The sequence below is a fragment of the Neophocaena asiaeorientalis genome, unplaced genomic scaffold (genome assembly GCF_003031525.2).
Source record: "Neophocaena asiaeorientalis asiaeorientalis breed wild unplaced genomic scaffold, Neophocaena_asiaeorientalis_V1.1 scaffold452, whole genome shotgun sequence".
NCBI classification, from domain to species: Eukaryota; Metazoa; Chordata; class Mammalia; order Artiodactyla; family Phocoenidae; genus Neophocaena; species Neophocaena asiaeorientalis.
The window spans coordinates 304,583-448,761 of NW_020172420.1; the positions used below are offsets into that span (position 1 = coordinate 304,583).

The 144,179-nt window shown below is 39.1% G+C and overlaps 1 pseudogene; it reads right to left on the bottom strand.

Annotated features, from left to right (window-relative positions):
- Positions 1-45,924: 45,924 nt before the first annotated feature.
- On the bottom strand, positions 45,925-108,222 carry LOC112390939 (brain acid soluble protein 1-like; annotated as a pseudogene).
- Positions 108,223-144,179: the final 35,957 nt, after the last annotated feature.

Consider the following 144,179-nt stretch of genomic DNA (forward strand, 5'->3'; position numbering starts at 1 on the left):
AACCCACCAGAAACAGAGTGAGGAAGCTATCATTCTTTGGTCATTCCACCTATTGCAGTGGAGTCAGCAGACATCTCTGTATTCATTCATGTAGTGCAAAGATGGTCTAGAGCTTTGCTACCCAATATGATAGCCATAAACCACATGTGGCTATTTAATTTAAATTAATTAAAAGTAAATAAAATTTAAAATTCAGTCCTTCAGTTGCAACAGCCATTTTTCAAGTGCTCAGTAGCGCATGTGGCCAGTGACAACTGTATTGGACGGTGTAGACCTTGACCATTTCTAGAACACCCCAATCATCACAGAAAATCTAGATTAAAATCTAAAATCTAGATTAAAAAATAGAGCAAACCCTTGCTGGTCAATGACTGGTATTTAAAGGAAAAGGGGCCATGTGCTTTGATATTAGTGTTAGTTTAATGCTAGGTTTCTTTTCTCATTAGTCCTGACTCATCCAGCTATAAGGGGAAAAATACCCAACTTGAAAAAAACTTTAGCAAAAATAGAATATGTATTTGTTTTTATAGCTAAAAAATATCTAGGAATAAATCTCATCTGGATCCAAGGATTCAAACCTCTCATTAAAACTATATCTCTGTATCTCTCAGCTCTATTCTTTCTTATGTTGCTTTCTACTTAGGCTGGCTGTATTCATATGAGGGCAAAGGTGGCCCCAAGTAGACTCAGGCTCATGTAATTCTTTGAGATGTACCCACAATCTCAAATTCGCCCTCCTGTATCAGTCTCCTTATCCATCCCTATGTCCAGTGGTATGGACTATTGTAATTGGCAAAGACCAAGTGCCACTTTGGAGTGGGGGGGCAAGGAGAAGGTCACACTAACCCCAATCACATGGACTAAGAATGGAAACAGGGTGGTTTCTCCAAAGGTATCTGAAGCTAGCAAACACACACACACACACAAACACATATCCACTACAGCTACCTAATCATTTGAGTCCCTATACTTGCTAACAATGGCAGTAGTATTAGGTAGTGGTATTAAGGTGAAGCGCCTCCAGAGTAGTCTTTGCTGAAATACAGGGATGTTTATTAAGGACTGCTATTCATCAGAGAGAGTTTACAGCATAATAGAAGAAGAGGCATTATCTTCACATATTTAAAAGATAAAAAGTATCCAAACACACCTGGTTCTAGTCTGGACTCTAACTTATGACCTTGGGCAAACTCTAGTCCTAACTTCTTTGTGCCTCAATTTTCTCATCTTACAATGGGGATAATAAGACTAACCTTATGAGGTCTATTTTGAGGATAAATGGGACATTCCGTATAAAGTGCTTAGCACAGTGTGGAATGAATAATTCACTATACAGGCTAGCTATTGTCATCTCTGTGATTACTATAACCATCCAAGGCAGTATAGGATAAATGTCCAATAGTAGTAAAAACCTTCTGTGTTTTAGGAATCAGGAACGCAAGCAATCGCTGTGAAGTGGTGTGTCCCAGAAGGATTTGACAGAAGACACAGGACAGAAGCTGAGTTTGTAAGCACAGGCACACAGGCAGAGGCAGAGTGGGAGAGCTCTTCTCACAGCAGCCCCAAGAAACTCATGCCCGTGTCTCTGAAGCCACATTTCTCACTAAGGATTAGAAAGCAACAGAGGATGCAGGTAGGAGTTTTTCTTTAATCGTCATCTGCAGACAAATTTGAGAGGCAACCTGATATTTTTTTTTTTAACATTAATAAAGAGAGCACAACAAAACTGAATCAGAGAAGCCAGGCGTGTCTCCTGTGCCATTCCTGCACTGAGCTCTCAGTGCTGCCGGTGGTTGATGGTGATGAGGGCTCCGGTGGGAGGGGGAGGAGGGAGCCTGAACAAACTGTCTGGTAGGGCTCAGTGCATCTTCCAAATGCCTGTCTGTCCACGGAGGTGGAGGCCTCCGAACAGCTGCTGCGCTGCTTTGTAAACAAGTGGGGGACACACTTCTTTAACCTGGAATCCTGCGGCTGAAAAATGTGTTTACCTCTCCAAGGATTTGGCTGGAAATGCTTCAAAGATTTCCGCCTGTCCCAGAAAGCTGGAGCTCAGTATGAAGTGATGTGCTTCATTCCTGAGAACAGTGCTTTCCTTGGGTGAGAAGAACAGTATTTTCCAGCTTGGCAGTAAATAACTTTCTGACTTGGGCAAGAGCACAGGACCAGATTACCTCAGAGGTACATGCAGTTTAGCTCATGTGCAAAGTACCTGGGAAGAAAATGTTCCCATCAGAGGTGGGGGCCAGCATTGTGTGTGAGAAAGGCACACGGCAAGACATTTCCAGGGCCTGGCGTGATGACTGGATCATTTCCAGAGACTGCCAAGGAGGGCCTCTGGGCAGCTGCAGCTTTAGTGAGGCTTTATCATCCCCCACTCTACCCCACCGCCCAACCCCAGCTGCGCGCAGGCCTGTGTCTGTGTGTGTGTGTGTGTGTGTGTGTGTGTGTGTGTGCGCGCAAGCACCAGCCAAAAACATTCATTAGCATGCTTTTATGTATCAGAGCTTAAAAGCCATCAGGGCAGCTGTTGTCTAGAACCAGGGAACTAAATTCAAGTCACAGCTCTGTCATTTGGCCATATGACCTCTGCCAGGTCATCTCATCCCTCTGAGCTTCAGTTTATTCATTTGTAAATGAAAATGATAATACTTGAACCAATTAACTTAGGGTTTTGATGAAAAGCCAAATTAAAATAACATGATTTATAGGAAAGTCTTCAGCAAACTCTAAAGGCCTGCTTCTCAAGGTATGGACCACAGACTAAGCAGTGCTGACTTTACCTGGGAGCTTGTTAGCGATGCAGGCCCATGGACCTGACCTCGGATGTACTGAATCAGATTCTGCTTGGTCACACCATCAAGGTAGTTGATATGCACATTCGAGTTTGAGAAACACTGTTCTAACGCACTATAAAAGTTGGATTTACGGACTAGTTGCAAAATTGAATAAAACCCATCGACCTCTTGGCTACCAAAATGTCAACCACGCAGCTGACTTCCTAAGTCAGCCCTGCTTCCTCAGGGGACCAGACACGCCCAGAGAGTCAGCCCCACTGTCACTTGTTAATTCTCGGAGACCTCCAACGCAACGTGAATAAGCCTTACCTCATAATAGCATGACAAATAGCATTCTTATACAAGAGTTTTGTATTTCTTATATAGTTAAAAAAAACTTACCCTGGCTTGAAATACCCTACAGGACAATCTGGCCTTCCATCACTAACTGCATCTACTATTCATCCCTTGCTCCCTCCCCTGACGCCACCCTGGCCTCCCTGCTCTTCCCCAAACATGCCAGGCAGCTCCTGATGGAGAGCATTTGCACTGCTATTCCCTCTCCTTAGAATGCTCTTCCTCTCCACAGCCATGGAGCTCAGCCCCCTGAGCTCCTTTGAAGTCCTTGCTCAAATGTTACCTTCTCAATGACGCCCTCTCCAACCCTTCAAGTTAAAATTTCAACACCTCCTTTCGCTTGCATTTATTTCTCTCCATAGCATTCATCACTTTCTAACACACTATATAATTTTCTTACTTATTTTGTTTCATTACCTTACCCATTTCTGCCCCCAAGTATAATATAAGTTCGTGAAAGCAGAGATTTTTGTCCATTTTTTTCACAGCAATATTCCCAGTCCTAGCACACAACTGCTTGACATTTATTGAATGGATGAATGAATATCCAGGAGAATGGCTTTGGACATGGGATCTGTAATCGGAAAGACTTGGGCTTGAATGTCAGCTTTGTCAACATTAGCTGTATGACTCTTTGCAAATAGTGTATGTTAACAGTCCTGGTACAGTGCCTGGCATATAGGAAATAGCTCTGTCTGAATTAGTTATTACTATTAAAACATTGTTATTATTATCATTGAATACGAGCCTTGTGCCCCAAAAAGAATCATTAAAAGTTATAATTTATTTTAACAGATAGTCAAACTTTCCAAGAATAGGCCATGTCAACCAAAACAGGACTAAGGACTGTGACTCATTTCACAGCATTCAATTATTTTTGCATCAGCAAGAAAGAAGCAAAAAAACTAAAATTTGCATTCATGAACATAATTCACTAAAGAATAAAGCTCCTTGTCTTCTTTTAAGGGGCAGACCAGGAAATATTGGTTTCTATTACATTTCCAAATAAAATATAGCATCTGACATTGGACAAGTGAAAACCTGGGCTGAAATATCAAGGACTTATTCAGCATCATTAGACTGTAAAACTGACCAGATGAGGAGACGGCTCTCCCAACCAATGAATCACTTAAACGTACATGAAAAGGAACTGGAAACTTTTTCCTACATGCTGAGACCCATTGAAAATAGTTATAAAATAAGTGGTGAGTTTCTCATAATAGCTATCACAAGTATTTTTCCTAGCTGTAAGAATTAAATATAAACAAACTATGTTTAATTCCCCTGCCTCGTCCTTTGGGCCTTGAACAACACTCATTTCTTTACCTGTAGTGAAATCACTATTTGTGTGGGGAAACCACCTCCCCTCTTGGAACCTCAATTCTGTTTTCTCTAAAACAGGCCATTGAATCAGTAGTATCCAAGGTTCCTTCTGGCTCTAATCTCAGAGCCATATCAAGGACTGAGAGCATCACATTCTCCCACATCCCTCACCTCAGCTCTTTCCAATTCATCACTAAGTTCTACTGAGGTGACTTGAAAATATATTTTAAATCTGTCTACCTCTATGGTGACCACCTTGAAATTTACCCACCTGGACTGACTTGAGAGCTTCCTAACTGGTCCTTCACTCTCATACCTCTCCAACCTGTGCCCCCACAAAGCAGCCAGAGTGCTCCTCTAAAATAAAAATTTGATTCTACCTATTCCTCTGCTTAAAATCATTCAGTGGTTTCCCTTTGCACTTAAAATAACATCTCATAACCTTACCATGGACAATAAGATGATGGAGGCCCTCCCTGCCTCCTTCCGCCGCTTCATTTTGTGACACTGCCCCCTCTCAGTACCATCTGGCCACTCTCTGCTTTTCAGGTTCTCAGCTGCATTCTGGTCATCCACATGTGTTGAGTCACCTGCATGCCACTCAGCCTAACTCTTACCCTTCATCCCATAACAAGGGTCTCTCTCTCAAAGGGGCCTTCTTGGATTCCTCTCAATTCTTTTACTTCATAACACTCATCATAATTTGAAGGTATGCATTTTTATGTTTCTTCACTTAATGTCTGTATCTTGTTTTAAACTCTAAGCTCCTCAAGGAAAAGGACTATTTGGTTTGTTCAGTACTATATACTCAGCACCCAGCAGACCTCCTAGCATACAGCTGGCAACCAACAAATATTTGTGGAGCAAATGAATGGATGGATGAAGTATTACCAAAGCCATCTATGAATGGAAAGATAAGAATATCACTTTTCCTTACCATCTTATGAAGTTATTTAAAATAATACACACAAAGTAAATTGAACTCATAAAGAAATAATTCTTAAAATCCAAGGCATTATTTTTTGCCATTAGAGTCTTAACATAATTGTTCAAGGTTAACTAACTCATTGCTAGGGTTTACTAAGGAAAATATTCTAAAGTTCTGCTTAAATTTTTACAAAATAATAGATTTATGGACCAAATAATAAAACTTAGTATCAAAAGATATGGATTCATGTTCTAATGACTCAAATATTGTGATAAGTATTACTGAACCTGTGGCTTTAACCTGATCACTTAGTAAATAGCTATGTGCTTAATATCCTTCTTGTACAATCTGATAAACAGTGATTAAAGTGCATAATTCCTGTTTCACTGAAGTTAACAGCCAATAGACAAGAGTAGGTTGGGCTATCTGAAATGATATATCAAAAAGGAAACCTTCAACTGCAGTAACTTTAAGTATCTGTTATAGGAGAGGAGTGCATTATAATTATCAATTATAATTATATAATTGTATATAATTATATACAATTCATTCTGCATAGTTTTTTTTACCATTTTTATTCACCTTTGGTTAGGTTTTCTGAATTTCTGTGGCAATGAGTTCGGCAACGAATAAGTTACAAAGTGTTTTTATAGCAGGTTGGGAATGTGGTATGACAAATAGAGGGAAAGAAAAACAATCTAAGGTTTGGTGACTGAAGAAGGTGAGGAAAGAGTAGGAACCCACTTGGAAGTAAGCTTTGCTGGACATGAGGATGCAGCCATAGGGTATGGCATGGCAATGAGGAAAAATGGGAAGGTACGTTTCCATGCCCAGGTAGCTGAAAAATAGAAATAATGATCCCTGGCCCCAGCAGCCAATAGGCAATATTGTGAGAATAAATTAGATACAGTTTTCCTTTGGAGGAAAAGCACGATATAATTTATGGTATTGTTATTATAATCATTAGTCACCTTTGCCTAGATTTATGGAGTGACCCATCCTAAATCAAGCCTTTGGAACAATAAGAAGAGGGAAATTTATGAGACCTACAATGATTTTCTAGTCTCATAAAAGATTGTAGCACTTGATTCTTGAGATGTTGAAATATCTCTGCCTCTTAACAGAAGGCTACAGGGACCATCCTTTGATTCATTATTTGATAAGTCTTTCAGGTCTCTGTCCTCTTGCTCCTCTTGGACTAATAATTCAGTGAGCATTTTAACAGTCACCTTGGCTGTCACTAAATTATTTTAACTTACCTTTAGAGTGTCTGCTATTTCTCTTCTTTTCCTATAAGAATAACAATTGTTACTTTTTTAATCCCTTAATTTTTCTATATATTCACTTAATAATTTTTCAGCACCTATAACACACAAAGCAATGAGCTAGATGTGGCATTATAAGGGGAATAAGATCCTGTCCATCTCTCAAAGAGCTTGTAATCTAGGTGAAGAATGTAACTAAGGGGACCAGATCTGAACACTATTTTAAGGAAGACTGATTGGATAAACAGTGTGAAAGAGAGGGCTGAGTACAAGGTTTTCTCTCCTGACAGAATGGATGGAAAATGATCCTACTAACCAGATAGGGAGCAGACCTGGGGAGAAAACATTCAGCTCTGTTTTAGGCACATTGGGCTGAGGATGAATAAGATATCCAGGAAGAAGCTTTATACATAGGTCTGGAGCATGGGAAAGAGGCAAGACCAGAAACAGATTTGGATTTCATCCAAAGAGAAATCCTGGAGATGCGCGAGATACTCATTGAGAGAATATGAAACAAGAAGGGAAGCCAAGGGAGTTTGATGGTTAAAAATGAAAGAAGGAAAAAGACAACTAATTTTTGGAAGAGATAGACAGGATCAGAAGGGCTAATGAAGAGAAAATAAAGGAGAGGGAAAGAGAAATGGCAGAGAGATCAGGGAGGAAGAAGAATCTCATTGAAGAGCACAGATTGGAAGACTTACATTTGCAAAGAGCCTCCTTCCCTCTCTCAAGCAGGAGACAGTGAAGGGCAGATAAGTACAGATATATTTTGAGGTAGATATAGGAGTAACTGTTGATTCAAAAATGAAAAGTTGCATTGGAAGAGGTCATGATGCTCAGAGAAAATGACAATATGTAGAGAAAAGAGCATGGACTTTGGAATGGACCAGATATAGATTCAAAGTCCAGCTCTTTCCTTATTATCATTGATTCCTTGGGGAAGCAGCTCTACCAAATAGAGCCTCAGTTTTGTCTTCTGTGGAAATGACAAGTAAAAAAGAAATATTTCATAGAGTTGTTTTGAGGATTAAGAAAGAGCATGTGTGTGAAGCCCCGACTCTGGCCTAGGCTTTGGTGGAGATGAATGGTCAGAAAAAGCTGGGCCGAGAGACAGAGCAGAGCTTCTCACACTTGAATGAGCATCAGAACCAGCTGGAGGGCTCTCCAAACACAGATTTCGAGGTCTCACCCCGAATCAGCCTCTGGTTCAGTAGGTTTGGCGCGGGACTTGAAAATCTGCATTTCTAATCAGTTCCCAGGTAACGCGGATGCTGCTGGTCTGGGAGCTACAGTTCGAGGACCTCTGAGGCAAAGAAATCCTCTGAGAGAAAATATCAAAGGGAAAAGAGACTTCGATGGCATCAGAACACAGAGCCCAGAAGAAGAGGATCACATCTCCTTTGAGAGTTCATTTTCCTTTAACGCACTTCATCATTTTATCTCCAGAACACTGACCAGTCTGTCTCAGAAACAGGCACTCTCTTATCCCAGAATCCCAAGAACTGGAGCAGGACCTGAAGTTTAACAGGAACTCATCCAACTGAGTGACTGGTGTGGTGGATGCAGACAGAAGGGATAATTCTGAACTGCGTGAAGAGAGAGAGAAAGGAGAGTCTAGCAGATCTCAGTGTTTCCGCCAAGGGCTTTGAGCAGAGGCCACCAGGAAGGTGGCAGTAGTTTGGGAGCCAGGCTGAGACAACATGGCTTTTACAAAAGTGGAAACTGTCAAAGTTTATATATTATTTTAATTTTGCTCCATCTTTTCAATATTGCATGGCCCAAGTGTTTAATATTTCATGTTTCTCTCTTTTTTTAAGTTACTTTTTATTTTTTGTATTCTTTCCCCGGACAAGTACTTTTATTGCTAAAAATGGTAGTTTATAACCCTTTGCCATGGATCAGATTATCTCTGAGCACTCTCTTTTCCCTTTTTTGCTCTTAATTCCTTCCCATTGTATTATTCAGTTATTCCATTCTATTGCGTCCATTATTCACTACTCTTTTTTTCAAAAATTGATTCTGCAGAAATCGAACACCTTCATTTTTCATTTCCCTTCCAGTTACTTTGTAGAAACTCAACTAGATTATAGCTCCTAATGCACTGATGCTCTGCTGAGTGCATATCGCTCAGCATGTTTATAAGTTCTGATATGAAGTCAAACCTATTCCTTTTCAAGATTTTCCTTTCATATATCATTTAAGAAAATTGCTCAACCATCTAGCTTGTTTCTACTTAGTCCCTGACTCCTTTCCTAACTACTGAATGCCCCATCATCCTTCCCACAGTTATATTTTCATAAGGGAAAAGGGAAATTAACCAGACATTTAGTTGTAGTGTCACTGAAGCTGCACTCGGCAGCTGGGGTCTGCCTGGGGACAGCAGAGGCAGGAGGACGACACTGGTCAGTACACAGGCATCAACCCCTTTCTCCTCTCTGCATCAAGTGCCAACACCTCACCTGTGATCTTTCTCATCAACAAGTTTTTGAAATTATTCTCACTTTCTTTAAAGATATGGTGCTTAGTCTGTTGCTTTGTGCATGGTAAACACTCAAAACCATGAACAGATGAATGACAATGACAAATAAACGTAACACAGACCCAACACAGCCGGCTCCCGGCTCCTTGCTCAGTTACTGTCTTCCCATTACCCACTTTCCTGGGGGTATGTTATTCGGAACTCCTCATACTTCCTTAAATGTGCCACACTCACTCACGCCTCCACAACGATACGTGGGTCACTTCCTTTTCACCTGCTTTCTCTAACTAACGTGGCATCCCTTCCTTCTCCAGAAAATCACCCCTGAACCCCTGCCTGGGTTGGGTGACCCTCCTATGTGTACTGAAAACCTGTCCACTTCTTTGCTCTAAAACAGTACAATACTTCCGTTGTCAGTTTGCTTGTCCTGTTCCTTAACTAGAATAAGGGTAACTTCAAAGCAGAGACTGTGTCTCATGCATAATTGCAATTCCAGCTCTTACCTGAATGCTCAAATGGTGCTGTTTGGGGTGAAGGAGGATATGCTGATGTCCAGGTGAAAGGCAGGGACATTTTAGTGTGAGTAGCTGCCATAGGCGTGGAGAGGAGTAGAAAGCTGTGGCAATACAACAGAAAGAGAATCTTTCAGATGGAACAGCTCATTAGATGTAGGGCAATAGGATGGGGTGGGGGGAGTAAAACATGGCAGCTGGGAGCTGGGAGGATGCCAAAAATGATTTCAGGTGCTCATTACTTTAACGGAGACCTAGAGATTTAACTTCCTAAACAGAACAATAGTAGCTCCACACCATATAGCCTATTCACTAGCATTTTTATTAGGGAAAAGTATTATTTACTGGAACAAGACAATGAAGTAGCTAAATCACTTTAAAAGATTCCAAATAATTCAAATCAATATACGGGTACTTTAAAAATAAAGTCCCAGAAGCAAAAAGGAAAGGTATGTGGTGCCATTCACAATGAAGTCATTTCCTCATTTTGTCTTTTATTTACCTTACCCCCTCTCTTTCAAGCTGCAGTCCAATACAGGGACTCCTTGTCAGGCTTCTTTCCAGCTGTTAAGCAGGTGAAATTACACCTGTTAAAACACTGCTGTAACATTTTCTTAAGCCTTCTAAGAACAACAGTTGTCTCAACTCTTTAAATTTCAAGGTTTAATTTCTCCTTTTTGGAGTAATTAGTCCCTCCCTCCAACTCTATCTCATTCTCTCCCTCCTCTCCCTTTTCATATGTGTTCCTACCTGCTGAGTCGTCTTTGCATGGAGGGAACTGAGTTGTACAGTAACCCCTTCCTGAGCAGATCTGACCCCTTCCCACTCTGCTTTGGTGAAAGAGGCTCCTGACTTAACACTGGTCCTTAACTCCAACAAATCCGATATGGGCTGGAAGAATTTAAAATCTATGCCTATCTCATGATCCTCCTTTCTCTACCTCTATATAAGTCCTACCTTTCCTTGCCTATCTAGCATCCTATCCTTGTCACTCAACTAATAAACCCTCCTCTTAATTCTTGGAGCACATGTTTTCTGTAACGCTAGAAAATAAGTGCTTGTCTCATACATTTTCCTTGGAGTGCTCCTAGGAGCCGGCCTGGGCTTCTCCCTAGCAGTGTCTGGGAGGAGAGAGCACTCAATAGACTCAGTAACCACCTGTTACATTTAATGGACTGCCTCTGTGTTTCAAGCAATGACTTTGCTCCCTATTTGGAATAAATGTTTGGTGAAGTTTCTGAGAACATTCCACAAGAAACAGAAGTTAGTCCTGCACATAACAGCTGCTTCCTACCATGTAGTTTTGACTCCGGCTCTGGTTCTACCCAGCTAGAGAGCTAAGTGGTCTGTGTTTTCTCATCTTGCTGTTAAGATAGCCCATTACTCTTCATATAAGAAGCCTTCATGCACTCCCAGGAGCCCAGTATATCAGGAAGTGATAGCACACTTGTAAGCAGAAATTCGGTCTCCCGCCCCTTCACCCTAAATCCCTCCCTGCACACTCCCGAGGAGGAAGCAAGCCGCCCGGCCCGCTGCTGAGCAGAGAGAAGGGGGGAGCCGCGGAGGGTGAGGACCCGCCGCCTCCTTCACGACGCGCTGGAGCCAAGTGCAGGTGCGCGAGGACCGGCGTCTGCGAGGATGATTACCCTCATCATGCGAGCTGCCAGACAACTTCAGCACATTCTGTGGCATGTAAACTGCCGAGAAATAACACTGTCAGCAGTGTCATTTCTAACGAGGGAGAAACAATATATGAGGCAGGGAGAAAAAGACAAACCCCCCTCACACACCCCGGCTGTACCCTAAACATCCTGGTGGGTTATTTTGCCTTTTCTCTCCTCCTGACTCCCTGTGGCAGGAAGCCACCCCAGAGGGGCCCTGATATTAGCACTGTCTGACATAGGAGGCCAAGCGTTAGCAAAAGTAGAAACCATGCCATTGCAGAGCCCTGGGAATCTAGATAGTTGCTGCTGCACAACCCCGTCTACTTCCTGACTGCCTTCTTTCATTTTGTCCAGAATGGTCATATTTTGTATGTGTATATATATATACTCATTTATCCAGAGTGTCTTGTATCATATTCAGGTGGGGTTTTTTTCAGTTTGTTTTAATTCAGCTATTTTTTGGTTAAAGATATTTTCTAGCCTTTGCAAATGACTTGAGATTGTGGAAACTTTACTTTTTTAATAAAATTGACAAAGTTGTAAGGTTATAGAGCATATATATATACACACACACACACATACACACATATACACACACATATTGGCAACATACGTATTGGCACACATATATTGTAACACATATTGGCATGTGGCATGTGGGAAATAATAAAGCAAAATGCATTCCATGGTGTAGTTGCTCCTTCTGGAAACCCTTTGCCTGTTAACAAACACCCTTCTATCCTGAACTTCCTCACCCCTCTCCTTGCCCATCTTCATTGAAATCTGGCTCTCACATGAGGCCACCACATCCCCTGCTGCCTTTTCAGATGAGTATGTTCATTCTCCTACATTACACATGCCTTTAAGTATGCCAGGAAGTGGGCTTCGTGTCCTCCTTTTTCCCCAATTGTCCTTCACTCTCAGTCAGCAAAACAATCCCAAGTTAATAGCACTTCAAGACATATTTTCTGTTTATGTTTCTGCTTATGTTGGGGTAGAATGGTAAACCCCCTCTCTGCTGTAATTCTCATTCCCTAACAACTCTCAGTTATTCCAGTTCTTGGATTTATGACCTTTGTTTTTCTTCCCTACACATATTATTCTGTTCTTGATCTTATAGTACCATTGTGTTTATTCTAGTAACCAATCACGCCCCCCCTTTTTAGAAAAAAATGCTACATTTATTGTCTATGCAAAAGCAGTTCCATGTTTCTTGTGTGCAGTTTTCTGATTGCTATTTGAATACAGTCAAAAAGAAATTGGATTTTTTGTGCATGCCTGATTCCCTTTCATGCACGCTTTTGTCAAATTTTGACACAGTAGATACAGACCTCCTCCATGTGGACCCCAATTGATTAATTAAAGAGGAGAGTCACTGCAAAATTGCCGGCAGCTGTTGGCTAGAATGAAGGCTGGGGAGTCACACACTAAAAAGTCTAGCAGTGGAACAGAACCACTTCTAGAGGATGTGTCTGAATATTGTGGAAAGTGAATTCTACTTCCCAAACTGAACCTTTTTTTTAATTTCATGGACTATTTAGAATCTTTAATTTATTTTCCATTGAAGAACAAGCAACTCACTTTTAATGTTTTCTTTTTACTTTTTTTTAAATTGAAGTATAGTTGATTTACAATGTTGGGTTAGTTTCTGGTGTTTAGCAAAGTGATTCAGTGATTTTTCATATTCTTTTCCATTATGGTTTATTATAGGATACTGAATACAGTTCCTATACAGTAGGACCTTGTTGTTTATTTTATATATAGTAGTTTGTATCTGCTAATCTCAAACTCCTAATTTATCCCTCCCCCACCCCCTTTCCACTTTGGTAACAATAAGCTTGTTTTCTTTGTTTGTAAGTCTGTTTCTGTTTCATAAATAAGTTCATTTGTGTCTTTCTCTCTCTCTCTCTCTCTCTCTCTCTCTCTCTCTCTTTCTCTCTTTCTTTCTTTCTATCCCCAGATGAAGGGTAAAGACAGGTGTGGCAAGACACATTGTTCAATACCAGGTTATTTCATCAGCATCAAAAGGCACACCAAGAGAGAAATTCATTTGGTACAAGACCAAGGTCAAGATCATTGAGGGAGAGAAAGCTAAGACAACTTCAATTTGCAAGCTTTCTGAATTATGTAATGCCATATTCTGAGTTCTGCTGTCAATCGGGAATATGCGTGGCCATGTGGAATTTCAGATCCATCCAGAAGGGTAGATAGACGCTTCCAACAAATAACAAGAGAGAAGGTTGTCAAGAATAAGGATTCAGTCCATAGGCATAATTAGAGGTCATGCAGAGGCAGAAGCGGAGGAAGTCAGCAGTGGAGGGGAGTTAGGAGAAAGTGTTCAGAAGTATAAAGTCTCCAATAAGTCATGGCAGTGGTAATTCCTAAAGGTCCTTCCTGATCCTCTCAAAAAAGCTGAAGTTGACATTTTCTCCATCTGTACTCCACCTCTCCAGGAGCTCATAAATCTGGGCTCTGACCTAACCATGATGGGGAACTCAGCTGGGAGAGCAGGTTATTTCCCCCAAGCCACTGTACACAGCATCAGGGGCCACCTGTGAGTCACAGCCTCTGGGAGGTTGGGGAACATCTGGCCAAGTTCATCTCCTGCCACCACCACCACCAAGTCTGCCTCTGTTACTCGTGTCTGTTTCAAATGCACTTCTCTCTCCAACACAACATCTTTGGAACATCAGGATGTTGCATAATAACTGAGTGGAATCCAAGAACCAAGCCACACATGTAGAACTATGAGAAACCACATGTGTGAGAGAAAAATAACCTCAGCTTGAGCATTATTTTTCTTCTCAAAGCAGTAAATGTGTTGGAGGCCACACTGAATATTTGATACTGAGAAAGGGTGTGGATGAGCTTTGCTTGTAAACATCTGCACCAAAGGGACTTGAGGTATGTTTTCAAAATAACCTTCAGAGCTATCATTCACTCAGTGCCTACAAAGTGTCAAACACCTTATAGACATTAGTCCTGATTATCCAATATGGTCATGAAGTGGTTATTATTGTGTTCATTTTTTCTAATTAGAAAACTAACCACGGAGATAAAAAATGACTCATCAAAGTTCCACAACTGATAAAGGGAAAATGTAGTCTGGGAGGTGGTTTCTTTTGTCTCCAAAGCCTATAGTCCTTCTACTTATTACACTTTCTTCCCAATCCATCTAGAAAGGCTAAAAGTGACAAGTGTTGATTCCCTGTGTTTGCTGAACTCCATTAAGTATGCAGAGCATAGCCAGGGGCTGCATCGAGGGATGTGTGTATATATATATACATATATATACATATATATACATATATATATATATATATATATATAGAGAGAGAGAGAGAGAGAGAGAGAGAGAGAGAGAGAGAGAGAGAGAGAATATCTCTGTAACAGAGATATAAAATATCAGGCTAAGATATGTATAGAAAATTTCGGGCTAATGTTGACTGGGGTTGAGGCAGGAGATAGATGGGCCCCAGGCCAAATAGCTGAAGTTCATCCCCTGTGGACAGAAACTCCATAATAGCAGAAATTCCATAAAAGCAAGATTTTGGAGGAGGCTGGGCCCTGCCCATATAAGAGATAAAAGACCACATATTTCTCATTCTCAAATCAAGAAGACCTCCTGACTACACATGTGCTGAAAGGCTCCTTGGAGGTCAAAAACAGAGGGGACACCACCCCATAGTAAGTGATGTCAACTATCCATATGCCTCTTCGCTAGAATCCATCTTGGCTAAGAGGTGTGCACACAAACTTGGGAGGACCCTGAGATATACCAAATACAGACTCAGAACCAGGCAAAGCAAGATAACTGCTCAAAGGAAACCCAGAAGAAATGCCCCATAAAAGTGATTCAAACTACCACAAGGGCATGATTCTCTCTCTGAGCCCACCCATGTGTCTATCCACATGTACTGTACTCTTTACTTGTTTCACTACTTTCTGTCTTTGTAGGAATTCTTTCCTGCAAAGCTGAAGGGCCAGGGCCTTTTCACTGGCCACTAGTCCCTGGTGGTCTAGTGGATAGGATTCGGCACTCTCACTGCCACAACCTGACCTCAGTCTATGGCCGGGAACAAAAACCCTTCTTCAAGCTACTGCATGCCAAGGCCACCAGAGATTGGGGTCTCCAGAGCTAATGATGGGGAAAGTCAAATCTGAATATGCCTATTCTTTCAAAGGAATATTGTACTATTAATATATGTTCAGAATTACTAAGGCTCAATGGTACCAAAGCAAGCCAGAGACATCAATAAGGATTCCTTTTCTTAATGAGCCTCATTGATCCTCAACCACAGTGGTAATAATTCACCAAAACTTTACCAGCAGCATCTGCTGTCCAGAAATTACCTCAATTCACTTTTATGAAGTCTACTAAATCTTGTAAGAAGTGGAAAAGCAATAGTATCATCAACTTGAAGCCAGATCACAGCAGCACCTGTCAATGGATCTTTCCTGCTGCCTTTCCACTTCTTGTTCACCTGGTTCCAACCCTCAAGGACTCAGAAACCACAGCTGGCAGGATCAGGGAGAATAAATGAGTGTGCAAAGGAAATAAAAAAGGAGCCAGTCAAAACTATTGCCTGCCACAAGCTTTGGGCCTCCAGTCTGAAAGAGACCCGGGCTCCAGTTCCACATGTTGGGAGGAAAGATGTTAATGTTAAATAAGCATCAGAGTTTTTATTATTATAAAACTAAAACTGATATATTATGAATTTATTTGATACTGTGTTTTGAGACTGAATGTGACTATAGGAACTTCTATCACCTAAAAGTGCTTAGAAATGAGAAATAGTGAATAGAATGAAAGTGAATAGAATGAAACATGAACTCTCTAGAGATGACTCTAGACCCCTTATGTCAACACCAAAGAAGATTCAATGGGAGAATATTCCAGCCAAATAAGAGTGATTGGGCTGCATTCTTCCTCTTAGCCAAGAGTTCTAAACCTGAGGTCCGTGGTCCCTTAAAAAGAACAAGAAATATTTTATGTACACATGTACACGTGCCGTTTTCTGGAGAGAGAGTCCACAGCTTTTATCAGGGTCACAAAAAAAGTTTAAAATTATTCCCAAATCAGAGAACTTTTGGAATCCCAAGATAATCTTAGGCTTCGGCTTTAGATCTGGTTTGTTTCTCCTCCAGAAACAAACATTGGCCAGTACCCAGCTGCTTCTATTTTAAAGAGGACCTGAGAGATGGGACACAGACTAAACCATTCTCCAGAAAACCCTTTTGACATAGTTTCAGGACACGTATGGTTTAGCTAGGGAGAAGGTAGAAATTAGCTTTAAAATTCAGGGTATAGTTTTCTAGGCTATAGAAACCTACATCTTCTAAAAACTTTATGACTCCCTGAAGTTACCTCTGTTCTGACTACATTTTGAGTCTTTTCAGTGAATTGTGACATACATGGTTTTTGAACCTGTGTTTTGACATAAAATGCATGTAACCCAAGTGGTCTGATTTCCTAAGGCTCAGTTCCTGACTACTGGCCTTCCAAGGCATTGGCCTCTCTCTAGTGTCCACAGTGAGATTAGCTGCTGCCTGAAGGGTAATGCTAACCCAAAGCATCAGGTCTCCGTCGGGGGGCAGAGTCAAGATGGTGATTTGGGAAGACGCAGAGTTAGCATCTCCCCATGACTAGGGCGTCTGCCGGCTGCTGGTGGGCCCTGATGCCCAAGGAGCAGGGAGGAGCCCCCAAGCAAATTGGTAGGACGTGGGGGGACTGAGGTGGGGAGGAGAAGTGGAGGCCAGACAGGATCGGCGTCCCTGAGGCTGGGGAGATCAGGAGAAGCAGGTGGGAGGGGCCTTCCCAGAGGAGGATCCAAGGGCAATTGCCCCGCCCACTTGGACCAGGGAGCCTGCTGAGCTCCAGGCCAGTCTCCTGCCCTCCAAGGCCCCCCATCTCCCTGGCTGCCTTGGTCCTGGGGGCATAAGAAGGAGGCCAAGGGGAGAACAGGAGAGGCAGGTGGGAGGAGCCCTTCAGTACCAAAGGAGCAGGAGAGGAGAGGAGGGCATTTGCTCTGACCACTCAAGCCCAGGAAGCCTACTGGGCTCCCTGGTGAGGTTCTCTGCCCTCTGAGACCAGGAATGGGGGGCACGCCTGGGTCCCTTCTGTTCCATTGAGCCTAAGCCCCACTCCCCCACAGGCACCAGGGCCTTTCTAGCCTTGTGGATCCTAAGCATAGGCCCCACCCACTGCCCAAACCTCACCCTTGCTTAGACACAGCCCTCCACAGCCAAGGCCTTTCCCTCCCTTTTTTTTTTATATTCTTTCTAACATATCTGTTAATTTCCTAGTCTAATTTTATTTTTTACTTTTTTATTGTTCTCTCTATTTTTGTGTGTGTGTTTATGTGCCAACCCATGCAGCTTGGGGAATCTTGGTTCACAAGCTGGAGGTCAGGCTGAAACGCCTGCAGTGGGAGCTCCAAGTCCAAACCACTGGACTAACAGAGAAATTCAGAACCCAGGGAATATTCATCAGAGTGAGGTCTCATGGAGTTCCTCATCTCAGCACCAAGACCCAGCTCTACCCAACAGCTTACAAACTCCAGTCTTGTAAGCCTCAGGCCAAACAACCAGTAAGACAGGAACACAGCCTCACTGATAAAAAAAAAAAAAAAAAAGAGACAGACAGCAAAAAATATATCACAGATGAAGAAGCAAGGTAAAAATGTACAAGATCAAATAAATGAAGAGGAAATAGGCAATCTACCTGAAATAGAATCCAGAGTAATGATAGTAAAGATGATCAAGAATCTCGGAAATAGAATGGAGATGTGGATTGAGAAAACACAAGAAATGTTTAGCAAAGATCTAGAAGGACTAAAGAACAAACAAACAGATGAACAACACAATAACTGAAATGAAAAATACACTGGAAGTAATCAATAACACAATAACTGAGGCAGAAGAATGAATAAGTGAGCTGGAAGACAAAATGGTGGAAATAACTGCCAAGCAGCAGAATAAAGAAAAAAAGAATGAAAAGAATTGAAGACAATCTCAGAGACCTCTGGGACAACACTAAATGCACCAACATTCAAATTACAGGGGTCCCAGAAGAAGAAGAGAAAAAGAAACGTTCTGAGAAAATATTTGATGAGATTATGGTTGAAAACTTCCCTAACATGGGAAAGGAAATAGTCACCCAAGTCCAGGAAGCACAGAGGGTCCTGTACAGGATAAACCCTAGGAAAATTACACCAAGACACACACATATTAATCAAACTAACAAAAATTAAATTCAAAGAAAAAATATTAAAAGCAGCAAGAGAAAAACAAAAAATAATATACAAAGGAATCCCCATAGGGTTATCAGCTGATTTTTCAGCAGAAACTCTGCAGGCCAGAAGGAAGTGGCAGGACACACTTAAAATGATGAAAGAGAAGAACCTACAACCAAGATTACTCTACCCAGCAAGAACCTCGTTCAGATTCGACGGAGAAATCAAAAGCTTTTCAGACAAGCAAAAGCTAACAGAATTCAGCACCACCAAACCAGATTTACAGAAAATACTAAAGATACTTCTGTAGGCAGGAAACACAAGAGAAGAAAAAGACCCACAAAAACAAAACAATTGAGAAAATGGGAATAGGAACATACATATTGATAATAACCTCAAATGTAAATGGATTAAATGCTCCAACCAAAAGACATAGACTGGCTGAATGGATACAGGAATAAAACCCATATATATGCTGTCTACAAGAGACTCACTTCAGACCTAGGGACACATACAGACTGAAAGTGAATGTATGGAAAAAGATATTCCATGCAAATGGAAATCAAAAGAAAGCTGGAATAGCAATACTCATATCAGATAAAATAGACTTTAAAATAAAGACTGTTACAAGAGATAAGGAGGGACACTGTATAATGATCAAGGGATCAATCCAAGAAGAAGATATAACAATTGCAAATGTTTATGCACCCAACACAGGAGCACCTCAGTACAAAAGGTAGAGGAGCTCCAAGATGGCAGAAGAGTAAGATATGGAGATCAACTTCCTCCCCACAAATACATCAGAAATACATATACATGTGGAACATTTACTACAGAACACCTACTGAATGGCAGAAGACCTCAGACCTCCCAAAAGGCAAGAAACTCCCCACGTACCTGGGTAGGGCAAAAGAAAAAACAGAGACAAAAGAATAGGGATGGGACATGCACCAGTGGGAGGGAACTATGAAGGAGGAAATTTTCCACACACTAGAAGCCCCTTCGTGGGAGGAGAATGCACGTGGCGGAGTGGGAGAAGCTTCGGAGTGATGGAGAAGAGTGCAGCAACAGGGGTGCGGAGGGCAAAGCAGAGAGATTCCTCCACAGAGGATTGGTGCTGACCAGCACTCACCAGCCCAAGAGGCTTGTCTGCTCACCTGCCGGGGAGAGCAGGGGCTGGGAGCTGAGGCTCGGGCTTCGGAGGTCAGATCCCAGGGAGAGGACTGGGGTTGACTGCGTGAACACAGCCTGAAGGGGGCTAGTGCGCCACAGCTAGCCAGGAGGGAGTCCGGGAAAATGTCTGGAGTTGCCGAAGAGACAAGAGATTTTTTCTTCCCTCTTTGTTTCCTGGTGCGCGAGGAGAGGGGATTAAGAGCACTGCTTAAAGGAGCTCCAGAGACAGATGTGAGCCGCGGCTATCAGCGTGGACCCCAGAGACGGGCATGAGACACTAAGGGTGCTGCTGCAGCCACCAAGAAGCCTGGGTGCGAGCACAGGTTCACTATCCACACCACCCCTCCCAGGAGCCTGTGCAGCCCGCCACTGCCAGGGTCCCGGGATCCAGGGACACATTCCCCGGGCGAACACACGGCGTGCCTCAGGCTGGTGCAACATCACGCTGGCCTTTTCCACCACAGGCTCGCCCCACATTCCGTACCCCTCCCTTCCCCCCACCTGAGCCAGAGCCCCTGAATCAGCTGTTCCTTTAACCCCGTCCTGTCTGCGCGAAGAACAGATGTCCTCAGGCTAACTACACACAGAGGCAGGTCCAAATCCAAAGCTGCACCCCAGGAGCTGTGTGAAAAAAGGAGAGAAAGGGAAATTTCTCCCAGCAGCCTCAGGAACAGCGGGTTATATCTATTTTTTTATTACTTAAAAAAATTTTTTTAACAATTATTTTTAATTATTTTATTTTACTTTATTTTATTTTATTTTATCTTCTTCTTTCATTCTTTCCTTTTTTTTCCCCTTTTATTCTGAGCTGTGTAGATGACAAGTACTTGGTGATCCAGCCAGGCGTCAGGGCTGTGCCTCTGAGGTGGGAGAGCAAAGTTAAGGACACTGGTCTACAAGAGACCTCCCAGCTCCATGTAATATCAAATGGTGAAAACCTCCCAGAGATCTCCATCTCAACGCCAAGACCCAATTCCACTCAATGAACAGCAAGCTACAGTGCAGGACACCCTATGCCAAACAATGAGCAACACAGGAATACAGCCTCATCCATTAGCAGAGAGGCTGCCTAAGATCATAATACGGCCACAGACACCCCAAAACACACCACCAGACATGGACCTGCCCACCAGAAAGACAATATCCAGCCTCATCCACCAGAACACAGGCACTAGTCCCCTCCACCACGAAGCCTACACAACCCACTGAAACAACCTTAGCTACTGGGGACAGACACCAAAAACAATGGGAACTATGTACCTGAAACCTGTGAAAAGGAGACCACAAACACAGTAAGTTAAGCAAAATGAGAAGACAGAGAAACACACATCAGATGAAGGAGCAAGGCAAAAATACACCAGAGCTAACAAATGAAGAGGAAATAGGCAGTCTACCTGAAGAAGAATTCAGAATAATGATAGTAAAGATGATCCAAAATCTTGGAAATGGAATGCAGAAAAGACAAGAAATGTTTAAAAAGGACCTAGAAGAACTAAATAACAAACAGTGATAAACAACACAATAAATGAAATTAAATATTCTCTAGAAGGGATCAATAGCAGGAAAACTGAGGCAGAAGAATGGATAAGTGAGCTGGAAGAAGGATAGTGTAAATAACTACTGCAGAGCAGAATAAAGAAAAAAGAATGAAAAGAATTAAGGATAGACTCAGAGACCTCTGGGACAATAGTAAATGCACCAACATTCAAATTATAGGGGTCCCAGAAGAAGAAGAGGAAAAGAAAGGGACTGAGAACATATTTGAAGAGATTATAGTTGAAAACATCCCTAACATGGGAAAGGAAATAGTCAACCAAGTCCAGGAAGCTCAGACGGTCCCGTAGAGGATAAACCCTAGGAAAAGGACACCAAGACACATATTAATCAAACTAACAAAAATTAAATACAAAGAAAAAAATATTAAAAGCAGCAAGGGAAAAATAACATACAAGGGAATCACCATAAGGTTAACAGTTGATCTTTCAGCAGAAACTCTGCAAGCCAGAAGGGAGTGGCAGGACATATTTAAAGTGAAGAAGGAGAAAAACCTACAACCAAGATTACTCTACACAGCAAGTATATCATTCGGATTTGATGGAGAAATTAAAAACTTTACAGACAAGTAAAAGCTAAGAGAATTCAGCACCACCAAACCAGCTTTACAACAAATGCTAAAGGAACTTCTCTAGGCAGGAAACACAAGAGAAGGAAAACACCTACAATAACAAACCCAAAACAATTAAGAAAATGGGAATAGGAACACACATATCAATAATTACCTTAAATGTAAATGGAATAAATGCTCCCACCAAAAGACACAGACTGGCTGAATGGATACAAAAATAAGACGCATATATATGCTGTCTATAAGAGACCCACTTCAGACATAGAGACACATACAGACTGAAAGTAAGGGGGTGGAAAAAGATATTCCATACATATGGAAATCGGAAGAAAGCTGGAGTAGCAATTCGCATATCAGACAAAATACACTTTAAAATAAAGACTATTACAAGAGACAAAGAAGGACACTATATAACGATCAAGGGATCGATCAAAGAAGAAGATATAACAATTGTAAATATTTATACACCCAACATAGGAACACCTCAATACATAAGGCAAATACTAACAACCATAAAAGGGGAAACTGACAGGAATACAATCATAATAGGGGACTTTAACACCCCACTTTCACCACTGGACAGATCATCCAAAATGAAAATAAATAAGGAAACACAAGCTTCAAATGATACATTAAACAAGATGGACTTAATTGATATTTATAGGACATTCCATTCAAAAACAACAGAATACACATTTTGCTCAAGTGCTCATGGAACATTCTCCAAGATAGATCATATCTTGGGTCACAAATCTAGCCTTGGTAAATTTAAGAAAATTGAAATTGCATTAAGTATCTTTTCCGACCACAAAATATGAGACTAGATATCAATTACAGGAAAAGATCTGTAAAAAATACAAACACATAGAGGCTAAACAATACACTACTTAATAACGAAGTGATCACTGAAGAAATCAAAGAGGAAATCAAAAAATACCTAGAAACAAATGACAATGGAGATAGGACGAACCAAAACCTGTGGGATGCAGCAAAAGCAGTTCTAAGAGGGAAGATTATAGCAATACAATCCTACCTTAAGAAACAGGAAACATCTCAAATAAACAACCTAACCTTGCACCTAAAGCAATTAGAGAAAGAAGAACAAAAAAACCCCAAAGTTAGCAGAAGGAAAGAAATCATAAAGATCAGATCAGAAATATATGAAAAAGAAGGAAGGAAACGATACCAAAGATCAAAAACTAAAAGCTGGTTCTTTGAGAAGATAAACAAAATTAATAAACCATTAGCCAGACTCATCAAGAATAAAAGGGAGAAGACTCAAATCAATAGAATTAGAAATGAAAAAGTAGACATAACAACTGACACTGCAGAAATACAAAGGATCACGAGAGATTACTACAAGCAACTCTATGCCAATAAAATAGACAACCTGGAAGAAATGGACGAATTCTTAGAAATGCACAACCTGCCAAGACTGAATCAGGAAGAAAAAGAAAATATGACAGACCAATCACAAGCACTGAAATCGAAACTGTGATTAATAATCTTCCAAGAAACAAAAGCCCAGGACCAGATGCTTTCACAGACGAATTCTACCAAACATTTAGAGAAAAGCTAACAACTATCCTTCTCAAACTCTTCCAAAAACAGAAGAGAGAGGAACACTCCAAAACTCTTTCTATGAGGCCACCGTCATCCTGATACTAAAACCAGAAAAAGATGTCACAAAGAAAGAAAACTACAGGCCAATATCTCTGATGAACATAGATGCAAAAATCCTCTACAAAATACTAGCAAACAGAATCCAAGAGCACATTAAAAGTATCATACACCATGATCAAGTGGGGTTTATTCCAGGAATGCAAGAATTCTTCAATATACGCAAATCAATCAACGTGATACACCATATTAACATATTGAAGGAGAAAAACCATATGATCATCTCAATAGATGCAAGGAAAGCTTTCAACAAAGTTCAACACAAATTTATGATAAAAATCCTGCAGAAAGTAGGCACAGAGGGAACTTTCCTCAACATAATAAAGGCCATATATGACAAACCCACAGCCAACATTGTCCTCAATGGTGAAAAACTGAAAGCATTTCCACTAACATCAGGAGCAAGAGAAGGTTGCCCACTCTCACCCCTATTATTCAACATATTTTTGGAAGTTTTAGCCACAGCAATCAGAGAAGAAAAGGAAATAAAAGGAATCCAAATCAGAAAAGAAGAAGTAAAGCTGCCACTGTTTGCAAATGACACGATACTGTACATAGAGAATCATAAAGATGCTACCAGAAAACTACTAGAGCTAATCAATGAATTTTGTAAACTAGCAGGATACAAAATTAATGCACAGAAATCTCTGGCATTCCTATATACTAATGATGAAAAATCTGAAAGTGAAATCAAGAAAACACTCCCATTTACCATTGCAACAAAAAGAATAAAATATCTAGGAATAAACCTACCTAAGGAGACAAAAGACCTGTATGTAGAAAATTATAAGGCACTGATGAAAGAAATTAAAGATGATACAAAGAGTTGGAGAGATATACCATGTTCCTGGACTGGAAGAATCAACATTGTGAAAATGACTCTACTACCCAAAGCAATCTACAGATTCAGTGCAATCCCTATCAAAGTATCACTGGCATTTCTCACAGAATTAGAATAAAAAATTTTCACAATTTGTATGGAAACACAAAAAACCCCGAATAGCCAAGCAATCTTGAGAAAGAAAAATGGAGGTGGAGGAATCAGGCTCCCTGACTTCAGACTATACTACAAAGCTACAGTAATCAAGACATCCTGGTTCAGGCACAGAAACAGAAATATAGATCAATGGAACAGGATAGAAAGCCCAGAGATAAACCCACGCACATATGGACACCTTATCTTTGATAAAGGAGGCAGGAATGTACAGTGGAGAAAGGACAAAAAGAGAAAAAAAAACCTATGTATGCTAACACATATATATGGTATCTAAAAAATATATGTATGCTAATACATATATATGGAATCTAAGAAAAAAAAATAAAAAGATCATGAAAAACCTAGGAGTAAGATGGGAATAAAGACACAGTCCTAATAGAGCATGGACTTGAAGATATGGGGAGGGGGAAGGGTAAGCTGTGACAAAGTGAGAGAGTGGCATGGACATATATACACTACCAAATTTAAAATTAATAGCTAGTGTGAAGCAGCCACATAGCACAGGGAGATCAGCTAGGTGGTTTGTGACCACCTAGAAGGTTGGGATAGGGAGGGTGGGAAGGAGGGAGATACAAGAGAGAAGAGATATGGGGACATATGTATATGTATAACTGATTCACTTTGTTATAAAGCAGAAACTAACACACCATTGTAAAGAAATTATACTCTAATAAAGTTGTAAAAATAAATAAATAAATAAATAAATAAAATGGACAGTTAGTGGGAGGCAGCCGCAAAAAATATATAATAATACATAAGATAATAGCTAACAACCATGAAAGCAGAAATTGACAGTAACACAATAATAGTAGGGGATTTTAATACCCCACTTACAACCAAACAGAAAATAAACAAGGAAACATGAGCTTTAAATGACACAATAGATCAGATAGATTTAACTTATATTTATAGAACATTCCACCTGAAAGTGGCAGAATACACTTTCTTCTCAAGCACACACAGAACATTTTCCAGGATAGATCATATCTTGGGTCACAAATCAAGCCTTGGAAAATTTTAAAAATTGAAATCATATCAAGCATCTTTTCTGTACATATCACTATAAGATTGGAAATCAATTACAGGAAAAAAAAAACTATAAAAAAAAAATACATGCAGGCTAAACCCTGCACTATTAAATAACCAAGAGATCACTGAAGAAATCAAAGAAGAAATAAAAACATACATAGACACAAATGACAATGAAAATATGATGACACAAAACCTATGGGATGCAGCAAAAGCAGTTCTAAAAGGGAAGTTGGTAGCAATTCAATCTCACCTCAAGAAACAAGAAAAATCTCAAGTAAGCAATCTAAGGTTATACCTCAAGCAATTAGAGAAAGAAGAACAAAAAATCTCAAATAAGCAATCTAAGGTTACACTTAAAGCAATTAGAGAGAGAAGAACAAAAAAAAAAAAAAACCAAAATTAGAAGAAGGAAAGAAATCATAAACTTCAGATCAGAAATAAATGAAAAAGAAATAAAGGAAACAATAGCAAACATCAATAAATCTAAAAGCTGGTTCTTTGAGTAGATTAAAAAAATTGATAAACCACTAGCCAAACTCCTCAAGAAAAAGAGAGGATGCAAATCAATAAAATTAGAAATGGCAAAGGAGCAACCACAACTGACACCTCAGAAATACAAAGGATTATAAGAGACTACTACAAACAACTATATGCCAATAAAATGGACAGCCACGAAGAAGTGGACAAAATGTTGGAAATGTCCAATTTTCCAAGACTGAACTAGGAAGAATTAGAAAATATAAACAAACCTATCACAAGTAATTAAATTGAAACCGTAATTAAAAATCTTCCAACAAAAAAAAGTCCAGGACCAGAGAGCTTCACAGGCAAATTCTATCAAACAGTTAGAGATGAGCTAACACCGATCCTTCTCAAACTCTTCCAAACTACTGCAGAGGGAGAAACACTCCCAAATTCATTCTACAAAACCACCATCACCCTGATACCAAAACCAGAAAAAAGATATCACAAAAAAAGAAAATTATAGACCAATATCACTGATGAACACAAATGCAAAAATCCTGAACAAAATACTAGCCAAAAGAATCCAACAACACATTAAAAGGATCATGATCAAGTGGGATTTATCCCAGGGATGCAAGGATTCTTCAATATATGCAAATCAATCAATGTGATACACCATATTAACAAATTAAGGAATAAAAATTATATGATCATCTCAGTAGAGGCAGAAAAAGCTTTTGACAAAATTCAACACCCATTTATGATAAAAACTCTCCAGAAAATGAGCATAGAGGGAACCTACCTCAACATAATAAAGGTCATATATGACAAACCCACAGCAAACATCATATCAATGGTGAGAAACTGAAAGCATTTCCACTGAGATCAGGAAAAACACAAGGATGTACACTCTCACCACTTATTCAACTTGGTTATGGAAGTCCTAGCCACCACAATCAGAGAAGAAAAAGAAATAAAAGGAATCCAAATTGGAAAAGAAGAAGTAAAACTGTCACAGTTTGCAGATGACATGATACTATACATAGAGAATCCTAAAGATGCCACCAGAAAACTACAGGAGCTAATCGATGAATTTGGTAATGTTGCAGGATTCAAAATTAATGCACAGAAATCTCTGGCATTCTTATACACCAACACTGAAAAATCAGAAAGAGAATTTAAGGAAATGATCCCATTTACCATCACAACTAAAAGAATAAAATACCTAGGAATAAACCTACCTAAAGAGGTAAAAGTCCTGTACTCAGAAAACTATAAGACATTCATAAAAGAAATCAAAGACAACACAAAGAGATGGAGAGGTACACCATGATCTTAGATGGGAAGAATCAACATTGTGAAAATGACTATACTACCCAAAGCAATCTACAGATTCAATGCAATACCTATCAAACTACCAATGGTACTCTTCACAGAATTAGAAAAAAAAATTTTACAATTTATATGGAAACACAAAAGACCCCAAATAGCCACAGCAATCTTGAGAAAGAAAAATGGAGCTGGAGGAATCAGACTCCCCAAATTCCAACTATACCACAGTCTACAGTAATCAAGACAGTATGGTACTGGCAAAAAACAGAAATATATATCAATGGTGTACAATAGAATGCCCAGAGATAAACCCATGCACATATGGTCACCTTATCTTTGATAAAGGAGGCAAGAATATACAGTGGAGAAAAGACAGCCTCTTCAACAATTGAAATGATGGACAAAAGATTAATCTCCAAAATATACAGAAAGCTCATAATGCTCAATATCAAAAAAAAAAAAAAAAACAATCCAAATAAAAAATGGGCGGAAGACCTAAAGAGACATTTCAGCAAGGAAGACATACAGCTGTCCAAGAGGCACATGAAAAGATGCTCAACATCACTAATTATTAGAGAAATGCAAATCAAAACTATCACTTCACACCGGTCAGAATGGCCATTATCAAAAAAGCTAGAAACAATAAATGCTGGCAAGGGAGTTGTGAAAAAGGAACCTTCCTGCACTGTTGTTGGGAATGTAAATAGATACAACCACCACAGAAAACAGTATTGAGTGTCCTTAAAAAACTAAAAATAGAACTACCACATGACCAAGCAATCCCACTACTGGGCATATACCCTGAGAAAACAATTCAAAAAGAGACATGAACCACAGTGTTCATTGCAGCACTATTTACAATAGCCAGGACATGGAACCAACCTAAATGCCCATAACAGATGAATGGATAAAGAAGATATGGCAAATAAATACAATTGAATATTACTCAGCCATAAAAAGAAATGAAATTGAGTTATTTGTAGTGAGGTGGATTGACTACCTAGAGTCTGTCATACAGAGTGAAGGAAGTCAGAAAGAGAAAAACAAATACCATATTGCTAATGCATATATATGGAATCTTAAAAAAAAAAAAGGTTCTGATGAACCTAGGGGCAGGACAGGAATAAAGACACAGACATAGAGAATGAATTTGAGGACACAGGGAGCAGGAAGTGTAAGCTGGGACAAAGTGAGAGAGTAGCATTGACATATATACACTACCAAATGTAAGATAGCTGGTGGGAAGAAGCTGCATCTCATGGGGAGATCAGCTTGGTGCTTTGTGACCACCTAGAGGGATGGGATAGGGAGGGTGGACGGGAAACACAAAAGGGAGGGGATATGGGTATATATGTAAACATATAACTGATTCACATTGTTACACAGCAGAAACTAACACAACATTGTAAATCAATTATATTCCAAGAAAGACGTTAAAAAAAATAAAACAAACTTATGATTACCAGGCGGTAAAGGGGGGAAGGATAAACTGGGAGATTGGGATTGACATATACACACTACTATATATAAAATAGATAACTAATAAGGACCTGCAGTAGAGCACAGGGAACTCTACTCAATACTCTGTAATGGCCTATATGGGAAAAGAATCTAAAAAAGAGTGGATATATGTATATGTAAAACTGATTCACTTTGCTGTACACCTGAAACTAGCACAACATTGTAAATCAACTATACTGCAATAAAAAATTTTAAAAATCATTAAAAAAAAAAACAAATGCCATACACTAACGCATATATATGGAATGTAAAAAAAAAAAAAAAAAGAAAAGAAAAGTGGTACCGATGAACCTAGTTGCGGGGTGGGAATAAAGACGTAGACATAGAGAATGGACTTGAGGACACAGGGTGGGAGGGGGAGGCTAGGGCGATGTAAGAGTAACATCAACATATGTATACTACTGAATGTAAAATAGCTAGCTAGTGGGAAGTAGCAGCATAGCACAGGGAGATCAGCTCAGTGCTTTGCAATGACCTAGAGGGGTAGGATAGGAGGATGGGAGGGAGGCTCAAGAGGGAGGGGATATGGGGATATATGTATGCATATGATTGATTCACTTTGGTGTACAACAGAAACTAACACAGTATTGTAAAGCAATTATACTCCAAAAAAAAGATCTATTAAAAATAAAAAGTATAGTTGATTTACAATGTTGTGCCAATCTCTGCTGTACTGCAAAGTGAATTAGTTTTACACATATATATTCTTTTTTTAATATTCTTTTCCATTATGGTTTATCCCAGGAGACTGGTTATAGTTCCCTATGTTATACAGTAGGACCTTGGTGTTTATTCATTCTAAATCTAATAGTTTGCATCTACTAACCCCAAATTCCCAGTCCATCCCTCTCTGTCCCCACCTCTCCCTTGGTAACCACAAATCTGTTCTTTATGTCTGTGAGTCTGTTTCTGTTTTGTAGATAGGTTCATTTGTGCCATATTTTAGATTCCACATATAAGTGATATCATATGATATTTTTCTTTCCCTTTCTGACTTACTTCACTTAGTACGATAATCTCTAGTTGCATCCATGTTGCTGCAAATGGCATTATTTTGTTCTTTTACATGCCTGAGTAGTATTCCATTGTATATACGTACCACATCTTTACCCATTCATCTGTTGATGGACATTTAGGTTGTTTCCATGATTTGACTATGGTGAATAGTACTGCTATGAACATAGGGGTGCATGTATCTTTTTGAATTATTATGTCCAGATATATGCCCAGGAGTGGGATTGCTGGATCATATGGTAATTCTATTTTTAGTTGTTTTTTTTTTAACATCTTTATTGGAGTATAATTGCTTTACAATGGTGTGTTAGTTTCTGCTGTATAACAAAATGAATCAGCTATACATATACATATATCCCCATATCTCCTCCTTCTTGCATCTGCCTCCCACCCTTCCCATCCCACCACTCTAGGTGCTCATAAAGCACCAAGCTGATCTCCCTGTGCTATGTGGCTGCTTCCCACTAGCTATCTATTTTACATTTGGTAATCTATATATGTCCATGCCACTCTCTCACTTTGTCCCAGCTTACCCTTCCCCCTCCCCGTGTCCTCAAGTCCATTCTCTACATCTGTGTCTTTATTCCTGTCCTGCCCCTAGGTTCTTCAGAACCATTTTTTTTTAAGATTCCATATATATGTGTTAACATACTGTATTTGTTTTTCTTTTTCTGACTTACTTCACTCTGTATGACAGACTCTAGGTCCATCCACTATTTTTAGTTTTTTAAGGAACCTCCATACTGGTTTCCATAGTGGCTGTACCAATTTACATTCCCACCACCAGTGTAGGAGGGTTCCCTTTTCTCCACACCCTCCCAGACTTTATCATTTGTAGATATTTTGATGATGGCCATTCTGACTGGTGTGAGGTGACCTCACTGTAGTTTTGATTGGCATTTCTCTAATAATTAGTGATGTTGAGCATCTTTTCATGTGCATACTGGCTCTCTGTATGTCTTCTTTGGAGAAATGACTATTAAGGCCTTCTGCCCATTTTTTGATTGGGTCATTTGTTTCATTGTTGTTGAGTTGTGTAAGCTATTTATATATTTTGGAGATTAAGCTCTTGTCAGCCACATCATCTGCAAATATTTTCTCCCATTCTATAGCTTGTCTTTTCATTTTTTTTTCTTTAATGGTTTCCTTTGCTGTCAAAAAGCTTGTAAGTTTGATTAGATTCCATTTGTTTATTTTTGGTTTTATTTCTATTGCCTTGGAAGACTGACCTAAGAAACGATTGGTATGGTTGATGCCAGAGAATATTTTGCCTTTGCTCTTTTCTAGAAGTTTTATGGTGTCATGTCTCATGTTTAGTCTTTAACCATTTTGAGTTTATTTTTGTGCATGGTGTGAGGGTGTGTTCTAACTTCATTGATTTACATGCAGCTGTCCACCTTTCCCAGCAGCACTTGTTGAAGAGACTGTCTTTTTCCCATTTTATATTCTTCCCTCCTTTGTTGATTTATTTCTGGGCTCTCTATTCTCTTCCATTGATCCATATGTCTGTTTTTGTACCAATACAACACTGTTTTGATTACTGTAGCTTTGTAGTATTGTCTGAAGTCTGGGAGTGTTATACCTCCTGCTTTGTTTTTGATCCTCGGATTGCTTTGGCAATTCTGGTCCTATGGTTCCATATAAGTTTTTGGATTATTTATTCTAGTTCTGTGAATAATGTCATTGGTAATTTGATAGGGATCACATTAAATCTGTAGATTGCTTTAGGTAGTACTGCCATTTTAACAATATTAATTCTTCCAATCCAAGAGCATGGGACATCTTTCCATTTCTTTGAATCCTCTTATTTCCTTTTATAATGTTTCTCAGCATATAAGTCTTTCCCCTCCTTGATCAGGTTTATTCCCAGGGTTTTTTTTTTTCAGTGCACTTTTAAAAGGTATTTTTTTTGTTGTTGTTTTACATTCTCTTTCTGATATTTCATTGTTATTGTAAAGAAATGCAACCAATTTCTGAATGTTAATCATGTATCCTGCTACTTTGCTGAATTCATTTATTAGATTTGTAGTTTTTGTGTGGAGCCCTTAGTGATCTGCATGTAATGACAATTTTACCTCTCCCCTTCCAAGTTGGATATCTTTTATTTCTTTTTCTTGCCTGATTGCTGTGGCTAGGACTTCCAATACTATGTTGAATTGATGTGGTAAGAGTAGGCATCTTTGTTTTGTTCCAGATTTTAGTCAGAAGGCCAAAGCATCAGGTCTTAATGAAGCTAGTAGTCCAGCCTCTTCCATTTACCCAAATCATAGGTATTTTCTTCCATTTGAAAGGCTATCTGATTGTCTATCTGTCCCTCACAGCATCAGTCTGCTAATGGTCACAGCAAGTAAGTCATTAGTATCTCAAGCTAGAATTTCAGAAATGATTTCATAGAGTGTCATAGCATATGATTAATTTGAAACATAACAAAGTAAATTGGGAAACATTAACTCTCTTTAAGAATGAAGCACAAATAATAAAATTAAAATTGATCTATAGAAGAGATCAATTGACTGCTAGAAATAGTATTTTACAGTCAGTTCTCAACTATCCATATTCAGAAAAAGTGGCACAGATAACTGAACACAGCAGTTAATTTTTAAACAGTATTTGTCTTTAGAATCCTTTATTTATTTGTACCAAAGTTACCTTTCTAATAATGTTTTGCTTATATTAACTTTTAAATGAGAATGTAGCTCCCTAATAAACAGCAATTGATTACAGAGATGACTCATAGTCATACTAGCTAAGAGTAGGAAGTCAAATGAGAGATTAAAATTTTATTATGCATTACATTTTCCAAACTCAAATAATTGAGAATGAGCTCTAAGCTTCTTGAATATGACCTCTTCAGCAACTGCTCTCTGACCTTCCATTTATACATGCCTGTGTGGGCCTCTCAATCTTCTTTATTTCTTCATAACACTTACCACTCCACATATAATTATATGCTCAATCTCTGTTTTCCACACTCAAGCACGAGCTCCGAAGAGGCAGAACAGAGTCTGCCTTGTTCTGTATTTTATCCCTAACATCTTGAAAGTTCACTGATACACAGTAAGTGTTCAACAAAAGTTTGTTCATTGAATGAATAAAATCTTCATCATTCTTCTAAATCATCTATGAAAAAATGAGAAATAATTATTTAACATTATACAGAATACATGATCATGTCCCCATGAGAAAGCCTGATCCAGGATGGAGGCTCCATGGACCCCAGTGGTCTTGTTCACTGCTGTGCACGAGCTCGGGGCACAGTCCTTGATAGATTGTAGGTTCTCAGAAAGTAGAATCAAGTTAGTAGGCCTACCACCCCCACTCACCCAAATTATAGGTGCTTTTCTCCTATTTAAGAGGCTATCTCACTTGTGTCCCCAGGCATTGCAGAATCAATCAGCTAACAGTCACAGAAACTGTTTGGGACAATGAACAAGAAGAACCAAGAAAAACTTGTAAGACAGACTGTGCATATCTTTCCCACCAAGCTGCAGAGAGACAAAAGGGAGGTGTGATAGTTTTAATTTTAGAGATGGCTGGTAGGGCTGAGAGTTAGTAAAGCTTTGCCCAACTAGGAAGAGAACATGGGGCTCCTGATGTTTATTTCAATGGTAAAGTCATTAGTTTTCTCTCCCTCTCTCCCATCCCCCCTCTGTCTACAGCTGGCCTAATCTCTACTTATCTTTACTTCCATCATCTTCCTTGGGCACATCAGTACTTTAGAGTATGTGCAACCAATCTCTCAAAGTATTCTTTTGTTACTTTTAATTTTTTGTTACTATCCCACCCTAATGTTTCCCTCACATACAGTGTTCAGAATGGTAACCTTGCCATTAGAATAAGCGTGGTCAGTGATATACTACATATTTCTGCCGTGAGATTCAGAGATGGAAGAAAGAGTGAGGGACTTGAAAATAAGTCAACACAGGTCCCATAACACAGCCTTACACAGCCAAATGAATGCACATGAAACTTCCATCTGTCCCAACAACCATGGAGACCACCTAGTGCAGTGTCCTCCTTTTGCAAATCAGGGACACAGAGGCCCAGGCAAAATGACCATAAAATTTCAGAACTCATGTGAGATCCCAGGAATCATCTGGATAACAAGGGAAATATTTTCTCTTTGTGGCAACACTCTAATTCAATGGATGGCTCCTTCCCTTCAGTATGTAAATAGACAAAGTCAACCCAATATTGAGAAAGTAAAATACAAAAGGATGAAAGTTTCTCCCTCAAGCAACCATCCTATGTATCCTAACTTTCATAACCAAACTCCTATAAATAGAATTTGGCACTTACTGGTTTTATTTTCTCCCCTCAATTCCTCTTCAGAATCCCCACCCACTCTCTCAGCTCTTGTCCAGCTGCTAAGGGACCCACTCTAGATTCCAGCACTTAATTTATTCCTTCTGCTCCAGGATATCTGCATTCACTTTTCCTCTTGGGAGGAGAGGGTAGGTTGCCAAAAGCCTATGAAACAATCCTAAAAACCTCTCAATTAAGTAAGATAATATTTATTACTTTTAACCTAAAGTACTCTTGTTTCAACAGAATACAATTTCACATCTGTGCAGATGGAGCCCAACTGATGGAAGACTCAGTAGATTGGTGGAGTTTTAATAAAATCATCTTCTTCCTGGTGTTTGAATGGTCCTATTCTCCTGCTATATGCAGCCAAGAAGAGTAAGTCAGAGCCTGGTGCTGTAGTGATGAGCTGGCATGTGGATCTTGCATTCTCGTCCCCCAAATAAACAATAATTTCTTTATTCAATCCAATTTTCTAAATTTTGCAAAATAGGCAGGATATCAGTCAAAATAAATCCTGACCAATTATTCACGTCATTCAAATCACATGACATCCTTGCTCTATCAATTGCCATGAGGTTGGGAAGAAAAGGACAGGTCAGTTCTTGACTAGAAAAGTCTGGGCTTTGCTGTTGGTATTGCCACAATCACCAGCATCCTTAGTGACATGGGAGATAAATGTCTCAGCCTGGAAACAGAACCTGGACAGGGGTGCTTTATTTGAAAAGTGGAGTCCAGAGGCAGTGAGAGTTAATGAAAGGGGAATGTGACAGGGCAGGTTTGGGAAGCCACAGCGTGTCACTGCACTGACCACCGCTTTACCAAAGCGACAAATACACACAGCTGGTGGCTCAGCAGGTGCAACTACTCAGCCACCTGGGATGTCTCCAGATGGGCTGTGCAGAGAAGCTACTCAAAGCAGTCCCTTCAAGGAGGAAGGAGAGTAAATCTTTCTGTTCAGCTCCTTCCCATCTTCAGTCTTCCAGCTTCACCACACAGGGAGTTCCTTCCCCAAATTCCAAGTCAGGTCACCCAACTCCCTCAATGACTGCTGAAAAAGCCCATCCCAGTGATGCAGTGACCTGCTGCATCCAAGCCTGGATACGGCTGAGGAGCCAGAGACCCCAGGGGTACAGCTGGCCAGCCTCAGGTGGCAAAACTGGACAGGCCCACACAGAACCAATCAGTCTCATTAGCAGCTGAGGGCCTGGAAAGCAGGTGAGGTTTGGAGAATCTGATGAAGTATATAAGATTATATTATACAACAGGAGTTGGAATTAAAATCATATCCAAAGCACAGAAATATATCCTCCTTCAACTTTTACCGAATATCTCTTTGTGCTTCAAGCCTGGACTATGTCCCTAATGACAAAAGTATAGTAAATATACCAACCTAGGCATCCCAAAGGCTTAAACCAAATCATATGTTATGTATCTGGTGTGAGAGAGTGTTTGTGTGCATTCTAATTCCTTGAAAAAGACCTTGTGGTCTACTGTGAAGGCCACAAATGAGCTCCTAAGCACTAAATGCAATGAGTACCTTTCAGTGTTTACTTAATTTGATCTCTTTACAATATTTCACACAGCTGAACCTTTTTTCAATGTGAAACTTTTTCATCCCCTGGATTCCAAACCTGGTTCTTTTCTGACTCTCCTCTTCCTTTTTAGTCTCCTTTTGTGAGTACTTTTCTTCTGCAGACCCTGTGAAAGCTGGTCTTCCTTGGGTCTCCTTTCTCAGCCTGATGCCCTTTAGTCTATGTGTTCTTTCTGGGGAAACTTATCTGTATCATTGCCTAAAACAGCTCCTCTGCACTAAGGATTCCCAAGGCTCCAGACTTATAAGATGCAATCCTGGCCCTCTATAGGGAAAAGACATCAAGTACTAAGAAAGAGTGTAGGACAGAGTGCTGTCCTAGAAGGTGCTATGATAGCATTTGCACATGGAGCACACTCAGTCTGAAAAATTTGTTTCAACTAAGTTGAAAGGATAAGAAGGAATTATTTTGAAGATGAGAAGAAGGAGAAAAGTCAGGGAAAAAAAATCCCCCGAGAAACAGAGGCCTAAGAGAGCATGGAATCAGAAAAGAAGCAATGAATCTGAAAGGAGAGTGTGAACAATCTACAGAGACATCACTAGAAAGGCAAGCAAGGGAGGGTCATAGAGGCCTTACATGCCAGGCCACAGCATCTGGACATCATCCCAACAGCAGGATCAAGGCAAGGTCACCTTTTTATTTTCTAAATATTCCTGTGTGAAGACTGTGGCTTGAAGGAGACACCATGCAGGATGGAGACCAGCTAGGAGACTGTTGCCACAACCCAAGCAAGACACTCCAAACGATTGAGTTTGGCAACAATGATCTTTGGTTTTACCATCTACAGTAAATTTGCACAAGGCAAATTCTGAGCTAATTCCAACATTTCTGTCTATATACTTATGGACAATGAATTGCTTTCTTAATTTTCAAACATTTACTTGATTTCTGGGTGTTCCAGGCAATTGTTCCTTCAGGGCTCTCCAGCAACTCTGAGAGATTAAAATTATTTATAACTGTCCAAATCACATTTTTCTCTAGAAGCTCCTTATGAATTTTTAAATTCATTAAATAATATTTATTGAACAGATACAAGAGAAAAAGTCCCCTGTCAGTTACTGTGAGTTATACAAAGAAGAGTAAGACCCAAGTCCCCAGGAAGTCACAGTTTAGCAGGAGAGAGTCAGAAATAGCCATCAGTTGTGAATCAGGACAGATGAGAGAGGGGCCAGGATAGAGGTTCCAGCAGTGTGACATGCTTGACTGCTGAGGAGGAAGTATGTAGCTATGTTTGGAAGGTTTAGATTAGGCATGACCTTGAAATGACTAGGATCTCAATTAGGCAGGGATGAAGGGAAAGGTGTCTCTGACAAAATCCCAGGAGCATGACATCACTGTTAATTAGCTAGGCTTATTTAAAGTAGAATGTGTGCAGAGAGACCTAGTGAAGGAAAGAAAAATGGTGGATAGATCAGGAAGACCTGAGATCCAGGTTCAGGCCATGGCAGTTGAGCAGTTTGAGCAGACGTCTTCTGGAGCAACTGTGGTCCCCATGAGAGCATTCCACATAGCCATTTGCAATGTGCCGACTCAGCAAATTATTCCTACAACTGTTTGAATTGAAGCAAATTGAATCTATCTTCACTTTGAGAGCACTGTCTTCTTCTTCTTAACCCAAAGAAGACAAGAGTTTCCTCACCAGTAGCAGCAGTCTGAGCAAATATCTAGATGCATCCTCAGATGTTCCCAGTCCCCTCATGGCATCTGGATATAAGCCAGCTTGAGTGAGCATGCAGGGTTGTCTAGATATATATTTCTTTTTGCTGAGAGGAACCTCCATTACTTTAGACTTTAGAGGACAGGGCTGCTATTTTATGAAGTCAAAGTTTCCTAATAAAACATCAATATGTAACCTACTTAAATCCAAGGGGCCCAAAGCTAAAATACACTAGTGAAGGGACAAGTTAATTTGTTGAACTAACATCCTAAATTGAATTGACTGAGGAGATCTAGAAATAAGATCAAGAAGACTTATCCCCTTCAAGGGAAACTTGAGGAACCCCACCTAAAAAGTATGGCAAAAGAGAGAGAGAGAGAGAACAGAAACTAGGGATCAAGAACAGAGTCTCTGACTTCAATAAGGGCCAAAACAATATACTCCAGGCTGTTCAAGACCAAAAAAAAACAAAAACAAAAACAAAACTGTTTAAAATTAAATGATGTTATGCACACTGTTGTGTTTCTTTTTTCAGCAGCTTTGGCAAAAGACATAGAAATATTTTGTCTCCTAATTTGATTGTATAATCTACCTACTTCATCAAATGTTAAGGTTGTGAAAAAAAGTCACATTATTTTCTCATTGTTAATTTATACCTATCCTAGATTTGTATCTGTTTTCTTTGTTTGTGTGTTTGTGTATTTATTTTTCAGTTTCTTCATCTATTTACCATAATTGTACTTTCTTGTCAGAGAAGAGTCTTTTCTATTTTCAGTTTATTTCTTGCTTCCTGTTAATGCTTTCCTCTTCCTGTGTCTCACCTGTCCTCCTCTTCCCAAGGCCAAAATGGTGGACAGGAGGCAAGTAAAAAGGAACAAGGAGAGATATCGTGGTAAGCATGCCATTAGAAATGGTTCCTATCTTTCCTCACATGTTTGGAATTTAGGACTATTTGCTCCATCTTTTCTGTCACCTCCCAGTGTGTTTATGACCTCATGTGAGTGCAGAATGAGACATGGACGGTGAGCAAGCTAGACCATGTTCTACATGGCACACTGTTCTTTTTATTTTGATATATAGGAACCATAGGAGTTAAACGTTCCCGTATTAGTTTCCTGTGGCCATTATATATAACAAACTATACCACAAACCTGGTGCTTAAAACAATAAAAATTATTTTCTCACAGTCCTGCAGGCTGAAAGTCCAAAATCAAGGTATCCACCAAGCCACACTCCCTCAGGAGGCTCTGGGGAGAATACTTCCTTACCTCTTCCAGCTTCTGGTGGCCACTGGCATTTCCCGACTTCCTGTAGCTGTGGCCATAGCATTCCAATCTCTTCTGTGTCTTCACATTGCCTTATCCTCTGTGTCCTTCCTTCTGTCTCAAATCTCCCCCTGCCTTTCTCTCATAAGGACATCATAAGGATTTAGGGCACACCACATAATCCGAGATGATCTCTTTATCTCAAGATCCTTGACTTACATTTGCAATGATGCTTTTTCCAAATAAGATAACATCCATAGATTTCAGGAATTAGGATGTGAGCATAACTTTTTGGAGGCCACCATTCAAAGTACTACAAGGCCCACAGAGGTAGAGGTAACTTTCATGATGGCCTCCAGAGCCCTGCCTCAAAGAATCAACCATTCTCCCAACCAGTGCCCACAAATATCATCCCAAGTCTGAGTCAAAGCACTAAATTGGTTAATGTGTTTCTAAGAAAAGCAAATGGCAGTCTGCTCCTCTTTGACAATTTAGACAAAGGCTATGAAATACCTGATGAGCAATTCTTTCAGCAGAAGGTAGGACTTTTGAACACTAGGATTTAGGTACTTTATTTACATGCCACTTATAAACTATTTTAATATGTATAGGCTATTGTTAGTATGAAGTCTTTTGGAAAGAAGTATGCTCAAAATGGTAACATTTTACCTCAGAAATGACATAGAACACTTTGCCTTCATGTACACTACATTTCAAAAGAAGGTAGATATTATCCTGTCTTGTACCAAATGACCTTAAGATTTTTTTTTTGAAACTGTAATATAAAACATCTTTTTCTCTGGCTCTAATCCAATTTCTTTGAGTGATGTGTAAACCTTAAAATTGTTTGTAGCTCTGTGTCGGTATCCATTACTTTTGAAATGACCCCTACATTTCACATTCTATATAACATTTTCCTGTCTTCTCTGGGAATTGCAAAAGATCCTTCATAGACACACTAATTGTTTGTGACATCCACAGCCCTTTTGAACACTGAAGTTTTCTTGGTGAATCAGTAAATACTCTGTTATTTGGAGGACACATTGTTGCAAAACACCTTGCCTGAATCTTGCTTTCTACTTAAACAACGTAATCCCACCAGACAGAGTTATAGTTTCACTGCTGCCCTGGCATATTGTATTCAGTAGAGATTGGGTGTTACAGTAGCTTCAGAAACAACTCAGTCAAAGTACAAGTAATGATTTCTTTTGTGGGTATATTAATCTCACAGAAACTAAGCATTGCATTTTAGACAATAAGGCTTGCAAAAGATCTCTCAAATCTATATTTTTTAAAATGCTTTATATTATGTTCTTCCAAAACACACCTTACTTCATTGACCTTCAAGCACATTAACCTCTGCAGGGAGATTTCTTTTTTTGTGTGTGTGGTACGTGGACCTCTCACTGTTGTGGCCTCTCCCACTGCGGAGCACAGGCTCCGGACGCGCAGGCTCAACAGCCGTGGCTCACAGACCCAGCTGCTCTGCGGCACGTGGGATCTTCCCGGACTGGGGCACAAACCCGTGTCCCCTGCATCAGCAGGCGGACTCTCAACCACTGTGCCACCAGGGAAGCCCAACAGCGAGATTTCTTGAAATCCATATTTTGTGCATAAAGTCTTTAATTCAGCCTTTAGTGAGGAAATAGATTGGTACTAAAACGTCAGCAAATCATCCACTTCTGACAGGAGATGTGCTGAATGACAAAGAAGAGCATTAAGCTTGTCTTAAAAGAAAATGCAGTGTGGCTAAAAACACTGATACAGGGACTTCCCTAGTGGCACAGTGGTTAAGAATCCACCTACCAGTGTAGGGGACACAGGTTTGAGCCCTGGTTCTGGAAGATCCCACATGCTGTGGAGCAACAAAGCCCATGTACCACAGCTACTGAGCCTGTGCTCTAGAGCCCACGAGCCACAACTACTGAGCCCATGTGTCACAACTACTGAAGCCCTTGCTCCTACAGCCCATGCTCCGCAACAAGATATGCCACCACAGTGAGAAGGCCGTGCACCACAACGAAGAGTAGCCCCCTCTCGCCGCAACTAGAGAAAGCCTGCACGCAGCAACGAAGACCTAACACAGCCAAAAATTAATTAATTAATCGATTAATTTTTTAAAAATTTAAAAAAAAACACTGGTACATCCAAGGCAAATGTTCAAAAAATAGGCACTCTTTAACACGCCAATATCTGATTTACAAAGATTCCCAAAAATAAATCGTAGGTTGCAATCTGTCACTAGCACCATGATGATACTCAGCACTGTTTTCTACCACCCTGGCTACAGTCTCTAACTTTTCCTTCGTGGCCATGAGATAAATACTCTCATTTCCCCAACCTCTTCTCCCCGTTCTCCTGTTTCTTGCCTTTCATCCCAGCTGGATGAATTTGAAACAGGTCTTCTTTTTTCTTAGTGGGAATATATTTAACATATAAACATTGTGTGAGTTTAAAGTGTACAACACGTTGATTTGATACATTTCTGTATCGCAATATGATTGCCCTTATAGCATTAGCTAACACCACCACTCATGAAATAATTATCATTTCTGTTTTGTGGTGGGAATAATTCACATCTAGTACCTTCTTAAGTTTGATGTTTATAATGTGGTGTTGTGGTCTGCAGTCACTGTGCTGTGCGTTACATCTCCAAGACTTAGTTATCTACTGGTTATACGTCAGGCCTTCTATCTGAAGTGTCCACACACCCTCATCTCTCTCTATCCCTTCCTTCAACTCTTTCTCTATTACTTCAGGATTTTTTCATACTCTTTTTTCTTCTTACTTTGTTCCATTTATGTGTCAAATAAAAAGTCTATAGTCATGACTGTGAAGCATAAGTGTAGCATCCATGACATCGCTAAATCAAGGGAAAGGAAAACCATATATTTAGACACAAAACATGGCATAATAAGGGACCAGCACCTCAACCGCCAAGCTCCTTGAAACACCCGCAAAGGCTTCTCTCTCTAACTTAATGTCATACGTTCCTCGGGTTGACCGATTTGCTTCTAGTGCTGACGTTCAAATAAATTCAAAACTATTTCTTACCTATTTTCAAGTTTTCTGCTTTGTGCTTTAGCAGTATACATGATGGCTTTCATTCTGTCTGCTTAGATTTAGGGGTAACATTGTAGCTTGGAGCCATGGGCACTAAAAAACCAGTAAGATGTTTTACAGGTTCAGAAATCCTGAAGTCATCTTCGCAAAAGTTATGACAGCTCGATTTCTGACCCTGCCCAGCTCCCTACTGATGCAATAAGAAAAAAAATATCATAGAAATTGTGTAGGATGGAATTTCCTGGCAGTCCAGTGTTCAGGACACCACAGTTTCACGGCTGAGGGCCTGGGTTCAATTCCTGGTCGGGAAACTAAGATCCCACAAGCCCCACAGCACAGCCAAAAAAATAAAAAATTTAATAAATAAAGTCTATGAGGGAAATTAAAAAAAAAAAAAAGAAATCATGTAGGAGGTAGTTAACCTGCGAACAAGAAGATATCTTTTGAACTTAGCCATGGCATGAATATAGCCCCAAAATTAAAATACGGTTTTAGACAATCATAGTCTAAACAAAATAATTTCCCTCGCTTTATTATCTTATGCTTCTACTTTATACTAATTTAAAGAGAAACTTTCAACTTTGCATTGTAAAACAATTATGAGGACAATGAGTGCTTTCTTTGACTCTTCCCTGGAGGCAAAGACATAAAGGCATAGCTTTAAAAAGCCTATTTAATTTGTTTGTTAGTTGGGGGAATGGGTGCTAATTAATCTAGTTTTGGGAATGCTAGATAATATCTATGTTCCATTGCTTGTACATGATGCTGTCCAAGTAATTCCTCCCAAGGACTTTTATACAAGACTCTTCAGCCCAAAACTTCTGGCTTGAAACTTTTCAAGGTCTTTGGGGTGACCATTAGAGAAGAACACGCTTAAGAAACTATCATCTTCTTTTATTCTTTCATCCTGGTAGGAAGCTGTGCTCTTCTCAAAGGTTAATGAGGTTGCAGAACCTCAGGGAGTGTGGCCAGGATACCCATTTCAATTGCTCTCACATGCTTCTCTTGTTTAATTTTTGGAAGCACAGTCTGGAGCCTGTGTTCTGAGCTTCCTGCCGCTCAGCCCACGAGGGCTTCCTTCAGAAGCTGGTTGGACCCAGAAACAGTCAGACGCCTGTGGACTCTTTAAACACTTTTCTGACAGAAGGTTTGGCCATTTCTTCTCCCGGTGCTCATTTTAAAGTTAAGCACATGAACACACATTTTTTGAATCCCAAAGAAGACTTTTAATTGATTCGCTGAATATTTTAAGGTCTATTAATTCCATTGATGTTGCAAACACTGCAATTCATTCCAGCTGCTGCTCTAATCACATTCATTAACAGGCCTATTTTTACCTGCCACCTAATATTTTACATTGCATCAATAAATCTTCAGGTTTCTAGCCAAATTGTGTACAAAACATAATGAATTGCACAACCCCCTGATTGTACCACAGGGGTTGGGTTAGCCAGCATCCCTGCTTCTGAGGAGGGCTAATCAGGCATGAAGATAAAGGTGATAGACTAAAGAATGCATATACTACTCATTTGTGACATTACAAATGTAACATGGGATTATTTCAAGTACAGGTTTTTCTTGCATAGTCTATTCATTTAATTTTTATTTTATATTATAAAAAGTGTAAAAGGAACATAACCAGTCACTCAGATATAGGTGAAAGATCTTATCGTAGGTTAAAATAACTCATATACCAATGTCCTCTATGAGACACAATTTTTTTTTTCAGTAATGATGTTTAGTTTGGATGCATCCATTTACGGTAACTTTCTCCATCCTTGTGGGCTGGCATTAGGCATTTCTGAAAAAATGGCTCAGAATTAGGTGTGTAGCATGTGTCAGTAAAATGTAGAACAAGTAAATAATTCACATGGTAAACCAACTGAATATCTTGGGGTCACTTGCTGACACTATGTGCACTGAAATAAGAGGAAGCAGAAAAGCTCATCGATAGAGTTCAGAGTTAGATCTCTCCAGATGATCGGTAAATATTCTGTCATTAAATGACAATTCAGAGAAATGTAGAATTACAATTAAGAGACCTCATGGATGTGACTCCTAGCTTTGTTGCATACAAGCTGTGAGCCTGGGTAAGTTAATTAACCTGTGTGAAATCTACATTTTTCTTATACACTATGAAATAAAATCCTGCACATAAGGAACTTAAAACAGTGCCTGGTGTATAATAAGCCCTCTAAAAATGTAAGCTAAAAAAAGTTGTATTTTGCATTCAACTACCATTGTTTCTCTTAAATTGGGTTTTATATCATAATAAAAGCCAAAAATCCTTCTACCAAAGCCCTAGTTAAATCACTTGACTCCCACCTTTTTACCTCTTCATAAAAACCTCACTACCCTTCTGATATCATCACTTCTACTCTCACACTCATTTAACTCCAGCCATCCCAGCCTTCTAGCTGATATTGGAAGATGTCAGGTACAATTCTACCTCAGAGCCTTTCCATTTACAAATAGAAAGTACCGTGTCTACAAATGCTCTTCTATAGATTTCTTCATAGATTTCTTAACTCCTGTAGATCTTTGCTCAAACCTCAAGGTCTTCCCTGATCACCCTCATTTACAATTTCAACCATGCTTCCCAACATTTCATATCATCCTTCCCTGCTTTATTTTTCTCTGAAATATTTATCATCATCTGATATACTCTATGTTTTGTTATTTATTTTTATTTTGACTGTCCCCCCAATAGCAATATAAATTCTGTGAAGATAGGATTTTTTCTGTTTTTGAAAGTAAAGTAAGAAGAAAATAGTAAACATGAAACACAGAAAGTCAAAGAAGCAGTGCTTAGAATTAAGATACAAGACAAAAAATAGCACAAAAGTTGAGAGGGTAGTAAATGGAGTTAAAGTATTTCAATATCATTATAGTGTCAAGAAAATGGATAAAAGAATCAAGCAATATTAGTTTTGGATAATTTAAAGATGCACCTTGTATTATTCAAGATAACCACTGAAAGAATAGTAATTGTATAGCTACCAAGCTAATGTTGATTGGGGGGAGGAGGGCAAAGATAGGATATTAAGAAAAATCTACCAAAAAAAACAAGGCAAGAAAGAAGGAAAACAGCATAAAGAAAGTTAGGTTAATTGAAGATGAATATAAAATAGGAGATTTAAACCCAAAATGTCAGTAATTATATGCTCCTATTAAAAGACAAAAGTGGTCATATTGAACTTGTAAAATTTACTATTTGTTGATTATAAATAATACATCTCAAAATAAGGAACAAAAAGTTGAAAATTAAAGGATGGAAAAGATACCACTTACAATCTTTTTTATTTTAATTGTTTATCTTTATTACTGCTGCACCATTTACACAATTACATATAATTTCAATGCATCTGCTGTACACATTTTTTTTTTGTTTTTTTATTTTTTTTCCCATTTTCTAATGAGTGGTGTGTTGGAGTTTGTGACAGGATGGAAGAGAAAACTGGAACTGCGATGAATGCAGACTTTTTTTTCATTTCCACTGACCAGTAAACAGAACTACAGGTGCACCCAAACATGGACATACATTAACTGGTCATGAGAAATCTAGGGAGGCTAAGTAGGATGAAAGAATGTTTGTTGCTCCCAAAAAGACCTGGGGAGGAAGAATGGAATATTGGCATCAAGATACATGTGAACAGGCTAAGCAGGCTGTCTGAAAGTTGGCATTCATCCACAACATTAAAAAAAAAAATCAAAATAAGAAAGCTGTAAATGAAACAGAAAATGCTGGCTTCATGAACATCCGATTGCCTCGGCACAGGCCCTGTGGGCAGAATCAAACGCATCACTCCCAATCCCCTTGCAGAAGACAAGATGTTCGGATCTTAGTGGCGGAGTGCATGTAACAGCAGTTCAGGTACAAAAGATGTACTGTACTTTCAGACATTGATCTTTAAAATCCAGGACTGATTGGTAGAGTTGACTGAAAGTATATTAGGTATTTACCCACAAAAATACTATTTGGATTCTCCCAACACCCTCCCTCCCTTGATAGGACCACATGCTTGTTCTTGGCAACACATACCATTGTTTCCAATTTGAAACAAGTTAGTATAGGAGAGAGACAGAGAGACAAAAAGACAGAGAAGGAGTCAGAGAGACAGGTTGTTGTTAAGCGGTATTCTTCATTCCATTGGTTGTCCTTCTTACTCTTTCACTGCTAATGTTTGATCGGAATTAGCTGCTGGGGTCTCGGCAGGCTTGACCTCGTCTGTGGGGGCTGCAGGGGCTTGGCCTTAGGCATGGAACTGAGTGCTTCCGTGGCTGCCAGGGTCTCCGTGGAGGATGAGGCAGCCTCAGTGTTGCCGGGTTTTGAGTCTTAAGATGAGGCCCCGTCACTTTTTGTCTCCTGCGCGGCAGGAGCTGCAGGAGCCTGAGGCTTTGTGGGTTCCTCTCCCTTCTTGCTCTTGTCATCCTTGGTGGGGCCAAGGGCTCCGCAGCCTAGGTCTCCAAAGCTTTAGGGGCGTTGCCACCTGCAGCTGGCCGGAGGCAGCCGCCGGCTCCTGCTCAGCATCCTTTGGGGGCCCCGGCTTCCACTCAGCTCCCTCCGTCTGCTCCGTCTCTGCCTTCAGAGTGTCTTCCTTGGCCGCCTCTTTGTCTTTCTCACCTTCCTTGTCTTCAGGCTTGTTGGCAGCATCCTAGGCATCCTTCTCCAGCTTCTCCTCCTTGTCCTCCTTCACCTCTGGGGTCTCTGCAGCACCCTGGGTCTCATTGTCCTTCGGGGTTTCTCCCTCTTCTGTCCCAGCTCCTTTGGCCTTCTTGTCTTTGTCCTTAGCCCTCTCATCATTCACATTGTACCCCTTCTTCTTGCTCAGCTTGTCTCCCAACTTGGAGTTCGGGTCTGGATTCCTGTGCTGCCCTGGGTCACTGGCGGAGGCTCTCTCCCCAGCTCTATGATGGAGACTGGAGCTAGGAGTGAGTTGGAGTGCTGTCACAGCCGTGGTCTCCACAGACACTACTGCCACCCACACTTGCAATCCTAATGATTGTTTAATACAAAAAAGCTAATTAAACTATACTAGTATCAAAATAGATGAAACACATAACTAGAGACAAAGAGGGAAACATAAGAAAGGGTCAACCATTTTAATCCTTTCTTAATTTGTGTTTACCTAATATCACAATCTCAAAATATAGAAATAAAATATAGAACTACAAGGAGAAATAGAAAAGCCAATAATCATAGTGGAAAACACAATCACAATTTTCTCAGTAAATGATAGAAGTAGAGAAAAGATCAGTAAACATTTGGAAGACCTGAACAGCATGATTAATAGACTTAATTGACTTAAACTAATTAATAGACTTAAACTAATTGACTTGTAGAAAACAGTACCCAACAACTGCAGAATACCCATTCTTTGCACACACATACTATGCATTGTTAAAAATTGACTATATGCTAAGTCATCAAGGAAACTCAACAAATTTCAAAGGATTTTACTGATCAAAATATTTTCTATAACTACAAATCTATTAAACTTAAAATCACTAACAAAAAAAATAGAAAATCTCCATATATATATGAATTAATAAGTATACTTATTATTTGACTAACTTATGATAATCAAAATATTGTGGAATGCAGCTAGGCCCATTCTCAGAGGGAAATGCAGGGTATTCATTACAAAAGAAGAAAAGATGAAATCAAAAGCTAAACATCTGTCTCATGAAGTTAACAATAGAACAGTGAAATAAACCTAAATAAAAGAAAAGAAACTGAAAGGTAAGAATAGAAACTGATATAATAGAAAACATACATAAAATAGACAGTATTGACAAGACCAAAAGTTGTTTCATTATAAGAAGCAATGCATTTGAGAGACCTCTCCAAGACACAGATCAAGAAAAAAAGAGAAAAGCCACAAATAATCAATTTAAGTTAGAAATGGAGAATGTCAGAAGATATTTTAAAAAATGACAAGACAATATTGTGAAAAAGATCTTAAGAAGATATTGTTGAAACTATAACAAAATGCTCACCAGTCCTTTTCAAAGTGGTACTGTCAATCCTTGTTAATGTAACAAGACAGGAAAATTAAATGAAAGGTACACAGATTGGGAAGAAAGACATAAAACTGTCTTTGTTCACAAATGACATGATTGTCTATGTAGAAAATCTCAAAGAATCAAAAAAAACTTTCTGCAACTAATAAGCAATTACAGCAAGGTTGCAGGATACAACATTAATATACAAAAGTCAATTGCTTTCCTATAAACCAACAATGAACAAGTGGAATTTAAAATTAAAAACATAATATCCTTTACATCAGCACCCCCAAAAATGAAATACTTAGGTATAAATCTAACAAAATATGTTCAAGATTTATACAAGGAAAACTACAAAACTCTAATGAACAAAATCAAAGAACCAAAGTAAATGGAGAGATATTTCATGTTCATTGATAGGAGAACTCAATGGTATCAAAATGTCAGTTCTTCACAACTTAATCTACAGATTCAAGGCAAGCTCATTCAAAATCCCAGCTAGTTATTTTATGGTTATTGACAAACTGATTCTAAAGTTTATGGGAAGAGGCAAAATACGCAGAATAACCAACATGATATTGAAGAATAAAGTTGGAAGACTGATGCTACCCAACCTCAAGACTTTATAAAGCTGTAGTAATGAAGACAGTGAGGTACTGACAAAAATAATGTATAAATAGATCAATGGAACAGAATAGAGAGCCTAGAAATACACCCCCATAAATATAGTCAACTGATCTTTGACTAAGGAGAAAAGATAATACAATGGAGCAAAGATAATCTGTTTAAGAAATAAATAGTGCTGGAACAACCAGAGATTCACATGCAGAAAAACAAACAAAGAAAAAAAGAATCTAAACACAGACCTCTCTTTCCAAAACTTAACTCTAAATGTATCATAGGTCAAAATGTAAAATGCAAACTATGAAACTCCTAGAAAATAGCATAAGAGAAAACCTAGATGACCTTGACTATGGTGATGCCTTTTTTGATGTAACACCAAATGCATGATCCATGAAAGAAATAGTTGACATGCTGGGCTTTACTAAAATTAAAAACTTCTTCTCTGCAAAAGGCAATTCAAAAGAATTGGAAGACAAGCCAAAGATTGGGAGAAAATATTTGCAAAAAATAGAACTGACAAAGGATGGTTGACCAAATATTTTGTTAATGAAAATGTACAAAGAACTCTTAAAACTCAACAATAAGAAAACAACCAGGTTAAAAAATGGGCCAAAGGCCTTAACAAACACCTCACCAAAGAAGATATGTAGATAGCAAATAAATATATGAAAAGATGTTCCATATCATATGCCATCAGGGAAATGCAAATTAAGACAAAAATGAAATACTACTACAAATCTTTTGAATGACCCAAATCTGAAACACTGACAACACCAAACACTGGCAAGGATTTGGAGCAAGAGGAACACACATTTGTTGCTTGTAGGAACACAAAATGGTACAGCCACTTTGGAAGACAGTTTAGCAGTTTCTTACAAAAGTAAACATACTCTTACCACACAATCCAGCAGGCATGCTCTTTGGTATTTACCCAATGGAGTGGGAAACTTATGTCCTCACAAAAAAACCTACACATGGATGTTTATAGCAGCTTTATTCGTAATTGTCAAAACTTGGAAGCAACCAAGATGTCCTTTGGTAGGTGAATGGATAAACTGTGGTGCATCCAGACAGTGGAATATTATTCAGTGCTGAAAAGAAATGAGCTGTTCAGCCATGAAAGGAAATGAGGAAAACTTAAATTCATATTACTAAATGAAAGAGGCAAATCTGAAAAGACTACATACCATATGATTCCAACTATATGACATTCTGGAAAAGGTAAAACTATAGAGACTAAAAAGATCAGTGGTTGCCAAGGGGTGAGGGTTGGGGGAGGAATGAATAGGAAGAGTACAACGTATTTTTAGGGCAGTGAAAATACTCTCTATACTATAACAATGAATATATATCATTATACATTTGTCCAAACCCATACAGAGCATACAAAAAGTGAACCTTAAAGTAGACTATAGACTTGGATGATTATGATGCGTCAATGTAGGTTCATCCTTGGTAATAGATGTACCATTCTGGTGAGTGATAATGGAAAAGACTATGCATGTGTGGAGGCAGGGGGTATATCAAAAATATCTATACCTTCCTCTACATTTTGTTATGAAACTAAAAATGCCCTAAAAAATAATTTAAATATATATAGTGAAATGCACAAATCCTAAAAAAATTCAAAGAAATAAGAAAGTAAGAATAGTCCTATAATTATTAAATTTGTTAAATCAGTAAATAAAAATCTTCCTACCAAGAAAACTCCAGATCCAAGTTTTATTGGTGAAGAAATAACTACAAATCTATACAAGCCCCTTAGAGAATATAAAAATAGCTCATTTTTATGAGACTAGCATGATCTTGATGCCAAATCCTGATAAAACCATTATAAGAAAGGAGAATTATGGACCAATCTCATTCATGAGCATAGGATTCCAGTAATACAAGACTCAGTATTACAAATATATTGGTTCTCCATTGGATTTTCTATAGAGTCAAAGAAATCATATTTAAAACCCCAACATTTTTTTCTGAGGAAACTGACAATCCATTTCTAAAATTATATGGAAATGCAAGTAGCTAAAAATATGCAAACTCTCTTCAAGATAGACAAGATGAGAGAAGTTGCTCCACTAGATAGCAAGATTTATTATAAAGCTACTATAATTAAGAAATATGATATTGGTGACAGTTTGACAAATAGACCAATGGAATAAAAAAGAAAGTCCAGAAATAGATCCATAAATATACAGTCACTTGATTTATGACAACATAACAATGCAATCAGAGGTAAAAGGATAGCCTTTTAAGTAAATGGTGCTGAGTCAGTTGGATATCCTTGTGGGAAAAAGGAAACTTGACTCGTACCTCCTGCCAAGCAAAATATCAATTCCCAGAAGATAAAGGCAAACAGTAACACTTTAGGATATAAGAGAATATCTTCATTACATTGAACTAAGGAAATATTTTTTAAGCAACACACATGCCACAAAGAAAGAAAAATCACCATAAAGGGAAAGTCTTTGAATTGGGCTACACTAAAAATAGGAACATTTTTCACCAAAAGATAACATTAAGAAAGTGAAAAGGCAAACCATAGATTGGAAGAAAATGTTTGCTTTATATCCATAAAACCAACAACAGGCAAGAATATATAAAATACTCTGAGAGCTCTTACTGTCCAAAAGAAAAATGGGCAAGAAACCATAACAGGCACTTCACAAAGAGAATATCTATGTAAGGAAACATACTCAACTTCATTAGTAATCGAGAAAATATGAGTTAAAACCCCAGTGATATGCCACTATGCAATTATCAGAATGTTTAAAAGAAAGAATGATGTTATGGAGTATTTGCAAGAATGTAGAGCAATGGGAATTCTTATACATGCTGTTATGAATATAAATTTGGAAAACAGTTTCTCATTATATGCTAAAGTTGAACTTAAATAGAGCCCATCATCCAACAACCCCATTCCCAGATCATATACCCAGTAGTAGTGTATGCATAGCAGCACTATTCAAATTAGCCAAATTTGCAAAGAACCCAAAGTTCACCAACAGAATGGATAAATAATTTGTGGTGCATTCATTCAACAGAATAATACACACCAATAAAGATGACCTATCTACAGCTACATGAAACAACAAGGACGACCCTCACAAATACAATGAGCAGAGAAGCAAGACACAAAAATTGCACACTTTGTGTCTTAGCCTGTTTAGGCTACTATAACAGAATACTCTAGACTGAGTGGCTTAAACAAAAAACATTTATTTCTCACAGTTCTGGAGGCCAGGAAGTCCAAGATTAAGTTGCTAGTTGCTAGCGCATTCAGAGTCTGAGTCTCCTCTTCCTGGTCCACAGATGGCTGTCTTCTCACTGTGTCCTCAAATGGAAGAAGAGGTGAAGGAGATGTCTGCCTCTTTTAAAAGGGCACTAATCCCGTTCACAGTGGCTCCACCCTCATGGCCTAATCACCCCTCATAAGACCTGCCTCCTACACCATCACTTTGGGGATTAAGTTTCAACATATGAATTTTGGGGGGACACAAACATTATCTATAGCGCTCTATAAATCAACTATATAGAGTTCAAAAGCAAGAAAAACTAAATTATAGTATTAAGATTAAAGAAGTGGAGGAGGGAAACAGGCAAGAAGTGGAATGCACTAGGAAGGGGCTATCTGAGGTGATGGCAAACTGTCTTTCTTGACCCCAACTGTGGTTACACAGGCTTTCCACTGGTGATGATTTACTGAGGGGCACATATGTTTCTGTGCCCTTTTCTTAAGTGTGATAACTTCACATAAAATGCAGTTGAAGTTTTGTAATAATATCTTTAAGTTTTTATTTATAGGAATTTTATTCTCAGATATAATGCATAAGAATATTAAAAATTAGGTTCAAACATTATGAAAGCAGAAAACTGAAAACAGCTTAAATGCCCATCAGTAGGTGACAGGTTCAATAAATTATAACACATCCAGGAACACTGTGGACACTTTAAAAAGAATGGTACTGATATGGGACAATCTTCCACATAGATTTAAGCAAACAACAAGCAAGAGACATAGAACCATGTGCAGAGTATGCTATCATTACATTTGTGTGTAAAACTGAGGTGGAGGATACATGTATGTGTGTTTTATATGCATATAATGTTTCTGGAAGAACAGGTGAAAAATAAAACCCCATAACAGTGGTTGTCTCTGAAGTGGGGAATTGGAAGGAAACTTTCTTTTCACTGTACCTGTTGGCATCATGTGAACGTAATCACAAATATGTTACCTTTCAAAATAATATATAAAAAGGTGAGATATATTTTTTAATAAACTGAAATAATTTTGAGAGCTCAGTTCCCAATTATTGTTGCATTTGGATATTTGCATAGATCAAAATGCACTTTCTTTGGGAAACTGACACAGCGTGGAATAGAGGCTGGGGACAAGTGTCCATGAGGGGAAACAAGGGAGGCTGAAAGACAGGGGTCAAGCAGAGACCTGTCTGAGAAACCAGGTCACATGGAGAAGGTCCCCTGTCTGAACAGGGCTTGCAGCAGGGATGAGCCAGGCAAGGCCAGAGAAATAGCCAAGATGCTTAGGTCAGGGAAACTAGACAATAGCAAACGCATGAGAGGCAAAGGGCCTACAGAAGGGAGACTTCCCAGGGCGGGAAAATGCCTGTGATATTCGCTGCTTGCTCTCAGGAGCCTGACCTTGCTGGCAGAGTGAAACGAGCCAAGAAAAAGAAGAAATCATGCTCTCACCTACTTATTTGTATTGATCCAAAATATGACCAGCCCCAGAATGAAGTCTTTGTCTCCTCCACAGTACCTGTTTATAGTGCTGTGCACACAATGGTCTTAAAAAGGAGCTGTTGATGCACCCCATTTCCTAAAGTACAAAAACGTAAACTTTCCTCCCAGTGGCTTAGCAGGTTTCTAGACCATCAGCCTGGCAGTGACCCTGAGCCACTGGCTGATGGGCAAAAGGGTACATAAAAGATACCAGCCTTTGATTATCTTTGCCTTATGCCCCTGAACTGATCATTCCACACTTTTTCTGTTAAACAGATTCATCCTGTTAACAACCATTGTATCAACTTTTCACCCTTAAAATTTGTTGAAGAGATGTAGGTTTTGAAGAATACATTCCGGGGTATCAGATGCCATACTAAATGCTCTGTTACATTGGTCTCCAGAACCCTACAGACTCTCACGAGGGCAGAAAAGCATGTAAGGGAAGAAAACTGAACAGAGGTATAGTGCCAAGGCCACAGTATGAAGGAGATCCATTTTCCAAGTTATATTCTAGCCAACAGGGTCCTTTTGCCATTTAACACATCTATACCTTCTGTATTGTGATGCCAAGTGCAGATTTCTGTAAATCACATCCAAAATATGATTTGGAAAAAAATGCACCTTCTTATGAGCCCACTGTGTACTTGAAAGACCCAGTGCACAAATCATTTGCACCTGTACCATTTCCATCCAGTTCTAAGCTAATTTTAAAAAGGCTCTGAAAGCCTGCCAAGAGCACATGTGCACAGAAGATAAAATGTAATAGCAATTAATCCAATCATCTCTGATTTAACATTAATTTAACCCAGTGGATTATGCTTTGTTTTGTGTGCAACTGTGTTGATCCTGCTACATTTCAGAGAGCCCCCAAATCAATCAAGTCACAATCCCTAATTGCAGTCAAAATGGGGAATTCCACTCAGCAGGGCCCTTCTCTAGAGTATCTATTCCTCCCAAGGAAGAAAGGGAAGTCAAAGAAAGAGGCATCTCTAATAGCAGGCTGCTAACATCGCAGCTGATGGTGTCAGAACTAGCAAGGAAGAGTGGCCTCCTGTTTGCTGGCATATTCAATTGCACTGGGGCTTCTTGCCAGAATGAACAGGAAAGGGCCAGCAGAGAAAAGCCAATGGAAGCACAGTTGCTGTTTAAACTAGAAACAAACAACAACACAACAAATTCTGGAGGTGCAATGCTTTCCTTTCCCTTTATTTGCAATATGGATTGAATAACTACAGCAGTTAAAGCCCTGAATTAGGAAGGCTGTAATTGAAAACTAATACCATGCTACCCACTGGGTCTGATTTAACTGCGTTAGAATGTAGGTCTGCATTCTTGGAACCAAGGCTGATTGTGAGAACATTTATATTATCATGTGCAAGGAATAGAGGAAGTTTCAAGTTGCTAATTCCTCCTGTTTGGATTTTATTGAGAACTGAAATAACAAAAAGTGTTACCTGGGCTCAGGGGCAGCCCAGAAGTTCAAATGTAGTTCAGCCTTAGTTAAGGATTACTTAATAGATACTTCACATAAAGTGCTACCATGTTCTTTTTCATAATTTTTCTCTCCCCTCCTCCTTTCCTTTGCAGCTGAGAATAATTAACTGTTCTTTTGTGAGTGTCATTTGTTCTCAAGGAATTAAATGCCACCTTATTTCCCAGAACAAGAATTCAACTGTCATAATTACAGCTTCATTTCAGAAGCAAAAAAAAAAAAAAAATCATAATTTATTACAGATTGTTCAGCATGTGAGATAGGTTTAAATGTCATTGGAAGTAAATTGTGGCATGTCATGAAGGGGTTTTAGCCACCACTGTAATTGATTTATAATTTCACATTTAAAATGAACAACATTTAGCCATTGTTCTTGTATTATATAACTCTGACAGCAATCCCTTGAGAATGAGGCATTCAACTTGGTCAATACACAATAATTAATAATAATAACAATAACAATGATATGCCAGTTTTAAAGATAAGCAATGAAATTAGCATGAGCACTGAGAACATATGTGTTCAAAATGGGAGCTCAATCTCTATAATAAAAGGTAAAAATCTATTTCAGAAGAAATGCATTTGAATATCAGCATTGAACTCCATTATATTAAATGCCTCTCAGGGGTTTTAATGAAACTCATAAAATTAAGAACCATCAGAATTAAGGTTTAAACTATTTTCTACCCACAGTTATAAGGAAAGATACAATAATTGAAGAAGGTGGAGATGAATTTTTCCACATCTTATTTCAAGCAGATTAAGAATCAATTCCACTTTGAAAAGTAATTTACTAGGTTTGCAGTGTGATCCTAGTCTCCTGGGATTACACCGTGACCATAGGTGGTATGGGGGAGGGACTATATAAATACCTGATTAGACTATTAAGTGCCAGCAGATCTGTTTTGTGCCAGATGAAATGAGTCCTGTGATGGTTCTCATAGCTCAACATCACATCAATGGATTTGTGCCCCTTGAATGTCAATGTAGAAACAAATCCAAACTCACACAATGACAGGAACAAACTGTGCTGTGGTAGCCAAACCACGAGTCACACTTTAGAGGAAAAATCAGAATATTCCCCAATCTATAGCCTTTTGAAACACCTTATTTTTCCCTTCTGGGAAAGCCAGTACTTTATTCTTTGTTTTCAAAAAGTCAACTTTATAGTCTGGATACAGAAAACCTTTTGAAAGGCAACGTGTGGTAGGCTGAATAATGGTACTTCAAAGATGTTGGTGTCCTAGTTCCCAGAACCTGGGAATGCCACCTTATATGGCAAAGGGAGGGACTTGGCAGATGTGATTAAATGTAAGGGTTTTGCAGTAGGGAGATATCCTGGATTATCAGGGTGGACCCTAAATGTAATCACAATGCCTTTATAAGAGGGAGGTTGAGGAAGTTTTGACCACAGTAGAAGAGAAGACGATGTGACCACAGGAGCAGAGATTAGAGAGATGTCACAAGCCAAGGAATGTTAACAGTCTCTCAAAGTGGAAGCCTTGGAGCCTTGAGAAGGACCAAGCCTGCTGACACCTTGATTTTAGCCCTGTAAGACTCATTTCAGACTTCTGATCTCTAGAATGATAGGAGAATAAATTAGTGTTGTTTTAACACTAAGTTTATGGTAATTTGTTACACTGATAAAAGAAAATTAAAACACAGGGAAAGAGTCTGATTTACTAAAAAGTGTGTCCAAAGATCAAGTTACCTCCATATTGAGAACTAACCCAGTGGCTGAGCTCCACTCTGGCTTTGAGTTGAGGCTTCCAGTTTAATCATGACCTAGACGCCTCCTCTGTTGCCACTTAAGCAGTTCCTGTAGTTGTCTTTCTGGGGGACAATGATCCAAAACTCTGACAGCATTGTCAATTTAAGAAAGGAGTGATATTTAGCTTGATTTAAAAGAGTCCCTTTTGGGAGAGTTAAATGAATATAGTGCTCTAAAATGAGCTGTGACATTATTTATGCCTTATAGAAGAGAAATTGCATTTCTTTGAAAACACTAATGTATCACAAGATTTCCAAAATATATAGCTTGTGATTTTTCCAAACAGCATTCTGTTGACCTGGTAAATGATTGCTCTAGAGTTGCCACTTACCATTCAATAAATGTTTGCAGTACATCAAGGATTTACAATGTAAATTCTTGACCGAGTTTTTGATATAACTATTTATTCAGTCTGCCATAACGAGAGGAAGAAAAAATAAGACACTTCTAATCAACTATTGGGATGACACAAAAAACAGTTGTATCTGGGTTCACTGGACAGTAATTTCCTATTGCAAATACGCTGGGAGAATATTCATTCCACTTTCTTTGATCCCCCACCAGGGGACACCTTCTAAGTGTTTTTGTAACAGTTTCCATCTCTCGCCCCACCCTACCACTGGATATGGGCCAGCTACCACTGGACGTAAGTTATTAAAAATCTAGGCAAACTCAGCCACAGGGAAAAGAATGAACACTCAGTCTAGCAACATTGATTTCACTGAAAGGTGAGCCTCATGGTCATTTTTCTAGCATCATTTCACATTCATTCATTTATTCATTCACTCAACAAATATCTACATTGTACCTACTCTGTGCGATGTCACCAAGGGAACTAAAAAGGTGAAGCAGAGAAATCCTATCCAGTGAATACATAACTATATTAGGTAATGACTTCATTTACTGAGTACTTCCTATATGTCAGAGATGGTGATAGATCACTTCACATAACTTTTCCAATATGTTATGTTATTATTCCTATTCTCTATTTACAATGAAGTAGTTAAGACTCAGGGGATAAGAAATTCAGCCAAGTTTTGAGAAGAGGTTCAGTGGTAGACCCTCAAATTCTGTTCTAATTATACAAAGCCTGTGTCCTAACCTCCTTGACAAGATAAAGCAAATTAATTTCCAAAAGAAAAATATAAAGGGCATGACGTGTGGGTGTTGATTGCATTCCCTAGGTGATCCGGGAAGACTTTGTGAGAGAAGTAGTACTTAATCTTCATTGTGAGGACTGAGAAAGAATTGAACATATGCTGATGGGACAAAGTCATTCCAGGCAGAGTGAACCATCAGAGCAAAGACACTAAGGTGGGAAAGCACAGAACACACAAAGGGAAAGGGAGCAACTCATTGTAACTGTAAGTGGGGAGCAGCACAAGTAGCCAGGAGTAAAGCTAGAAATGTTGTTGCTTGGTGCCAGATCACAGAGGGTCTTAAGTACAAGCTATGGAATTTGCTATGGAGGAAATAATGGCGAACTAGTGTCAAGCAATTGGTCAAGACTAGTTGGGGAAATGGGACATACCTCTGTCAATGATGTAGAATACTGTTGCAAGCAACAGATTAACATATTCAAATTAATGTTACTCATTAAATATTTAATGGAAAAAATAATAAGGGCTTTTAAGTAATTAGTATCACACAAAGTGAAATATAATTGCTGATAAAAGAGAGTGGTATTCCAAATAAATTTTCATTATTTCTGAAGCATACCACCTCTGCTCTTTATTTCAAAAAAACAAGTAATGTGCTTTGGCAACATTTGAGGCTTGTAAGGCAGAGAACACAAAAACTCCTGCCCTCCAAGAGTCTACACTCCAGTGGGAGAGTGTGATAAACTGCATTACTATTCATAATTTTTAGTGACCCTCCCTCCCATGGGAGTATAATACATCTCCACTTAGGATTTGCTTTAGCTAAGGAAATATAGGCAGAGGCAGTGTTTCCAGGCAGAAGAATTCAAGCCAGATGTGATCTCACTTATATGTGGAATCTAACAACAAACAAATTGATACAGTGAACAAATTGGTGGTTTTCAGAGGCAGGGGGTGGAGAGGGTGGTAAAAAGTACAAAATTCCAGTTAAAAAATAAATAAGCCCTGGTGATGTAATGTATAACATGATGACTGTAGATAATCAGACTGTATTGTATATTTGAAAGTTACTAACAGAGAAAATCTTAAAAGTTCTCATCACAAGAAAAAAATTTGTATTTTTTATATGTGGTGATGGTTATTAATTAGACTAATTGTAGTGATCATTTCATAATATTATACATATATCAAATCATTATGTTGTTTGCCTAAAACTAATGTAATGTTATATGTCAATTATATTTCAATTGTTTAAAAAGTCAGATGTGTACTTTGCCATGATTTCCCTTTTTCCTCTGCCATGAGCCCAATAATATCCCAGACAGAAATGGGGCTTTTTCTCCACTAGCCTGGGTCCTGACAAGGAGCAGAGCCATGACAAATCATGATAGAAATGTAACACAGCACATTGTCAACCTTTGTTGTTGTAAGCCAGATAGATGTTGAAGTTGTTTGTTACACAGTATAACTTAATGTAAGCTGACTGCTACAACAAACTGAGAGCATACGTAACCACAATATAAAGTCAGGTCTGTAAGAGAAATATGGGATTTCAAAGGAGGAAGAGATCATTTATTTCTAGGTCACATTATCATCAGCCCAGCCAAAAAATGTTCACCTTTTCTTCCAGTGGCTTTTTGTTTTATTTTGCCTGGCTTTGCTTTAGATTTAACACTGAGTAAAACAAAGACCCGAACACTAACTAATCAGCTAACCTCAGCAGACCAACAATCATTCCCTCATTCTCTCCCTTACACTTGACCCTCAGTCCCTACACACTTCAAAGTCTGTCATCAACAGCCAACCAAAGTGCCACCAGGCAGTGAATGAGCCCCTAATTCCCTCAACACACACTCATTAAGCATCTATTATGCATAGGTTCCATGAGTACCAGAGAATCAGAGATGGAAGAAAAGAGTACCTGAAGGTGCTCAACAGCTGGTGAAAGCTCAGACAAGAGTCACTCAATCACAATAGACTTATCTGGGTGCTCTGGGCTACCACAGAGTAATGGAGCATGAGAGAAAGATGTCTGGGGGGACCTGGCCTTGGGAGAGTAGAGGAGTGGTATCAGGACACACTTCCTGGATGAAGCGAAACCTGAATCAATGTTGAAGGAAGGAAAGGAGTTAATTAGACAAAGGGAAGTAAGGAACTATCATTTGCAAAAGCACAGAGCAGTGGGGCAGCTAGGCTTGGAAGAGCTGCCATGTTTGGACAGAAGGTATGAGATATGAGAGTGGAGGAACAGAGAAGGGTAAGATCAAGAAAGGCCTTATAAGCCACACTAAAAGTTTGGATTTTATCCTAAAGGCAATCTGATGCAATTGAAAGCTTTCAAGCTGCAGCATGGCATGATCAGATTTGCATTTTAGAAAGATTTCCTTGTCAGCTCCAGGAAGGAGGGGTCTGAGATGGGGCTGGAAGATTTTGGATCAGAGAAGTTAGTTAGAAAACTCTTGCCATAAACCCAGGTGGGAAATTGTGAGAATCTGAACTGACATAGAGCCTGTTTCCTACTCTGAAATATGAAAGAAATAAAGCTTCTCAAACACATTTAAGAAGAAAATTAGCTCATAGTTAGTGAACTGCAAAGCCAGCAAGGAAGCACCAAAGCTTTTCTGATTCCACTCTGCCTCACTGAAGAGCTCTGAATTTTTTGCATCTATATTGTCTCTTTTGTAATTAAGTTCCATGCCCACAACTTGATTAGTTATAAAATTACTCTCCCACACTTTTCCTCTTCCTAGACGCCCTCCTCCATTCACACAGGCATGTAAATATGTTCCTAACAAGTGTGCTCATTCATTCATTTATCCCACAGCTGTTTATTGAGTACCCATTATGTAGCAGGCACTTGCTAGATGCAGTGTACCTAAAAACACACAAAACAAAGTCCTTGCCTCCTGGAAGTGTCAGCCTACTGGAGAAACACATGATAAATATAAAAACAAATAAATAATTATAAAATGCAAATCCCTATGAATAAACAGCAGCAGAATACTGAACGCTAGAATGGCAGGTATGCACGTGTACTCAGAGCAATGTCCTAAAAGGCTTACCCAAGAAGTCAATCAGTTGAGATGTGAGCACTAATATGTTTACATTTAATTTACATCAGTATCATTTTAGAAAAGAAGGATTGGTACATCTAAGCTGGTGCTATTACCCCAAAATACTAACATTTAAAATACAAGGTCACATTTTCCTAGCTAGCAAGGCCCACAGTTGCAGGGGCAGGGAGTGAGGGGTTGGGAAATGTGGCTTCCATCTCTGGGCTCACTGAGTTTGTAATGCTCAGGGCATCTCTGGGAGAGACTCACTGGAGCATTTCAGTATTGATTCAATGCCTCTAGTAGGTCTTGCATGAGGTCATGGCGAGGCTGGACCTGGTAAGTTTGGTGCACTTAGGGCTGAGTTCTGAAGTTGGACTGACTTGCACAATTGCAGCTCATTTTCATGAAACGGAACCAAAATCCTTTTTAATGCTTTCTTTTTAAAATAGCTCCAGTTCAAGAAAAATTGAGTTCCTCGTTAGTTGTAAGTTCCCCTTATTGCTAGCTCAGAGATTGAAATCCACAAATCACTCACCAAACAGCATTAGCGGTGGGCCATTTTGAAGCAGCCTTTTCACTGATTAACTCTATATCCCCTCAAGATAAAGATCATCTGCTAGACAGGTAAGCCCAGTTCTGTTGGGGGCTGGGTGGGGAGGACTGAATTCAGGGCTTTTCTGTAGACTGTAGAGTCAGCTAACAACTAGGTTCTGGCCACCAGCTCGCAGCCAGCAGGACAACAAATCACTTTCAGCCACCTCTCAACAAGCTTGGATTTAAACCACTGACCAATAGGTCAAAGATCATTTACTGCATCTTGGCTCTTCTACACCACACTTTCATCTGGCATTGTTGCCCCAGGCCCAATAATTGGATGAAAAGAGATTTGATTAAGCGTAAGATTTATGAGGTTCTACATTGAGACAAATTGTAATTCGATATAAGCCCATTCTCGAAAAAGGGCTAGAATATAAACAAAATTCTTTGTTCTTTTATCTATACCTTTACAAACACATGCATACACGCATGCCCATACAAATATCCATACCTACTGTTTGTCAACTTGTCACTCAGAAAGACTAATGACAATTATTCACCTTGAGCATTTGGCAGATATAATGGGACAGTACTTTGGCAGTGATCAAAAATCATCTTCCTTTATGGTTCTTAATCAAAAATGTATTTCCCATTGACTAACCCCAAGAAAAGGTTATCATCTACTTCTGCCTGTACTTATTTCAGTACTAACAAGAGATTCTTTTCTCTCCCATCCTCAGCAGTGCAGGATTACCATCATTCCAAAGACTTCTTTGGGTTCCTTGATCAGAAGAGGCATTTAACGATGTCATCCATGATGTATTGCATATTTAATTGTACTATGCAGCTATTCAAAAAGCATTCAGAAGTAATCATTTAGCATTAATATCCCAGGGCAATCCAAGGTCACAGTACATTAAAAACTAATTCACAGTGGTTCAAGAATGCATTTTTCATGTATGGAGTAACATAATTCTTTTATGATAAAAGTGATAGTGGTGTTACAGAATGATGAGATATAAGGTATTCTGAATATCCATCATTGGACCTACTGTACAAATGGCAAAGTCAGACCTTTGTTGTTCTCATAACTCAACACACCACTAATCTGTATTAAACACCACTGACCATGTTAACCTTTTATATGACTGACCGCATTTCAAGGAGAAACAGTACCTTATTTATTATCAGAGACAATACAAATATTCAATATTTATTGTGATCATTTCACTCTCATATTTTATGATCTCCTATTTTCTATGGTCATTCTAATATCTAAAATTTCAACACATCTATAGGTAAAGGCTGTCTAGCGAAAAATTATACACACACATTTATGAGTGTGTGTATGTATTTTATCAACTTTCTTACAGGAATGCTATGGAAGATAAAATTATTATAACTTCCATGAAGTATCTACCATGCTAAAATAATACTTTCCTGAGGCAACCGGCCCTCTACACAATGAAGCTTGGGCAGGCTCCATCCTCCAGGACCTATCATCTCTCACACCCCACACCATTAGCAGTGCTGTACTACAGTTTGCTGCCATTCAGCAGGCAACATATGAGGAGTTATTTTAGCAATTCACAGGCAATATTGTCATTTGTTAATATACTAAACTCTGCATTCAAAAGTACCAGATCACCTTACCAATCCATTGGTGTTATTTTTCCTATTTCTTTATATTTCACATCCCAAAATCCATCTTCCAAATCAGTCCATACAGATTGGATAGAAGTCAGAAGTTTTATCCTGTTCAGAGGGTCATTCAAAACTATTAATAAGCATTATCATAACCTGTGTTTACGGCACTATTCTAGGTGCTAGGTATGAGTTGAGGTTGGGCATATCTATATGGAGACATGATACTGAATTTATAAAACACAGATAAAATACAGGCAGACCTCATTTTATCATTCTTTACAGATATTGCTCTGTTTTTTCAAATTAAATGTTTGTGGCAACCCTGTGTTGAGCAAGTCTATTGGCACTGTTTTGCCAAAAGCTTTTGCTCACTTCTCATCTCTGTGTCATATTTTGGTAATTCTCACAATATTTCAACCTTTTTCATTATTATTCTATGTGTTATGATGATCTGTGATCAGTGAACTTTGATGTTACTGTTGCAATTGTTCTAGGGCACCACAAACCATGCCCATATAAGACGGTGAATTTAATTAAGAAATATTGTGTAAGTTCTGACTGATCCACCAACAGGCTATTCCCCCCATCTCTCTCCCTTTCTCTGGTCCTCCCTATTCCCTGAGATACAACAATACTTAAATTAGACCAGTTAATAGCCTTACAGTGGCCTCTAAGTGTACAAGTGAAAAGAAGAGTCACACGTCTCTCACTTTAAATCAAAAGCTAGAAATGACTAAGCTTAGTGAGGAAGGCATGTCGAAAGCCAAGATACGCTGAAAGCCAGGTCTCTTGCACCAGTTAGCTAAGTTGTGAGTACAAAGGAAACATTCTTGAAGGAAGTTAAAAGTGCTACTCCAGTGAACACACAAATGATAAGAAAGCAAAACAGTCCTATTGCTGACACGGAGAAAGTTTTAGTGATCTGGATAGAAGATCCAATAGCCACAACATTCCTTTAAACCAAAATTTAATCCAGAGCAAGGCCCTAACTCTCTCCAATTCTATGAAGGTTGAGAGAGGGGAGGAAGCTGCAGAAGAAAAGTCTGAAGCTAGCAGAGCTTGGCTCATGAGGTTTAAGGAAAGAAGCCATTCCCAAAATATAAATGTGCAAAGTGAAACAGCAAATGCTGATGTAGAAGCTGCAGCAAGTTATCCAGAAGATCTAACTAAGGTAATTAGTTAGAAACCAACAGATTTTTCAATGTAGATGAAACCATCTGACATTGGAAGGAGACTCCATCTATGAATCTCATAGATAGAGAGGACAAGTCAATTCCTGGCTTCAAAGTTTCAAGGATGGGCTGAATCTCTTGTTAGGGACAAACACAGCTGGTGACTTGAAGTTGAAGCCAAAGCTCATTTACCATTGGAAAAATCCTAGAGCTCTTAAGAATCATGCTAAATCTACTCCACCTGTGCTCTATAAATGGAAAAACAAAGCCTGGATGACAGCACATCTGTTTATGATATGGTTTACTGAATATTTTAAGCCCACTGTTGAGACCTACTGCTCAGAAAAATATATATATTTCTTTCAGAATATTACTGCTCATGCACCTGGTCATCCAAGACCTCTGATGGAGAAGTAAAGTGAGATTGATGTTGTTTTCATGCCTGCTAACACAACATCCATTCTGCAGCCCATGGATCAAGGAATCATATTGACTTTCAAGTAATATTATTTAAGAAATAACATGTCATAACACTATAGCGGCCATAGATTGTGATTCCTCTGGTGAATCTGGGCAAAGTAAATTGAAAACCTTCTAGAAAGGCTTCACCATTCTACATGCCATTAGGAACATTTGTGATTCATGAGAAGAGATCAAAATATCAACCTTAACAAGAGTTTGGAAGAAGTTGATTCCAAACTTCATGGATGACCTTGAGGGGTTCAAAACTTGAATGGAGGAAGTAACTACAGATACGGTAGAAATAGCAAGAGAATTAGAATTAAAAGTGGAGCCTGAAAATGGTACTGAATTGCTGCAATCTCATAATAAAACTTTAATGAATGAAGAGTTGCTTCTTATAGATGAGCAAAGAAAGTGACTTCTTGAGATGGAATGTAGCCCTGGTGAAGATGCCGTGAATATTATTGAAATAGCAACAAAGGATTTAGAATATTTCATAAACGCAGTTGATAAAGCAGCAGCAGTGTTTGAAAGAACTGACTCAAAATTTGAAAGAAGATCTGTGGATAAAATGCTACCAAATAACATTGCAAGCTACAGAGAAATCATTCATGAAAAGTCAATCGGTGCAGCAAACTTCACTGTTGTTTTAAGAAATCCCACAGCCACCCCAGCCTTCAACAACCACCTCCCTGATTCGTCAGCAGCCACCAACATCGAGGCAAGACTCTCTACCAGCAAAAAGATTATGACTTGCTGAAGGCTCAGATGATGGTTAGCAATTTTTACCAATAAAGTATTATTTAATTAAGGTATGTACATTTTTTAGACATAATACTATTGCACAATTAATAGACACAGTACAGTGTAAACATAACTTTTTTATGCACTGGGAAGACAAAAAATTTGTGTGACTCACTTTATTGCAGTATTCAATTTATTACAGTTGTCTGGAACCAAACTCACAACATCTTTGAGGTATGCCTGTACGAGATTTGGCAAGTGATAACAGAAAACTGGAATAGGCATTGTATGACTAATAGTCAATGAGCAATGCAGATGCTCAAGTGTGAATTTGGAAGCAATAACATCACTGGTCTCCACCTGTCCTGTCCCTTGACCTCCAGGACAGCCATATTATAGCTCCAGGAACATATGTTCATGTTTCACCACCCTAGTTGCCTTTCTCCAGACTCCTGAGAAGTTCTTTTCCCAGCACTGCAAGGGGAAGGGAGAGTTCTAAGGATCTGATGAAATTTTTAAAATGTATAAGATCTGGGAAACTATCCCCAGGTTGGGCAATGGAAGAGATCACTTAAACTATTATAAATCTCTATTTTCAAACAATTTTAACACAAAAAGCCATCTTTGGGTGAATTAAGGACACCAGTCATTCTGATTGCCGGTACTTTACATAGAAAGCTCTCTGCATTCATTTAATTGACTATCATCTTTCCTAGTTCTAGTCAGTAAATCCAGAAGCCAGTGGAACCTGGGGAATTCTTCAAACACTTATGCAAGACGCTTTGGCCTCTCAGCCTCTTGATGATGAAAAGTAAACCATTTCTTCCTCCTTCCCATTCTTTCTTTTTTCCCTTTGTCTTCCTCTTATCCAATTTTTTATGAGTGTAAGACTTGGAGAACTAGAAAGATTATACCAAATTCAAAACAGAAGAGGCTATAAGAAATGGAATAAAATACGGTGGGTTACCTAAAAATCTCTCAAAGGAGTCACTGCTACATTAGATCAATCTCCCACATTGTTTCCACATAGCCAACTTCTCCATCACAGATCCTTGGGAAAGCCAGTGACATTGACTGATAGAGAATCATGTAAATCTAAGATTAGCATTGATTGGAGTCTGCATTTTAGCATTTCTTATTTGGAGAGTATCGTAAATATACACACCCTGGCTTTTCCCATCCTCCTGTCAATCAACAGTCTTGGACAAATCTTATAGTCTTAGACATATACTGGCCTCCCTCATGAACAGAGCAAGGGAAGCAGGATTTACTAATATAATAATTTCCTTCTAAAATGGAGTAACTCTTCTATAATTTCCTCAGGCACATTTATTGTTATCTTCACCCCCCCCCATCAACAACGTTACTGTCATCAACATCTCCATGTGTCTGCATCCCTAACAAACGATGCAGAGAGATGAGAGAAGAAAGCTGGCTAAGAGTTGCCAGTCCTGAGTTCCAATGTCTGTCACTCTCAAGTTTTCTGATCAAATGCAAGTCATATAAACACTCCAGTCTTATTTTTATCATCTCTAAGATGAAAGTGTTAGATAACTCTCCTGTGTCCCTTCTAGATTTAATTTTCTATAATTCTTATTTAAAATGTTATCAATGAACAAAACCTTCCCGGTTGGACAGAGACTATCATGGAAAAGTTGATCCAGACACTAATTCTTAAAAATAAGAGGATATTGTTAGTCTTACCTTGAAGATTAAGAAACTGGAGTTCCGAATGGTTAAATTACTTGCCCAAGGTCAGTAAGTTTATGAGTGGTGGAGTCAGTAGTCAAATTCTGATATGGTTGAGCAGAGCCTATGGAGTCAGATCTGGATTTTAATTTTGGTTTTACCACCTGCTATGTGACTTCAGGCAAGTTGCTTGAGTTCTCTGAGCATTGATTTTCTCATTAATAGTATAAAGGGAAATAGTATATCACCTACATCTCAGGATTGTTTTGATTTAACACATGTGAAAAATACCTAGTTAGTGCTTGACACATAGTAGGGTTGCAGAAAGTGTTAGTGTCTTCTCTTGGTGACACCATGTTGCCCATGTGCATCAAAGGGAAGGGAAGCGTTTGGTCTAACACTGAGAAGGTGCTGGCAGCCATTGTTTGTTGCAGTGGCTGGTTGACTAGAACTTAATCTCTGTGTCCTACTGCCCTCTTCTGGATATCAAACATCAGATCTGCTTGGGAATTCAGTTTACTGGTCCCATCTAATTGAGCAAACTCTGGACCTGGTTCAATAATGCCCACTCCAGAGATGCAATAGAATCCAGAATCAATTTCTGGATGCAACAAGTGTACATTGACAAGATAGCCAAGAGCTAGAAATGATAAGGGATTACTGACTTACGTACCTGGTAGGTCTATGGTATGATGAAGTGGTTTAAGGCATGGTTCCTTTCATGTGTGTACCAAGTAGTCTAACTCTGTTTGACAGTTCCAAATCCATTACAAACACTAACCAACATTAAACATGTGTGGATAAACAGACATGAGTAGCCAAAAATACACTTTGAGATGGACTTGGAAGGGAACCCTAACCTGTTTGAGGTTACTCACACCTCCAGCCTATCTGTTCAGCCATTGGTTTTGAGCACTTATTTTTATCCAAGCTTTTAAACATTTAATTGTATTTATTCACAGAAATATAATTCATCTGTTTCTAAGTCATTTACACCTTTTGTAACAAAGTGCTGTTTTGTATTAAGCTGATGTCCAAAAAGCCAAAGACAACTTTCTAAGTATTCAGATATTTAGTTTTTCTTAGGTGAACACGGTGAAATGTGTCAAATGAATTACAAAATATTTGCATTGGGGCTTCCCTGGTGGCGCAGTGGTTGGGAGTCCGCCTGCCGGTGCAGGGGACACGGGTTCGTATCCCGATCCGGGAGGATCCCACATGCCGCGGAGCGGCTGGGCCCGTGAGCCATGGCCACTGAGCCTGCGCGTCTGGAGCCTGTGCTCCGCAACGGGAGAGGCCACAACAGTGAGAGGCCCATATACCGCAAAAAAAAAAAAAATATTTGCATTGAAAGTATTTAGCATATCACAAGATAATGTACAGGGATTCAAAATATTGGAGAGTAAAAAAAGAGAAAAAAAAAAATTTTAAGTAAAAAATATTGGAGAGTAAAAGTCAAATTACATTTGAAATGTACAAAGAGAAATTATAAACACTGAAAATAAATCCTTCTATAAAGTGAAGAATGATTTTCTGTGTCTAATCACACTCTTATTTATGTTTTACAAATATATATTATCACATATTGAGTGTGTTAAAGTGGGATTTGCAAAGCAGTATTACTTATTAGAAAACAGTAAGAACTGTCCTTGTTTTGACATTCATAGATGAGAAGGAGGGATGGAGTAGCAGTCCATCTCAGGACTACAAGATACTAGACATCTGCTATGTTCCCTTCAAGAGCACATGCACACTTTCAGACACACACACATGCACACAATTCACATGTCCATCTATTCATTCAGCAAATACCAGCGGCCTATAATTAAGACCCAATTCAAAAATCATCTGATCAAAAAATCCCCAACATGCCTCAACAAAGTGAATGACCCTTTTCTCTATTACCCTGCCCACTTATTCATTCTTCTATTACTACGTTTATTGCATTATAATTATTATTTATATGTCTACCCCTCATCTAGACCAAGAACTCAACAGAAGTATGATCTCTATGTCATATTCAGATTTTTGTCCCCAGCACCTAACCTGATGTCTGGAACAAGTAGATGCTTCAATAAATGTGATTGCGAAAATCGATAACTTGTTTGAAATTCTCTGGTTGTTTTGTCTGTGTGTTGGATATTACATATCTGAGTCAGCCAGCTTCTAAAACACTTCTCTGCTCACAGACAGCAGCCACATCTCAGTGAATTCAGTAGAAGTGGTGGGTTTTCAGTCACAGACGGTATTCAGTCATAGACTGGGCAACACCTCAGTGAGAACTGAAACATGAAATGGATGTATGGACCAGATAACATTTCAGGTCCTTCCAGACATGGCCTCCTCTGATTCTAAGGGAATGCATCCTTTCTCATCTACCTGTTTACCCTCTTTCTACTTTCTGAGAACCCAAGAACCTTCAACGATACTGAATTCCTGAATACCCAAGATGTTTCGCACATACTAGAGAAGCCAAAATGTACTAGGAAGGTGGACCCTGGCCCTGTAACTCACTAGGGAACTTGGTTAGAGTTCCTCCTCTCTCTCGTCGTCTCCTAAGTTCTAAGGTTGTTCATCATTTTTTACTAATTTGCACTCTTTCCAGCTGGGGCTCATTCTCTCTCACGTATGTTGGGATTCCCCAGTCACATGGACCCTCCCACCAGCTGTAATCACAGCTGAAACAAGCGCCACTATGCACGAGGCACTCTTCTCGACACGTTACATTCATGATGTCATTTTGCCCCTAACAGTCAAATACACTGTGATACCCATGTTAAAGGATTAAGAAACAAAAACTGAGAACTTTGCCTGATTTCTACCACTAAAGAGTAGTGGAGCTGCAGTTCAAGTCCATAGCCTTCCTATTCTGGGATGCATTAACCCTAACCCCTAAGCCAGTGCTTTTCAGACTTTACTGTGCACACAAATGGTCTGGGGATCATGATTACAAGCAGATCCTGATTTAGTCAATCTGGGGAGGGGCCTGAGATTCCGCATTTCTCACAAGCTCCCAGAAGATGGATGTGCTCACCCTCTGATGACTCTTTCAGTAGCAAGACACTGTGCCATTCACACTTCCTAATTTCTGCCATGCCTTTAGGCTTTGAACAGCTAGTTCTTCTTGGTGTCTCCCCAGATTTGGAGCCAACCAAGAAGATAAGATGAGAGCACAGTGGGTGGGTTAATCATTTCTGGCACATACACTCAGTCCATGAGTTATTTACCCACCCAACTAACTAGCACCATGACTGACCAGACAGAGGTCAGGTGCCTTGATGTGCCCTGCAAGCATCCTCAGTCCACTGAAGAAGAAAAAAGACAGTCTTGTAACTCATTCCCCTCTGACCTAAACCCATCAGAATTTAACTGTCAAAAGCAAAATATATACATATAAATACATAAACAATGCATGAAGCTATTTCACAATATGTTATTTTAACTATCTACTCTTAAAGAAATTGGTAGTAAAAGGTAAGGTTTTTTTAAAACTAAGCAAAAATACCAACATTGAAGGAAGATCAGGACAAGCAAATTTAATGACTTAATATTGCACAATATAAAATCATTCCACTTGAACAACGTTTAATTCATTATAATGCATATATGCCAATTATGCCTGATTTATTAAGAGAAGTTCAGCAGCACTGGATCCTGATAACACTGGTTGCCATGGCATCCAGCATTTACAAGGACATCTTAAGGATCACAATGATGGTGTCAAGGTGATAAGTGTGACCTTCCATGGATTTAATGAGAGATAATAATACTGTCCCATCAAAGAAAACACCTCAGACTCAAGGTACAGCATATATGCATATATGCAGCTTCTGATTTTATTAGAGATAGTTTAAAAGCACCCAGAAGGAAATTGCATCACTTAGAAACAGGTTTGTGTGTTTGTGTATATACACACACACATACTTGCATATTCACATATCACATGCACATACCTTTAATTGACTATTACATTAGTCACCATATTCAATTAAAGGATGAACCTTGGGGGAGGGAAGACTAAGTGAAGCACAGGGATTTTTCAGGCAGTGAAAGTATTCTGTATGATACTGTAATGGTGGATACATGACATTATACGTTTGCCAAAACCCATGGAACTATACAAAACAAAGCATGAAATGATGTAAATTATGGACTTCAGTCAATAATGGGTTGATATCAGTTCACTAATTCTAACACATGTACTTCACAAATAGAAGATAATAATGGGAGGATTCTGTGGGGGTGGGTGTGAATCTCTATACTACATACTCAAGTTTTTCTGAAAAATTTAAAACTGCTCTAAAACATAGTCTCCTTCGTAGTAATAATTCCTCCTAGAGGAACCACTAAAGAAAAAGCTCATAAATTAAGATGGTACAGTCAAGAAATAAGTGGTACTGTCAGGTGAGAAATTTAAAATATCTGTCTCACAAACTGGCCCTTTTAATTTCTCACTCTCCGTCCCCTTTCTGCATTCCTAACATGCACACGCACACACACACAGTGTCCTCATGCTGCCCTGTGCTTGACCAGAGCCTTCCACCATCCTCCTGACAGGAGTCCATCCGTATTCCAGATCTTGACTTGCCCATAAAAACATACCCACACTATGCTCCACTGTGAGGACAGGGCTTCTGTCCTCACAGAAATGATGCCAAAGGGGAGAAGGAAGTATTCCAACCACATCATACAAGTGTCGTGTAGACACTTGCATTCACTCTCGCCAGATAACGCCACGGTCCCAGAGCTTGGCTTAATCAAAGTTGCATGTCTTCAGCAGGCACCCAAGAAACAATTTTAATGGCAAGAAAAGCATCTTTCAGATTCCCAGGTCTGGAAAGGGGATATTTTGAAACATATGAGCCATTCGATGGCTTCAAACCCACCACAACCATCTCAAGAGCTGCTCTCTTTGCCTGTCAGTAGAAAAGGAAGGAAAGTCTACCTTCTGCACCAAGCCAAGTACATGTCAATGAAGCTCATCACATGAAGGGAAGAAAGTTCCTCTACATATGTGGTTATTTCATTATGACTGTCCTGCTTTCATCACTGTCATTCCTCTTCTGGTTTTGAAAAACATTCTCGCATGTTCCTAAAGGCAGTTCTGTTTTGATCTCTGCCCAGGGATAGTTACTGCGGCTGCTGGGATTGTGGAGACAGAAGCAGAAGAAAGTTTGGTGTCAAAGACAGAAGAAGAAAAAGTAGAGGAGAAAAGTGTAGCTATTCATGAGTTAATAAATTGCTCCACATACTTCTTGTAAGGTCCTCCTACCCTTTAAAAAAGATCCTCCTCCTGGGTATTTTCCTTCTGTCTGCATTTCCTCTCCCCTTGAGTACCCGACGACTGTCTCTGAACTTTATAGGAAGCGTCGACCCCAGTGTTGCCCAGCGTTATTCTATTCCACTTCAGCAAGGAGGCCTGGGAACTAAAATCCCTGAAAGAATGATCTTCTGTCTATGATTATTGTTATAAGTGTTCCTCTGGAACTCACTACTGGCCGTATGGTCTTTAGTTTTATTTGAGAACATTCTTGGCTTGTTTTCTATTAAAGGCAAAGCAGACAGAGAGCATAGTAAATGAAAAGATATTTCCAGCCGGGTTCTCAGTGAGATTTACTTTTTAGTAAATAAAGTACCCCTGGGAATAAACAGCTCATCCTTTGAGATGTATTACTATAGTTCCTGTCATATCTGTCAATTCAGGAAAAGAGACAATTTGCTAAGTATCCTGTTTCCCTGGAAATTAATTCTTCTGTGAACCGCTTCAACTGCTTTGTCCTTTTACCTCCTAGATCAAATATAGACTCTTGGCTTCCTCTTCAGAGCCACCCAACACTTCAGCTCCCTCTCAGAGGCTCTCTTGCCCTCTTGACAAGCTACGCTGTGGCCAGCCCATCAGCCGCTTTCTGGCTTTCCTGCCTGTGCACATGACAGCCTCAGACTCATTGAAAATGCCAACTGCCTCATCCATCAGCTGACTCCATCCCAGAAGAAGACCCAAACTGATTAAACCAAAATGTTTATTGTTTCCCAGAACACCCCACTAGCTCCTTCTTTTTGGCCTTAATAGCGAGCAGATTGTTGTCCTTCTTCTGTTCTTTAAAATAGTCTTCCGTATTCAAAATGGATTAACAATGAGAAGTACTTGAACTATCAGGTCCTACCTGTCCCAGTTCTGCCCACCAGCAAGTACTAAAGTCAGCAGATTTAGTCTTTCCTGGTACCCAGTGTTGGGGTTTGGGATTGGTAAGCAATCATCTTTCCCTTTCTTGGTTCTTAACCATTTGAGAGCAGATGTGAGCAGCCAGAGAGGAATCAGAATCCCTGATTTATTGTTTTGAAAGCTGGATTGGAGAGTGTGGCAAGGCTTCTGTCCTCCGTCCTGAAAATTGGGTCCTAACTGCCTCTGACTCAAGCAGCCTGTGGCCAGGGGAGAAGCTGAAACCAAGCAAGCAGAGATCTGGTCAGGCCTGGGAGGAATGCGTACTTCTTGGTCTGTTTACCACTGGAGAGTGGAAACACAATCTTCCATGACGACGGGGCTCCAGCAGGTCAAGAAGCTCAAAAAAAAGAGAAGCAGGTGCTAAATACTTTATCTATTAGCTGATCCTGTCCTAGAAGTTATACTGTAGAAACAAAATGTCTCAAAGTCTCAGGGGCTTACAGACACCAAGGATTATTTCTTGCTCGTGTATGTTATGTGGCCATGTGCACCTCAGCTCCACACCATCTTAATTCTAGGACCAAATTAATTCATCTGGGGTATTGCCAGCCAGTTGGCAGAGGGGAAAAACGTATAGCAAATCCCATCCTGGTGCTTAAAGCTGCTGCTCAGAAGTGACCCACCACACTTCTACATATTAATAGCAAAGAAGCTGGCTTTGCCCAAAGAACCATCTCAACTTTGCTCCCAGATTCTGGGAGATAATCTATGTCCTGCCTCATAGGAATGTCTTCATTTAGGCCATGCGCTGGTTATATGAACCGTAAGAGGGCCAGCAACACCTGATGGTCTTAAGGTGGAGGGTGGCCATGCCAGAAAAACCAACCATGGGACTTAGGAGAAGTGCTTTCAGTCAAGCACCTCGGCAATTAATCAATAAATCATGCCGATGTAATGGAGCCCCAATAAAAACTCCGAAGTCAAAGCTCAGGTGAAACTTCCCTGATTGGCAATAAACTATGCATATGGTTTCACATTGATGCTGGGAGGGTGACACATCCTGAGCACAGTGGAGCCCTTCCAGACTCTGCTCTATGCATGGCTTCCTTTGGCTGACTTTTCATCTATATATGTTTCCTATAATAAATGTAACCTTGAAAACAATAGCTTTCCTGGAGTTCTGTGTCTTTATAGCAAATATGAAAACTGAGAGTAGTGTGGGGAACCTCTGAACTTGCACTAGGTGTCAGAAGTGAGGGTGGTCTTTTGTGGACTCTCCCTCTAACCTTGTAGTTGGTATCAGAATTTTTAAGCAGAATTGGCAGCCTGGAGGACTGTGCCCTCAAACTTTCAGTTTGGCTAACTCTGAGTAACTTCCATTCACATTTCTTCAGATAGAGCAAATCCTAGACCACGTTGTCTGAATTCATTGAGGCAAGGATGTATGGTCCTCCCACAAGAAGGAAGGATCTACCACAGTATTTCAGGTAAAGAATTATAAAGACTTGAACTGAAGTGGCACCAGAGTGATGACAAGAAAAGACTAGATATGATAAAACAAAACCAAAATCAAGAAGATTTGGTGGTTGATTGCATGCAAGAGTGATGAAGTTAAAAGAAGTGAGAATCATTTCCACAGTTGTAGATCGTTGGTGATATCATTCACTGAGAAGAACTGGATTGGAGATAAAAGGATTAATATTTAACATGTTAAATTTGAGGATCATTCAGGAAGAGGTGTTTGGTTAGATTGCATTGATCTAGAACTCAACAGAGGAATGATAGCTAGAGATAAGGATTTAGAATACAACTCTGAATAGGGAGTAGTTGAGTGAATGAGATCACTAAGGGTATCTAGAATATAAAATGGGGAGGGCTGAGGATGGAATCCCAGGGCAATGCTTTCCAGCCTTTTATCATGTCAGGACACATAGACATTTGTGCAGCTCACTGGGTTAAAAAGACAAGGCAGATCAAGTCTGCAGGCAACCAGCCTGTAGGCTCTAGCCACTGCAAGGACTGAGGGGGTCACTATCCATGATGATAGGGAAGCTCAGCCCTACAGAATAAATACATTTAGGTAACTGGAAAAGGACAAAGGAAACTGAGGAAGGAAGGAAATTGGAACACTTACCATCATGGAGGCCAGGAGAGGGAAGATTTGTTAAAAGGAACTTCAGAGAGGTTGCATAAAATGAAAACTGAGAAGTATGAGCCAGTTTTGGCAAAGAGTAAGTCAACGAGGAACTGAGAGAAAGGGGTTTTGTGGAGAGGTGGTGTAGAATCAAAACTAGAGGGGGGTCTTCCCTGGTGGCACAGTGGTTGGGAGTCCGCCTGCCGATGCAGGGGACACGGGTTCATGCCCCGGTCCGGGAAGATCCCACATGCCACGGAGCAGCTGGGCCCGTGAGCCATGGCCGCTGAGCCTGCACATCCGGAGCCTGTGCCCCGCAGCAGGAGAGGCCACAACAGTGATAGGCCCGCGTACCGCAAAAAAAACTAGAGGGAGATGAAGGATAAAAGTGATAGAAAAAGATAAAACATGAGTAGAGATAACTCTAAGGCTGGTCTATGGATGAGATGAAAGACATTGATGATAGCTAGAGTTTGTCATCAGGTGTAGGGGGAGTTTTTTTAAGATGGGCAAGACTCGAGCATTTCTAAAAGATGAAGACGAAGTACCAGCGGAAGAGGAGAAGTTCACAGTGAGGAGAGAGAGAGGGCAGTGATTTGTAAACAAGGATATTCAGAGGATGGGACCCAGAGCCCACATTAAGAGGAGGAAGGACAAAGAATAAAGGAAGGAGGATTCATTAGAGCAGATATTGTTGAGCCATTGGTGCTGGGTGGCAGGCATGTTCAACTGTTTTCTGTCTGAAGTAGAAATTTCTGCCACCTGTACAGTACGAAAGGCATGAGGCAGGAGTTCAGAAAATACTATAAGCCAAGGTGCACATGGTGCTTCAGGATGGTGTTCCATTAAACTTGGAGTGTAGAAAACCTTGTACCTTCTGTATGTCTATATCCAAGTGAAGTAAAAAGGACTTACTCTCAGAAAATTAATTAGCCTCCAAAAAAAAAATCTGTCCTTTTTCACTCCATCACAAGACAATCCTCTGATTCATCACCTCCATTTTCTTCCTACCTCAATCCATTCCAAATAAATTGCCCTTCTTTTTGTTACTTTAATATAATAAGCATACTCCTGACTCAGGGCCTTTACACAAGCTATTCTTTCTGTGTAGAAGTTTCTTTGTCCAGCTATCGGTATGACATCCTCTCTCAATTGTTTATATGTCTACTAAAACCTCATCTTATTTTAGAAGATTTCCTGTTCAATTATTTAAATAATACCCTTCCCTCTCTTTATTCCTATCCTGTTTTATATTTATTTGTAAGTTTTATCCTCACTGACATGTTTTTCATTTAACTGTTTGCTTAATGTCTGTTCCTTCCTCCAACCCTGACCTTCGAGACAGGGATTTAGTCTGTTTTGTAACCTGCTGTACACCAGTGTCTAAAAGGGTGCCTGGCAGATTCACGGCAATAAACATTTGCTGATAGAATTCCATCTCCTTTCTACTTAGTGTCTTCTTTAGTGAAGTTGCTTTCCCCTTTGCCGTGTCCATGTCTTTTAACTTGCCTGTCTTTCCATCAGATAAGGACAGGATCTGCTGTTAGATAATTGTACCATAATTGCTTGATTACTCTTCAGTGTGATGATTTTTGGTCAATGTATTTCCTTAGATATCAATTTACAATTCAAAATCTTATTTCTATTTGTGTAATAAAATGCTCTTTCCATATTAAAGTAAATTTCAGCATCAGAAGCAAATATTCAGAAATATTTTTAAACATAGGACTTTTAGGTTGGCCAAGGGATGGGGGAGACAATGGGGAAAGTCTCTCTCTTAACTAATCCTGCCTTATTATGTGCCATTTCAGATCCCTTTGGTTTAAGTCCCCTGTTCCAGCCAGCAGCGCGCCAACCAGCCCCACACGGGCTGCAAACAACTTCATGCAGGTCCAACCTGACAGAGCCTTGCCTCATGCCACGCTGTTGGCCTCTCATCTCATGTTCAAGGCTTCCCTCTAGATGCTGGCAGGCCCTACTTGGCATCCAGGAATGCACAATCAGGCACTGAAAACAGTTTATAGCCTGGGGGCTGGAACTCTGGACAAAGAGAGATTGGAGTCAGTGGAGAAATCCTTCCCCACCTTCTGTCTCTGCTGTGGAATTATGCCTCAGAATGAGTCACACCTGGAGTCTCACCCATATCTGATTTGGATGATATGTAGATGAGATTTTGGACTTTAGACAGTTGATACTGGAATGAATTAAGACTTTGGGACTGTTGAGATTAAATAAATGTGTTTTGCACTCAAGACGGGCATGATGGGGGTGGCACAGAGAATGCTATGGACTGAATTGTGTCCCCCTAAAACTCATGTTGACACTCTAACCCTCCATGTGACTGTATTTGGAGATAGGGCCTGTAAGGAGGTAATTAAGGTTAAGGTTAAATAAGGTCAGAAGGGTGGAGTCCTAATCCCATCCGACTAGTGTCATTATAAGAAGAGGAAGAGGCACCAGAGTTTTCCCTCTGCCATGTGAGGGCACAGCAAGACAGCAGCCAAAGAACTAGAATCCAATCCATGTTGACACCCTGATCTTGGACTTCCAGCATCCAGAACTATGAGAAAATAAATTTCTGTTGTCTATGCCACCCAGTCTATGGTATTTTGTTATGGCGGCCAAGCCGACTAATACAGCCCCCAAGCAAATTGTCCTAAAATGTACTTTATACAACTTCTTGTAAGACAGCCAGGAGATCAAGCAGTCAATCTCATCTAGGCAACTAGTTTGATAACATACCTCATTGTATCTCTCACTCCTTCCCCACCTCCCTTCCCTTGGTCCTCATTTCTGTTCTCTGTAATAACACCTCCTATTAGCATCAGGTTAATAGGAAGTGAGGGGAAAGAGTTCTCGACACAAAGACCTCAAGTGCAAAGGTCCTGAGGCAAGACATTGCTTCATGTTCACAGAAGCAGCGAGATACCAGTATGGCTGGAGGGAGTCAGCAGGATAGAAAGTATCAGGAAATGAGGTCAGTGAGCTATCAGAGAACCAGATCATGTAGGCTCTGTTGGAGAACCTTGCAGGTCAATGTAAGGATTTTGGATTTTGCTCTGAGGTGGCACCTTTGGAAGATTTTGAACAGTTGAATGACAGGACCTGACTTGGGATTTCCCAAAAATATTTAAAAGGATCACTTTGAGATCTGTGATGAGAAGGGGAGACAAGGGTAAAAGCAGGGATACCAGTTAGGCTGGGGACTGGTGTTGTGATCTAGACAAGAGATGCTGGCTTGAGCCAAAATAACAGAGTGGAAATGTTTTGTTTTTTTTTTTTAAATAGTGTTCAGATTCCGAATTTATTTTCAGGAAGGAGCCATCAGGATTTCAGGAAGATCACATCTTCCTTGCTCACCATGGAATTCCCAATGCCTAGAATAGGTAAGTGATCCATCCAAACCAGGCACTTCTCTGAGCAATCTAGAATCTTGTATGGGCTCAATATCAGCCTTACCAAGTCATGTTGTCTTTCTGAAAATCCAGGCAACCTTTGTTCATATCTGGCATTCTGCCATCTCCTTCACATTTTCTTTAATTTCTCTTGGACTACTGGCAGCAAATCTGAGAAAATATCTAAACATCTATAAGTTTACATGTTTACAAGAAAACATTTGTCTACATAATTCCTCTGCATTAACAAGAATTGAATTCCTTTTAAACATAGGTAATTTCATTCTATTTTCTTTATTTATATTGAACTTTTTACTCAATAGTATCTTTTCTTTTTCCTGCTAGCACTGAGAATGGAAGCCACCTGCAATACTGCCTATAATTAATATGACTTTACTATCCACCTGTCTGCATTAATATGGCTTTAATATTCCACAAAAATTCTGCCAGGAAGTTTTCCAAGAAAATGAAGTTGCATTGCTTTTTGTTTCAGGAACATTCTGAAAATCCATTTCTCCAAACAATGAACAACTCTACTACCCTCATCAGAGTTAATAGCTCCTTCTGCAGAAATAGGCCTCCCAGCCAGACTCACAACATGATTGTTTATGCTTCAAAGTCCACCTGGTCATCATTTCTAAACAATTACATCATGAATTTTGCCCCATCCCAATCAGTCCCCCCTATTGAAAGAACTGTTCTTAACTCAGACACCTAAAAACCTCATAAATACCCATTTTTGCCCTCTTTCCGGTAAAACAGTTGTCTTCCTTACTGCTTCATTTTATCAAATGTGTCTTTTAGTGTCTTTTCAGTAAATGTTAACAGTTGATGGATTTTTATTCCTTTTTAGAGAATATGGAAGCCAAATAGGACCACGTAATTTCTATTTCCCTCTATCATTTTAACATTAAATCCTCCAGTAATGAGACTATTTGTTCTCCCTTTTTTGCTTTCTGGAGGGGCTTTTTTTCAATCTTAGTGCATTTAGAGCTTTTTAATCTTCCACACATTGTTTCTTCTTTCACTTCTAAGCCTTCATCTCCTCACCTTCCAATGAGAGAGAATACTGCCTGCATCACAAGAAAATGAGGAGATTAAGCAAGATGCTAATTGAGAATATATTTTGCTATGCAAATATCAGGGACAAAGTCCACCTTCATTTTCCCATAGCTCTTTGCATTTATCTCTATTTTAGTACCTACATGTGGCTCTCTCTCTTTCACTATAAACCTTGAAAAAGTAAGAGTTGTTATCCTTTTATCTGCCTTAAAACTTTGCACAGTCACAGTATTTGATCTAAAGTTGGTTCTTTGCAACACAGGGCAGAGAGGAAGGAGGTCAGACTGGGCAAAGGAGAGGGCTGCAGACAAAGGAACGGGCAGAAGATTGTTTAACAAGTTTTGACTAAACTTGGAGACGTGAAGGCAAGTGGGCAGGTGCTGAACCAACGTTAGGATCAAAAGTTCAAGTGCATACATGGAGGCAAGTAGCACCAATTACCTTTTGGTGAGGAACATCCTTGTCATAGAGAGACCAAGCCCCCACAAAGGGCAGATGTGTTCCTGAATTGCCCTACTATGGTCAGAGTCCATATTTCATTTTTATAGTTTCTTTTTCCTCCCAAGTAAGCTTTCCTTCTATGGTCTCTGGCTATAAAAACCATTAAGTCAACTCAAAAATTCTCTTTCCAACCTTACTACAGCGTCCTGCTCTATGCAAAATTTTCTTCCTCTACCATTAGGAACGCCAAGATAACCAAGTCACTTTCTCGGAATATCCCACAATAGGTGATTGGAAGAGAAATCAGACTTACCCAGGACCACTGGAGAGCAAAAGGACAGTGTCTAACAAGTATTTAATGGACAGTTTTCTACATAATATCTGAGCCTCTTCATTCTGCGAGAGGACATCCATTTACTCTGGCTCATGTTCAAACTGCTCTGGACAGGAAAATGTTCTGCGCTTTCCCTAAGGGGCATTACAGTACCTTCAGATCAGAAGAGCAAGCCCCTGTAACCCAAAGATGCACACATTTTCAGAGGAATGCCATCTTTCCGTGAGCTGAGGCCCTCTCACTTTTATTTTTGAGCATTGTAAATAGTAAGAAGACTATGTTACCAAAAAAGGAGAGGAGGGAATTTTTTTTCACTCCCAAACACAAGAAATGTACTACAGAATTTGCCTTAAGTTCTTTTTAGTTGGGATGCTTTATTTAAATATATTATTTTGATATCAGGAACTAGCAGCAAAACTAATTATTTACTGATATGTGCATATACGCAAACAAAAACACACACCTGTAAAACACCTTTCTAATGGATTTCTCAACAGTATTTCTAGTCAAATGTCACAAAATCAGATGCCTCTAGGGATAAGGTAAAATGTTCAGTAATAGGGAATAGTAAAGACCATGGCAAACTTGACAGTACATGCCCTGCTTAAAAATATTCAAATTTATTTTTTACCAGTACTATTTTTGCTAATTAAAGCTATCCCTGGCCATATTCAACTATGGGGGTCCAAGTTTGCAATCTCTGCAAACAACTAACTTCTGTCAAGACTCCACATTCTATTTCTCTATTTCTGTTGCTCTAAATGGACCATAAAACTCTTCACTTTTGGTCTTACATGTAGTAAAACATTCTTGGAGACACCTCATCACAGTATGAATTCTAATCTCTGGAATGTTCTCCAGTTGTGCTTCTAATATCAATAGCATTCTATTAGCTGGCCTCCAAAATATTATCTGGAGACATACTCAAGTTAATCAAGTGGCTAATAACAATAATAAAAATAGGTACCTTTTATTATGTTCATATTACATGTTAAACATGAAATTGTTGCTCCCCCCACATTTAATAAATAATACATAGTCAACAAAGGCAACATCTGATGTTTAAGCCACAATTCAACTGACTCATATTGTGAAAATACATACTGTATTGCATGGGCAACAATCACTATATCTATACAGTAGCCAGTTTAGACTTAGCTGTTGAGTGTGAGAGAGAGAGAGAGAGTATGCTACAATCTCCAGGTAATTTTATCTTCCAGTGTGTGAATATGTGTTTGAACAAACAGCTGGCTGGCATGTAGCTTTACCCACTACACGTTCAGCTCTCACTATCATCTAGGATCTCTCAAGCGGCTTTGCAAAGACATTAAAATCATATTATTTTTATGTTAACATAATATTTAAAATTTATTTCTCAATTTAATGAAATAACTAATGAAAGTTATTTTTCCCTTAAGGAATGATTCTAATTGTGTGATAACATGTAGCTCTGACAAGTCAGAAGTGAGGCAGAAGACTCTAAAGTGTTAGCACTGCCATGGAAAGTTAGTCCAAGCTGCAATGTTCTTATTAGTAAGGATTAATTACCTGAAATGAACATGCTGAGTAACAAGCAGATACAAGGTTGTGATGTCAGGAAGTTTTTACTAAGGGCCTAGAATTCCTTTTAAAATTCTAGGAAGAATGTGTGAATATGAGTATAAAAATTCACCTTTTAGAGCAAGGGTGGAAAAACTTTTGCTGTGGAGGACAGACAGTAAATATTTTAGGCATTTCAGGCCATACAGTCTCCATCTCGATTACTCGTCTCTGCCCTTGTAATAGGAAAGAAGCCACAGGTCAACAGCCAGAGACAACGTGTAAATGCATGGGCATGGCTGTGTTCCAAAACAACTTTAAGGATGCTGAAATTTGAATTTCATAAATTTTCATGTGTCACAAAACATTATTTTTCTTTTGATATTTTACAATCGTTTAAATATATAATAACATTCTTAGCTCATGGACTATCCACAAACATGCAGGAGGACAAAACTGGCCCACAGGCTGTAGTTTCCCGTGTTAACAATCCTAAAACCTAAACTTCGAAAGGGTGATTGAATGAGATCTTCTATGGATTAAGAAATTCAAGGAAGAGACAATTAAGTTAGTATGGCTTCATAGTTTCCCCTCCCAGCATCATTTCATATTAAGTTCCCAGCACGACTGAAGGAGAGAGGGGCCACCACCCTCCTTTCTATGCAAGGCACTTCCGATTAACCATTGGACGTGGCAGAAACCCTCTCCACCCTGATCTTATTCATATCTTCCTTCTCATATAAGAAGGTTAAAATGTGACCTAGGGTTTATCCAGTTTAATTGTAAAGTTAGACAAGTATTTTTGAGGAATAATTAGCACTATGGGAAAAAATGTTCACAGTATGTTAAGTAAAATGATCAGAAAACGACACCATATACACAATATGATCTCAATCCTTAAAGGAGAGTTACTTTTTGTTGATTAATTTTGAAGGTGGTTTGAATTTTGTGTAGATTGTTCACAGACTTTTCAAAGGCTTAATTAATTATTTAAGAATAAAGCATTTGATGTTCTTTGTTTCCCTTCTAAATAGCATCCAAACCCTTGGAGCTGATCTCCCTCCTGTGTGAGGCTTCCACTTACTCTGATTTGAATCTCCTGACCTTAAATCCCAATCCTTAAGTTTCATCTTCTGTCTGAAAATAGAAACTCTAACAAGAGCCACTGTAAATAACAATTGTGGTTCTAAAGGCTGCTAGACTGTTCTAGGGAAGGGAGGCCTTATTAAAGAGAGACTTTTAAAATCACTTTGTCCTGTCTGTGAATGGCTTTATTATTTAGCTGTTACCTGATAATTAACACAGATCGACCAATTAGGCTAACATTAGTGTCACCTGATACTTGCTCTGAATCCTGGCTTTTCTGTTTACTGCAAGTCAAGCCTACTGATTAAATAAATTTGAATGCCAATAGGTAAAGCAGAGCAAGAATTGATTCCAAAAAATACTATATTCAGTGGATTTGTTAATGCTTCCTTCCCAAATTGACATCGACTCAAAAGGAAGGGGGGGGGGCATCAAATTTAGCTAGCTACCTCTATGATAAAAAGTTTGAGTAGGTTAGAATTTGCAGAGCTGAAGTAAAACTAAGCAACACACTCTACTACTTAAAGGGCCTAGTCCTACAGTCACTTCTTAGGCAATGTAAATATAATATAAACGGGACAGAGTTCAGATGCATTAGCTAGTTGCTTTGCTATGCATTCATCTCACATGCCCTGTGTTCTTGGGATCAGGTGTCAGATAGCAGGGAGGGTCGGAGCGTAAACTGTGACAGTAGCATGAGCTAGTTTTAAACATGTGACTAAAGTTCACTTGATGTGTCTTAGATTAAGGGTTTAGAGTTCTATGCTGATTTGTGTAGTCTGAGTTGAGTGCACAAAATGAAATTTTAACCCAAAACACTACCATGCTCTCTCTGGCATTTATTCTTTCTAGTAGTAGAAACACCACACTTTTTACTTTGCTATAACCTACTAGCTCATTAGGCGGTCTTGCAATTTTGGCCTTTTCTCTCCTCTCACCCAACCTATGAATTACCAGCACAGCTCTGATCATGTCAGTCCCCTGCTTCAAAATCCTTCATGGGCTCCCCTCTGCCAACTGAATATATTTTTATAATAAATTCAAGACTTTTTACAGTTGGCCCCAGCTTTTCCATATTGTTTTCTAGTATTCGTGTATGCATAGCCCAATCTTCAGTCTTTCCTAGAATATGCCTTGAGCTTTCTTTCCATTCTCTTCCCTGTTGTGTTAGCCTATAATAACAATAAGTGATAATAATGGTAATAGCCATCATCTATTGAGTCTTTACTAGATCCACATAATTTTCTAACCACTTTACATGCATTATCTCCTTTGATCCTCATAATGAGAAAGTCAAGTACCTTGCCCACAATCACCTACACAATTTTAAGCCATCTGAATCATATGCCCGTTTCCTTAACCACTTCATTATACTACCTCCTTCACCTCTCTCTCTTCCAAATGTCCTTACCACCCACCTCCACAAAACCACACACACACACACACACACACACACACACACGTGCACATGCTCATGGAAATTCTACCCATTTTTCAAGACCCACTCCAAATGCTAGCTACCTCCTGCATAAAGTCTCCCCTGATCCCACCCCTCCTGCCTTAGGTGTTCTGCCTCTTCCAAAGCTCCAGAATATGTCTTCTGCCTAAGAATTCCTCAGGTTTCAACAGCTGGAGTTATCAAAGTAAGATCATTTATTCTACAATAGCAAAATTATAATGACTCCAAACCCTGTCCCATGAATCACAGGAATTCTATTTTTCTACCAGTTTCCCTCCATATATAACTTCTGGGAACTTCGTAGAATACTTACATGTTCCAAATCTATCTTGTGACCTCCCCCCATCACCCGTGTCCTGAATTACTATTATATCAGAACTCTCCTGGGGTCTCTTTTAGGTGTTTTCTCTTCCCGTAGTGATTTGTTTCAAGATTGGACACCCATCCACTCTGTTGACTATCAACTCCCCACAAATAGACCACCAGGAAAACCTGCTGATTGAGCAAAGCTAAGTTTATCAGATTTACCACAGTGGTGGAGAACAACACCATAACGATATCTTAGTAATGTCTCCAAGAGGGAGGCCAGAGAGGACGTTCATAGGATTCAGGGATGTACATTAAGGGGGAGCCTTTTAAGATGGAGAATTTTTTTTATATACAGATAATACATTTTTATTATTTTTTTTTAAACATCTTTATTGGGGTATAATTGCTTTACAATGGTGTGTTAGTTTCTGCTTTATAAAAAGGTGGAGAATTATTGAGGTTAGACACACTTTATGATATACTAATTTTGGATTGATGTGTAAGGCAACACGTCTTGAAGCAAGTAGAGATAAACTATTATCTGATAAGTGAACTGTTGCCTAAATGAGCAATCTATCATCCTGATAGAACTCTTTGCCCATGTGACCAAACTCTTTGTCCAGGTAAAAGTAATCTTTAAGAATTTTCCTGAAGCAAGAAGTTATTTACTGGTTTACAGTTTTATCTTACTGAGGAAGAATTTCGCAGAACAATTAGGTCACGCTGACATAGGTGGTCTCACTTCGAAACGTCTCTCCAATTCCTGATTCATTGCTAGACTCAGCTATGGTATATAACAAAACTTTTGGAGCTCTCATACGACTATGGAGGTACAGTGCAGAGAGCCCCGCTTTTGCTCCTAATAGCAGATACTCTTCGAGCTCACAGATCCTGAAGTCAACTAACTGCAGAGTCACTGTTTAATCCCCCAGAATAAAAGAATGAAAAGAATTCAAAGGTGGAAATTGAAGATTAATGGGCAAGGTAGCAGATCAGGGGGAAATTAAAGAGGAATCATTGATTTTTAGGGCATCAATCATGGGTTGCCATGATATTGTGTTGCTGAAAGCTTTGTTATTGTTTTTCCGTTTGAAGATCTCTGGTAGCATTTCCCAAGCGAAGTCTTCAGGTTCACGTTATGTGGGAAGCCCTAACAGGCTGAAACAGGAGACTGAGGTCGAGTGATCTACTCAGCATGTATTGATTTTAGAACTCTTAACTCCCATACTCCTTTCTACCCCTAGCCCTGTGCATGTACCTCAATGTGGTGCTTTTTGAATTTATCCACTGAAATATCCCCAATAACAGAAAGCAAACTTTTACCTTACTGCTGGTAATATTACTACTTCAGGGAAAAGAGCCATGTTTAAACTGGGGTTTCTAAAACCACCCCCATGGCCACTAAGTTTGAGAGACACAGCCTTACATTTATCAACTTATCTGTTATTACTCTGAAAGGTTAAGATGCTGTTATTATAGCTGCTGACATAATAATTGTCCCCCGAAGTGAAGTCTGTAAGAACCTTCTTTATGAAAGAATGAATTTCCTCTCTGTATGGTTGAGGTTCAACATCAGCTTGTTTTCATTTTTAATTTTTATTTTGCATTATCTCTCACTGCCATAAACACAGGCATGCACACACACACACACACACACACCTTTCAGATTCTGTAGCCTCAGGTGAGCCAGGCTGACTGAAAAATCCTCTAAATGAAAGCTTCCCGTGGAGCAGCACAAACAGGCATCACCTTTTACCCTGTTCCTCCCAACACTTCCTCAGGGGCTCACAGAGGTAAGCAGGGGTGAGTACGAGGAAGGATTAGGTGGAGGGAAAAGGAATCCCAGACCTACTCTCTGGAGGCCATCTACTCAGAGACCCTCGAAAGCCCTCCAAACTGTTCAATCAGACCAGGCCTCATGTTTCTGGGTGTAATGAAGGCTGCAGAAGTAATAGAAACATACTTGCCACTGTCAAAACTAATCTGCTAATAGGAAAGTTTGTGGCAAGCCTTGGGTAGCTCCTATCTGGGAGGAAAACGGTTTCCTATTTAGAGAAAATGGAGCTGTTATTCTTAAGCAGAGAGATGCCTATTGTGTGGGTAATTACAAGGAGGCCCGGCTGACCTGGCAATGAGGTAGTGTAGCTAAATACCTGAAGGCAAGGGGAGCCTGAAATGAAAGCAGAGGTCCCATCTGCCAGGCTGTAATGATTGTGCTATTTGGAGGCAGAAAGGTTTGTCTGAAGCAGCTGGTTTCTCTCCAAGTGACCTTTCAGCATTTCTGCTTTTGCCATCTGACAGATGTGTCAACTCAATAATTTCAAAAGCCCCTGAGTAAATAACCAATTGTGAGCAAGGATGACCCAAAGCGATGACAAAATGGCTCCACACGGCGCATTATAGAGCATAATACCGAGGGACAGAGTCAGGAACATTATCAGAAGGAAAAAACATTTTAGTCTTTATTTTTGACTAAATGGCTTTCCTACCCACACATCAGTTGTTTTTGAGTGCGGGGGGGTTGGGGGGCAGAGAATAGGGAAATGTGGATCGGTCGGAAGGGCTTTGTAGTGGCTTTGCCCCTGTCAGGCTCACATCAGCTGGGCACGGGCCTCAGGTGGCATCTGGGCACTGGGAATGGACCCCGCGCTCGCACCCTCATGCAGCTGGCAGGAAGGACCGCAGCTAATTTGCACTGCGGCTGATGGGGGCTGTGGAGACACAACTGCAATCAGACCAGGCCTGATGGTGCTTAAAGTCTTGCAAAGAGTTTTCACAGGCAAGGCAGGTGCTGTTATCTGGAAACGAAGGGGGTAGGGGGTACAGAAAGCCAAAGCTGAAAGGATCCAGTGCAGCAGGAGCTGAGCAACATGGGAGCATGACTGCCCATGATTCCTCCTTCAGGGGCGTACAAAGCACCCTTGCCTGGAAATCTGATTTATCCAACATATTCATATTTTTCCCCAGGCTTTCTAAACCCTCAACTGCTCTGCCAGAAACACCATCAAACTAAGGTGAGAAGAGCCCCGCCCAGACACTGAGCCTGCCGGGGCCCCTCAGTTGGTGGAAGATGCTTCTAGAATCGCATGTTGTAAGACATGGATGTTCAAATGTTCTTTCGATTTAACTACATTGAAAGTGTTAGGAATTTTCTGCACCCCTCCCCCAATTTTTAATGCATTACATAAGTTTAGATTAAACTGAATATTATCCTTCAAAGGCAAATCTTCCAGAGACAAATCATTATTAGGAGAGAATTCATGTAGTAAGCACAAGCTGTGGTGTGCTGAAGCCAGCTCATATCAGCTCATGAAAGTCAATGTCAAATTTTTAGGAATTTTGCAAACTGACTTTTAAACCATTAGTAGCTTGGTATTGGTCACAGTGGTAGTATTTACATCATGGAAATTGGCAAACACTATATACATTAGGGCTTTTTTTTCCCTCAGAGAGCTAGTTGTTACACATTTACCAGAACAACACTGGCACAGGTGAATCTGAGCATTAGAGAATACTTCCATTTGGCCATGAGGTCCAGCTTCCTCTCTCCTTTACCAAGTTTGTATTGCAGATTCTAAACTCAATTAATAACAAAGCTGAGATTGATCAATGACATACAGTATTTGCTCGTTCAAAACTTATGATTATGTTCTTTTTATTAAAAAAAGTATTGCCTGTACTTTAAGGTAAAACTTCCTCAAAATAACATACAAAGTTCTCCATATTTGTATAACCTTAGTCTGACTGCTCATCAAAATAAAGTTTCTGCTCAATTTTGGCTGATCTGGTCCATAAAACGCCCAGAATACTCCATGCTCATTACTGACATCAAGCCTTTGCTCATTTCTGAACTCCTTGTCAGAACTGCATGGCCCTGTCCTACTACTCAGCTAATCTTATGCTTTCTTCAAAGTCCAACTTCAACCCACCTGCCCCAGCTCTTCTCTCACAACTCTAGTCCTAAAAGGTTTGTCTCCTTTTACCTATAACTTCTATGTTATTTTTTTGCTTTGACCTCTCACTTTGACTCTTAAATCATACAATACACTAGCTTGCATTTGCACTTTGTTCTTTGCCATAAGAATGCCTTGTCAACTCACAAAGTATTACCTCCTGCAGGCCAATGATTTATATTACATAAGATAGTATATATCTTCCTCAGGTCCTGGTACAGCCCTATCTAACACATAGTAAGTTCTTAAGATGGTGATAATCAACTCACTGAACATGGACTCTCTAAGGGAGCCTTTAATAGATACTGCCCCCCAGGACTTTTCTGGTGGCTCAGTGGTTAAGACTCTGTGCTCCCAATGCAGGGAGCCCAGGTTTGATCCCTGGTTAGGGAACTAGATCCCACATGCATGCCGCAACTAAGAGTTCGCATGCCGCAACTAAGGAGATGGCAAGCCACAACTAAGGAGCCCATATGCAGCAACTAAGGAGCATGCCTGCCACAACTAAGACCCAGGGCAACCAAATAAATAAATAAATAAAAATAAAATATATATTAAAAAAAATAGACAGTGCCCCCAGCCCTCAACTCACAGAGATCCTGATTGAGTTGGTTTGTTGTGTTATAACAGTTTCCTAATACTTACAAATCCACCTACTTTATTACTACCCAGTCCAGAATCCGTGGGTGATTTTAACATACAACTATGGTTGAGAATCATGACTTAAAAGTTACATGGATGAATGGGTGGATTGTTGGACATAAAACTAAATCATACAAAATAATTATCAACACCTCCTTTTCTTTTTTTAACCAAGGTTGACGCACAGCTAACTGAAATGTAATGCTATGGTCTTTGACACTCTCTACTTGACCATGAGCTCCTTAAGAACAATGAATAATTCCTATTTGTAGAAAGATCTCCATCTATCACAGTGTCTGGCACCAAGTAGGTCTTGGATACATACAGATGATTGATGTTTCCATTTTATCCACTTATATTCCTCTTGCCTCACCAACCTGGCTGGTGAAAACTTCCAGATCTCAACTTAGATGAGAGCAAAATAAAAATGCTGTTGTATTTTAAAGCTATGATTTTTAATAAGACAAAGGAATGGATAAGTTAAATGCTTGATGAAGATGATGGAAGGAAAAAGCCAGAACAGTTGTCTTTCTTGTTTGCTTCCATTTTTCCTCCATGAAGGAAAATGATATTCAGGCTGCAATGGATGGAGCACAAATCTTAGTAGGAGAGATAGTAAGAGAGTGTCTAGCAGCTTTAAAATGTGTTCAAGCCCAGATGCATTACATCTAAGACAATTAGAACAATTTGCAGCTGTTTTCACAGCTGCTAGTGTCCTGGAAAAAAAAAAAAAGCAGAGGGAATGGGAAAATTGCCAGAAGATCGGAGCTAAGCATATGCCTCAGATTTCAAAAAGGGGATTTCATAATCCAAAGCCAGATGAGTTTGACTTTTATACCCAGAACATTCTAAAGTGTATTCTTCACTAGATAATTTGTATGCACTTACTAGGGAAAGGGGTGATCACCACAGGCCAGAATGAGATTGCCAAAAATAATTCAGTGCAAACTATTTTTATATGGTTACTATATTAGAAGGAAAGTAGATGGAAAGAATATCACAGGCAAAATTCATTCAAACGCCAGTCATGATTGAGTCAAAGAAAATATATTGAGTCCTTGGAGTTCATCCCCAAATGCCCAACAAAACACAGTTATTGCCTTCAAGGGGATTTCAGTCTAGAGGGAGAAATAGAAAAGAAAACAAGGTCAGTCTTCATGGAATAAAACATGGATGTAAGGAAGAAAGATGAAAGGAAGGTCTTAGATGAGGGAAAGTAGTTGAAGAGACTGGCATCTCAACTAGGATCATGACAATGAGAAATGAGACAGGCCAAAAGAGCTGAGGACTGGACACTGGGGACCAGAAATATGCCAGATGAAGAAAACGGGGTGAAAAGCTTCAGGGTGATAGAGTGCATGGTGGCTTAAGGAGCTGCAAGAAGTTCAGGAAGACTGGAACATAGAATTCAAAGTGTAGAGTAAGGCACGAAGAGAGAATGGTAGGACAAGCAGGCAAAAGTCAGACCTGAAAACCGTGGTAAAGAGTTTGGACTTTACTGGAGAACCTTTGAAAGATATTAAGCCAGAAAATGCAAATTGATTTCACCAAGACATTTGACAGTCTCTCATCACATTTTTGTGGATACAGTGGAGAACGATGGACTAGGCAGTTATGAAGTACGTACACTTGTAACCATTTGGAGAACTGTCCTATAAAATGTTAATTCATAAAATTGTTAGCAAATAGAAAGAACTTTGTTAGCATTTTTCTACACCCTTTCCTTGATTCTACTTTATTCAGCAAATGTATCAAGACCTGAGGCAAAATCTTTTTACAGGTGATGCAAAGCTAAGAAGAAGGCAAATGTATTGTTCAACATTATCACGACTTGGGAAGCTTTCAACAGGATAGGATTAAGGGTCTAACCCAGCAAGATAAAATTTTAAACTGCATTTATGTTTAAAAAATAATCTATTGTAGAAGAATAAAATGGGCAATCCCCATTTTATAGCACTTCATGTGAAAATATAAATTCTAAGGTCAAAAACACTGTTATATTAGAGAGCCCTGTGACCCTCTTGCTAGAATTAAAAAAAAAAGACTCTCAGTGATACCATTGTGTTTGAACCAAGATGGGCAATGGCTCCACTAAATACACTAGCTCACATTTGGAGAACTATGTCCAGTTCTAGATCCTGATACTCAGTGTCAAGGTATTCGACAACATGGAAGGTATACGATGTAAAAAATGTATAAAGATATATGTTAAAAATATAGAGGACTTTAAATTTTTAAAAGAATAATTTCAGAGGATTAAAATAGAGCTACTAAGTGAAATCTCTGTATAAGGTATATAGTTTTAAAAAAATAATTTTGGGGATTGAGGGAACTGTACAGCATTGGATGACTAGAAATTTAGAATTTGTAAATGGAATGGGCAGCCTTATGGCTTGTGATCTTCCTATCACTAGAGAGGTTTACACCATCTCTCAGAGTTTTTCGCTGAAGATTAAAATGTGTATTAATGAACTTAAGATATTGGAGATGTCCACCTAGTTTGTTGGGGATATTTGATGTTCTGTCAAATTGTATTGTCTTGATAAAATTCCAAAACTGGTCCCAGAAGAGATCACAATAGACCTTCCTTTCCATCATTACAACTTACTTAAACGCTTTTTTCTCCTTTAAATCTTAATATAAAACCCCTCCCCACACATACGTAATACTATAACTTTATTAAAGAGAAACTATTTTCTTTTAAAGGAAAATACCATTTGATCTATTTGTTCTTTCCCTATTTACACAACAATCTATTACAATCTGGGTTTCTGCCACAACTGTTCCACTCAACTGGCTCTCACAATGGTCAGTAACATCCTACTGTTTGCCTAATAGGATGGACAGATTCCCTTGCAATTATTTCTTTATCTCCCTCCAGCATTTGTCCTTGTTGACCATTTTCTTTTTAAAATTCTCTTCCACATTAACCTTCAAGATTTTCCTCATGACTAACTGGCTCTTCTTTTTAAGTTTCCTTGTCTCTCTCTAACAGCCACTTAAGAATTGATCTTTACCAAGATTTTACTCTCAGCACTTTACTTATCTCATTGCTCATGTTCTCCCTTGGGTAATCTCATCCATGCACAAACTTCAACTAATGCTTGCAGATGGTGACATCTGACCTCTAGTTTCACATCTCTGCTTGCATATGCAATAGGCTTATGACTTCAAACTGACCAGAACCAACCTCATCATTTTCCTTGCCCCAACACATCAAAAAAAACAAAGTGAGGGGGAAAGTCCTTATATAAACCTAAATTGTCTGCCTTTCTTATTTGGCTTTACCTTTCTGCCATGACTTTGATTCTGACAATGAATGACCAAGATACAAAATAATAGAATATTAAGACATTTAGCAGATAGAGACTAGAAACTCTTTTCTCAAAAAGTATGCAAAAACCAGGTTAGTGTTTCTTCAGATTCCTACCGTTATTAAAAGAAATGAAATTAGAAGAGTAGCTATAATCAGGTGCAGTTGCCAGTCCATAATTGATTTTTTTCAACTTAAAAAAGCTCAGACCCCAAACTGGAACAGACACACAGAACTCTGGGAATTCAGATGTTCGGTTTAGAAAGAGATTTTGTGAATAAGTCTTGCAGGTTGAAGCTCACTAAATTCCTCCTATCTTGGCAGTTTACATGACAAAACAATATAAGCTGCTATGTTTCAAGATAAAAAAATCTTTAAAACTCTCCTAATGCTTTTTTTGTAAACACAGGTGAATTTGTTGTCTGAGGTACTCTTCTTCCTTTCACGAATGAGGCTAAAATCTTCTCTGATAAGGTCAGCATCTTTTTTGTGTGGTGAATCCTCAGGTGGAGGCTACCACCATGAAAATGAAGTCATAAAAAAGAAATCCCAGACCAAGACTGCATACGCCAAAGGATCATGCACCCCAGCATACGTACAGAGCGCAAGCCTATTATTCCACACCTGGTGCTATGCCAGTGCAGGTTCTAGAAGCAAAGAAATAAACAGTTATTTTTACAAAGCAGTATTATTTGTTGTCATGCAGTAAATCTGCTTGAAATTCTAACAACTTCTCTGCATAGAATATCCACCCACCTAACATTCTTTCTTTAGATGAAATCTTATAATAGCAAATCTGCAATTATATTTCCTATTTTCATTTTTTTCCAAGAACACTGTTGGCCTCTACTGTATAAGAACTATAGTGCATCTATCTCCATTAGTGTTGTAACATGGGTTTTATAAAATCATATTACAAAATGTGGGTCAGTGATCACTGAGTCATGTAATTTATCAAGACAATACCCAGATGCATAGTTTGACATTCGTTTTGCAGGTATGCAATCTACTGGTATAAACAACTCCGCAATGCCTACCATTCTTCAGAAGCAAGTCATTTGCAACTAGGGGGAAAAAAATCAATATCCAGAGTTCCACTATCAAATATTTAATGTCCCAGTAAGATAATATATCAGTGAGAACTGACAGCACACCTCCATTGGATAATACATCATCTCTTCAGCTTGACCTGCTAATTATGTCTCCAGATTCAGAGTTTTAGAACCAAAAAGGACTTTGTCTCCTCACCCAATCTCCTGATTTTACCAAGGAGGACACTGAAGTACATAGCACAAGTACAATATATAAGGACAAGTAACTTGCCTAGTAGTTGGTGATAAAGTCTAGAACAAATGCATCCCTTATAAAAATTCAGCAAATACCAAGTCCAATTCTTTTCAGATTTCATATATTGTACTGTTTCTCTATTTCCTTCATCACACTATTAGGATACAATTAATTTCTTAATCTCTATATTACATTTAACTAAATCAACATTTTGTTTTAGTGCCTGTTTCATAGCAGGTACCAATTCTATATTAGAAATAATAGTGGTGCCTCTCCCCTATGTACCACCAAAGCAGGACTTTTAAGAGCGATTGGAGATAAGATGCAATTGTTCCCCTCTTAGCTCTGTGACAGTTTCTTCTCAGTCTTACTTGCTGGCATCTCTTCCCAGTTTCCCCTTAAAATTTACTTCTCTCCTTGCCCATTTTCTCTTATGACACTACCTAATTTCCTTCATGATCTCATCACTCACAAGATCTTGGCTGTAACCTCATCCCTGATTTTTCCTAAGTGTGTGTCTTCTGAGTCTTGGCTCCATATAAGCAAGTTACTGCATCTCCATTGGATGTCTTGCAGGTTCCTTAAGCTCAGAACGTCCATAAGTGAAGATATTACTACAACCCTTCGCTGAGGTCCTTATTAGAGGTAACAGTCACAGCTCCACTATGCAAGTGCTCTATTTCACCTGTCAATTGTGCTGTCTATCTCTCCTACTAAAGTTAAAGCCTCTCGAAGGCAGATCCTATGTCTTTTCATCTAGGTATCCTCAGCACTCACCACTTCTCTTGGGGCCTGATAGATATATAATGAATATTTATGGAATGAATAAATAAAACCCTTGTCTGTGCATCACTCAAACCAAAATCCTGAGTATATCCAATTACTTTATAAGTCCTGTACATTTTATTCTCTTAAATATCTCCCCAAACCATATCTTCCTCTTTATCAAAATATTGCCTTGGTTTAGGTTCACTTACTTTTTACTGAGGCCATTGTCACACCACCTAAATGTTCTCTCTGTTTCCAGAATAGCCATTTCCCACTCAATCTCATACATAGAACATTCTAAAACTCAACTCAGATTATGTTTCTTCTTTGCTTAAAATCCTTTTGTGACTCCCCATTAGGCAAGGGAAGAACTATGATATACAACACCTACTGTGATCTTTCTCCTTCCTACCTATTCATCTCTTGCTCTTTTCCAGCCTTACAACTCACACTGCATCCACAGTAAAGTTCTGCCATTTCTCTTTGCACATGGTGCTACCTTTGCCTAGAATGCCCCTGGCCCACCTACTACAATTTTTAACTAAAAGCTTGTCTCTTGAGCTCCTCCCAAGCAAACTTCAAAGCTCCTTCTTGACACTCCCCATTGTGCCTTATACACAATTATATTTCTTTTATAATACTTGTGGCATTTAAATCTCTGTGTGTATATTTTCCCCAAACTGGATGATGAGTTACTTGAGTAAGAGGCTTAGCCTTTTCTACTGTGTAGGCTCAGTGTTTAAGAAAGCTTCTGGCACATAGAAGGCATTCATTAAATAATAATGATTATTGTATAATAATACACACAGCCTATACAGAACCTCAAAGTCTTTAAATTTTCCCACATATGTTTTAAATCAAGAGTTCGCTTCATACTGTTTTGTCTCCCCAAGATATATGGGAGACTGGAACAAATAGTGGGCAGAGAAAATGGTCAAAAGACAGGGTCATGGTAAGCAATCAGTTATAGCTTTCCATCTGGAGAAGGGTAAGAAGTAGAGAGAAGTAGAATGAAAGGAAAACAGGGAAGAAAGAGGAAGAGACAGAAAAATGAGAGAGAGGGAGGTTATTTGAGTTAATGCCAACATAATCCACTACCCCTCATCTCTACTATGGTGACCCACATCATCACTTTCCTGGTCTTCTTTAATGGCTTTTATTTTTTATTTATTAATTTATTTATAAAACAACATTGGGATCATAGAGTACATGCTATTTTTTAGTGGAGAATAATTGATTTACAATGTTGCATCAGTTCTGCTGTACAACAAAGTGAATCAGCTATATGTATACATATATCCCCTCCCTCCCACCCACCCTCATCCCACCCATCTAGGTCATCACAGTGCACTGAGCTGAGCTTCCTGTGCTATACAGCAAGTTCCCACAAGCTATCTATTTTATACATGGTAATGTATATGTGTCAGTCCTAATCTCCCAATTCATCCCACCCTCCCCTTCCCAGCCGTGTCCACATGTCAATTCTCTACGTCTGTGTCTCTATTCCTTCCCTGCAAATAGGTTCATCTGTACCATTTTTCTAGATTCAACATATGTGTGTTAATAAACAATATTTGTTCTTCTCTTTCAGACTTACTTCACTCTGTATGACAGACTCTAGGTCCCTCCACATCTCTACAAATGACCCAATTTCATTCATTTTTATGGATGAGTAATATTCCATTGTATATATGCACCACATCTTCTTTATCCATTTAGCTGTCGATGGACATTTAGGTTGCTTCCATGTCCTGGCTATTGTAAATAGTGCTACAATGAACATTGGGGTACATGTGTCTCTTTGAATTATGGTTTTCTCAGGGTATATGCCTAGTACAGGGATTGCTGAATCATACGGTCATTCTATTTTTAGATTTTTAAGGAACCTCCATACTGTTCTCCATAGTGGCTGTATCAGTTTATATTCTGACCAACAGTGCAAGAGTGTTCCCTTTTCTCCACACCCTCTCCAGCATTTATTGTTTGTAGATGCTTTATGAGGGCCATTCTGACTGGTGTGAGGTGATACCTCATTGCAGTTTTGATCTGCATTTATCTAATAATTAGTGATGTTGAGCATTTTTTCATGTGCCTCTTGGTCATATGTATGTGTTCTTTGGAGAAATGTCTATTTGGGTGTTTGGCCCACTTTTTGACTGGGTTGATGTTTTTTTTGATATTGAACTGCATGAGCTGTTTGTATATTTTGGAGATTAATCCTTTGTCAGTTTCCTTGCTTGCAAATATTATCTCCCATTCTGGGGGTTGTCTTTTTGTCTTGTTTACGGTTTCCTTTGTTGTATAAAAGCTTTTAAGTTTCATTAGGTCCCATTTGTTTATTTTTGTTTTTATTTTCATTACTCTGAGGTGGGTCAAAAAACTCTTGCTGTGATTTATGTCAAAGAGTGTTCTTCCTATGTTTTCCTCTAAGAGTTTTATAGTGTCCGGTCTTATATTTATGTCTTTAACCCATTTTGAGTTTATTTTTGTGTATGGTGTTAGGGAGTGTTCTAATTTCATTCTTTTACATGTAGCTGTCCAGTTTTCCCTGCTCCACTTACTGAAGACACTGTCTTTTCTCCATTGTATATTCTTGCCTCCTTTTTCATAGATTAGGTGACCATAGGTGCATGGGTTTATCTCTGGGCTTTTTATCCTGTTCCATTGATCTATATATCTGTTTTTGTGCCAGTACCATACTGTCTTGATTATTATAGCTTTGTAGCATAGTCTGAAGTCAGGGAGGCTGATTCTGTCAGCTCCAATTTTCTTTCTCAAAATTGTGTTGGCTTTTCAGGATCTTTTGTGTTTCCATAAATATTGTAAAATGTTTGTTCTAATTCTGTGAAAAATGTCATTGGTAATTTGATAGGGATTGCATCAAATCTATAGATTGCTTTAGGTAGTATAGTCATTTTCACAATATTTATATTGTCAATCCAAGAACATGGTATTTCTCCATCTGTTTTTGTCATCTTTGATTTCCTTCATCGGTGTCTTACAGTTTTCTGGATACAGTCTTTTGCCTCCTTAGGTAGGTTTTATTCCTACCTAAGGTATTTTATTCTTTTTGTTGTGATGGTAAATGGGATTGTTTCTTTAATTTCTCTTTCTGATCTTTTGTTGTTGATGTATAGGAATGCAAGAGATTTCTGTGCATTAATTTTGTATCCTGCAACTTTACCAAATTCATTTATCAGCTTTTGTAGTTTTCTGCTGGCATCTTTAGGATTTTCTATGTATAGTATCATGTCATCTGCAAACAGTGACAGTTTTATTTCTTCTTTTCCGATTTGGATTCCTTTTATTTCTTTTTCTTCTTGGATTGCCATGGCTAGGACTTCCAAAACTATGTTGAATAATAGTGTTGAAAGTGGACATCCTTGTCTTGTTCCTAATCTTAGAGGAAATGATTTCAGTTTTTCATCATTGAGAATGATGTGGGTTTGTCGTATATGGTTTTATTATGTTGAGGTACATTCCCTCTATGCCCACTTTCTGGAGAGGCTTTAGCATAAATGGGTATTGAATTTTGTCAAAATATTTTTCTGCATCTATTGATATGATCGTATGGTTTTTATTTCTCAATTTGTTAATATGGTGTATCACATTGATTAATTTGCATATATTGAAGAATCCTTACATCCCTGGGATAAATCCCACTTGATCATGGTGTATGATCCTTTTAATGTGCTGTTGGATTCTGTTTGCTAGTATTATGTTGAGGATTTTGTGTCTCTGTTCATCAGTGATATTGGCCAATAATTTTCTTTTTTGTGTGATATCTTTGTCTGCTATTTTTATCAGAGTGATGGTGGCCTTGTAGAACAAGATTAGGAGTGTTCCTCCCTCTGCAATTTTTGGAAGTGTTTGAGAAGGTTAGGTGTTAGCTCTTCTCTAAATGTTTGATAGAATTTGCTGCAAAGCTATCTGGTCCTGGGCTTTTGTTTGTTGGAAGATTTTTATTTACAGTTTCAATTTTATTACTTGTAATTGGTTTGTTTATATTTTCTATTTCTTTCTGGTTCTGTCTTGGAAGTTTGTACCTTGCTAAGAATTTGTCTGTTTCTTCCAGGTTGTCCATTTTATTAGCCTAGCATTGCTTGTAGTAGTCTTTTATGATCCTTTGTATTTCTGCAGTGTCAGTTGTAAATTCTCCTTTTTCATTTCTTGTTTTATTGACTTGAATGCTCTCCCTTTTTTTCTTGATGACTCTGGCTAATGGTTTCTCAATTTTGTTTATCTTCTCAAAGAACCAGCTTTTAGTTTTATTGATCTTTGCTATTGTTTTCTTTGTTTCTATTTCATTAATTTCTGCTCTGGTTTTTATGATTTCTTTCCTTCTACTAACTTTGTTTTTTTGTTTGGTTTTTTTGGTTCTTCTTTCTCTAGTTGCTTTAGGTGTTAGGATAGATCATTTATTTGAGATTTTTCTTGTTTCTTGAGGTGAGATTTAATTGCTATAATCTTCCCTCTTAGAATTGCTTTTGCTACCTCCCATAGGTTTTGGGTCATCATGTTTTTGTCATCACTTGTGTCTATGTATTTTTTTATTTCCTCCCTGATTTCTTCAGTGATCTCTTGGTTATTTAGTAGAGAATTGTTTAGCCTCCATGTGTTTGTGTTTTTTTTTTACAGTTTTTTCCTGAAATTGATTTCTAATCTGATAGTGTTGTGATCAGAAAAGCTGCTTGATATGATTTCAATTTTCCTAAATTTACCAAGGCTTGATTTGTGACCCAAGATGTGATCTATCTTGGAGAATGTTCCATGTGCACTTGAGAAGACAGTGTATTCTGCTGCTTTCAGGTGGAATGTCCTATAAATATCAATTAAGTCTATCTGATCTATTGTGTCATTTAAAGCTTGTGTTTCCTTATTTATTTTCTATCTGGATGATCTGTCCATGCTGTAAGTGAGGTGTTAAAGTCCCCCACTATTATTGTGTTACTGTCGATTTCCCCTTTAATGGCTCTTAGTATTGAGGTGCTCTTATGTTGGGTGCATAAATATTTATAATTGTTATATCTTCTTCTTGGATTCATCCCTTAATCATTATGAAATGTCCGTCCTTGCCTCTTGTAACAGTCTTTATTTTAAAGTCTGTTTTATCTGATATGAGTATTGCGACTCCAGCTTTCTTTTGATTTCCATTTGCATGGATTATCTTTTTCCATCCCCTCACTTTCAGTCTGTATGTGTCCCTGGTTCTGAAGTGGGTATCTTTTAGACAGCATATATAAGGTTGTGGTTTTGTATCCATTCTGCCAGTCTGTGCCTTTTGGTTGGAGTATTTAATCCATTTACATTCAACGTAATTATCAATATGTATGTTCCTATTCGCATTTTCTTAATTGTTTTGGGTTAGTTTTTGTGGGTCTTTTTCTCCTCTTGTGCTTCCCACCTAGAGAAATTCCTTTAGGATTTGTTGTAAAGCTTGGTTTTGCCAAATTCTCTTAGCTTTTGCTTGTCTATAAGCTTTTTGATTTCTCCATGAAATCTGAATAAGATACTTGCTGGGTAGAGTAATCTTAGTTGTAGGTTTTTCCCTTTCATCACTTTAAATATGTCCTGCCACTCCCTTCTGACTGGCAGAGTTTCTATTGAAAAATCAGCTGATAACATGGAGATTCCCTTGTATGTTATTTGTTGCTTTTCCCTTGCTGCTTTTAATATTTTTTATTTAATTTTTGTTAGTTCGATTAATATGTGTCTTTCCATGTTTCTCCTTGGGTTTATCCTGTATGGGACTTTCTGCACTTGGGTGACTATTTCCTTTCCCACATTAGGGAAGTTTTTGACTATAATCTCTTCAAATATTTTCTCAGACTCTTTCTCTGTCTCTTCTTCTTGGACACCTGTAATTTGAATGTTGGTGCATTTAATGTTGTCCCAGAGGTCTCTGAGATTGTTCTCATTTCTTTTCATTCTTTTTCTTTATTCTACTCCTCGGCAGTTATTTCCACCATTCTATATCTCCAACTCACTTATTAGTTCTTCTGCCTCAGTTATTCTGCCATTGATTCCTTCTAGGGTATTTTTCATTTAAGTTATTGCATTGTTCATCACCGTTTGTTTGTTCTTTAGATCTTCTAGGTCCTTGTTAAACATATCTTGTATTTTCTTGATCTGTGCCTCCATTCTATTTCTGAGATTTTGGATCATCTTGACTATCATTACCCTGAATTCCTTTTCAGGTAGCTTGCCTATTTCCTCTTCATTTATTTGGTCTTGTAGGTTTTTACCTTGCTCCTTTTTAACATAACTTTTTGTCATCTCATTTATTTTTGATGGGTGGGGCTGTGTTCCTGTCTTGCTGGTTGTTTGGCCTGAGAAATCTAGCACTGGCGTTTACAGGCAGTTGGATGGAGCCAGGTGTTGGTGCCAAGATGAGGCCCTCCGGGAGAGCTCACACTGATTAATATTCCCTGGAATCTGAGTTTCTGTTAACCCAGTGGTTTGGACACAGTGTTCCCACCACAGGAGCTCAGGCCCAACCCCCAGCCTGGGAACCAAGACCCCACAAGCCATGCAGCATGACAAAAACAAAAAAAAAGCAACAAAGGAAAAGGAGCCAAACAATAATAAAGAATAAAAAATAAAATAAAATTAGAAAAATAAAAAATACATTAGAAAAAGTAAAAATGAAAATGAAAAAAGAAACAACAGCAAAACAAAACAGAACCACAACAGAAATAAATAAAGTTTTCAACAAAGGTAATACATGGGCAATTATAAAAGCTAATATTATTGCAACACGGTTTGTAACTTCAGTTTTAGTTTCCTACATGATTCAAGAGACTTATTTTTTTTTAATTATTAGTCAAAATACTAGTATTATTGAAACTTTTCATTTGTAACTCCACATTTTGTTTTCTATATAATTTAAGAGACTAATGTATTTAAAAGAGTTCTTAGTTTATGTTTTGGGGCACATGATACATAAAGATGTAATTTTGTGTCATCAACAGCTAAAAGGGTGGGGATGATGCTATAAAGAATCAGAGTTTTTGTATGCTGTTGAAGTTAAAAATTCAGATTACAGTGTTATAACTTTAGGATATTATATATAATTTCCATGATAACCACAAAGAAAATAGTTATAGAATATACACAAAATGAAATGAGAAAGGAACACAAACATTTCACTACAAAAAATCAACAAAACACATAAGAGAATAATTCAGGAAATGGGGGTGGGGAAGGGGGTAGTTCTAAGACATTTAGAAAAGAAATGACAAAATGAAGGAAGGAAGTCTTCCTTATCATTAATTACTTTAAATGTAAATGGATTAAGTTCTTCAACTAAAAGACAGAGATTGGCAGAATGGATAACTCACATGATCCAACTATATGATTTCTACAAGAGACTTGCTTTAGATCCAAAGACATAAATAAATTGAAAGTAAAAGAACTGAAAAAGATATTCCATGCAAATAATAACCAAAAGAGAGCAGGGTTATCTATAGTAATAGCAAACAAAATAGACCTTAAGTCAAAAAATTACAAGAGGCAAAGAAGGTTGTTATATGTTAATAAAAGGTTTAGTACAATAAGAAAATATAACAATTATAAACATTTATGTACCTAACAACAGACCAGCAAAATGTATGAAGCAAAAATTGACAGAATTAAAGGGAGAAATAGACAGTTCTACAATAATGGTTGAAGACTTCACTACCCCACTCTCAATAATGAATAAAACAACCAGACAGAAGGTAAGTAAGGAAATAGAGGACTTAACAACATAATAAGCCAACAATATATAAGGGGTAAATATAGAACATTTTACCCAACAGCAACAGCAGACATATTTTTCTCAAGTGCACATAGGTCAGTTTTCAAGATAGAATATATGTTAGGCCACAAATTAAGTCTCAATACAAAGAAAACTACAGACCAATATCTTCTATGGACATTGATACAAAAATTCTCAACAAAATACTAGAAAACCAATTCAGCAGCATATTAAAAGGATTACACACTACAACCAAGTTGAACTGACTTATTCCTAGAATTCAAGGATGGTTCAACATCCAAAAATCAAGAAATGTAGTACACCATATTAACATAATGAAGGTGGGGAGTGGGAGAGAACTACATGATCATCTCAACTGATGCAGAAAACTCATTTGCCAAAGTTCAACACACTTTCATGATCAAAAATACTCACCAAACTAGGAATAGAAGGAAACTACTTCAACATAATAAAAGCCATATATGAAAAGCCCACAACAAACATCATAATCAATGATAAATGACTGAAAGCTTTTCCTCTAAGATCAGAAACAAGGCAAGAATGTCTACTTTTGCCACTTCTATTCAAAATTGTACTGGAAATTCTAGCCAGAGCAATTAGGCAAGAAAAATGAAATGAAAGGTATCCAAATTGGAAAGGAAGAGGTAAAATTATTTCTGTGCACAGATGATATAACCGTACATGTAGAAAACTCTGAAGTTTCAAAAAATAAATAAAACTGCTGGGGGCTTCCCTGGAGGCGTAGTGGTTGAGAGATCGCCTGCCGATGCAGGAGACACGGGTTCGTGTCCCGGTCAGGGAGGATCCCACATGCCGCAGAGCGGCTGGGCCTGTTAGCCATGGCTGCTGGGCCTCTGCGTCCGGAGCCTGTGCTCCACAGTGGGAGAGGCCACAACAATGAGAGGCCTGCGAACTGCAAAAAAAAAAAAAAAAAAAAAAAAAAAAAACCTGCTGGAAATAATAAATGAATTCAGCAAAGTAGCAGTATAGAAAGTCAAAACACAAAAATCAGTTGTCTTTCTTTACATTAACAATCATTAATCTTCAAAGGAAATTACAAAACAATTCTATTTACAATAGCATCAAAAAGAATAAAATACTTAGGAATTAACTTAACCAAAGAGACAAAAGATTTGTATAATGAAAACAAAACATTGCTGAAAGAAGTTAAAGAAGACATAAATGGAAACACATCCCATGTTCATGGATTGGAAGACTTAATATTGTGAAGATGTCAATACTACCTAAAGCAATCTACAAATTCAGTGCAATCACTCTTGAAATCCCAATGACTTTTTTTGCAGAAATAGAAAAACACATCCCAAAATTCATATGGAATCTCAAGGTACCCTGAATAATCCAAAAACAAACAAAAAATCATGAAAAAGAACTAAGCACTCACACTTCCTGATTTCAAAGCTTACTGCAAAGCTATAATAATCAAAATAGTGTGGCTTTGGCATAAAAAGACAGACAATGTAATAGGTGAGCCCAGAAATAAATCCTCCCATGTATTTCCAAATTATTTTTGAAAAGGATGCCAACATTCACTGGGGAGTGGAGAGCCTTTTCAACAAATGGTGCTGGAAAAACTGAATATTCACATGCAAAAAGTGAAGTTGGACTCTTATCTGACATCACATACAAAAATTTAATTCAAAATAGATCAAAGACTTAAGTGTATAACCTAAAATTATAAAACTCTCAGAAGAAAACAGCAAAAGCACTATGACACACTGGATGTGTCAATGATTTCATGGGTATGACACCAAAGACACAAACAACAAAAGAAAAAATAGACAAATTGGACTTCCTGAAAATTAGAAAATTTTGTGCATCAACAGACTATATCAACAGAATAAAAATGCAACCTACATAATAGGAAAAAATACTTGCAAGCCATATATTTGATATGGGATTAACATCCAGAATATATAAGGAACTCCTAAATACAAACAACAACAACAAAAACCTAATTTTAAAATGGGCAAAGAACTTGAATAGATATTTTTTCAAATAAAATATACAAATGGCCAATAAGCACACGAAAAGATGCTCAACATCTCTAATCATTAGGAAAATGCAAATCAAAGCTATAATGAGATACTACCTCCTACCCATTAGGATGGCAACTATGAAAAAAGAAAAGAACAAATGTTGGTGAGAATGTAGAGAAATCTTTGTACACTGTTAGTGAGAATGTAAAATGGTACAGCTGCTATGGAAATTAGTATGGCAGTTCCTCAAAAAATTAAAAATAGAATTACCATATGATCCAGCAATTCCACATCTGGATACATACCCAAAAGAATTGAAAGCAGAGCCTCAAAGAGATATTTAAACATGCTTGTTTGTAGCAGCATTATTCACAATAACTAAAAGGTTAAAGCACAAATGGGACCTAATTAAACTTAAAAGCTTTTGCACAGCAAAGGAAACCATAAACAAAATGAAAAGACAACCCTCAGAACGGGAGAAAATATGTGCAAAGAGACTGACAAGGGATTAATCTCCAAAATATACAAACAGCTCATGCAGCTCAATATCAAGAAAACAAAAAACCCAATCAAAAAATGGGCAGAAGATCTAAATAGACATTTCTCCAAAGAAGACATACAGATGGCCATGAGGCATATGAAAAGATGCTCAACATCACTAATTATCAGAGAAATGCAGATCAAAAGTACAATAAAGTACCACCTCATACCAGTCAGAATGGCCATCATCAAAAAATCTAGAAACAATAAATGCTAGAGAGGGTGGGGAGAAAAGCGAACCCTCCTACACTGTTAGTGAGAATGTAAATTGGTACAGCCACTATGGAGAACAGCATGGAGGTTCCTTAAAAAACTAAAAATAGAGCTACCATATGATCCAACAATCCCACTCCTGGGCATATACCTGGACAAAACTATAATTCAAAAAGATACATGCACCCTTATGTTCATGGCAACACTATTCACAATAGCCCAAACATGGAAACAACCTAAATGTCCATCAACAGATAAATGGATAAAGAAGATGTGGTACATATACACAACGGAATATTACTCAGCCATAAAAAAGAATGAAATAATGCCATTTGAAGCAACATGGCTAGACTTAGAGATCGTCATACTAAATGAAATAATTCAGATAGAGAAAGACAAATATCATATGATATTGCTTATATGTGGAATCGAAAAAAAATGGTACAAATGAATCTATTTACAAAACAGAAATAGAAATGTAGAAAACAAACTTATGGTTACCAAGGGAGAAAGCAGGTAAGCGAGAAATCTCCCAATGAAATGGGAGATTGGGATTGACATACACACACTAGTATGTATAAAATAGATAACTAATAAGAACCTACTGTAAAGCACAGGGAACTCTACTCAATACTCTGTAATGATCTATATGGGAATAGAATCTAAAAAAGAGTGGATATATGTATATGTATAACTAATTCACTTTGCTGTACAGCAGAAATGAACACAACATTGTAAATCAACTAACCTCCAATAAAAATTAATTTTAAAAAAGTGAAAGCAACCCGTGTCCATCACTGAAAAAAGTCAATAAGCAAAATGTAAGGTATGCAATGGAATATTATTCAGCCTTAAAAAGAAATTCTGATATGTGCTACAACATGGATAAACCTTGAGGACATTGTGTTAAGTGAAATAAGTCAGTCACAAAAAGACACATACTGTATGATTCCACTTATATGAGGTACTTAGAGTAATCAAAGTCATAGAGACAGGAAGTAGAATGGTGGTTGCCAGGGGCTGGGGGAGAGGAGAATGGGGAGTTATTGTTTAAGTACAGAATTTTAATTACAAGATGAAAAGAGTAATGGAGATAGATGGTGGTGATGGTTGCAGTATGCTAATGTGTTTAATACCACTGAACTGTACACTTGAAAATGATTGAGGCACTTTCTTTTATCTTTCCAAATGGCTTTTAAAATTGTATTGGGGTATAGTTGCTTCACAATGTTGCACTAGTTTCTGCAGTACAGAGACGTGAATAAGCCATATGTATACACATATCCCCTCCTTTCTGGACTTCCCTGCCATCTAGGTCACCACAGAGCACCGAGTAGAGTTTCCCACGCTATACAGCAGGCTCTCACTAGTTATCTACTCCACACATAGCAGTGTATACATGTCAGTTCCAATCTCCCAATTCATCCCATCCCCCCCTTTCCCCCCTTGGTGTCCATCGACATGAACAGATAAAGAAGATGTGATATATATACACAATGGAATACTACTCAGCCATTAAAAGGAACGAAATTGGGTTATTTGTAGAGAGGTGGACGGCCCCAGAGACTGTCATACAGAGTGAAGTAAGTCAGAAAGAGAAAAACAAATATAGTATATTAACACATACATGTAGAATCTAGAAAAATGGTACAGATGAACCTATTTGCAAAGTAGAAATAGAGACACAGACGTAGAGAGCAAATTTTACGTTATGTGTATTTTACCACAATAAAAAAAAATTAAGAATGAAAGAGGAGAAAAAAACATGTCATATTAGATTGTAGTCCAATTTCAAGCTGAAGAATGTAAATCATTTTCCAAGATACTTTTTGTGCCCTGCATGGAGACTTAAGTTTAGAGGATTTGTGGACACAAATCGGAGGCTCAAAGCAGTAGTCTGGGCAGGATGTGTGTGTTCTGCATCCATCATTGCTAAGATGAGTTTCCCAGGCTGATTTACCTGCTCTGATTCTCTTAAAATATTGGCATTTAAATTGTGTAAGGTGGACCTCCAACCAAGACTGCAGGCAACCACAATACTGAATGTTTAAGCAAGGTCTAAAGTAGATCATTCACTTGCCTATTTCCTAGGGGGACTTTAATAAAGAAGCTTTCCCTCTGAGTTTAAAATCATGCCATTTTGGGGCTTCCCTAGTGGCACAGTGGTTGAGAGTCTGCCTGCCGATGCAGGGGACACGGGTTTGTGCCCCGGTCTGGGAAGATCCCACATGCCGCGGAGTGGCTGGGCCCATGAGCCATGGACGCTGAGCCTGCGCGTCCGGAGCCTGTGCTCGGCAACGGGAGAGGCCACAACAGTGAGAGGCCCGCGTACTGCAAAAAATAAAAAATAAATAAAATAAATAATAATAAATAAAATCATGCCATTTTGAAAGCTAGGTAAACTTTCTAGCTCTAACCTCTAGATGGCATCAAATATGACCCCAGACACTAAACGAGTGGTTTCCTTAATGCCTGATTGGTTATATTTGTCAGATTGTTCTTCTACTACACAGAAATTAAGACCAAAGGGGAAAGGGTAGTTTTATTTCCTGTGGCCTTCTCTTCACCAGATGGAGGAAAAGGGAGATCGTTAATTAAGAGGGAAAATGAAGAAAAGAGGAAGCAATTACATCTTGTAATCCTCCAGTGCATGTGTAGCCAAATGTAGCTCCTCAGAGAAATTCACCCAGTGGCTCTCACATCAGGCCAAACAACTGGCTTCATGCCAGAAAAGAGAAAGCAAATGCTCAAATGCTGTGGAACATTCAGGAAGATTACTCACTGGAGTATACCCTGTCCATTCCCACAGACATAGGCAAACATGGCTCTCAACCTTGAACCTTTTCTTTGGCTGTACTAAGTTATGGGTTTCTCAAGGGAGAAGCTGCTAGTCATGTGTGAAGTTTGTGTTCCTTCATCAAAAGTGTCACTGTTCTGCACCTGAGAGTGTATTACTTCTGCTGCATCTGCCTTAGAGCTCTGCTCAGCCCTCTTTGTTACTGAGGCGTCAGCTTGGAGCATGACTCCGACACACAAACTACACACACCCAAACATACTCTCGGTGCATAGAATGCTTCTTGGAAAAAGCACCTCAGCCTGGCAGCTGGACGCATGTGTCCTGAGATGAATGAGCTATGTAGACCAAAGCTGTCATCAAAATTCCCCAAACTATAATACCAGTCGTTAATGTCTAAAACTACACGGAAATATGTGTGGCTGAAGCCCAGAAGAAATAAAAATCAAAACACCTTCTTGTTATGTTTCTTGGAACAGCAGTCCAGGAAGTAAAGAAGTACAGTGTGGACCTAGATATATTTTTGCACATTCTTACAGATGCATGATATTAAAGACAGTTATTAAATAAAAGAAATATGCTTGAGGGCATTTGTTGAGGAATAAGGCTAAAGAACTTCCTGAACATTCAACAGATGCATGAAAGTACTGTTTACATACAGCCAGATTGCTGTATCCATACTGCAGTGCAGCGCAGTGCCGACCTTGGTGGCATACAGCTGAACAGGAATTTACAGGCTGGTAGCAAAGGCATGTAATAAAACATGCAAATTAAGAGTGACAAAAGTTATAATAGAAAAAATAGAGGGCTGTGGCATTAGGGGGCCTACACTAACATAAAGGGTCTTTCTGAAAATAAGTGATGAGATCCAAATAATTTTAACTTAAGCTTCCTGTGAGAGCTGCTTTTTGAAGTTTTGGTATGAATGGAAGGGCGTTAAAGTATCATCTCTCCATCTTTCTGTATCAGATAAAAGTCAGAGCCAAATGAGGCAAACAGACAGAAAGGTGGAGATGCTGCCATTGCTTTGAGAGCTGCTACTGCCTGGAGGGAGCTGACAATAGAGAAATTATTAGTCCCAACCCTTAACCAGAGGACACTCGACGGTGTCTTCTTTGCTCACATTTTCATGCAAACCCCACTCTACAGTATTAGCTTGCTCATCTGCCCAAAGGACTGGGATTTCAAGCCATTTTGGATAAGTACATATGGAACTAGAAAGCATTAACTCGTATATATTTCAATATCACTTTATCTTATATTAATGGAATCAACATATTAAGTTGTGCTATCCTACATACAACAGTTATAATAGGGAAGTTATCCATTCCTTCTGGAAATTATTGCTGTTGCATGGACCCTATCAATTAAAAAGGAAAACCAGGGGTTAAATTCAATGGCTATGAGAGGGTAAAGTTAACTCTGATTAGTAGAAATAAAATGACTTAATTTGAAAGTACACAGGTCAGTGAGACCTTATCAAAGAGACACAAACTAGGGAGAAACCACAGACGGAACTGTAGAAAATGTCTCATTCTTGTGACCATGGAATTAAGGGAAGTCAATGTCAGTTCAAGTGGAGGAGAAGCTCCAAAGAGCTCCAAAGAGGTGAGCTCCTGCTCCGTTAAAGGTAGCCTCAGAAAGCAGCATGCTTCCTTCACCATGCTGGTGAAAGTATTATAATGAAAAAATTATAAACATCTAAAACAAATAGTAATTACAACCAGAGTAACATAATTTCTGGTTTTCTGCATCTTGCAGGAAGATCCAAGAAGGAACGTGAGAAGGAATTTTGTGATAAAAAAATGAGATCAGCAAGGAAAAGAATTTGAGTTCCATATTCCAGAGCTCCTGGACTGTCAGTATGGATAATAAATCACGTAGTTTCATGAGGTCTGGTCCACTCCCCTCCCGAACAGTATAGCTGCTAGGAAGGAACCTTGGAAGAATAGGAGGTGACAGAAAACTCATTTCCTGGTAACTTGTAAACTTTACTTTAGGATGGGAGCAATCCTAGCACGGACTGCTGCTCGGCTGATTCTCCCTCCCCCTGTTACTGTCAGCTGCTACTCCTACAAGGGCAGCTTGCTCTCACCAAGCACTTGCTATGCGTCAGACAGACATAGGTTTTATCATTTCCATTTTCAGATGAGGAAAGTGAGATTAAGTAACTCAACCAAAGCTATGAAAAGCACTAGGTGGAAGGGCAGTATTGAGATCCAAGCCTGCTGGCCATGAAGCCCATGTTCTCAAACTCTGGACTACAAACTATGAGACCTTCATGTCTTAAAAGACCTATACTGCTGACCTCCAAAGTATGGGGCAAGGCGATCCACTATTTTGAGAAAATGAAATATTAGAACTTCTTTAGAAAATATCAGAACATCTTTTTCTATTCATTTTCAGTCAAAAAATAAGAAATTGTTATGCCAATATTTAGTATACTGGTTGAGCCCAGTGCATGAGTCAGCTTGTTTGCTGGGCACTCAAATACAGCATGGAGTATTCTGGGGGAAGAAAGGGGTTCACTCACTTAGCGGTTCACAATGGAACCTTCCCTTGTTCTTTTATATCAATCTATTGCAGCATGTTGCAGTTTACTGTACCTAGGTAGATACAGGTGATGTTTTAACAATGAATAAAAAGTAAATGGTTTTTTAAAAATTTGCTTAGGAGAGCATTTGGAAACTAGTTATTTGCAAATGTGTGTGTAGTTATATGTTTCTGTTGCAAAAAACATAATTTGTGTGTCTATCAATCACCTTTCTGATCACTTCAACACTCTCTGCCCCACCTCTCTCCTGTCCAGTCCCTGTGTGGTGCATAGACTCTGGCGTCCTGCAGTTGACAGCACCCAACTGTTTGGGATGCTTCTGTCTTGCCTCCCACCCCAGGTTTTTTCCTGTTGACTTGGAGGGGTGAAAGGCCACAGGACCTGGCTGAGCACCCACACAAGCACAATCCAAAGTGAATTTTTGAACCCACACAAGTGCAATCCAAAGTGAATTTATGGAGGATGGGAGCAAGACAATACATTTTTGCCATTCCTTCCCCTGGAGGGACTGTCCTGAGAAGCAGTCATTTATATAGTCTTTGTGAAGACCATCTCTCAAAATCGAAAATCAGTCATGCTCTGTGGACAACTCAATAATACGTCCTTGACAGGCTCTCCCTTTCCATGTCCCTCCCTCCTGCTCCCTAGGATTGTACAGTTCTAAATAAAACCCAAGTTCTGCTTTCTGGAAAACCCAGGCTAAGGCAGGATGTCCCCTCTAAAATCTCCCTTATCTGTACCAAGAAAAAAATGGAAACAAAATATTATAACCAGTTTCAACATCCACAAAGTAATATATTAGTTGGCTTTAATCTCATTTGTTAAAATACAAAAATGCACCACCTTCCAAGGAGTATGCAAGAGCAGCTGATTAAATCAGGAATGATAGGAATTTTTTTGCAGAATTTAAACAATAGCAATAAAAACGCTTTTGTATAAAGGGTGGATGATTGACAAATGCATATCATAATTAAGGGCAGCTAATGATGTACTTCTTCCGTAAGGACCCAAGTATATTTGTGAGGCATCTTTTTCAGCTAAGAACTTAGAAACAGATCTTTGTATAGCTGAATCACAAAGTGTAGGCCATGATTCAAACCAAAAATAATGAAGTATATTCAACCACATTCATGAAAACAAAAAATTTTTGTATTGTTAATAAAACTTTAAAATTAATTTTTAAATATTTCATCTTTAGCTTTTTATTTTCTATTTTATGGACATTTTATGATTCCTACACATACAATTTTAAATCAGTAAATAAACATATATTGGGATGAATCCTCAAAATTATTCTATTAATGGGATGTGTGTTCAGAAAATGTTTGGAGACCACTGACACAGATTGCCTGAACTTGATTCCTAATTCAGCCTCTTACAACTTGTGTGACCTTGGACAAATTACTTAATCTTTCTGAATTTGCCATTTGTAAACTGAGAATGATAATAATATTCACCTTGTAAAATTGCCATGAGGATTGTTGGTAAAAGGCTAAGAAATGCACCTGACACATAGCTAGGAACGCACAAATGTTTATTATTATTATTAACACGATGCTAATGCAAGCGCAGTATCTTCTTTACTTGCCCGACAGAAAGACCACTAGCCAACACAGGCAAAGTATTGTATAACCAGGTGCTTTCAAAGGCTGGGGTAGGCGTTCCTGAAAGTAAAAATCCCCCTAGAAAAGGTAAAGAGCCTTTCAGAGAAGAAAGTCTTCAGGTTTAAAAGAGTTTTACAAATCTGGTCCAAGCCATTTACAGTCTGCCCTCCGTATCCACAGGTTCAGCACCCGAGGATTCAACCAAAGAAGGATCAAAAATTCTGGGGACACTTAAGAAAATCTGAGAAAATCGGACTGCAGTTGGGTGAATCCGCGGATGCTGAACCCGCGGATAGGGAGGATGGACTTACTACACTGTTTTACATAAGAGACCTGAGCGGCTGCGGATTGGGTATCCGCGGGGAGTCCTGGAACAAGTCTCCCGTGGATACCGAGGCAAGACTGTATTTTACAAATAAGAAAACTGTGGATCAAAGGGGTGGATTCATTTTCCAGGCGAATGAATGGTAGAGCCACTTCTGTCTTAATTCTGCGCACACAAAGACCTTCACACAATAGATAAGGCTCTGGCTTTACTGCAGTCAAAAATGTCTACACCTGCACCTTTCCGTCCCTGAAGTCTGCCAATCACAGTGGTGAAAAAAATGATATTTGTAAAATGGGAATGATAATAATATTTACCTTGTAAAACATAACACAACTTCAGGATGACAGCTCTGAAGAATGACAGTGAACTTTCAAATATGGCAATCCAAGAAGCAGTTCTGTGAGTCGAACCAGAAACCATTTTCTCCCAGGACATTAAGTAGGTTATGGTAAGTTTACAACCCCTAACACTCCCTAACCCCCTTTCTGCCTTATTTTTCCTCCATTGCAGTTATCAATATCTTAACGTGTTCTGTGTGTTGCTGATTTACCTTGTTTAGTGACTGTCTACTTATCGACAGTGAAAGCTCCAGAAGGGCAGGGGCTTTTGTCTGTTTCCCCTGTGCAAATATTTACTGCGTGAATGGATATGACCTTTTGAGTCATTCCTGCCACTTTGCCTGTTAACCCTTGGCTTCTATGAATACACAGTAGCACCGATTTCCTAAATTAAATTTCACAGAAGCCTCCTAGACATCTGACCACATAGAATTGGTTCTTCCAATAAATATCTGATTTCAATGATTTGATTAAAATGTACTATTACAGTACATGCGAGCTAAAGCCTACTAATTCTACTAATGGCAGGTAAAATATCATTTCCTGAGGAAAATCATCTCTAACCCCTGAGACAAGGCACTTCTCATATTAATGACTTCTATTGTACACTTTACTTTTTGTCTTGTTGCATTTACCACAACTGTAATTAAATCACTATATATGTCACTTATTTGTTCAATGACTATCTTCTCTGCTAAACTGTAAATTCCGTGAAAACAGGGACCATCATGTCCATCACTGTATTTCCAAGACCTAGCAGAACCTAGCAAATAGTAAACACTCAATAAACACACACCAAATGAATGAACAAGCAGAAATTTAATAAGTATTCCATCTTGAACTGATTCTGGAAAAAAAAAAAAAGGATTTAACAGCACATGATACAAGCTATAAATTTGGTCCTTGAAGTCATTTAAGCAAACTCTAGAGAGCTGAGTAACTATTCCTTCAAATGAAGCCAGTTCCTAGTGTTTTTCATCTAAAGCTGATGATATACAGTTGCTTCTAGGAAGATATTTTCAGTTATTTCTTTTATATTCCCCAAATCAATATTGCAGGCTCAATAAGGAAAACTTCAATCTCCCAGCAATTTTGCCTTTGACCCCAAGTGAATTGTACTGTCCAGGTTCCTGGTTTCCTTCCAAAATCTGTAGCTGGTTTTAAGATAAATTTTCCCAAATAAGCCATAAACATGATTTTGATGACTGAAGAATATTTTCATTTTAGATGAATAAACCAGAGGCAATTCAGACTTTTAAAATTTGTGACCTATGTAATTTGTGACCTATGTACCTACACATACTTGCTTTCATTTCCAAGTTTCCATCACTGTGAGCTCTTAGAGTGAAATAATATCCTTTTTTCTCTTGAGGGTTTTTCCTGGTTCCTAGGAGAATAAAATAGAAGCAAATTAAACCAAGTTTCTTTCATGTTAAAGAGATATATAAGAGCAAGTAAAACCCCCTACCCACACACATATAAACAATTCCCTGCCAAAATAATATTGTGTTCATCTTACAATATCCTTAGAGTTTAAGAATTCACAGAAGATTTAACATAATGGCAGTCAGTACTTGGAACTAGACAGACTGGAAAGAAGGAACGATCCTCTTTAGTCCTGGCAATTCACAAACTTACCTGAGAATTTCAGAAAGAAAGCGATATAGTAGAATAATGTACTTACAGTGAGTGAAGAAAAAAACCGTGTTTCAGTCTAATTTAATAATTTTGTATTCACTTCATACCGTATGCTAGGTTTAAAAGACTTAAGAGTTTCATACTAGAACAGAAAGGGCTTTCTGCTGGGATAGCGGTGGTTTGAATATGAGCCACATACTTTCCATTTTAAGCAGAACTACTTTATTCTTTGACTAATAGATATGGGGCAGTGGGGAGAGAAATAAGATTTTTTTTTCCCACAAACAGGAAAAGTAGAAAAGAGAAAGAGAGCTTGAGAGGACAGTCTTCTTATTGGCAAAACGTGTATAATCTAGACCTTTCAACCCCAAAATGAGGGAAACATGAAAGCTTAGTACATCCCAACTTACTGAAAGGAGATAATTTAGAACATGATATAAGAAGTTGACTAGAGCAGTGGCTTTCTGCTTTGCTACACAATGAAACTATTCCAAGAACTCTAAAAAAGCACTGATGCCTGGGACCCACCCTTAGAGATTCTGATATAATTAATCTGGGTGTGGCATGGGCATCTGAATTTTTCAGAGCTCCCCAGGTGATCTAAAAAGCAACTAAAATTGAAAACCACCGTGCTAAAGGAATTATTGGGATCCAAGAGTTCACAAGCCAAAGAACTCATTAATACCAACGAGTCAGAGAAAACAAGAAAGATGTGAAGATGAAAGTAAATCTGGTTCTGTCCTTGGGACCCGTCGGGCAAAGATGGCTAGCTTGGTGTATCTGAAAGATGGTGTGACCAGGAATTTCCGTTAAGGATCTAGGACCCTCTAGGAGGCCTGGCCTCCTTTTTGGGTCCGAGGTTTACTTAGGAAAGACAAAGCCCGAGCTGGTTAGTAATAAGTAAAGCAACCATATGAAGGTTTCCATGGTGGAAGGCAATGAGACATCTCCAGCTTGTTTTAAAGGACTGGTCCAGGCATAGAGATCTCTCTGAAATCAGAGTGAGAGGTGGAGGTTGACTTTTTTTTAATAACGATCTCTTTAGCAGTTAGCCTTTCTTGATGACATCCATGACAAATAACACATCCAGATCTTTCTACCTATTTCAGATTTTCTAGAGCAGTAAGTAATATCTCTCTTTTGTAGATCCCAAGTTGTCTAACTTTTTCATTATATGTATACATGGAGTAACAAACAAGGAATGTGGGTACCTCCTGGGGGGGATAATAAAATGCTAAAGGAAATAAGACGAGTAATTAGAAGAGAAGTCCTAAAACAAAGAACTGGAAAGTTAGAAAAAACAAGAAGAAAGGGTAGTCTGTCATGCTCTTATGCCTTAAAATAACTGTCAAATTCCTAACACTAGCAAAAGCCAAAGTGTTTCTGTACACTATGTAAAGTATGCCATTCTACATTAACATTATGCCTCTATAATCTTCTCAATATCAATGGCCCTCTCTCCAGAAGCCAAAATGTGAATATTTTGTGAATGTTTGTGAACAACCTCCTGAATAAACCAGACATCCTAAGGACTATCCTATAATGAGGTGATCAAAGTGAGTAGTATTTTGACCCATAACGGAAGTAAGGCAGGATGGGGAAGTTTTTAATTGACTCTACTAGGCTTCAAGTTACATAGATATACTTCATGTACTCAAACACGAACAGTACATGATTGGGCACAGCCAGGTGTATGTTATCTGTTGCCACAATAGTAATGGGTAACAAACCAAAAAACCTCAGTGGCATTTAACAATAAATGTTTATTGCTCACATGTCTGGAGTGGTTGACTAGATGGCTAGAAGCCTCTGCTTATCTTGCCTGGGCTCACTCATATATCAGTGTTGGTTGGCTGTGAGCTAATCTAGAATAGCCTCAGCTGGGACATCTGGATCTTCAGCTCTGATCACATCTCTGATCCTTTCCTTGTGTCTCCAGAAGATAGTTGGGCATATTCTCATAAACAAGACAGAGGGGCAAGAGTGTACATGCATTTTTCAAGCTTCTGATTGTATCATGTTTACTAAACTCCTATCAGCTAAAACAATAGTCCAATAAACATGGCCCAGGCCAGTATCAAAATAGGTATACACTAGAAAGTTACACAGCAAAGCACATGGATATGGGGGCACAGGGGGTAAAGAATTGGAGCAAATTGGCAATCTACCACATCAGATTACCCAGTATTATTTTAGTACTATTCTAGGCACTGTAGGAGGTCCAAAATTGATATAGTGCCCCATATTTTAAAGGTCTTAAAGAAATGTTTTTTTCAAAATGTGGGCCATGACCCCTTAGTGGGTCATTAAATCAACTTAGCGGATTATGATCAGCATTTTTAATGGGATGGAGTGTAATGCAATGGCAAATAGAATAGAATAGAATAGGATAGGATAGGATAGAAAGTGTCAGAGTCTGCCACCCATAAGGTAAGTATTGTTTCATAAAACCTTTGACTGAAGTGTGTGCATGTACACACAAATGTTAGTTCCAATGAAAAATATATATCTTACTGTAGATTTCAGACAGAAATTTGAAAGTCACTGTTTTAAAGCATACTGAACCAAAGTAAAATTCTGATTTTGCATGTTCTTCATCTTTTATCTTTACTGCCATCAGTGGGAACCAATGAATGATGAACTCTCAGCAAAAGAGTAAAACCTAGATCTTCACTAAGCAGTGTCCCGTGAGCAAGAAGCCATTTGGTGGAGCGGGGAAAGTTCACCTTGCTGGTATAAGTCATGGTCTCAGACCTCAAAGAAGCTTACATATTGCTCTTAATAGCCCAATCTAATACATAGGAAAATATTCTACAACATCACTAAGTTGAACGTGTTACAATCAGGTGATAATTGAATGATGAGTTTGAAAAAAATATTAAGATAAAATAACTCCCAAATACATAATGATAACCCTCCCAGGAGTTTTTGTTTTATGTTTTTTTGGTGTTTTGTTTTTTGTTGTGAGCTTCTACTTTGTACTTAGAACTTAAGAGCAACACTGCAAAGTGGATATTATGGTTATCATCTCTTAGCTATGTGACGGAGTAAAACCAAGCAGGTCCCTTAGGGACCCTCTCTAGTATACAAACCCTCACCCTTTGTCCCCCATCTCTTGAAATAAAAAGGCTCTGCTTCAAGCCTCCCCTGAGTCTCAGAAGGCTGGCTCAAGAGTTAACGATTAGGAAAATGTGAACATGTAGTAACAAAACTAGCTATTGGGCCAGAAACTGGTAACAATTTAAACAATATATCAGCCATATAGCAGAGTCACAGGACCTTTAGCTCCTCCTTGAAGCACATAGATAATAATGTCTAATGCACATTCCTAAGTTGTTTTTATAGAAACCAGACTCCTACCAGCTAGCAACTGCTGATCACAGCATGTAGTCTCCAAGCCAGTTGGGACCAGAAGGCTGATGATGTTGATTTCTGAAACATCACCCTGTTACCTCACCACCAACCCATCAGAAGAAAGTCCATAGGTTGATCAGACACCCTGTAACCCCCACCCCTAATGTTGCCTTTAAAAACCCTTTCCTGAAAGCCATAGGGAGTTCTGGTCCTTTGAGCGCTAGCTGCCCATTTTCCTTGCTTGACACCTGCAGTAAACACTGTACTTTCCTTCATCACAAGCCAGTGTCAGTAGATTGGCTTTGCTGTGTGTCAGGCAAGCAGACCCAAATTCCAGTTTGGTTACAGGAGCATATTATTTAATCCCTCAAATCCCCATTTCCTTATCTGTAAAAATGGTACCATAATATCCACTTCATAGAATTCCTAAGTGCTTGGCACCAAGTAGGATCTCAAAGCAAAAACTAGTTTGCCCTTTATTTATCTTTGTAACTCCCATGGCACCTAGCAGGATACCTAGCACATAGTAGGTGCTCAGCTAGTCCGTTTATAAAAAATGGATTATACTCTCTAGAGCCAGGAATATTTCCTTTGGACCACCTGGCCCTTCCGTCAAAAAAAGTTCTCATGTAAAGGCAGCAATTCTCAATAGAAAATTTATCTCCCTGTCTCAAGACTGAGAACAATTGATTACTCAGCCACCTTGGAAAGTTCTCATCTCTTTTACCACCACGGATATTATATGAGATTATCTCCTTCCTTCTTCTTGCTTCCTCAGAAAATGAGGGGTTATGACTTTTCTTAAGCTGGGGCTCTGTGGTTCTTCGTTATCATTTGACATTAAACCTTAAGTAGGTCACTTCCTATATTCCATAGGTGGTTCTGAAACAGTTCTTAATGAACAAGAGTCGTATTCCACTTATTTCGGATATTGTGTTCCCCCTCTTCGTGTGCATGCTTTCTGTCTCTGTGTGGAAATATGTTTATGGAATTTTTTGTTTCACTGACTGTCTTTTTTGCAGGGTAATAGCACAATTCTGGAAGGTTAAATGTCTTTAAGAACTCAAATTAAAATACTTAGCATTGAATAATAAATAAAAAAATTTTATGGCTGTTCAATAGAACTTATAAAGAACTAAATATATTTTTAAAAAGATAAGAGGTAAGGTAAGCCTCTTTACTTTTTTTAAAATACAAACTTAACTAGTTAATATATCATTTTCCTTACATAGTCTTTAAATCTCTTTGCAGTATCACACTCTTCCAGATTCCTTTAAGAATATAATCATTCTCTTTAAAAAACATCTGATCCTGAGTCTGTCTATTCCAAATCAAATAACCACATATGTGAAGAGAAGTGTTTCCTTTGGATACAGGATTCATAGTAACTCACATCAGCTGGGTTCAAAATAAGGCAATCATTTAAGAAGTAAGTATGTATTTCTAAGAATTTTAGCAGCCAAATGAATACTAGAGATGGGACTTCTTCTCACACAATATGGTTCTGCTCACTAATAAGACAGACCAAGCTTGCCTTAGATACATATATTACACCATCAAATTCATTTATATGTATGAAATACATTGTCCCACTTGATATTATTTGCATTGCACATATTTGTTTTATCTTTTAAAGGACATACTATTGCAAGAGACCTGAATGCAAGAATGGGAAATGATTCTTCCACATGGAATGGAAGATCTCAGATTCTAGAGAAAGTTATGCAACTGAAAAGGCCAGCATTTAATCAAAATAATTTGCAAGCACAACTAATTTCAGTAGAACCTTAACATTAGCAAATATAACATTTATGGTTTTGAGCACTTCAAAGTGATGCTAAAATTCCAAAGCATGTCATCATTTGCAATGTTGTTCATATGTTAATTTGAACTGCATGCATTGTAATATGGCCTTACCTAAAGCAAAAATAGGAGAGAAGGGTGTGAGGAATCAGGTGGCAGAGAGAAGAGCATGAGGAACATGAGGGCACTGAGCTTGGCTTTGTTGTTCTCTTATCACTGAATGTGAACAGATCATTTAATTTTGAGTTATACTTTATTACATTTTACAAAGGAACTCATTTTCTAGGGAAGTAATAATGAGGTTATATCCCTTGAGAATGTCAACAATCTAGTCCACTGCAAAATATCAACCTGAGAATCTTCCATTACATTTCTCATCAAGAGACCCCATACTTGCAGTTAGCTGTACTTTCAACAGGTCAATTCAACACTCTGTTAGATTGACAGCTTCTGAGTGGTGCAGCATGAGATGACACCAGTGAATTCCATGATAATAAGCCCACTACCCCATTTCCTTCATTGTACAAATGCTATGGATCAGGTAAGCCTGGATCCAGATAGTGGTTCTGGCTGAAGTTTTGTGGGCAGGAAAAGTAAACTCATTTAGAATAGGTATTTATTCCTATTAGAGCAAATCATTGGCACTTCCAGGATGAAAAGAGCCCAATGTAGTCAACTTGTCACCAAGTAGCTAGTTGGCCTCAGCTGCTTGTGAGGAATAGTTTCCTGTCAGGGCTCAGCCTTGAGATCTGTTGCTGGCAGGTTGGACACTCAGAGTTGGCAATAGCAATATTTGCCTTCATAAGTAGGAATCTATTCTGTTAAACCCATAAGTGCCTTTCACCTCTGCCTCTATGGCCTCTTCATTCATATGCTTAGTGTGTAGTTCTGAAGTGGGAAAGACATAGGCTGGCTAATGTCAACTGCCTAGTACTTGCACTGTCTACTAGATCATTTTAGTGCCGTTGAATAGTATATACTTTCTAGTAAGCACAAATTAATAAGTGATACAAAAATCACACTTCATGCCAACTTCCATATGTCCATCCACCTGCCTCTACCCCAGACTTTATCTCTGATCTTTCAGTCTTTTTTTCCTTTCAGGCCCTTGACCAAACCCTCCAGGACATTCATCATGGCCCAGATAAATGGACCATTTCTTCTTACTGGTGAAGTGGGTGACCAGGTACACTGCGCAAAGCTCTACCATGGGAAGACTTTTTTCTTCAGCGTTAGCTTTCAAGGCCACCCTGCTTGCGGCTGTATTGCATCTGCCATCCATTTTTGGCTTACAACCATGTACCAAGTCAACCCATCCATAAACCAACCTCAGGTTTATCCTCTTCCTTCAACTGGTTGTATGCACCTCCCTCCCCATCTCAACCTCCTGCCAGGTATGAGCTGAGCCATAGGTGCTGGCATACCATTGTGGGTGATATGGGCATGGGGGGTATCTCGACTATTCATGTCATCTGGTCCTCAGTCTGGGTGTACTCAACTTTGTGACTTGTGTCCAACAGAACCCAACTCATAATAAGCAGTTCCTGATGCATGGTCACTTAGGTCTGTTGGAGTATATGACCCAAATGACAGAGCTGCTTCCACCACAGTCTGAACCTGCTGCAGAGCCTTTTCCTGTTCCAAGCCTCTCTCAAAACTGACAGCCTTTGGGGTCACATGATATATGAGCTGGAACAGTATTCCTACATGTAGAATGTGTTCCTCCTGGACCTGAATAAGCCTAGTAGGCATTGTGCTGACCTCTTTGTGATAATGGATGAAGGTTGAGGCAAGTTGTCTTGTATTTTGGAGATGTCCCATCATGCTCCTAGGACCACTAGACCCCTGAAAACTTTGCCCAAGTGGTAGGTCCTAAAGTCTTTGTAGAATTTATCTTCCACCTTGTAGACTGAGGACCAAAGTCTCCAGCGCACTAACTCTTGCACTTCCTGCCTGAGCAGCATGCTATCGACAATGTGATAAATCAGCTGATATTCTACATTATGTCCCAGCAATCTAGATATTTTCAGACTGTATTATGGCAGAGGTCCAAGACTTAACATAGTCCTAGAGCAAAGCTATAAATGTATAATTTTTTCCCTCCTTGTGAATGCAAACTTTTTCTAACCTCTTCCCTGATAGGGAAAGAAAAGAGTCCCATTACCAAATCAACAGCTGCAGACTGTGTAACAAGGCCATGTTAATCTACTCTAGCAAACCAGATCCCCTCTGCCACAATCTCTGCAATCGAGGCTACTACTTGATTGAGTCTACGGCGGTCTACGGTCATTCTCCAAGATGCATCCAGTTTCTGCAGGGGCCGGACTGGGAAATTAAATAGTGACATGATGGGGATCATCCTTAAGATCCTTAAGATCCCAGCACTAATCTTCACTCTCTCTTATAATATATTACATTTTGTTTATTATCTTGGCTAGGCAGTTTCAAAGACTTCCTCTTTGCCCCCCATGCTACCATAACTCTTACCCTACAGGCTAAGGATAAACTTGCAAATTCTTCAATTCCCATTTTATATTCAGGAACTGAGGAAAAGACCACCTAGTGAGTTCACAGACCCAGTGTATCCATGGCAAGCTGGACTTTGGCCAGGATTCCATTTATTACATGCTCTTCCTATATCACAAATCTAACAGTGGGACCATAATGATGCTTCAGGTCTCCAAGTATCAATGTAAGATCCTACGTCTAACAATCGCTGAAATGTCCTAATATTTCCCTTTCCCCATTGTACAATCACTCAGATAAATAGCCATAGGTCCCACTGTGGAGGGACTGGAGGAATCATTACCATGTATACTTGCCATGGTGATACCACATCCTTCCCACTGGAACCCAGCCACGTTCAGAGTTGGCAATAGCAATATTTGCCCAGTTGCAACCAGTGCCCAGTTCAGGCACTGGGTTCTGGGTCTGAAAACTGGCTCAGGTCTGAAAACTGCAAAAGAGATTGTGACTTTCTATTGGTGTGACCACTCTCAGTTTCCTGCTCTTTTATGATTGTTTTCTTTGATTAAATATATGTATTGAGCAATACCATCTTTGACTCTTCTTCTATTTTACCCCTAACAATGTTATTTATATTCTGTTAACTATCTTTCTGCAATTCTCTGTAGGTTAAGCCTCCTTGGCTGCCACTCAATCCTGGCAGTTGTCCCAAAAATTGCAACCCCGGGCTTCTGGCAGTTAAATGTAGCCACCTGGCCTCTACAACTTCGGAGGTCCGTAATCCTCATTAGTATCAATGAGCCAAGCTCTGTGACAGCCTCTCCTACCATCAGCTTTTGTCTGCAGAAGAAAGCCATGTGGAAATAGACAAAGACCACCTGAATGATAAGAAACAGAGGCTCTTTATTCAGAGCTCTCTACAGCAAAGGAGTCAGCCACCATCACTCATGTTTGATGGAGACTCAAAGGCAGGCAAGGGGAGAGGAAAAGCTTCACAGTGAAAATTAAGGGAAGATTTTAGGTATGTTCTGATTGCAGGGTAGTTTGCACGAGGAAGCTGGAGGCAGGCTAACTAGGAGGGCATTTTATGAGATTGTTTTTGGGAGCATATTTGGCTTTCAGTCGTTGGTCCTGAGTTGGAATCAAGAAAAATAACTTAGCTGCCCATTATTGGGTAAGTCCTGACTCTGGGCTAATTGCAGCAGAGTTTGTGGTTGTGAATATTTGTATATTTAGTCCCTCAGCCACCACTGAACCTCCTGGTGATGTTGGTGTCTCTCTATTCTGGGCTTGGTGTAATTCCTGGCCTTTTCTGTGAAATATACTTCTCAGCTGTGTTTTCTGGCCTTGCATAATTTATCTAGTCCAGAAGACCCACCTCCCTTCTTCTGTCATTTGCCACAGTAATGCAGACTTTTCAACCATGGGCCATTGTTTTCAGTGGGCTTTTGGGGTCTTTGCCAGGGTATTGAATCCTGCATTTTGCAAAAATGTCCCCAAGTTCACAAACTCACTCTTATCCAGTCTTATGTCCCAGACCTCTTGATCAAGCAACCTTAAATCCAGTCCCTTGCGAGCTGCCCAGCTCCTACCAGTTAATGCTGGCTAATTCTTACAGTTCCCTTTCCTCTTTTATCAGGCCCAGCATGTCCCTAGTTGGGTTTTGTTACAACTTAACCCTAGTTATCAACCCAGTGGTCATGAGAAGAGGTAAGGGGAGATCCTGAGAGGTGGGCCTACTGCCTTGCTCAAAAGACATCACAGTGTGTGTTCCCACCAGGGGAAAATGCTATCTCTTAATAGGAAGGAGTGGGCCACCTCCGCAACTCTGAGGGCTCAATGGAATATGGAGAGCCCGAATCTTTGAGGGTGTCATTACAGGTGTCCTCATCTGATGTGTCAGGGTCCCAGGTTTGCCCAACCAGAATCCTGGTGTTGGCATAATAGAACTTTCATTTATATTCAATCGTCTTAGTAGCTTGGCAACACTATTAAATCCTGAGTTTAGTCTTCAGCTTGTTCTGCTCCCTCACTGCAGGCAATAAGGGACTCTGCGAACCACAGGCTTTCTGGCAATATTCAATTGTTTCTTAACTGCCCTCAACTTTTCATTATGCCTCTATAGGTCATCAGTGCAACTTAGTAACAACCAGGCAATTCTGCTAGTTTTAGCAATTGGACTGCCATTTTGTGCCAGACCATCTGTGCCCCAAGTCTCATTGGATCCAATCCCCAAAACACATCTTACCTCCTGCTTTCCTGCACCACTCCTGCAACCAACAGTGTCAGCTGGATCTTCTGGGAAGCAGACACCCAAATGGAGGTAAGAGTGCCAGAAGCATATGGGATAAGTGTACTTGATAAAGGGGGATGGATAAAATTGGGCATGAAGGGCTAACTATGATGCAAACCTGACAAAGTCTCAGTCAACCCAGTTAGTAGCTCCAAGGGTAAGGAATGTCCCCCATTGGGCAGATATGGTCAGTCATTGGCCGAGGGCTGTCCGGGAAGATGAGGTGACTCTGAAGTTGCTAAGAGCTGGAGAATTGTCAGTTTACTGCCCTTCTTGCAGCTGCACAGCAAGTTCTCTCTTGAGGGTCATCTAAGCAGACCTCCATGCTGCCACATCATCCAAGTGCCAACGTTTATATTTCCTTTCTTTTTCTTGACCTTGTTGACTACAACTTCCAGACAAGTGGCAAATAGCTTTCTCTGCCTTTTTTAATTTGATGGTAAAACCTCAAGAGTGTCCCCTATAAACATAATTTGGCTATTGGTTTTGGAGATTCTTTATCATGTTAAGGAAGGGTCATCTATTTATAGCATAATTAAGGGTGGTTATTAGGAAGGAGTGAAAATGCATGCTCAGCATCTGCTAAGATTTTCTCTTTTTGAGCTGTTGATGTAATAATACTAGAGTTCTTAGCTGTCTGGTTCTTGGTTCTTGCCTTTTAGTTTCCCTGATTTTACCCTTTTACCCTGAGCATTCTCTAAGAAACTTCTCTCTCTCTGGTCCTTTCCCTAGTCAGGTTACCCTCCTCTAGCCCACAGCACGCAGATCTCTGTAGCTACCTGCTTGGTCATGCTCCTGTGACTAAAGGAGTTCAGTAATTGAGGCTCTTTCTTTATTTTTAAAAACTCTTACACTTATCCCATAATTTAAGAGCCCTAGAACGATCTCTAGCTCAAATCTAGTGTCCCTATTTATTCAAATAATGCCTTAATGTCAAAATATGCAGCAGAGAGTTTTCCTACCACAAATTCTATTCTACATTGTAGGTGCCAATCCATGCAAAATTATTGACTTAATCACTTACAGTATAATTTATATAAAATAGACCAAAAGAATAGTCTGCTCTTAGAGGAAATAAGGACTGCCTTCTCTCTTTTCTTACCACCCAGGAATTTTCAGAATATCCTTTCAAAATTCAGCACCACCTTGCTCTTCCACACTGCATGTCTGGATGTCTCAATATAATATCTTATAGGAAGAGCACAAATGCTTAGAGATAGCTTTTCTATTATGTACTATTACTACATTCTATTTCCTTTATTAGAGAAAATGGTTAAAATTTGAGACTTGTGGTATTTATTACTCTATTGTCAACCTTTGATTTTATAGACAGATTTGATTTTTTGGGTCAGGTTGCATGATCTTGATATTGTTCCCGGCTTTTTAATGGTCCTTCAGAGTCTTTACTGTAATATCAAAAAGGGTGGATCAAAATGGATGGGAAATGGGCAGAGCAGATTCAGCTCCAAGCAGCACAAATGTCCTAGCCTGCCTGCTCTTTAATTTTTACCCAAACCATTTGATACATTTTTTGATAACTTGGATACATGACCTCCTGTCATAGCCTCTTCCTTTATGGTGCTGACATAATCCTATTATCATTCTGAGAATGGCCTCAAAGAGTCACTAAGCTTTTGGGGCAATTACTACCATGAGGAACAGCTCAATATCAATTAGACCAACACTAGGATTGCTGCTTTTCACAAACACTCTTCAGCATTTTGATAGCAAATGCAGAGCAACTCTATAAAAAGGTTAACTCGTTTCATTATTTAATGGAGAATTTTGCAATTAACTCAACCAAACAGAGTCACTGGAATACAGTCCCACACAAAATTAGATATTCTACAAGTTCTACTATGCCAGAGATGGAATACTGTCAAAATTGGAGCCTAGCACCAAGGCCAGACTGACAAGGATGCTGGTGATAGAACTATGCAGAAAACATGTCGTTGATCTACCCAGACCACTTCAGACCCTTCCCACCATTTTTGAATGTCCCTTCACTAGATTCTGTGTGCTTTGGCTCCCAATGACCAACACTCATGTGTGTTCTTCAGATGACAACCCTCATGGTACTGGAGTGGCTTTCCCTGCATGGGCAGAGAGCCAGGAGGGCCTGGCGTTTATATCTCAGCTCACAACCCCACCACAGGGAGTCATTGTCAATCAATCTGAATAGTGGATGCAAGAGTACAAAAGCCCAACTCTTCTGCCTCAGGTAGGAAAATTCTGAAGTATAAGGTATATCCCAGAGTTCTTTTGTGGATCAGGCAAAGCTACCCATATTAGTCAGAATTCTCCAAAGAAACAGAACCAATAGGATAGGTAGCTAGCTAGCTAGATAGCTAGCTAGATAGATAGATAGCTAGCTAGATAGCTAGATAGCTAGCTAGGTAGCTAGATAGATAGATAGATAGATAGAAAATGATAATTTGGATCATTTGATTATGAAGTCTGAGAAGCCCCTCAATCTGCCATCTACAAGTTGGAAACCCAGGAAATCCAGTGATATAATTCAGTCTGAGTCTGAAGGCCTGCCTGAGAACCAGGGGAAATGGTGGTATAAATCCCAGTCTCAGGGCAGAACACATGAGATGAGATGTCCCAGCTCAAGCAGTGAGGCAGGGAAAAAGGAATGAATTCCTCCTCCTTCTGCCTTTTGTTCCATTCAGGTCCTCAGTGGATTGGGTGATGCCCAAGTTGCGTGATCTTGAGGAGGGGAAATTCTTTACTGAGTCCACCGATTCAAATGCTAACCTCATCCAGAAACAACCTCACAAGTACACCCAGAAATAATGCTTAATCTGGGCCCACTGTGGCCAGTCAAGTTGCCACATAAAATTAACCATCACGCCACCTCCATCACCTCCAAAGGACTCTACCTGAGATCCCAGCCTTGCTTGGCTTCCTTCCCTGCCCTGCCCTGCTTCTCCTTCTCCCTTCTTCCAGGGACACCTCCTTAACAAAGCACTTACACACAGACCCTCATGTACAGTCTGCTTCAAGAAAACCTGACTTAAGATAAACTGTTAATAGTTTTCCACTGAGAGCCATTTGGCCCCGGGAAGTGGGAGGCTGAGCTCACAAGAAAGGGTCATATAGCACCAGCTGTGGGGTGAAGGAGAAGCTGGGAACCCAACTGAGTCTGATGTCTCTGATCAAAAGCCAAGAGGAGAGAGTTCATATTGGAGAGGAAAGTGAACCTCACCTTCTGGGTTGAAAGAATTTTTACATTTAATTATCTTATTTTAAAAGGCCCATGATCCCAAAATAAGCACTATAAAAAGCCTTCCAGCTGGCTGACTAAACACGTGTATTCACATCTCCTCTGTCACAGTTTGGGCTCTCTGGGAAGCAGACTTGGATTTCGAGGTTAGCATGAACAAGGTTTATTAAGGAATACTCTTGGGGTCAACATCTGTGGAAGGGAAGGGAAGAATAAAATAGACAGAGGGAGAAGCTGGGCTGGGTGAATTCTCAATGTAGGCCTCTGCTGACCCCACAGGAAGCTCTGAGGCTGGGTGGTCTTCTGAATTGTAGCAAGTTGGCTGAAAATGTTGAGGCTTGAGTTGATGAGTCATTGGTTGAAGGCTCTCCCAGGAAAGGTGCCAGCCTTGGGCAGCTGGAGGAATAAGCCCTTCAGTCCTGAATGGGATCTTGACAGCACACACAGCATCCTCTACATCCTTCCTCACAAAATCCCATTGAAATAACAGGCAAAATATAAAACTGGATTTATAATGAATTCAAATGAATCTGGAATATCAGGAGAGGTATCTCTAGCAAAACTGAACAAGGAAAACTTTCTGGAATAAATTGGTGAGAAAGGATTGCTAAAATTGCCCAATAAAATGAAGAGACTGAAGTGATTTTCAGGTGTCAGAGAAATATCCCAAACAAGTCCCAAAATATCTCGGGCAGAGCCCTAAATAACCTGAACATTAGAAGCAGCAATGGGTGAGTGAGAATGCATGCCACAGGCATTGAGCTGGGTAATTAACTGCAGAGCAAAACAATTGAGCCAGCCCTGCACTCTCCAAGAGGCCAGGGAAATCAAGTGCAGAAAGTAGTTCTAAAAAATGAATGGGGGCCAGGAAGTAGGGGAGAGAATCCACCATAGTAGAATGTCCTAATCAATTGTAAAAAACAACAGTGGCAAGAGACCACAGTGGGCACTAGGCTCGCACTTGCTCCAAGGTGGAGGTGGCACTCTGGAGCTCACAGAGAGCTCTGAGAGGGCAGAGAGGAGAGGGAAAGGGAGAGAGGGGAGGGGAAGAGAGTATTCACTGAAGAGCTCCTTTGCACAGGTGACAAAGTGGGTGCTTTATGCATGCAACCCCAATGTCAATCTGAAGAAAGACCAGGAGTAAAACAGCACAAATTCCTCCATCTCATAAAAGCATTACTTATTATACACATGAAATTAACAAAATCATTTAAATGTATTTGATGTTTAAAGAATTTCAGTCACAAAATTTCAATATTTTTCTATTCTATTACACAATTTTTTTAAAGTGCATTAAATAGGTTGCAATTCAAAGAAAGGTTAGATTCTGTCATTAGCCTACAAAAGTTTTTAGAGAAAAATGCCTCTCAAAACCAATCACATCTAGATTGTATGTTTATTTGTCAGATCTGTGCATTGTGAATATATACTTCTACATTAATATTTCTGCACGCAATATATTTTTCACAGAAATTGTCATGAGGTCATTAAATCCTACTTATGGCTTCCAGAAATGATACAGAGAGAGAGAGAGAGAGAAGATAGGGATAGATAGATAATCTTAGGTGTGAAGGAGAGGCAAAGGGGCAGATTTTTATTAAATGAAAGGTGAACTAAATGTTTTCATTTGAAAAAATACATAGATATTAGCCATGTAGTAAAAACCTTAGACTTCAGATCTAAATTACACTTACATATCTTTGTGATGGAAGAAATTTTCACATAGTAATCATTCCGGCTTATATATGATTTGGCCTTGAACATTACGCTAACTAGAACAGCCTGTCTTATGACTTGTCTAACATACATTATACATCTGCTTTAATCATTAAAGAGAGAATGCATTGACCAGATTGTTTAGAATGTCCACTTTGAAGATAATGATAAATGTCCCCCTCCTCCTATGGCACCAATGCTAGTACTCCTTCAAAGACGAGGTTTCCTCCTCAGACACCAGGGTCATGCGGACTCACTGTGTACATGCTAATCTGCCTCTTTTGAAACCTTGGAGGAATGTACCCCTGTCAGGTTTGATGTTTGTTCTTTGTTCTGACAAGTCACTCAGGCATCCAAAATGGAACCAAGTGGCCACTGTGGATATGGTTTCAGACACATTCCTTCATCACCGAGAACTGGAATTTTCTGAACTGTATCAAACTCAAGGTCACTACCAGCCATTTTCAAAAAAAGATCTGCTGGCAGATGCCACTGCAACCTTATAACTATGCAACCATTTTGGACCCCAATCAATCCTTGCTTAACTAGCACCCTCACTTCTTGCCAGCTCCAATTCTAATTCCTGACAAAGAACTTATGTAATTTTGTGCTTTTTGCCTATATAAGCCTCCCCCATTTTGTAGTCTAGTGGAACACAATTCAAGTGCTTCTTGAATCTGTCTCCCAGGCTATAGTTCTCAGTTTGATTTGAATAAAATTATTTTCTATTCCCATTATAAATTATTTATTGATTTTTCCATGGATATTTGTTATAAGAACTTGATAAGCAAAGGTACTGAGACCATTGTTCTCTTAAAGTTTTGTAATCCTAAGAAATAATTCCAAATAAATTTTAAATAATGGAGATTTCATTTTTCTACTTCATACTGAAGAGGAGAAAGGGGAAGAAGGTTAACATTTATTGACAGCTACCTGATACCTAGTGTTAGATACTTTAGAACCATTATTTACTTTATTTTAAAGAGGTTCCTATTGAAATCAAAATTATGATCATTTGCAATATCTCCATATCAGTTTTCAAATTATAGCAAACATTAGAATTAGAAACTAATTTTAATGATTATAAATATTGCAAAATAAAAATATATTTTGTTCACCAACCTAGTGCCCTTTATATCACTAAAAAGCACCAGAATGTTTGAAGATTTTGATAAACATATCAAATTACAGGCAATCCATTGCAACAATAAATTAACTGCACCAAAAACAAGGACTGAATTTTCTTCCTGGTGAGGGGGAGGAAACTGACTTCTTTTTTCTCTTTCTATTAGTTTTTCAAAGTAATAAAAGCCTATTAATATACAGTGACACATTTCGATGTGAAAAACACAGGCTGTGCAAAGCTTGTGGTTCTCACTGAACTAACAATAGACCCACATTACATAGATGGGAGTTCCCTTCCTTATTCACCTCATAAATGTTAGGAGTAGCACACACAGCTTTTTCACTGTAGATGAACACTTGGTAAACACTGTCATCGAGACCTTTAACTTGTGTGTTTCCCTAGGCTTGATGTAACTAAGTTTGTAGCTTTGATCTGACAAGAGTAAGAGATTTTTCATTGAGTACATATATCCCCATAATTGTAACACATTCTCAGTGGTTGTTCTCAGCACATGGTTAGTTGTTAGTTTTTGTTTCTTTTTTTTTCTTTTTTGTTTTAATTTCAAGAAAAACTAATGAGTTTCCAGAAGCAGTGTGAGTGCTTTGGGGCTGAATGTGATTTAAAACCAGCAGTAAAAGAAAAAGAAGACAGGGAAGGTAGCTGGTTAATTGACCTTTATTGTGCCTTCTGGTTCATTTAGAAATGGAAATTAACATGATAATTCAGTCCTACTGTGTTAAGGCTGCTATAAACCCATTGAATTTTATGGCCATTGATTTAGCATTTTTTTCTATTAACTGGCTTTAATTTTCAAAATTGTCATGCAGGTTCTGAAAAGTGTTTCATCCGCTCTGGTTCCTCCAAGTTACTAATGTGTAGCCTTTCCTTTAATAGTAGTCACTTAATTATTCAAGCACAGAAAGCCCAACTGCCCTCAAATGCCTGAATTAATTTAAAAATTAACCCCATTGGGGCTTCCCTGGTGGCGCGGTGGTTGAGAGTCCGCCTGCTGAAGCAGGGGACGCGGGTTCGTGCCCCGGTCTGGGAAGATCCCACATGCCGCGGAGCGGCTGGGCCTGTGAGCCATGGCCGCTGAGCCTGCGCGTCCAGAGCCTGTGCTCCACAATGGGAGAGGCCACAACGGTGAGAGGCCCGCGTACCGAAAAACAAAAAACAAACAAACAAACAAAAAAAATTAACCCCATTGAAACTCTTTTTAAGAAGTAAGGAATGTTCAGGGATAGTAAAAGTCAGTGAAATTTCCTAATGCATATATCTAATTTTTTAAATATTGTACCTTAAAACTAATCCAGGCAAATGGAGAGAGAGGAGAAGATTTTGTGTTGGTGTTTCTTTTTACGGCTTCTTGATAACATGAAAATCTTTTAAAATGCAGCCATTCCTTGTAGTTCATTTAGATGCCCAAACATCTTTTTAGCTACTAGTTTAGAATTATGACCAGTGAAAATTTCTATTTTTGAACTTTTAAAAGGTATCAATTTTTACTTAAAGTTAAAATGATTTTCTTGATTCTCTCTTTAGCAGATGTAGGTCTTAAGTATATAGCTTACAGAGCACATTTTTAATTACTAACTCAAATATTAGTTTTATTTTGAAAGTTATTGACACTTGAGGTCTCAGAGGGTTTCAAAAGGATTCTCTAACTTAACCTCATAGTATTTCTGAAAAGTAGAAACATGATAATTTTACCTTTCTGATTCTTTACCACTAAAGAAAAAGAAGGTAATTGATGGGCCCACAGACCAACAACTAGAGCACTAGGCCTGTAAACAGCGCTGGACTTTTAACCCCAGTTTATAAATTCAAAGAACTGATGAGTGACTCTTTTTTGACTAAATTGTGAACATTGTTTTGTTATTTTCAAATGGTATGTTCAAATTAAAATACCTCAATTTTTTAAAATGCTACATCATGGCTGATCTGTTTATTAGAGTTTAAATGGCTGTTTTTATGTGTACTTTTGATAGTTTTAATATTTGGAAATAGTAATTAAAGACCCTCAGAGCATCTGAAGATATTGCTGTTGGAAAATGGCAGATTGGGCTTCCCTGGTGGCGCAGTGGTTGAGAGTCCGCCTGCCGATGAGGGGGACACGGGTTCGTGCCCCGGTCCGGGAAGATCTCACATGCCGCAGAGCGGCTGGGCCCGTGAGCCATGGCCACTGAGCCTGCGGGTCTGGAGCCTGTGCTCCGCGACGGGAGAGGCCACAACAGTGAGAGGCCTGCTCACCGCAAAAAAAAAAAAGAAAAAAGAAAAGAAAATGGCAGATAAATATTTCACTCCCTTCTGGGCAAAGTTAATCAGGTTCTTCATTATCCAAGCACTTTTGCCTTAGATGATGTTTCCACTCCAAGTCAATGTTTTCCCAAAGTTACATATACTTCCTGGTTTAATGAACAGCTAGATATAATACCTAACAGAAAATGCATACCTATAAGAAGAGGTGTATTATTTCCTTAAAAGGAGAGCAAAAATTGGGCGTGTGAAGAAGTGCTGGGGTGGAAAGGATTTAGAAGCACATGCTAATAAAGATGGTGGAAGGAACGCTACCAGAAGATCTTTTGTACTTCCTAGTATTAGTAGAGCATCTTGCACCCAGAAGACTCAACACATAAATTTTAACAATTGCCAACACTTAACTATACAGCACTGACTGTGTGCCACGCACTATTTGTTCTAAGGATCTTATATGTATTTACTCATATAATCCTCACACAAAGTGAGTACAGCAATTACCCTTCCCACCATATAGATAAGGAAATAGAAGTGTTACTGAAAGTGGGGGTCTGGTTGCTCACCACTCTGAAGCCAATAAAGAGGCAAGGTTGGTGGAAAGGAAAGTTTGCTTTATATCGGAGGCCAGCAATGGTTGGGGTGTGGGCAGGGGCAGACTTCTGTACAAAGGCCGACTCTCCCCACTGGCAATCAGTGGGCAAGAGCTTTTATAGACGGAGGGAGGGGGCTACATGTAGAAACAGCACAGTCAGCTCTGACAGTCATCTTGAAATTATTCGTGCCGTGGTCTGATCAGCATCATCTTGATTGTTTTTAGTTCTGGGGTTGATTTTTCCCATTTCTTTGAGGCCAGCTCTCAGAATTGTGGCAGCTTATGTCATGGCTGCAGTCTGGTCATCATGTAGTTAACTTCTTCCACCTGGTGGGGGTTTCAGTGTCCATCAGATAGCTCAAAGGATATGGCTCAGAATATTATCTATAGCCCTTGAAGAGGAGCAAAAGGTCCTTCACTTTGCTTAATGACTAATCTATTCTTATTTGGTCTTGTTTGACTGTTTCCCTCTGTTTCTGCATTTTCTCACTTCTCTGATTAAACTTATTGTTTGGCTAAAGTTTTTTCACAGACAAAAGGCAGGCTGAGGGCTTCCCTGGTGGCACAGTGGTTAAGAATCCGCCTGCCAATGCAGGGGACACAGGTTCGATCTCTGGTCCGGGAAGATCTCACATGCCGCAGAGCAACTAAACCCATGCGCCATAACTACTGAGCCTGTGCTCTAGAGCCCATGAGCCACAACTACTGAGCCTGCATACCACAACTACTGAAGCCCATGTGCCTAGAGCCCGTGCTCCACAACAAAAGAACCCACCACAATGAGAAGCCTGTGCACCGCAACAAAGAGTAGCCCCCGCTTGTCACAACCAGAGAAAAGCCCGGGTGCAGCAACAAACACCCAATGTAGTCAAAAATAAAATAAATTAAATTAAATAAATAAATGTATTTAGAAAAAAAAAGGCAGGCTGAGTACATGGTGGGGGACAAAGGAGTTAACCAGCTTATGCAGGGATTTGAACTCATGCTGTCTGGCTATTACAACCTGCATTGAATGACTGCTATACTCTTGTATCTGTTGATTTCATTTGACATTCATTCATTCCCACTCACGAGGCCTGATAATTTGGATCATTTTGGACTCATCCCTTGTGATTTTTCTCTTTCCTGCATACTTCCTCTCCATCCCCATCCCTCACACCCTGTTCATCTTAAATCCTAGAATCCTATCAGTTTTTATTCCCCAATCATGAAATCTAAACACATCCCTTTGAGGAGAATTTATAAAGTGTTCAATGGTGCTAATACTTCTAAATTTGAAACCCCTGACCTCTGCTCTGAGGGTAAGAAGCAGAATGAGCGTGACGGAGGGAGGATGAGAGTGAGTGCAAGGGGAGGAAGAGCACTCCAGCCTCCTTCTCCTGTGTTTTTTATGGCTTTGGGTTTATACAATTTGCTGGAGTAGCTTTTGGTTTCTTTCTCAAGCACTGTGTCTGCGATGCAGGAGCTGCCAAAATAGAAGTGATTCATCTTTCTCCTTTTCACAAACTGTGTACCTCATACTTACCTCTATCATAGCACCTATAACACTTTATTCCTTACATGGTGGTCTCCTTTAGATTCCCAAAATTTGGACTCAAAGGGTGGTTGATAAGGACTGTAACTGACATAAAACTATATCCTCAAAACCTTAAATGATGTCTGGCTCATTCCTCTTCAATACATGACTGATGACTGAGTGCGTTAATGAATGTCTGAAATAAACCAGCCTTCACCAAGAATAATAAATGAGAGTAGAAACCATGTTCTAGTTATATCTTTTCTAGAAAAAAAAAAGTTTGAGGAAATGTAGCAATATCAGTATAAATAAATACTAATGTTTACTAATTTTACACTTATTTTAAGAAATAAATGTTTATTTTGATAAGGAACCAAGATGACGGAGTAGAAGGACGTGCTCTCACTCCCTCTTCTGAGAACACCAGAGTCACAGCTAGCTGCTGGACAGTCATCAACAGGAGGACACTGGAGCTCACCAGAAAGGGTACCCCACATCCAAAGACAAAGGAGGAGCCACAGTGAGATGGTATTAGGGATGCAGTCAGAGTAAAATCAAATCCCATAACTGCTGGGTGGGTGACTCACAGACTGGAGAACACTTGTACCACAGAAGTCCACCAACTGGAGTGAAGGTTCTGAGCCCCATGTCAGGCTTCCCAACCTGGGGGTTTGGCAATGGGAGGAGGACTTCCCAGAGAATCAGACTTTGAAGCCTAGTGAGATAAGATTGCAGGACTTCAACAGGACTGGTGGGAAACAGAGACTCCACTCTTGGAGGGCACACACAAAGTAGTGTGCGCATCGGGACCCAGTGGAAGGAGCAGTGACCCCAGGGGAGACTGAGCCAGACCTACCTGCTAGTGTTGGAGGGTCTCTTGCAGAGGCAGGGGGTGGCTGTGGCTCACTATGGGGATGAGAACACTGGTGGCAGAGGTTCTGAGGGGTGCTCCTTGGTGTGAGGCCTCCCGGTGTCTGTCATTGGTCCCACCAAAGAGCCCAGGTAGGCTCCAGTGTTGGGTTGCCTCAGGCCAAACAACCAACAGGGAGGAAACCCAGCCCCACCCATCAGCAGTCAAGCAGATTAAAATTTTACTGAGCTCTGCCCACCAGAGCAACAGTCAGCTCTACCCACCACCAGTCCCTCCCATCATGAAACTTACACAAGCCCTTAAATAGCCTCATCCACCAGAGGGCAGACAGCAGAAGCAAGAACTACAATCCTGCAGCCTGTGGAACAAAAACCACATTCACAGAAAGATAGACAAGATGAAAAGGCAGAGGGCTATGTACCAGATGAAGGATCAAGATAAAACCCCAGAAAAACAACTAAATGAAGTGGAGATAGGCAACCTTCCAGAAAAAGAATTCAGAATAATGATAGTGAAGATGATCCAGGAACCTTCAGTCTTCAAGGGTTTACCTTCTATCCGGTTTCTCAGGGAATAAATCTCACATTCTTCCTCACACATTGTTTACCATGGTTTGGTGTTTTATATTCCCCTCAAGTCTTTCATAAATCCTTTTTCCCTACTCGTAGCAGAAAACAAAAAGTAAAGGGGGGGAAGAAGGAAGGAAAAAAAAGAAAGATTTAAACCTTAAATTTGTACAATGTTATATGTCAAATATATTCAACTAAAAAATAAAAAAATAATAAAGGAATAAAAAGCATCATCAGAAAATTACTTATACCCACTTCTAACCCTGAGATGGTCTACTTTATACATGTCTTCAAAAAACTCATCCTCCTTCCCAATAACACTATAATTTTCAGAGAATGTTTTATACCCTTGCAGTAGCAGAATTCTAGAAATTTTTATAACCTGATCCAACTTTCTGGCACAAGACATTTACTTTATTACTTTGTTGAATATTGAAAATGGATATTCAGACAGACTATATATTTTTTCACACAGAGTTATATAATTACAGTAAAAGCTTCTCAAAACAGAGTCCTGAATGAAAACCTTGTCTATTTGTCCTATAGCATCTTGGTGTCACCAGTAAGTCCTGGGAAGAACATGTAGTCTGCAAGGACAGAGCAGAGGAGTAGCCATTTCAAGAGCTGGGTCAAGCTGAACACATTACTTCTTACATTATAATCACTGAATCAAGGAGAAAATTTAATAAAAGGATAACTAAGAAATAGAGCCAAATTTGGAAGTCAGGAGAAAACAAATTATGAATCAAACTGTGGGACAAGGTGAAGGCATGCATAGATGAAAGAGAAAAAGTCAATAACAAAAGAAACTAAAAGGAAGCAGTGAAATGAGCATACATGCATATATTTCCTAGCTCTACCCATCAAGAGGGCATAGAAGTAATGATACCCAGTATCAATGAGCACAACCAACTCCCAGATCTCAGTTTCTAATACCATTCTCCAGTGAAAGAAAGCAGGGCTCCTTAGAGAAATGGATGACTCTAGGACTGGGACAGAATTTACAAAATGAGAATGGAGTATCCTGTAAAGCCAGAAGTAAAGAAGTGCTTAAGAAACAAAAGGACGGGAGCATAGTGAAGGGACAGAGAAGCCAACTGAAAGAGCTCCCAACTGTTAAAGTTGGAACAGTTTAAAGAGCAAAATAATGTAGTACTGGCTTATAACCCAAAACAAAATAAATATCCATGGGTTCATGTTAACATTAAAAAAATGACTGAGTAAATAAATAAATGGAGAAGAGACAAATCTCCCACACAGAAGAATTCCAAGTAATTTATGTAGGTACTCCTCCACTCAAAAAAGTAAAGTTTAACACCCAACTTGTGTGACCTGTGCTTAGTGGCATACTTCCAAATAGAGTGTAAGAAGGGGGAGAAAAAATAACTTTACTGGCAAACACTACCTCAGCCAGGTGATCAAGTTAATATCCACAGTGATAAATCATGTTGATAGTATTTACCTTTGATATTATGTGACAAGAATGGCACTTTAACTCTGAGGTCTTCCTCCCCAAAATCTATTAGCCCAGTCTAACCATGAGAAAAATATCAGAAAACCCCAAATTGAGGCACATTTTGCAGAATACCTGACCAGCACTCCTCAAAACTGCCAAGGTCATCAAAACTAAGGAAAGCCTGAGAAACTATCAAAGGAGGGGGCCAAAAAGACATGATGACTAAATAGAATGTGGTACCTTGAATGGTATCCTAGAACAGAAAACGTATGTTAAGGGTGGCGCAGTGGTTGAGGGTCTGCCTGCCGATGCAGGGGACACGGGTTCGTGCCCTGATCCGGGAAGATCCCACATGCCGCGGAGCGGCTGGACCCGTGAGCCATGGCCGCTGAGCCTGCACTTCCGGAGCCTGTGCTCCGCAATGGGAGAGGCCACAAAAAGACTAGTGGAGGCCAAATAAACTGTGAACATTAGTTAATACTAACATACCAATCTGGTTCCTTAGTTGTGATAAATGTACCATAGTAATGTAAGATGTTAACAGTAGGGAAAACTGGGTGATAGGGTAGATGAGAACTCCCTATGCTATCTGTGCAACTTGTTTGTAAATCAAAAGTTATTCTAAAATAAAAAGGGTTTTTTTTTTCAAAAGTAATAAATAAAAGGAAGTAGTAAGAAGCAAGGTACAGGCACAGAATTATACACTTAAACCCAGCATCTAAGTGCTTGAAAACCGAGCACCCTTCAAACATTCCTTTTCTGTCAGTCTTGGTGCATCTCAGTGGGCCTAGAAAAGATGCATGAAATAGTTAAATTAGCCTGGACCCATGGCGACTTTTAAAAATACATATTGGTTGATCATACTGCAAAATCAACCACAGTGCAGAGACACCTGTTATATTTTTGACTTCCCATATCATTTCCTTTGTCAAGGAGTCCTACCTTCCACAGGAGCTTGCAGATGACCTAAGCATACGACCAGTCACAATGCCCTATCACCCTGGGCACAGTGGTTGTGTAACAGAGAAGAACAAACCTGACATACTGGATGTGTTCCTTTATCTCTAACCTTTGTGTTCTGTTGCCTGTGCTTAGTCATGCTGGCTCTGCACCTCCGTAAAAGAATGTGGCCTATAGCCTGAAATATACATAATAGCCCTTTCTCAAGGCTCTAACTCCCAGGCTTGACCTTTAAAAGTATAATACTTTCTGGGCTTCCCTGGTGGTGCAGTGGTTGAGAGTCCGCCTGCCAATGCAGGGGTACACGGGTTCGTGCCCCAGTCCGGGAAGATCCCACATGCCCGCAGAGCAGCTGGACCCGTGAGCCATGGCCACTGAGTCTGCGCATCCGGAGCCTGTGGTCCGCAACGGGAGAGGCCACAGCAGTAAGAGGCCCGCGTACCACAAAAAAAAAAAAAAAGTAAAATACTTTTCATTCAGATAGAGATAAAAAGAATAACATTTGTCTTGTTGGAGGTTTGCAGGAACACTGTTACCAGACCTAGTGGGACAACTACAAGAACAAAGGATTATCACATCCCCTCCAGGGTCTGGCTGGCACCAAGAAGTTTGTAACAACCAGCCACAGTCCCTCTCCTCTTAGTATAAAAGAAGCCTGAATTCTAACTTGGGTAAGATGGTTCTTTGGGACACTAGTCCATGATCTTCTCCGTCTGCTGTCTTTCCTAATAAAGTCGCTATTCCTTGCCCTAACACCTCATCTCTTGATTTATTGGCCTGTCATGTGGTGAGCAGTAAGAGCTTAGACTCGGTAAAATTTGGTCCAAGAGTGAATGTGGAACCCAAAGAGCCAAGCATAGTCATTTTTGGTGGATTGGTGTAAGTACTCAGTATCCTTCTGAAACGGTGAGCTGTATTAAGCTATGTAAACCTAGAGGTATGAGGACCATCTTTTCCAATGGAGAGAGCTTGCTAGATAAAACACCCCAGAGGAAAAAAGAAATAGACATGGGAAGAGAGAAATTTCTAATGACATCATCTGAGACCTGAATCCAACATGCACATCGTTAGCACCACTTTTTGGAATCTCAGTTATTTGAAATGGTAAATTCCTGGTTTTCCTTAAGTGACTTTGAGCTGTGTTTCTGTTACAATAAAAAATCCTGATTAACAAAAGCAGTCCAAGACTGAATAGATGAATACTCAACTGATCTATCATTTGTTTATTAATTTTAGTTATTTGTATATTGGAATACTCAACATTAAAGAGTACATACTATTTGCCAAGGCTGTGCTAGGTCCTGGAAAGAAGTATCAATCTCTTCCTCAAGAACATACAGTCTGCAGGAGAGACAGACAGGCAGTGTGATAGACACTGATATATGCATTACTGCATGCAATCAACCTTGAAAGATGGGCACTCGATGCAGAGTAGGGTGACATCCTGAGGAAAAGATGTCTGAAATGGGTTTAGAAGGATTTAAAGGAGTAAACAAGCTGAGTTAAGGGTGGAGGGAAAGTGTCAGGATGGTAAGAGGCAGCTACTGCTTGACAGGGCATTCTGTGTGGCACAGAGGTGTCAGAAGCCTGACTGCCTTGAGGATCTGCAAGTAGTTTAGCATGACTGATTTGTGGGTAGAAGGAAGGAAGTGGCAAGAGGTGAGGCAGCTCCTGGATTTGAACTGTAGCCTAAAGGCAATCAAGGGCTACAGATAATTGTTATGTTCTGACAATTATGTCTATCAATGTGGATAAATGATACACATTTTTAATGTTTGACCTCTCTCTCTCTCTCTCTCTCTCTCTCTCTCTCTCTCTCACACACACACACACACACACACACACACAGGCACATACACACATACATCTATACCTGCAGCTCAGTCAGGCATATACTCTTTTCCAAGTCCAGTCACAACTAGCTCTCAGCTCAAAATTCAAGCTGATTGCCCAGGACTCAGCAAAGCCTCAAGGCAAACATGGTTCCAGTTTTAGCAGATAAATTATTAATGGGTAACTTGGAGGTGATATTCCTTTTTGCACATTTGATCAGCACAGATCAGTTCTTGGATCAGCACACACTTCAAATTCCCAATAACAATTTTTGTAAAAGTTTTCCTTGGACTGAATAAGATCTGTATCCATCACTGTCTTTTCTCCTTTGGAAAATGTTCACTAGCTTAGCAAAGGCTCACTTACTACAGAAGAGCACTAAGAATATGTTACTACTGGTTCATGAAATTCAATGAGAATTTACTAACAAGAATTGTGGTGTCAGAGGATCAATTTAAAAAATATAGATCTGGTTCAATCCAACAAATACCCATTAAGTTCCCACCCTGTGAAAGCCACTATTCTGGAGGCTCTGGGGAGTACAAACTGAATGCCCCACGCAAAAACAAATTTTCTCAATCATGCTATGAAGGGTTCTTTACATATCAAAGTTGGCAGGAAAGAGAGAACTAAAATTGTTTCAAACTGTTGTTGGCAGTAAGCTTCTGTCTGTGTTAATTACACTCTATGTTTGATGCTCATCATTCAGTCAACAGTCAACGCATTGTAGACTTTCTGTGATTGACTAAATACCAAATTACTGTGTGAAGCTTTTTGGATTTCTGAGTATATCAAATTTATAGCATTCCCAGACTTGATGATCTAATAGCTGGGGGTGTTTCCAGCCCTAACTCCTTTGAGAAATAACTAATCATTGAAAATCTTGGGTACAAATACAGACACATTCATTAGGAAGGACTTAAAAGCTTAGAACCATTTAGAAATACAGATTTTTTTAAGGAAGCTCTTTTAACTTTAAATTTGAAAAGATAGATGACTTCGGAAGAAAAAGATTGCACAATATGTTAGTATTGTCTACTTACACGTTATTACATAATGCATAAACATCATCAAAAAAATTTAACAGAATTTGGGTGTGTATGCATATATGTGCTTGTATGTTGCGCGTTTGGTATGAGGGTGAGGGAGAGAGCTATTAAGAATAATTTAAGGTAAAGATCACAATGAACAGAAGTCAAAGAAAAAACACAAGCTTTGTATAGGTTAGTTTTAAGTTTAGTATTCAGTTCTCAAAGTATATGTTATAATAGGTAGAGAACAGTTAGCACCCCACAGACTGCTTACATTCAGAGGAGTGCTGGAGCCAGCTTGGACCAGCCTGCAAGAGCCAATTTTGTGCAGCTTTTCTCACCTCCACATTCAACAACTTACTACGGATAACTTGAAATTGGCTATCGTGTGAACAGTTACACCACAGAAACTGGTAAATCCCATAAATCAGAGTTTATTTTTTTCCCCAGGAGAGCTGATTGATAAACATTTACCAGGACACAACTCTGTGTGTGTGTATCTGTGTGTGTGTGTGTATACAAATGTGCACACACACACACAGATACAAAATATATGTTAGGGAATAGAAGGCTACACAGAGCTATAATGTAAGGATTGTTTTATTTTTTTACCCTCATATTGGACATTGAGCAGCTTTTCTTCTTACTGGTTATAGATATATAGGTAGATGGGAAATGACTCAATAATGAAATTATTACTATAACAAAAAATAATAAAATTGGAATAAACCTGGTAGCTAATAAATGTAGAAAAATTGTAATGGCTTTACTAAAAAGAAAAATTTCTTAAGCATTTTATAAATTTGTTTGAGTTAGGAAGATAATTTAGTCTACATTTAATCTAACTACCCAGTTCACTTATAAGGAGACTGAGGCATAGAACATTTAAGTGACTTAACTATAATTATAAAACTAGGCAAGTGACCAAGCCAGAGCAAGACTCAGATTTTCTCACTCAGGTTTCTAACGGGTCCATTAGATCTACCAGGTTCCTTTTCATGGTATCTTAGGCTGAAATTGCCAAAACAAGCTTCAATTTTTCCAGCAAATGTTTTTCATTATTAAAACAAAATACTAGTTGCTATCAGCCCTTTTAAGAGAGTAGAATATATTACAGCTGTTTCTTTAAAGCAGACCTCCCACAGATCTTTCCAAGGCTTGACTAAAGTCACCAGTATCTTCTAGATGGAAAGATTACAGCACAAGATTTGAGAGGTTAGGATGATCTAAGTATTTTCTTTCATAAAATTTCTCTTGAATTGATCATGTTTGCAGTTTCCCCCCACTATTTAAGTCAAAATTAAACAGACATGGTTTTCCTCTTCTCAGAGTATGAAGCTCATTTTAGACCTTAAGGAGCAAGCTGCCCAGTACTATTGTAAGATATTGAATTGTTAAGCTACCAATGAAAATATCTGCCAGATTTACAGCTAATATATGAATTGCTCTTTGTTCTCTAAAATACCCCGTTCAAAGGGAATGCTTACACATGGACAGTTTACATTTCATAAACTATTAGACTGCTAGAAACTTCGTTCCTAGGAACAGAAGGAAGCCAATTCCCATCTCCCTCCCACTTGAAGATTCCTCTTATCAGGCATTGCTAATGGCATTCACTCTATCTTTTCCATTGACAAAAACATCCATTCATCTGCTAAAAATAAATTGAGGCAATAGTGTGAAAAGAATAGGTTTTAGAGCCAGACACTCAGGTTCAAATCCCAATTCAGCTACTTCCTAACTGTGTAACTTTGGAACAGTTACTTAACCTCTCTGAGCCTCAATTTCCTTGTCTGTAAATGCCTAGGATGGTAGTGCATAGAATTAATTTCATTTGTTAAGATTAAAGAGAGAACATTTCTAAAGAATTTGATAGAATATATAGTGCATAGTAGATACTCAACAAAACTTAGTTCCTTCTTGTCCGTCCCAACCTCTCCACTGGCTAGTTGTTGGAGATACAGAAATTAATCATGATTCCTGCACTATAGGTATTTATAATACAGGAGGAGAAAAGATTTCTAAATGACTCATTTCCACACAGTATAACTTGGTGAATCAATTGGGATCTCATCAGGAAACAGATGGTATCTCGAATTGGATAATTTGAAGAGGGTCTAATAAAGGGACTATTTCCAAAGTATGGGTATAGTGAGGAAAACCACAGGAGATAGTGCAATGTCCCAGGGCTGAAAACTGTAGGACACAGCCCCTGTTCTGGGCCTGACGGACTAGAGGAGGAGCAGATACAACTTCCTGGAAGGAAAGAATGCAACAGCGGGGTGTGGGTGCTTGCTCAAGCCAGTTCCAGAGAACTGACAGTGTACATTTCTTTCCAGCTCCACATTGCGTAAGGTACATTGCTTGCTTGAAATCGGCCGTGGTGGAACTATTTACACCACAGAAGCGGGCAAACACTACAAGTCAGGGCTTCCTCAACGCCCAGGCTGGTTGTTAACCATTTACCAGAATATCAACCTTTGCTGTGGGAAGCAACCAGCCCAGAGTAAATCCACAGAAAGGAAACTAGGGGAATAAAGCGCCCACATTTATTCTCCTTTTTCCCTCTCTTCTCCTGATAATGTCCAAACCTGATCAGAAGCCGGAGATCAAGAAATGGTATCCATTCAGCCTGACTGCTCAGGCCACT